General features: G+C 42.2%; 3 protein-coding genes across 3 annotated transcripts; 2 read left to right on the forward strand and 1 right to left on the reverse strand.

The window, feature by feature from the left end:
* Positions 1-1156: 1156 nt before the first annotated feature.
* On the reverse strand, positions 1157-41484 carry EVA1C (eva-1 homolog C). Its single transcript, XM_075033826.1, has 8 exons — positions 40961-41484; positions 25593-25789; positions 22045-22168; positions 18850-19002; positions 8197-8340; positions 3855-3926; positions 3009-3098; positions 1157-1687 (listed from the first exon to the last, which is right to left on the reverse strand). Exons 1-8 carry the CDS (start codon positions 41085-41087, stop codon positions 1299-1301), a joined length of 1296 nt encoding a protein of 431 aa, XP_074889927.1. The 5' UTR covers positions 41088-41484; the 3' UTR covers positions 1157-1298.
* Positions 41485-51377: 9893 nt separating this feature from the next.
* Positions 51378-109236, forward strand: URB1 (URB1 ribosome biogenesis homolog). Its single transcript, XM_075033827.1, is given in 40 exon segments — positions 51378-51527; positions 51895-52034; positions 53390-53541; positions 55616-55748; positions 58197-58293; positions 59759-59844; positions 61810-61935; positions 63681-63811; positions 64970-65165; positions 66460-66597; positions 66991-67164; positions 67800-67950; positions 70426-70548; positions 73845-73957; positions 75152-75271; positions 79062-79178; positions 79845-79983; positions 81067-81237; positions 82475-82671; positions 83231-83455; positions 83998-84177; positions 85194-86049; positions 87271-87472; positions 87662-87839; positions 89029-89087; positions 89840-90033; positions 91838-91948; positions 92040-92103; positions 93864-94035; positions 94578-94680; positions 99134-99294; positions 99674-99785; positions 100770-100876; positions 101397-101540; positions 102315-102424; positions 103611-103787; positions 104724-104965; positions 106652-107254; positions 108478-108659; positions 108661-109236. Coding segments are annotated over 40 exon segments (6855 nt in total). The 5' UTR covers positions 51378-51394; the 3' UTR covers positions 108697-109236.
* A 21229-nt stretch (positions 109237-130465) lies between these two features.
* MIS18A (MIS18 kinetochore protein A) lies at positions 130466-134158 on the forward strand. Its single transcript, XM_075034727.1, has 5 exons — positions 130466-130772; positions 130862-130928; positions 131338-131460; positions 132445-132538; positions 133226-134158. Exons 1-5 carry the CDS (start codon positions 130523-130525, stop codon positions 133304-133306), a joined length of 615 nt encoding a protein of 204 aa, XP_074890828.1. The 5' UTR covers positions 130466-130522; the 3' UTR covers positions 133307-134158.
* Positions 134159-144179: the final 10021 nt, after the last annotated feature.

Below are 144179 nucleotides of genomic sequence, written 5' to 3' on the forward strand. Positions count from 1 at the left end.
TTCAGTAAATTCCCCATGGGCTGCAGTTAAAATATTGGAGACATTTTAGTTAAAGACAGGAAGGTTGTGTTTTCAACTTAGCTACATTTCTGATTTAATTTTCTGTCTGACTGAAAAGAAATCTGACTAGTCTGAACAATTTTCAAGCAAAGATTGTGAACTTTTAAAAAAATCTTGAGAATATAACCTTCAATCAAGGGCTGGCTCTAAACCATGCTTTAATATCAGAAAAATTAACACAGAATTTCACCTAGGAATAAGTGTTCTTAGGATATGTCAACTTTAAGAGTCTTTTATGAAAGGAGCCATTTTTGAGCTTGTGCTTCACAAATTTGCCAGCATGGGTAGCAGCAGAATTACATTTCAGGCAGGTATCTTCTGAGGGTTGACTGGTGACCTTTTCCTTAACAACAGGGCATTGAAACTCTTGAATGCAAATTGATTTTTGCCCTTATGTCCATGCTTCGGCAGTGCTTTTCTTCTGAGGACTAGCCTTATCTGGCAGCTATGTGCTTTAAAAAAGAAGGGGCAGACTTGGAGAGGTACTATGAAATCTCTCCACACCGAAGCATGCCTGACTTCAGGTGCTGTTGCATTACAACCAAGAGGACTGCTACTAAGGAAACTAATTCTCAAACCATGGTAATTTTCACTGAGATACCGGGCACGTTGAAGATTAGCTTCCAGACCTCCCAGCCCAGAGAGAGGCCCTTCTTTCACGTCTCTCTTCAAAGTAACTCCATCAACTGGACTCCAGCAAGCAGAACTTAACCCCCTTGTAATCAGGATCACTGTTACCAGAGAAAAAGGATTTATTAGGGAAAGGCTGGGTTAAGGAAACAGCAGAAAAGCTTCAAGAACCTGTGTTTAATTTTGCTTTGTCCTGCTCATGCTATTAATAATACTCATACTTCTCATCAATAGAACATGTTCTCATGTAATTTATGAGCTGCAACACACTGTTTGCAAGTGCCATATCCTAATGCAAAAAGTGTTTCTCCATGTTAAGCTGCTTAAATATTTTTCTTCTTCTTTAATATTTAACCTGCATATAGCAGTTGATCCCAAATTACAGTGAAAAGGAATCCATAACATAACGTAACTTAAAAGCAGGAAAGCTTGTAAAAGTGTTTTTCACAGAATGATTTAGACAGTCAAGGGTTTGAAACTCTCCTTTTATTGTATATATTTCTTCTTACTTTACAAATAATTATATGCACTGATACAAATGTTCCTTCACAGAAGGTACATTTCTTTTTTTAAAAAAAAGGGCTAGGGCATCATCCAAAATAAGCCATTTATTGTTCATTAATATAAAACGTATTCATATTTCTAGGAGGTGTCATATCCAAACCACTGTTCATCCAAATTTCTTGTATGATCTGCTCCCTGCGCTCTATCCTTTCGGCCAGTTCCGCTGCCTCTGTTGAATTATAACCTGAGTAAGAAGGTCTGTACAGTTCTGCTACCTCATCCTGTATATCCGAATCAGAGGAATCCTCCTCTTCCTCCTCGTTTTCACTGTTCTCGTATGCTCCATCAGTTTCTGGCACCAAGTGATCCCTCCTTCTGTGCAATTTCTGGAAGTCATTCGCGCACAACCCACGGATCACCAAAGCACACACTGTGAAGAATAATCCCACGCAAATGCTGGACATAAACAGGAGAGCGGCTCTTTCAAGGTGATCTGAAATCAGAAAACCAGTGCTTAAACACTTTAGAAGCTCTGCCAAAGTCTAGCTACAAAAGTCAGCTGCCATTTGTGAAGCGTCCCTGCATTACATAGCTATAACAGTGGGGGGTGCTTGGGAGGGACGGGGTGTGGAGTGAAGCTTCTTCTGTCATGCACAGAAAGAAACCATCCCGCACTTGCAGGCTGAATGCTGCCATTTCTGCCTTTTCAAATTACTGTGCAAAAATCCCAGCCTCTTAATAACAGTATAAACCAACAACATTATCCCATCCTTTTATTAGCAGCTTACTAGCATTGTCAACCAGCTACCAGAAGCATACCCTTTTTTTTTTCCAGCCACCTTGCCAAAACAGGCCCTACCCTCATGCAGAGGGGGCATGGGAAGAGCAATTCTGGGCTCTGCGGAGCCCCAGCAGCACCTCCAGGCCAGGCTGGGCAGGGAGCATGTTCCTTCCTTGCCATAGTCCAAGATCACTTCCCAGTAGAGCAACAAGTGAGACAGATATGGAAACAGTCTTTCCCGATGGGTTGTAAAATCCAACCCTGGCTGCTTGGGGTGTCCTAGGCAGTCTCAAGGGTGGTGGGGTTTGGGGAGAGCTGCTGCGGGCAGCCAGGTGCCACCAGCAAGGACAGTCTGCCCCGCCATGCCAGCAGGCTGCAGCCACCCTTTGTGCTGGCAGGGGAAGCCCTTGCAAAGGCTGTGGGATGATGCTCGACAGCTGCATGGTTCTTGGCATTTTCTAGACGAGCAGCAATCTTAGCAACAGAATCGCTTCTTAACATTAGCCTTTGCTCACTTCCAAAATTCATGACTTCTCCTGTGGTGTTAAGAGATCTGGTGATCACAAATTTATTTGTCTAAACAAAATTTCCCTTAGTGTTGCTAAGTTACAAAACCTGCCATGTCCCATACCAGAGATGGCTGGGTTTGGGTTGTTGTTTTTTTTTTAACTGCTCCTCGATGATCCTTATATGTATGCAAACAAGCATTTCCAAAAATGGATGTCTCCAGCACTGCTCCCAGATCAGGACCAGGTTTTCAAAAATACTGAACAACCAACAGTCTCCATTGAAAATATTCATTAAAAAACATCTTGGCTGTGGTCTCTAAAAAAGTTTGGATTCTTCGAGATGGAAAACGTTCTATAAATATCAATTATGCTGTGATTGTCCCATCCATAAGACTGTGATTATATTGGAATAATATCGTTACTATAAACATGGGATTACCAGTTGTGACCTTCTGAGGTGATCCTCCCTTTTCCCAAAATGCCATGATCTAATGAACCAAACAATCTCAGCCTCATTTTCCTACCTCTAATGTATGCAAATGTAGCCAAGATGTTGCTAACACTAATTGCATCTTTCTTTGGAAGTCTCGATTCCTTTGGATCAAGGTCGACACCTGTAACACAAAGAGGTAAAGCAAATTCAATCATACCATAGATGATGAAGCTACTAAACCGATATTCACCCAATAACTTCTAAACTAACAAGTCCACCTAAAACACAGGCAGGCCAGCGCTGTGCTGTAGGAACCTTGCAGAACACTAGACCAAACAATGGTTGATAAATAAAATAAATATTGAAATAAAATATAAATAACAAAGTATTTAAAATATTGAGTATCTAGAAAATGGCAAATTTATTTAAAAGAATCTATTACCACGTGAAATCCCTTGCCTATTCCCATTAAGGTTTCTGATACAACTTTATTTCATTAAACTTCACAGCACTCAAATGGACTTCCCAGCCCCATCACTGCAGTACACTCCTGTTACTGATGACAGTGAATACGCATTAGGCACATCATTAATTTTGTTGCCTTTAAGAAGAGCAGGTGATGCCATAACTCTTAAAAGACTCTTCACCCTGAAACAACTGCAGTTTCACTTTTTCCATGGTTCAATCAAAGTTAGAAGACAGCGCGCTGGCGATGGGTCACTCATTTCACAGTGTTGCTGTAACAGCAGGACCATGCTCATGTGGATCCCATCCTGCTCCCAGCCTGTCACACTGCCCTCCGAGGGGAAGAGTAGCTGTTTCAGCAGGGTTTCCATTACCTCGTCCCGCCTCCCTCAGACCAAGCTGTGCAGTGGGAAAACATCCTATTTCAAAGACAAAGGAGAGCAGCAAACCATATTTTTTTGATAGTACGTACCATCATTCTGTTTGACGGAAGACTTGCTATCAGTGACCAGGGGGTTGACAGCTGTGAGGATATATTTAGGAACTGAAAAGATGAAAGACAAATTGTGTACTGTTAGTTTTAGGAACCAGATCCCCAGTTAATTACCAATCCCACTGCTAACCCTGGGTTTATTAACTGGGTTTCAGATGGCAGTTATCGAAGGGATCAGCGTAGGCGGCTGCGTCTGGAGCCAGTGTGGGCACGTGCCAGCCCTGCCAGTGTGCAAGCCTGGCCCCGGTGCTGCAGCCAGCTGAGCTTCCTTGGTGGCCCAGAGATGCTGCCTCGTGCCTGAATGCTGGGAGCGTTTGCAGAGGTGGTGTGGTCCCAGGCAGAGCTGTGCTGCTTATCCCCATCCTACCAGCCCCAGCCAGGGCTGCTGCCACTGCCTGCTGCATTGCCCTGACTTGTACTCATCTAGTCACACTCCAACCCTGACGGCTGGCAAATGCCCCAGGAGAGAGGCTGTGCCCAGTGACACGTCCTCCTCTCTCCACCACCACCCACAGACCTGGAGCACCAGGAGGCACGGCACCAGGATGCTGTGGCATGGGACGGCAGCGAAAAGCACGCTGCTTACAGGATTAGCACTGGCGGGGAGGAAAAGGAGGCAGGGAAGGGAATAAAGCAACTGGGAAGAAGACTGAAAGGAAGGTGGGGTGGGCAGGGAAGGGAAACAAGGGCAAATGTGGCAGGCAGAGGAAGCCTGAGGGATGGGACACACAGGTAGAGAGCCAATAATTTTCACCTGAAGATTGGTGAAACACCAAAGAAGACAGACAGTGCTGCAATTTCTTACTAGAGACTAGTAAGGGCAGCTCTGGACCAGCGACCAGGTTCACACACCAGCCCGCGTGGAGTTCCGGAACATCAGTGCAGATGCATACAGCACAAGGACCTGACCCCTTGTTTTCTGCCCCCTGGTTTTCCACTCCACAAGGGGTGTGCCAACCAGTGGACAGGAGACAAAACTGGCCTATAAATTCAGGATAAACTGGGCTACAGTCAGATGCTAAAGTGCATCTAGATACTGTTTTTGGATCAGGATAATTCACTGTAATTCTCAGAGAAATGTACGAAGTCCTGTGTGATGTCCTCTGCAAAGCCTCTGAGACGAATGGTCACAGAGGAGGAAGGTGTGCAGGACGTGCTGGGTGGGAGTGAGCTGCAGCCTTCTCATTTCATTAATATTTTCCCTTGGTAAGTTTTCACACTCTTCTTAAAATAATTAAAACAGCTAAAAGCAGGTGCATCACGCAGACATTGAGAGTTCATATATTCTGTGTTAGATGAATGGGCCCTTCAGATACCCAGATCTTGGCACCTGTTCCCTGTACTATGTGAAGGCAGATTGATTGATTTTCAGACTGATGTGAAGCGCGGGGGGAGAAAGAAATTTCAGGTATGAAGCTCATCTCTATCCCACACAGAAACACTTGCCAACAAATAGTGTTAAGGAAAGTTAAATGGAACAGCGATTCGGGGCTTAGCATAGTTTTCGTTTGAAAAACAACTTAAAATAGCACTTCTTTCTGAGCAGAACTTTTCTTTGTGTGTGGGCTCAAAGTCATAGTTGTTTCCTTTGCTGATGAAAGAATTTTTGGGGGACTTTTAGCTCCTGTTTGCAATAAAAGGCCAACAGAGATAGGGGAGAATGAGCTCATTTCTATTTTGGCTTGTACCTCATCATAATTCTGAACTCTTTTCCAGTGGCAAAGTGGTTTTGTTGGTGCATGAGGCAGACAGTGAGCAGGTTGGTTTGTTTTCAGACTGCACTCTGAATTTGCAGGCCTGGCTGTTATGAACAAAGTGCATGTGCTATGAACAACATCCTGGGAGGACGCACCATCCCCAGGGGCCTTGTGTGATCTGAAGCTCCTGTTGCATGGCCTGATGCCCAGGTGGGGGCTCCTTCACCTGTGCTAATGTTCCTCCTGCTCCCCTCCCAGGAAGAACTTCCCAGGGCTTTGCTTGCTACAGGACTAAATCCTTTCCCCATGTCTTCCCATCGGGTTTGAACAGCTATTTAATATGCCATTCAAATATCTGTTGTAGGGGGATGCTTAATTCAAAATGGCATGCACAAAAAAAGCTCCTGACTGCTTGCATTGTTAATTTTTGTTATGGCTTTATTTCAGACACAAGGACTTTAGCTAGGATAGGCTGCACCAGGTCGCTGAACAGAATAACTGGTACTAGCATGAGGAATTTTTATCAAGATAATCACATTTATACTACAACTTGTGCCAGCACTACTTTGTCAAGTAGGGTAGGAGTCATTCACTTACCACAAGCTGCCAAAGGCAGCCCACAGATGGACTCTGAATGGCATCCAGGGAGGGCAGATACAATGCAGGGCGTCAGGAGCTGTTTCCTGAGAGAGGCTCCTACGTCCAGCCTCAGCAAGAGCCAGGAGACTTCACCGTGTGCAGACACAAGATGATGCTGAGCAGGTCAGCGGGGCCACTGAGACTGCGAGAAACCAGCACCTCCTGGCTCCTGCTAAGTTTTTACTAGCAGGAATTAACTGCAAAAATAAAAATGCAGCCAGACACACTAGCCCTAAATGGTTGCTGACCACTGAGGTGGGGAGTATGATTTTTTTCATATTCCTGACCATGGTGGAAATACTTTCAAGTGTGGCATAGCCCTCAGAGAACGTGGTCTGCTCTGTTGTGCTTCTGTCACTTCAGAGGGAGGCCTATTTACCTAATCTTGGGAAGCACCAGGTTAGCAGGGATCTTCTAGTGAGGGGCAAGAATGTAAAATGTCATTCTGGAATATGCCCAAACTCTTCCCATGTTCACTAGATGATCTGTAAAATAATTAGACCTGCAAATCATTGGCTAATGCTTTAGATTGCACAGCTCAGTAGGATTTGGCAGAAGAAAAAGTCTTCAAAATGTGCCAGCAACACACAAGAACACTACTTATTACCCATGTGTTTTTGCAAAACCACTTCACTAAATAACAGAATGCATAACCTCACTGCAAACAAACTTATGCTGGTTTTCTAGTACACAGATGTGCAAGAAAGAATGATCTGTTATAATTATCCTTACTCTAATTGAAGAGAATTCCATTAACTCATTCATAATGTTACTACCACATGAAGGCAACTGCACAGTAATATAACATATTAGTGCAAAGGCAGATTTCCAGCTCTCTTCAACAATATAAAGCTGAATTATTGCAATGCCTCTCACCTGAGAACTAACTCAGGAGGAGACTGAAAATCTCTCATGCCAGCAAGGAAGCAGTTGGGGCTCATTCTCCTCTGATCTTCAGGTATACGGTGATCTGGTAATCAATCCTACATTGCTGTTCCCAAAAGCACATCTCAGATAACCTGTGCCCTTTGACCACTACTCACTAGAGATGCAGCGAAGAGCCAGAAAGGAGCAGGGCTGGCAGCTTTCCAAGCAGTGCACAGTGAGCAGAGCGGTAACTTGGTGAAAAAGCTTTTACGTGTTCTCTGGTTGAAGCAGAGGCGTGCGAGAGACAATCATCACCCCTGACCCTCACGCTTCCAACCCACAGCTAGCCAGCAGCAGAAGTAGAGCCTAGGCAAATCTGAGGCTTAAGAAATGTGCAGCCATTCCTAAAAATGTGCAATACCAAAATAAGGCAGTACATTGAAGTTCTGCTACCACTTTGCTGTCCTGTGGTCTTTGCTTTTGAGGAAAAGAACTGTAGGGAATTCTGCTTTCCACCAATGTAAATACATTAGTCTACAGTAAAGAATATGGATAACTGTTCCCTCTTCAGGCTTCAGTCCTGCAAGGGATGTATAATCTCAAACCTTTACTTTTAGTGAGACTTTGCCCATGAGAAAGGAAATCCCTCTGCAAGGCTGAAGGCTGTAGGTGTGCTCATGTGAATCAGATTTCAGAACTGGGCATGTACACAGTGCTTCATTTATGCTGGACTGCTTTACCTGCACTGATGGCAGGCAATGCCAGGTTATTTTTCCTAGCTCTGTTGCAGCTGAATTCTGTAAAACAGACTCTTATTTTTACAGTATTTCTCAAAGTATTAGAACACATACTTTATATTTTATTGTCAACTGCATTTTTATAGTAAAAAACCCTTAATGCCTCAATTTACAATAGGTGCAGCTCTGCCTATGGGATTGTTCATGTATTTTAGTTGTTCTTGTATGGCTATGTCACAAACTTCCTATGTTAGAAGGAAGAGGACATTCAGGAAGCCTCTGTGTGCATGTGTGTGTGTCTCCATATGTGTGCACCATTTGGCATTGTTTTCCTTTGCAAGCAGAATGAGGGCTTTAAAATGATCATGCATTTGCTCTTACCACATGCGTAGCTGACGTTAAGGTATTTTGTCACTCCAGGTAGGCACGGACTTCCAAAATCCTGGCTAGTGACAATGATTTTGCATCTCTGTTTCCCGTAACACCTTTTTGATAAAACTTCTAGTGCCGTGTAAGACAAACAGTCTGAAAGAAAAATACATACAATAAATATACAACACTGGTGTTATCGGAAATGACAGCTGCTACATGCATGACTAGAGATACAAACCTGGTATTGATTTCAGGCATATGTTTGCCTCAGCAGGATCTCAGAACTAAATATTAAGATCTGTCAATGCAAGGAAGTCAGCTGCAAAGAAAATATGAACTTGGAGCAAGCTAACTACCTCATGCTGATTTCCAAGTGCATACTAAGGTTGCAGTAAGATTCATGTCAAGCTCCAAACGAGGTGCCCAGTATAAGACCTCTATGTTCACTTCATGATGACTTGGAAAAAAACAAGCATATCCAAATAGCTCTCCATCTATTCCATCTGCAAATAAAGGGAGAGGCAATGGTGTTTGCAGGTCTTTCTCTTGGTCCCTGGGTTATTGAGATGATTTGACTGGATGCCTAATTTCAGTTCAAGTCAGGTGAGGTCAGTTTTTGTGTGTTGCAACAGCTAGGGCTACAGTGAAGTTTGGTGTATTAAAGGTAGCTTTTGATTTATTATACCTGCCGCTGGTAGGAGCCATTCTGCCGTGGCAGAGAGGTCAAAATGGGCTCAATATTTAACCAGGGAAACATTTGGCATCTTCCTCCTATACCAAATTCCAGGCTGTCCTAGTAAGGCTGCCACCACAAGCCAAGTTTGCATGCCTAAAGCAACTTCGACGGCATCTACACTGCACTGCCTTCATGCCCTAATTACATGAGGTAACCCACATCATTTTCAAAACAGCCTAAACTACCCGACTTTGTGCAGACAAAGAGTCCGGATTGCTGAACCTCTCCCTGTGGACTGAGCAAGAAGCATGTGCTGTGTGTGAAAACCTGCCTTGCTAATATTCACACTTGGAGTTGAGTTTTCTTTATTCAAGACTTATGCCTTCTACCACAATTTATAAAAGAATAAAACTTGACTAGCAGGATTTTGCACTGAAGCAGAAATTATTTGAGTAGGAAAGTGTGTGTGTCAGACAAACTTTAAACAATCTGCTTTAAAAAAAAGAAAGTCTTGGTGTGATTAAATTCCCGGTATCCACACGTGCTAAACTCCAAGCCACAAAGCAAAAACACCCCCTAGTTTTGGTTTCTAAACAGAAAGTATGTAGAAATGAGAAGTCTGGAGTAAGTAATACTTTTCTGAAGCTGTCTGCTTCCAGTCAGTGTTACCTCACACATCTTCCTTCTGTGGATGACTGATAGATATTTCTCACTCTAGTCTTCTCAGGCAGGGACACTCTAGAGGTCTGAAAGCATATTTCTCTGGGCATTAAAACAGCCCTTCTTCCTATAATAAAACTCAGACAAGGACAGCATCTTGTCACCTTCCAACTGCTGAGGCTCATTTGTGCCTCTTTAGAGGAAGGAGAAACAGTGCTTGCAGAGACACTCCAAAGGTTCCCCAAATCAATCTTGTTTTGAACAGGAGGAGGAGGTTTGAGACTGGAGTTCTTGACAAAGATGACGGACATTTAATATGTGAAAATGGGGCAAATGATTGTGATTTTTAGAGTTAATCCCCTGACATCAGCAGTAAATAAGTCATATACTTGGAACGGAGCAATTGGGAGATACTGGGCTGATCTGTTTGTCTGGCAAAGGGCTCGCGGGTTACCTTTGGACATGGATTTTTGGGAGAGCAACTCTTCCTTTGTCTTCTCAGAGACCTAAAATCCTAATGCCCATGTGTTCTGGGAGGCTGCTGGGCAGGCAGGGAAGGCTGACCTAAAACATTGGGTAGTTCTGATTAACTCAGCTGTTTTAGTTTCCCTCCCTGGCGATTTTAGATGAGTAAGGGTATATTTGGGTGGACATTTTAGGCAGCCAAGTAGCTTATTTTGGCAAGTACAAAAACAACTGAAGAATATCAGGAGGAATTACCAGATGATTCATAAATGAATGGATTTGGAGCACAACAGCAACCTGGCAAACTGAATTATGTTTTCTACAAAACTTCCTGCCCTGGGAGCTACTCACACTGTCTTAAAAAACAGGAGGCTGTTGTGCTGATGGTTTTCTACAAATTCAGTGACATAGTGAGTACGTGTTTCATTTTGCCTTTGGTAGATGTTTGCTCATGTTTCTGTGGGAGTTGATAGCTCCTTATCGTCTCTATTCATGTTGGATTTGGCTCCTCTACCTGAGGAGCCAGTCATCATATGCCTGCAGGCTCTTGGCAGGCCAGTTTTTGGAGAATTTCCCAAGGCTGGCCCGGTGTCACAAGTGAGCAAATGCAAACCAAGGCTGGCTTGCTTTTGCAGGACACCACAGATGTTAACTGGAAAGACCTATAACAAAAACCCTCTATTTAACAGCTTGCTGTGGTCTGACAAGATTTTGGCTTTTAGTGATTAAGTCAAAAAATGTTCAATTTTTTTCTCTCTGTTTATGTGCTTCCTTGCTATATCTCCCCACTAGCTCTCCCAGCAGCTATGATGCCAGCTGAGCAATGATTTCAGCTCAGAGGAATTCTGTGTATTTGGTACCACAGGCCACTTTTTCAACATCTGCAGCTTCATCTGTACAATCTCCTACAAGCGGACATTACAGGACTGTATCTGCACCAAAGTCAGAGAAATCAGTATGTGCTGAAGGGACGTTCAAACTAGTTTCAACCAAACTTGCTCAGGGTCTAAGAGCAATCCAGCTGCAGCAAAGGAGAGCTCGCACTAAGAATAACTTATATTTCTTCTGGTCAAACACCTTACTGCAGTGTCTGAATGAGGAGAGGATTCAGCCAGTGCTGCATTTTGAGTAATCAGTGAACAGTCCTACTGAATGGTCCTGAAGAAATCACCGATCAGGAGATGAACACAAATAGGCAGTGTGTCTTCTTTCTGAATATCTAAGTAACGTTTGAGCTACACATATGTTTATGGGGCTTGCTAAATTGGTACCATACGTTTAAAATAAACTGCCTCTTGAAAGACACGTTCCTGGCGTGCTAGAAAGCTGATGGCATCCACCAACAGTGGCGGAAAAGGCAGCGATGCATGGCTGGGAAAACACACCATTCTTCACGCCTTTCTCCCAAAGTTGCCTGCTACACAACAAGACTGTTGGTGGATCTTTTGAAAGAGACAATTATATGGATGGCATGGAGATACGGGTGTCAAGAAGAGGTTCTTAATGCAGTAATAAACTATCAAATCTGACTGCAGCTATTTAACAGTTAGAGCAAAAAGCCTTGTTCCTGGAGGAAAGGCTCTTTCAGCTCCCTAATTAGCTTTGTTTAGGGAAGTTTTGGCATGCAAATGATATGCCATAAATCATGCAGGCTTTAATGAGGAGCAATTTGTCTTCTGCTTTCTTAAAGCTGCTCTCAATTCAGACAGAAGGAGCTTTCCCTCCCTTTCTTTCCACCCTGCCACACAAGACCTGCAGGTGATGGAGCAGCCAGAGCTGGCCTGAGCATCTTGTGCCAAGCTCTGGCAACAGCACCCTATCACACCCTCTACAAATGTTACTAATTGCCGTCTTCTCCCACATCACTATGCACAGAGTGAGCCTCAAGACATGGTGGGTAGAGGATGTGTCTCAAATGTAGATCCACATGACATAAAAAGTAACATGCTGGTGAAGGACCAGGGCACCCAAAAAAGAACCCTCTCCACTATGCGTCACTCCAATACTGGAGCCCAGCTGCTTCTTGCTTTCATCCCAAACTGCTGCCTTGTGCTGCTTTATGCTTTCTGGGCTGTGCCTACCCACAAAAGAATAAGGAGCTTGCTTTTAAAATCAACTGAAAGCAAAGATTTCACACTACCATATCAGGATGGCTTGTGCTTTGTGGAGCCCGAATATCAGCTCTGGGGATAAGAATTGACAAGGGGAAACTATGGAGTTCGGAGCAAGCTAAGACTGCAGACTCCTAAAGAAAGTTACCATAATAACATGGTAATTTATGCAAGAGCATGGCATACCAGGTCCTGCCTATGCATCAGAAAAGGGTCATTTGATCAGCTGATTCTAGCGAAAACACACAATATGATCAGCAGCACTTACGAAAAGTGTTACTGATACCTTTATATTCCAGGTCCAAGTATTGTCAGTAAACGAGGCAGAATGATATGCTAAAAATACTACTTAATGCCAGCACGGACCATTCCTTAGAAGTGAATACAGCACCAAGGCTTTCTGAAAAGCTGCACCGTCTCTCTCCCTCTCACTGCAGTGCCTGTTGTAAGGCCCTTGTAAGCCTGCATGAGATTAGCCCATTGCTTGGTTTTACTTACAAGCTGCTCTGAGTTCAGAATTCAGTCTGTAAGTATTTTCCACACAACCTTCCCCTGGTCTTTCTCTCCTTCTTGCACGTGCGTATGCACAGAGTGGGGGATCCATCTGCCAGCACAAACACCAAGGGCAAGAGGCAAGTGGAGCTCCACACTCACTGGTGGCAGCAGGAACCAGACTCCCTCTGCCCAAATGCTCGTTGCTTTGTTTTGCACCATTTGGGTCTGTATGCACAGGCAGGAGTTCTTGGCTTATTTTAGACTCAGGTGCCAAGTGTACTTTTCCAAACAGTTCAAAAAATCTAAGCTAGAAAAATCTATACACAAGAAAACCCCTGAATTGCTAGTAAAGAAAACATTAACAGACGAAGTGATGTGCATCTGAGCATGTTTCAAGCAACTTCAAACAGCTGCTCAGTGAAATGTGACCTTTCCTGTTCATCTCAGCAGAAAGTTAACTGGACTCTAAAAATGGTGGCTGCTCTCTTCTTTCCTTCAAAAAATCACTTCTCATCCTGCCACTGCTTTGAACATCTTTTCTTTTTGGGGAGCTTTGTCTTGACAAGATTTCCTGGGGCCAAGGGGTGCAATGGCTCCTACTGGCACCTTCTGGGGCCCAAAACAGCTACTGAGCTTCCCAATTTGCTCAGGCTGACATGGACAAGGAACTTCCTATCTCTGATATATGCACACAGAGGGAGTTAAGGATTTTTGTGGTGGAAGTAAAATCGAACAATTTCATCTGTACTTTTGCACCGGTAAAATGCAGTTGACTGTTGTGTCCCACACTCAAAGTGGCAAGGCACTAGTGGCAGAAGCTGCAAAGGGAGATGTGAACCTACCACACATCCCTGAGCCCTAGTCCTGCTACAGAACAGTGCCTCTGCACCTACCCCACTCACACCATCCCTCTGCCTTCACAGCTGGAGCATATTTGCTCTTTCACAGTGTCCCTGTAAGAGGTCCTATGCTGTGTTACTAAAATAACTGCTGTACAGCCTCAGGTTTCTTCCATTCAGGAGATTGCAACTTGCATGGCTGCCCACAGGGCTTGTGTTTGAAATCAGCCCCGTAGTTAGCTAGTAAATATATGCTAAGCAGATGAGGCTCAGGAATGGAAGGGCATACCCAGGCCTTGAACCGGTGATACTTGCAGTCTAGAAAGGACTTAGTCTCCTTCTCTGTAGCAGCTCTCAGCTACAAGCTCTTGCTTCTTCCTCCAGCAGAGGACTGGGCTCACTGTTTCTGTTAATTGACTAAGTGCTCCTTGAAGGGTCTGTACTTCAATACCCAGCATTTCCCAAATTTTGGCCAACTTACATGGTTTGTGTTTTATGGCACCTAGAAGTCTATAGCTAGCATGAACCCAGTAACTTCAGTGTGTAAGCACTTCCAGGTCTGCCTATAGCCATCTGTACCTTTACTTCATTTACATCTGCTCTCAAGAGACTTATACAAGGGACTGGCTCACACTAGGAGGAGTATACATGTCTTAGAGAAAGAAAGCAAAAGCTTTTCAATCACTGTTAGTGAATAAGAGATGTAGGCCCTTTGAATTGTCCACAATACTGATTAAAAATAAAAAAGAGGAAAAAAAGGAATCACAGTATCACAAAATACGGTTATGTAACAAAATCATGACGCTTTGTTGGGCTGCAAGGAACCTACAGGATTTTGGAAATCTCTCTCTCTTGCTCTGCTAACACCCCTTCTTAGCTGAGTGCCATTTCACTGGGAAGAGGGGATGAGGACAAAACCCAGCCCTAGGTGCTTGCCATGGTGCAAGCCATGATGGAGAGTGCCTGAATTCTCCACCTCCCCTCTCAACCTCCCAAAAGTGGGAACAGGTAAAAGAGAGTGCTGTGCTGGAAAGGACCCTACCTCCCAGCAATGAAGACAGGTAATTCGGGGCTCTGCCGGTCATTAGTGCTTGAGGGAATGCACATCTGATCAGCCAATGCACATCCAGGTGAAATTTCTGGGAAGGACATTTTAGTGTTCTAGCTTGCAAGCTGCAGCTAGAGGCAACCCACTACCAAGCCTTCTTCCAAGTACTTTCATGTATTAACAAGAGTAGTTTGTGATTTGAGAAGTGTTTGTTGACCCGAATCTTCCTCCTACTCTCTATGCTAACCTGTTCTGGCACAACTCTTTAACTTCTTTTGGCCAATAAATTTTCTCTTTCCTCACGCACATGTTAGTACAAACATAAAAGAGATAACGTGTCAGAAAAGGCAGCAACTTACACAGGAACAAACTGCTATGGGTTCCTGCTTTGGTGCTGGGCACAACAGATTCCTCTAAGCAGAACCATCTGCTACAAAACTGCACCCAAAAGAGTTTCAGTTTTCTTGTGAAGTTTTTGATAATCTTAGTAAAACAGGGAAGTTACTTTCTGTAAATTCTGTACAGTCTTAACAGTGCCAGTCATTTGAACAGCTGCAGAAGCAGGACACTGCTTGGAGTTTTGTACTTTTCCTGCAGCGATCCAGAGATCTTGTAATGGAAATATTTCCCTGTGCTTCAGTGAACTCTATTACTTATGGTAGGAGCTTACTTTGCAGAAGAAACTTTTCCTGATGCTAAAATATCCTAAAATGCCTGGAGACAAGATTTTACGCACTGTTCTTTGAAGCGGGCAACGGTGACTACTCATTGGAATGCATGGCCCTGATGACAAGTCAGGGAGCAAGACCAGAGACATGCAAAAATACCATATTTCAGTTTGGCAGTGAAAGTGATAAAAACCAGGAAAAATGTTTTATAGTGATCTTATATGGAAATTTCACGTTCTTTGACAAATCCTCCCTCTCCCCCAAACTGCATCGAGCAAGATGAGTTGTTCTAAGTGCAGCTTTTTGTTTCTGCTAATTTTCAACAAAAGCAAGTGACTTTTTGAAATGAAAGGTGCAAGTTACACATATAATTCAGTATCAAGCCTTGGGACTGAAGTAGTGCTGTCTTATCAGCTATGGTACATGTTGGAGAGTTTCTTGTACTCAGTAGTTCAAATCTTTACCCAGATTAAAATCTTCTCTTTATCTGAATCAGAACAGGGACTTGTTTGTATGTTTCCAATAACCCATCTTGTGTGCCCTTTGCAGTTGGCTTTATCTTGTGCTAAAGCTGCTCCATTGCCTGGGGTAAGCAAGACTTAACCAGACCAGAGGACAACTCTACTGCAAGGCTTTGTCCAGCAGGGATAACACCATGATGCCACTGCTCTTCTTCCTCCTCTGTATTGAAAATGGCACCTAATTTACATTATTAAAGTGGCTCAGAAAACTAGTTCCAAGAGGAGGCACTCATGCTAAATGTTGAGCTGAGGCTCAAGATCCTCCAAGTGCTCTGAGGCCACACAGATATCACCAATACCAGAGATGGATTTATATACTCTATTTCCTATATGGAGAACAGCCTTTACGCTACAGAAATTTTATGTTTTCCTGTGTTCCCTTTGAAGCAAAGCTCCAAAAATCTGTCAGCTGATTTGATAGACTGTTCATAGAAAAGTGATAGTTCAGAATATATCTGTCTCAGTCCAAAGCTGCTGTTTGTCATTAATTGCTTATCAGCTATATTACATGTAACATGAGGTCACCAAAATCTAGAGAAGTATCTAATTAATTCAATACCCAGTACTCCTAGGAGGACCATATCAAGTATGGATAGATGCAAAACTCTTGAGCTCAACAGAGACTTCCTATACTTGTCACTAGGACCTACTGACAACTTCTCTTCTGCATAGTACTAAAAAAATACCTCACGGTTTTCCTGTGATGCAGTGAAAGAAACAGAAAGGCTCAAGCACTGCCTTTAGGCTGATATGCATAAACGTGGGTAGAAACAACAACTGGATGTGTGCTGGAGCAGATTTAGCTTTTGGCACAAACATATACAAGTATCTGGGCTCTGATTTAGGAATGAAGAGCAGCTGAAGTAAGTTTTCTAAATTGTCTCAAATTGTTAAAATCACGTTGACGTTCAAATTACCATTGCTTTCCCTGACAGAAAGGTACATAGACATTTAAAAAATCTATTCATGCACCCACTCACATCTGCATGTGCTTAAATAACCACATAAATAAGATTTAAGCCCGAGATGGATAGATCTGGAGTCAATTGGATTTGGCTCCCAAGTGCTATATCTTCTGTGATAACTGAATGTGTGTACTCCCAAGTCACATAGGTGCTTTTGGAAATTATACTCACTGCAGAGGGTTACTGGCACCATGCAGGAAGAGGCCAAGCACTTTCATTAAGTAATGGGAAAGCTATACAAGGATCTTCCATCTATAGATCTACCTTGTGTTTGTCTCAGGTTTTATGGTCTCTCCTATTACCACAGTTTTAGGTTGCTTTATAGAACACAAAACCAGCAACAGCCAGGGTGTTACTCAAGAGCTGCTTGTATGCAGGGGGCCACAGCAGAGTTTGTTACTATTGCAAATTCTTTCTCATTTATACTGGGAAACTTTATCCAGTAAGAAGTGTTTGCAGTATTCTGATCTGTGAACTGTAAATGCTGACATTAAAGGCAAGTGAGCGTAAATGCTGACATTAGAGGCAAGTGAGTGATTTCCAGAGATGAACGAAGTGCAAGAAGTAAGTATGATGGCAGCCTTTCTCTATCAACTGAGCTACCTCTGCTCTGCCTTGAGTCATACACTAATGCCACCATCATGAAGGATGTATGGGTCTGTTACAAGCCTGCTAAAATGTTTCCTCCACAGAAAAGATAGGCAGACCTAAAGTCTGCATGAAGGACCTCATAAGATGGCCAGTGTGAAACATGGACCTGGCAATTTAAATAGATTCTTGTCTAAGAACAGATTACAATTTTCAGCCAATACATTTTTAATAATATCTATGTAACTAAACAGAAATATTGGCTTGCAGACAAATGGCTTTTAAGACTCATTATTGATCTGTCCTTGATGTTCAGAGATGCTTCTTATAGATTTCACTTGTAGCATGTTTCTTAGGAGTAAAGTTCAGCTTTTGCACACGGCTGGCATCACTCATATGTAAGTCCTTCCCAGTGTGATATTAAGGGATTTGAAGAGCTCACATATCTTGCGCTGGCCTTCTCCATGGCATGAAAATTTACCTTCATACCTTCAGTGTTAACCACTGAACATATTATCCATACAAGCATCAAGCACTCTCACAACCACATGCTACTATAAATTTAAATATTTAGTGATAAAAACCGAGTCAAAAGTCATTAATCATACACGAGCCAAGACCATACAGTGAAGTCAATGATTGGTTTTCAATGTAGACCATACACCTACTTATGATGGTTTGGATTCTTTTACCTATTCAAAAGGGAATGGTCTGTGCCTGAAAGTGTTCACAGTCTGAGCAAAGTAATATTAATATTATAGCAACATTAATATTTATTTATATATTAACTACTAATATAGTGACATTAATATTATACATTAATATATCTACTGGGATGCACCTGTACTAGTAAACCAGCAATGAGAGGGCATGTTCTTGGCACTGCAATGCAGTGCTCTACTCTGGTAAGTATGGTCCATGCACCCATCTGGCCCAGACCAACAGCATCCTCTCAACAACTCCCCATCACAGCTGAGGAGCTAGCATGGGCCAGGGAGCAGCCCCAAGAAGCTGTCTGCATGCAGTCATGCTGCTTTGGAGGGTGAGAGTTTAGTACTACATACATAAGACATTCCTGCCTGCTGGACTTGGTGCCAGAGAGAAGTCCCAGGCACATTTAATTTTCTAGTATACTACCACAGTCTTGGAGTCTGGTCATACAACAGCATCTAAAGCAATGGACCTGACCTATGGGCCCTATCCTTACAGTCTGCATTTAAAGCAAGAAAGAAACAGAGATCAGAGAAGAAGATAACAGTAAGACAAGGTGTCATGACACTCAGGTTGCCTAATCCTTGTCAGAAGTTGGAAGAAGAGAGGCAAACAGCTGATATTTAGTATACATCACCTAAGTTCAAGACAGCCAACAGAACTAGAGTTTTTGATGTTAACCATACTAAGAACTGATTAACTATATGAAAGTTTATTACTTTGCTGCATTTCTTACTCTATGTTTTTCCCTTATACTGGGCAATTCGCTTAAGTTTCAGAAATAATCTTTCTCATATTTCAGTCACTGGTGCTTTCAAAATGCCATTGCTCTTGCACCTGAAGTTTTCTCTCTGTCTGTTCCCCCGCTCCTCTGTGCACCTGCTTGCAGAAGGTCTATCAACTGTAAAAACATACCAAAGGGGGGGACGCGCTCCATTTCTGTCGAGCAGACGTTCTCCTCATGTGCCCATCTGCCATAGGTGGCAGAGTAGATGATAAGGAACTTGGATTCCTGACAGTGGAGTTTCAGCTCCTGGTTTTCACATGCTGATTTGGTTTTGTATTCAGCTAAAATAGAAGCAAATAACAATATGGTAGCATGAGGCAATTTACTCGGCTGGACTGTTAATAGCAAATAGCAGCATGACAGAAAACAGCTTTTCTGCAAGTTCTGTTGCGAGTGATATGTGGCACTACTACAATCAGAGACAAAGCCAATAGCAAAGCAGAGTGTTTCCTCCAACTGAATTGCTCCCATATGACTATCTAAAGCCTCCGGCCCCTTTTTGAAAGGAATTAAAAAGTTAACTTGTGCCAATCTCCTCTCCCAGTGGAACAGCCTCCCCTCTTCCTGCCTGATTTCCTGGCTTGCTTTCCACGACTGCTCAGTAGGAAAAGCCTCGTCCCTTCCTTTTGTCTCTCTCTGGGACAATGTTGCATTCTACGCCTACTTCAGATGCCCGCCTGAGAGCTGAGAGCCTCCAACCGTTCATCAATCATGGGGATGGCTGGCATCACCCAGTGCCACTGCATACAGCACTGAGCGAGCGCCGAAGAATGGGAGGCACAAAGGCATAGGGACGCACTATGTATCCTGAGCCAGACAGTGCTCTCAGCTATATTTGCATGGCTCCCCCAAGGTCAGTGGGTTTCCCTGGGTGCGACTATCCAGCATGGGCTCATTTGAAAGTTTTGCTGACAAAGCAATGTGAATCAGGAGCCTGAGAAAAATACACCCCCTCCTTTTCTCAGCTGGCACAGGCACACTGGTAGCGCTCTCAGCACAGAGGTGGGGAAGCCAGTGAGATCATCTTCCAGACAGCATGGTTTATCCCTCCTAGGGAACTGGATAAAATCTGCCATCTGGCCAAGGAGGTCTCTTGCTGGCCTAAGCAGCTGGCCTGCTTGCAGCATTTTACTGCTCAAGTCTTCCCAGTCTAGGTATGGTAGCAAACCTTTTTACTGCAGATAAGGCCAGGGAGAAGTTTATTCTGCTCCATTTTTTTGTCCTTCAAAAATGTGAAAACAGGAAAAGGAGGTTCCTGAGCTGAGCAGGAGAAAAGGGAAACCTTATTGTTACTGAGTGGTATCCCTGCAAGTGGAGTGTGGGTGGTGGTGCTAGGGGACCTGGAGAGAGAAAACCCTCCTGTCTATTCAATAAAGAAAACATTATTGTTTCATTTTGAATAGAACAGATTAAAAAAATGGGTTGATGTTCTTGGTAATAGTCCAGTTTTCTTCCATTCAAGCTCATCAGCAGTCACAAGTTTAAGTCTAAAAAATAATTTAAAAAAATACTTGACCTGCTGCAGATTGTTACTTCTGCAGAAGCACCTGCCATACTGTACACCCATGAGGATCGTGCCAAGAAAATGGAGGCTCTGACCCAAGGGCTGATAGCCTAAAGCTGGGCTTTGTATCTGTACAGATGTGCTCTGTGGTTGCCAGAGAGGCTATGGAAATACAGACAACAGAAACAAACCTGCAAGTGGTGCAAGACAAGGGTAACAATACAACAGAGACCTCTGCAGAGATACAGCAACAATATTTCTAAATAGATGAAAAACTAAGGGATTCAGGCAATTGCTTAAGTGCCCACTTGAAGGCAAGGAGACTATAAAATATACTTACAAGTTATACTCAAGTGATTTCCTGAGTAAGGATGTTTTCCACAGCCAAGCCTAACAATATTGGTATCTTACCTACAAATATAAATTCCCTGTCACATGAAATCACGTAATTTGCACTGGAACTGGACTATTCCTCAATTCTGAAGGCAGCATTTGCTGTTAAATACACTTTAAACCAGCTTTTGTAAAATTCAGATCACAGAGAATATTATATATTAAGGTAGCTCATTTCCAGTGGGAAAAATGTTAAGCAGCTTATAAAAGTAACAAACAGGATCCTAATCCACTTTTGATAGTAAAAAGAGATCTCTAATGACACAGACACAGCTATGATATTCAAATCCATCTACTATTAATAATGTAGCAATTGTAATATGTAAAAAATAGAAGTTAAACTATTAAGATAATAAAACAGATATTAAAATTTTAATTTCAGACATATTTTTTCCCCTGATGACTGGCCCAGTAAATCTTCCTGGGAATTCTTGTGTCAGTGCTTTGCCAAAGGTAACATCTTCCTACGCCATTCCCGTATCTCTGCTCTGACTTCAATACTCTGCATAAATTGACCCTTCAGTTTGCTTGCCACCCCTGTTCCTATTCCACCAATGATGTCTATCTTAATGCTCTGATTAAAGAAAATCCCTTTTGTGCTTTCTCCTTTAGTTGTGGGATGGTATTTCTGAATTGGCTGGTGAACCTACCCATAAATCATCATTCAACTATTGTCTTTGGGACCCATTTCAGCCACACTGGGGATTAGCTGCCAAAAAAAGCTGAGCCCCCAGGCTACTGGGGCTTGTTCTCATATACAATAGCAACAAGAAAAACAATTAAAAAACACCGATAGATGAAACCTCATGATGATTGTCTTAATCTTTCTTACACTTTACTCATGTTTACAGAATGCATTCTCTTTGAGGGAGGATTTGCCCCTTCACCTATCAACATCAATTACCTGCATAGAATACAGGTGATTATATAATGAAATTCTGTAATAAAGCTAGCCATGCATGTGTATCCTCCAGCTATTGTTCTATAAATGGGACATAGTAACAGAGAATCTTTGAAAGCTTTGGTCCTACCTCCTTAAGCGTTTTTGCATATTCCTTATTATGATATCTTCTTCAGCATTTGGATTCTTAGCCCAAGCATCTGGTTTTGCTGTTCAGCTCTATCTTTCTAATATGACATTATCATTGCCATCTCTTTAAAAATAATTTCCAAAACATTTTTTCCTTTCTAGTCTGATGTCTGCAATCTGACTATCAAACCACACTGGTCATTCAGTTGGCAGCAAGCACACTGAAGTTGCAAACACAATGGAGAGCCAAGGTAAATTAGAAAAAAATAATTTGCTATTAATCTAAGAGTCTCAAAACTTCACATGGATTTATGCAAAGCCTTGTGCAGTGGCATTTTAACCAAACAAACAACAAAACACACACAAAAACACATTTGCCTGATGTGGATTACTTACTAGGTTTGCATTTAAAGGAGACAAGGAGGAATTTAGTGGTCCCTGGACACAGATCAGGTCCAAAAACCCGACTATTGACAAGGAGTTGGCAGGATCTCAGGTTTTGGCATTCATCCAGTACTTTCTAGAACAACGGGCAAAAAGGATAGGCTTGAAAACAAGGTATGAAGCTATACAGCAATGAGAACACTTAGTTGTACTTTGTTCTATACAGGACAGAAATCATTCCTTCACAACTTTTTGGCTATAAACATGTAAGAAACATCTGTATCATTGGATTTAGGCCACATCTCTACTGGACTTTGAGTCATGGACAAGTTTATGGGAACACATTCATCACAGCAATGCCCATGGCAACTTAGGATGCTACCAGTTTGCTGCTGTTTGTCACCTTTCCCTCTGCCCTGAGCCGGTCGGCCAGATGTCGCCGTGTGCCACCACAGCCCCAGTGGTGCTCAGGACACCGTGCAGAGCCCAGAGCAAGTGGGAACACGCTCAGCCCCCAGACTCTTCATTGATGTGCCTGAGGTACTCACACACTCCTGACAGCATTTATGGGAATGCAATGTCCAGGTGAAGCACGGTAACTCAAAAAGATGTCTTTTTAACCACTTCATCTCGGTCTACTTAAGTTTACCTGATCATGCTCTGTAATATCTTCACTTGAAAGAGTTCCAAATAATGACTTGGTGTGCTCAGTGACACTTAATCACCAACCTAGCTTTAAGCCGTATGTAGGACCTCCTGCTTATGGGGCACTTACTTCTTGCTCGCAGTTACACACATTATCAGATATTTACTTGACTTGCCACTTGAACAAATTTCAGAATTGGTTGGATTGGATAGCACAGATGTGCCTGTCTATCCTAAGCCTGCTTGTCTTATTATTTTTTTTTAAATGCTGTTCTAAGGCCATATGTACCCCAGATTTTTTGGCCCAGCAATATACCGTGGTTCATACTGTGCTGCTTCACTGGGAGTAGCAACTGAGGAGGACAATAAAAAGGTCAGCAGTGTCATATGCAAACGGTCATGTGGGCCCTCTCCGAGTCCAGCAAAAGGACTACGTACTCCTAGTGCTCACATTAGTGTTCCCACTTCACCAGTGGTTTCGGAGCTGAGCTATAGAAAATATGAAGACATTGCGCAAGATGAGTCTGAGTCCAGTTTTTAACACAGTCACAAGCCAAAGCACCTAAAAAACCCAGTTTAAATGCAGCAGTGTACTTATGAAATTCTTATTCACCTTCAAAGCCCAGTTTAGAGAGGGCTTTTTATACACTATTTTTGGATATTCTGTGGTGTTGTGCCCATGATTCTTGATGTTTAAAATCACAGCAGGCTGCAATAAGGAAGGCGTTGTCTCCAGGTCACCCACTCTTAACACGAGTAACTGTAAGACACCATTCTCCGATAGTTTTAGGTACTCCTGTAAAATCTATGGGAATTTTTGCCTTGTTTCTCAATAGAAGGGGTCTCAGTCATACCAAGAGGCCAAATCACAAATTTACCACTATGATAGCACAAGCTGCACTCTTGTTTCCAGGCTGAGAGAGTTGGCAGTGGCTGAATCTCTCCTGTCATCCCTGGAAGCCATCCCTCCCAAGCAGAAATGATACACATTGGCAGCACATTGCAGTGAACCTATAACCCTCTTGCCTTTTTGTTCCCGTTGGTAGAAGAGGACTTGCATCCAACACTTTTTGAGCATTAAGTGCACTCTAAAGAGTTTAAAAGCGGAGGAAAAGCACAGCAGACTTAATTTTATCAGTCAATTCTTCTTTTACAGAGCTGCAAGTCAAACAAATAACTCCTCCTTAATTGGGATGGTTCCGGAACAGGCCAGTGAAACAGAGTTACATCTTTAGTAAGTGCAGATAGCTGTCCCCTACTAAGTCACCTGTTTGCACCTAAGCTGAATCACCTCCTGTGCATGTTTGTATTTTCTCCTACTTAATGCAAACAGCAGTCCCATTTTCTGTCATATTGCTGTGCAAAAACACGCAACCACAAAAGTAAACAATGATACTCAAAATGAGATAGCACTGGGCTGTTAATATCTCGAGACAGATCTAACTTTGCAGCGATCCTTTTAATAGGAGGTACCTGTAAAAAATGCCTGTTATACTTCCTCCCAGCTGCAGGGTAGCATCATGCCTGATTATGCAGACTGCAGATGCGGTTCCAAAGTGAAGGGGAGGAGGGATGAGATCACTGGTGCTCTTTGCTAAGAAATCAGTTTACAGGATGTGTCTCTTCTCCTTGACAGAACCGGAACTCCCTGAGATGCAGAGCATTCCTATCTCTCACATTCGTGGCCTCGTCAAAATGCTTTCATGCCTTTGATCAGTGACAGTGCCTGAATGATGATGGTAGTTTATACAACAGTTATCCCATGCTGTGCTTACTACATTCAAGGGGAAAAAATGCCCATGGAGACCTCACAAAGGCACACACAAGCCCAAAATAATCATTGGCGTTACTTCGCTTTAGTCAGTAAAATGACATCAAGGATGCATCTGGCCTACTGTTTTTGGTGGAGAGACGTACTTTCACATGGCCCATAGGTCATGTTTGGAATGTCTTTAGAAGTTGCAGTACAGCACAGGCAAGCCACACTTATAAAACTGCCCTAATACTGTTTCTGGGGAGAGGGTATTACTGCCAAACCACTCCATAAAACTCTTCAACTCACTACTGGTGGGAACAGACATTCCCTGTTGTCAAGAAGCAATGTGTCAGCTGCAAGCACAAATGTTGCAAACTTCATCAAAGCTTCTGCAGAGCATTTACAACAGCTACACCAACAGAACATGTTCAGATTCCACTGACTACTCGGTTTTGCAATGATTTACTGGGCTTTTTCACCATGATGAAACAAGCCTTTGACAGCAGTGCAAGTCAGACCTTCTGAGCCTTGTTACAAAAGCCTCCACAGCACAAAGTAGTAATTTATGAAGTATAAATCATTTTAAGCTATACTTAAGCCAGCCCAGCAAACAAACCATAGGATATTACTGATACAAATAATTTATTCATAGAAATGAATTTATCTGCAGAAGTGCTTAGGATCTGCTGTTTAGCTGTCACGATGCCTTTTCAGTGAGTGAAGATAGGCATGGAACAAGCCAAATGCCAACCAGAATGCCATCTTATTCAGCGGATTTGTAACCCAGCTCTGTCCAATGTTTGTATCCTCTCCTGGGGACAAGGACGACCTGTGTGATGGATTAAGACTGGTCTGCTCAGTCATGACCAGCCCTTGATTAGAAGGAGATTGATTATTTTAGGGAACTTTGAGAATGGGGTTTCCAAAGCAAGGCTTATCAAAACAGAAAGCAATCTACAAAGCTTTCACAATCCTACAGTAATATCCTGCTGGCCAGACAAATCCTTTCAGTTGTAATATTTTTGACGGTAAACTGACATAGACATGATGTCATTTCATTCAATGTTGTGAACACTTGCTGTTTTCACACAGCATAGCTCACCACATGGAAACCATCAAAAACATTCTGCGCATCAAGAACCTTTACAACATGCGATACCTGCAAGGAGGTGGGTGCCACACAGTTCATGGGTTCTGTCATCCCGGTTTCAGGCTCCTGAGTACTACACATGTGGTAGTCTTGCCCATAAAATGCTGACTGAACACTTATCGTTGAATGCCGAGGACAGCGTAGACTCAGATGTTCCCCATCGCAGGCATAGGCAGTATGATTTTGCAGAAGTTTGGTTAGGTAACCTAGAAAATATTCAGCTCTGTTACAACTAGTACAGGAAATGACAAGCTCATTAGATAATAAGAAAACCACAGTCAGTCTCTGGAAAGGGCATTGTAGTCAAGGTTATACGTATGGCCCGCTGCCACACCACATGGTTCTGTGAATGGGTCAACCTTTACACGCTAGTAATGCTCAAGTCTGGAAAACAAGAGGTCGCATGGCAGTGAGTCAGAGCCCTCCCAGCACTCCAGCAGCAGCACTATGTTGGAGATGTCATTTCAGACAATACATGGGCTCAGGCCTTTGCCAGTCATGGCTGCTAACAACGCCAGGGTGTGTTCACAGAACTCGGAAGGGCTACTACCTGGTTTTGCAGGCTAGACTCTTGCATTCCAGCTGGCTAAGGTATTCCTTACACCTCATCTTAAATGATGCTTTGCACTTTTGGGGTCCTAGGTGGTTGTGTTTCACACAAGTGATAGACTCCCCCTGTATCACTGAGTCAGATGCCAGGGTAACAGAGGAAAGGTGGTGCATAAGTCCTGGACACCCTAGGTGCTGGACAGAAACCCAGAAGTAAGATACACAGAATTTTGTATTTGCTAGAGAGTTTGTCAGTGTTACCAGGGGAGGGAGAGGTAGGATGTGTATGCAGCTGTCCACCTGTACCATTCGTTTTCATCTTCTAATAAGTAAGTTCACGAGCAGCAGAGCTAATGACAGCTGTTTTTCTGATTTGTATTTCACCATGTATTGTCTTTAGCCAAAATTTCTGTTATCACCACAAATATTTATAGATTTAACCTCCTACTGCCCTCCTCTCTGCTCTGCAGAATACTTTACTGGAAACACGCAGGCTACCTTTAACCATTACAAATTAGCCATTGTGATGGGAAACTATTAGGGGTAATTCCATTCAAAGACTTTTATCACCTATATTTATGAAGCTTTGATATCTCTAACACTCTTTCACACTTGATTGAAATCTATCTTTAAGCTGAAAAGGTTTGTGGGTGAAGGGGAAGAAAAGGTGTGACAGACAGGAGAGAGAAAGGATACAAAATACCAGTCTACAAATGAAGCAATATCCTTCCTCATCCCTCATCCAAAAGCACATGGAACCCAAACCACTTTTTTCCCCATGACTTCTGTGACAACCTAATATACTACAATCAAAGCAAATCTGTTTTCTAATTCTTCCACTATTAGCCAAACTTTTTATTAATGTGCATACAATAACTATATTTGAATAGTTTCCTTATTCTTATGCATGCATTAAATTCTGCATAATTCTCTCTAAAATCAACTCCCAACTTCCAGAACACCAAGTTCATCCACATTCACATCAAAAAGCCAGACAAAATTCTCCAAATCCAACATATTAAGTAATGAGAGAGCACTAAGGGCTTCTACCAATTTATCTGAGAAAAGATTTGTATAAGTTTTAAAACTGAGATGATGATTCCTTACGTATGTTTTTAATTTCAAAAATTATAATTTTCCTATCTTTGCCTCTTTTCCAAACATGTAACTGGTCTAATTAAAGACAAAAGCTAGCATCTTCTCCCCAGAAGCCTTGCTTACCCCATTGTGGTGACAGCAATGTTATTACTGTTAAGTATAACAGAGAAAAAAACCAAAACCATATTTTCTTGGTTTGGTGGCTGAATTAGAACTATAATGGCAAGATTTTTGTATCATTAAAAGAAAAATTAGTTTTCTCAAAGAAAATATTGAAAAAGAGTTTGCTCATGCCATTTAATTTTCACACTTTTTGCCCTTTTTAAACCTTTCACCAAGGATGAGCAATGTAAAAAAGGGTTTTTAAACAGAAATTTAAGTATTTCAAGTAAATGATATGCAAATAAAATATTTCAGTTCTCTGGCATCTTTCCCAGCTCCAGCTGTGCAACTGGACAGGAAAATTCAGCTCCTCTATCAGTTACTAAGTCTGGAGGAAGGAGAAGCCTGCTCTGCTGATGTCTTTGCTGTTCCTCATCTAGAGCCCAAGAGAGGACAGGAGTCAGCTAGATGCACCTTCCACTGCAGCAAAGATGTAGGTGAGTTCCTTGCCTCATTGAACTCAGTCTGAGCACTGGCACTAAAATCAGGATGAAGAGAATTTCATGCCCTGTATTTGCAGTTTAGATCTCAGGGAGACCAGCCCAGCAGAAATCCCCATGGCTTCTCACAGGCTAAAAATACCCCAAAACCAACAAACCAAAAAAACAACAACAAATCCATCCCCTACATTTTCTGTGTAATTGAGATCACGAATAATTGAGCTTTCCTGCCAGAGCCACTCCTCTATCAACCTGCTCCTGAAAGGTGCTGAGTATTGCCAGGAAAGTGGGCCGAATGCCCAATTGCACCCAAGCGACTTTGCTACGGTCCGATACTGTAAAGGGGCCTCCAGTGGCATTTACTGCTGCTGAATGCCTTTGACATTGCCATCATAGCATAAAGGGCCACAGTGTAAAAGAGTATTGAGCCCAATGCGAGTTGTGGGCACTCAACACCTTGACAGATTTAGCCTGACATCTGTAATCATTTCAATTCTTCAGGTTTTAAGTTACTTGGAGCCAAGAGTGCTGTATACAAAACAGCCCAGTATTCCCTAAAGAATATCAGCTATGTTGTGATTTGGATGAGTTCCCTGGCATCTTAACTGCTACTTTGATCCTGCAAATTCCTAATCCAGTATCTAAGCACCTTTCTCCAACAATTGCAACTATTCAATCCTTTAAAAAAATGTTTTTTTAAAAAACTTGCTCTGATTCTGTATAAGCAGTATGGTTCACTTGTAAAAATAGCATTAGATGGGCTGGTGAAAATAAGACATCATGCTCTCTGGCCTTCCAAGTGGCATTTAAAGTGACTCTGCTGTTATTAAAATCCTCGTGTATTTGCACACAATAAAGGATAAAAATAGTAATGGAAATTGGCTGAAACCTAATGTTCTCTGATAAGAGAAGTCGTGACGTACTAGTATCTAATTGCTCGTCTCACATGGCAGACCATGTAAACCTGCATTTTTTATTACTATACACACAGACCATGTAGACACAGGTGGAGTGGTCAGTCCTTTGCGAAGAGCGGTGCCGACTGGGCAGCTCACAGCCCATGCTGAGAAAGAATTCCCGCTCGAAAAGTCACGATTTCCTCTTGCTCTACCTTGAAAAACTCCAGCTTCTTTGCACTCCTTATGCTGGCTCTCTTCACATAACACCTGCCCTGTGCTCGGCAAGGGAATAAAATTTTCTCAGCAGCTGCCGCTTCTCACCCCAGTCCCGAAGTGGTGCTTGTGCAGGAGGGAGCAGTTTCCAGTTGCTTTCCCTCCTTTCCCAGGCAGCATGGCCTTGTAGTCACCCTGGTAGAAAGCTTCATCTTCTTGAAACCATGAGTATCCCTATATTGTTTATCAAATTCTGTACAGAAACACATTTCCCCCGAGGCAGCAAATTTAGCCAAACAACAATGTAAAGTTAGGGGAAAAATATGTTCTTATCTCTACAATTAATAACAGCCGTGATTATCAGGAGAGAGGGCATTGTAACAGTTGAATGGGTCTGTCACTCTTTCTGAGGCATGCTTCCTTTTCTGCATTTCTCTCAACTGGCACAATTAAATCAGGTCATCCAAAATAGACAGCAGGGTTGTGTCACCGTCCAAATCAGACAGCAGGATTGTGTCACTTTCAGGCACCGGCCCAGCACACTGCCTGGGCTACAGGCACTTCAGGGCACTATTTGTTGTTCAGAATCTCTCATTTTGTATTTGTTTAATTAATCAATATCTGTTAGTTGTGAATTCTAAGAGAACTTTTTCTTTAAATATCTAATATGGGAGCTAGAGGCTGTGCTTGGACTACAACACACCTCTAAGTCCTGGTCCCTGCATGTTAGGGAAGTACTCGCTAGCTCCCCTCCGGCCAGCACACGAGGAGATTCCCTTCCACTGGGAAGCAGGGCACAGGAAGGGCTGGAGCACAACCGCGGCTCATCCCCACGTGGATGGAGTGAGGTCATGGCTGCGTGTGTGCCTGGGCTGGGAAACTACAAAACCTGTGAGTTACTGGGTTTCTTACCCTGAGCAAACAGAATCTTAAGCAGACCCTACAAAAAAACTTACATGACTTAATGTTTTAAACCTAATGTTGGTTTTTTTCTCTTTGTTTTCTGCGTTGTTGGGTGTCGGAGGGGGAAGTGGTGTTCAGCTACAGCAGTCACTTTTTCAAGCATTATTCTGCAATGAGGAGGACTATAGATTTCCTCTTTCTTTTTTTCAAAATTAATAAATGTCACTCTTCTTTAAAATAATATGAAACTTTATTTAAAAAAGTCAACTACTGTGAGAATTGTCTAAATTAGAAGAACTTGGCAATACTGCAGTGTCCCAATAACATCTCTATGCCTCTGTGTGAAAGCCCCACTAGGAGCTTTCCCATTTACCCAAGACACACATTCATAAACAATGTATGGGGTGCTCTGCATACAAAATCATGTACAAGACATTACAGACTGGCTCAGAAGTTAAGCCTGAATCATATGGCAATAAACAGATCCCATTGATATGAAGGCCAGAAGGTATCATCCCACCCAACTGTCTGCATAACCCAGACTACTCACTCATTGTAACTTTTTACTGTGACTCAAAACACCAATGCAGAATCCAAGCGTAATCCTTTCTTCCAGAATTAGCCAAATTAGTCACAGTATCCACTGTGTTGACAAAGAACTTCAACTAAAAAAACATAGCACCAGAAAAACACACAAAACACTGAGGCTGGGCAGCCGAACAAAGCTTTAAGCCTTACTGATCACTTCTTGTTGCAAAGGAGGACTGATAAACTGCAGTAACAATGACAAAAATAACCGGCCTAAGAGAGTAAACACTGTAAATAGATACCTCTTTCTGTGAAACAGAGCTCTTAAAAAGTTATAGTTTTTATACTCAACATTTGCTCCTGGCATTATTGCTTTGAATAGCAACAATAATGGTAGTAATGAACCCAAAGGTATGAAAATCCAGAAAGAATTTTTTTTCTCTCTTAAAAACACTGAAAAGCTGGGAACTTAGAAAGTTTCAGTTTAAAAAAATATGAGTACCAAAAAGCCTGGAAGCGGTCAGCTAAGAGATGGGTTACGTCTCCCGCATATGGCACAGGAAAGTACAGGTTACTCAAATTTGCTGGATTCATTCCTCATGGTGGAGGACTCTAACACAAGGCCTTAAGGCCCTTTTTCAGTTTCAGCATTAGAGTAAAAAAGAAGAAATGTGTATATTCTGTCCAGCCTCACTGCACTGGCATGAACCTCACCATATAGAAGCACCAAGGAGAACAGCATTTCAAGCTGTGTGTCTAATGCCTAGCACATATTAGATGCAATCTCAGCGTTGACTGATGTAATGTCTTTTTGGCAAGAGAGCAGCTTTGCAATTTAATATTTTTAGAGCCTGAAACTGAGTAACACACAGCCTATGAGGATTCTCAGAATTGGGCCTTCATATACAGATTTAGTAGTATTAGTTCCTCTGCATCGTTCAATCTAGCTTAATTAGCACAGCAGTTTGCTAGCTTGTTTTAAAGACATACAAATCCATTTTAGATCAAAATAGATTGAAATAGCACACATATTGTTGTGGGAGTCCCAGAAGGCTAATCCATTCCGTAAACCTACATCAGCTCCCGCAGTTGTATGAAGAATTGTGCCAACAGTCATTAAAAATACACTAGCAAGATTGGCAAGTTTAAAGGAAGAGATCTCATGCGGTGATAGCAGAATTGTTGATAAACTTTACTACAAACACCATTAAAAGCATCAATCTGATATTTATTGGTATTTGGGATCCAGCTGCAGTATTTCTCCAGCAATGTTTTCTCCATTGGTTTGTGAAGGAAGCACTGAAGAGAAATTAACCCCTAAGTTTCCTGCCCCATCCCGTCTGCCATACCTTCCACTGGTCTTTAGAGGCAGCTACGCCACAGACCATGCCGTTCAGGGTTACTGCATAATCACCGCTTTCAGAGTGGGCTGCGGGGGGGGGTATGACAGTGCCTATTTGGCTCCATTCACAGAAGCAAGGATCTGCCTCTTGTAATTCTCTTTAGTCTCTTACCTCAGTTGTCTGCAAGCTCTTTCTGTGGTAGCTCTTTTTTAGAATTGGTAATCGTGACAGAGGGCAAAATGTTATCCAGGAAAGACACTGTTTCTAAAATTCACAACACACTGTTTCTTGCCCCATCTTTTTATTCTTTTTCATCCAAGTGCCTTGTAAGCATACTGTCATTCTAGCCAGACTTGGTCTTACAGTCTTGTATCTTGTATTGTAAGAAATACCCTTAAGAAGAAGCATTGCTTATTCTACTCACTGTTCAGAAATGAACATAACAGCTTCACTCAGCAGATACACATAATTATCCATACTTGCTTAATATATGCTTTCTTGCATAGTCGCTAATTTCAGTTAATTTCCCTCCATTGCTTATTTTTTTCAGCATGCCTTTTTCCACTATTCCTCTCAACACTCATACTTTTACAAGTGAGTGCTATCCTACTAACTTCATCCTTTTGCTTGTACTGTGGGAGATGGCATGAAAAGCTGGTTTGCCATGCAAGGAAAATAATTTTTGTACAGTCACTGTATTTTTTATATTATCTAAACCTTCTTGATATGGGGATAGATGTTCACTTGGCAAAACTAGTGGTAACCTAGTTTCACAGATAAGCTAGTGACCATAAAAAAACTTTCCATTTCCAAATGTCTAGTTTGGTTTCAGAGCATCCAAAGCTGTTGCTTTTCTCAGAACCAGTCCATGAAGAGTTTTCAGTTGACCATTTCTAAAGGAGATGAAGTTTATGAGATCATGATCTCTGTCCATCTGCCATTCACTTACTCAACAACATTTAAGCTCAACGGCCAGTTTCAAACCTGAGGGGTACATGGCTTAAAGAAATAAAGTTCTACAAGTTTCATGAAAATTGAAGCCCGAGCTGACAGGTCAAAGTAAGAACTGTCACTTCCAACTCAATCTAATTGACTAAAAGTCAACTGGCTGCTGAAGAGACTACATATTTACACTGGAGAGCTAATCAGCCTGCTGCTGATTTGTTTTCACTGGCCTTAATGACAGATGAAGGATTAAGCCTTCAATAAGAAAATGCTTAAGTTAAAAGTGAAAATGCTTTCGGCATAGCATGGCAATCAAAGCAGGCATCAGTGATGAAGACATCAGTCAGGTTTTCCACAAACTGCTTTATCAACATGGGTGCTTTCCTAAGGAAATTCTTTTGTTTAATTATTTCCCTCATAGTCATACCTCAAGGATCATAACCATCTTATTGAACCTACTGATCACTGTCTGCTAAATCTGAGGGTCAAATTAAGCAAGAGCTTCATTCCACTTAAGCCAGAGAAAGGACCCAGGTAACCAGCAGATAATTCAACATAAAAACACATTGAAAACTCTGGTATGTGAGCAGAGTTTATTCAGTGAGTAGCAGCACATGCAAGAAGCCAAGCCATGAGATCTTTTTGGAAAAACAAAACCAAGACATCACGAAGAAAGTATAAACCTCCTGTAACTTTTTGGTTATGCCAAATGGGCATTATTTCTCCAGGAACCACATAACCTTTTCATATCCATGCCACTCAGCTCAGACTTGCAGCTATGTGAATTAAATTTTTGCAGAGTGGGAAAATCCATGAATCCTGCACTCTCAGACCAGATGCCTATTCTCTCTCTCATATCCTCCCACAGCTGTTCTCTGTTTCCTTCAGACCTACAGTTTCATATTCCCTCGTGCTGTTTCCTTGGGGTAGTGCTTATGTCGTTGTGTCCCAATGGTTTTCTGAGGAAATCAGAGATATCCCTATGCACTTCCTTTTTCTCACTCATTTTCTCTTTTTATTTCCTTCTTCCCTTCTTGTGTTAGGAAGAGGCAAATTATTACTGATCCCCAAAGATTCTGGTCTGTAGTAAACTCCATGCTATGGTCAGTTATACTTCTCTCAGCTATTCCCTGAAGCCATAGGGGCAAACACTTGTCCTGGGACTTAATACGGAACTATTACCGCAGAAAAAGAAAATTTTCTCTGTCCTATCCTAAGATCCTGACAAGAGGTATGACACTGTTAAGGGAGACTGTGAGGGTCTTTTCTGCCCTTGCCAAAAAATCCTCCTTTTGCCTGGAGACAGAGCAGCCTCTTCTAGTGCCATTAACAAGAAGTAACAAGAGAAAGACTCAGCAGGCAGCAACTGCTTCTGGGGACAGAATGAGTGAATCATTATGCTCAAGAGACAGCAAAGTTATAATCTTCCCAAAGACTGCAAGCAGGAGAACCTCAGGGACTAGAGGAAAATATGTTTGAACACTTGGATTTATGAACTTGAACTTCCATGCAAACTTGAGGTGGGGGGGCTGTTCATTACCAGCTCCTCAGAAAACAACATACAGGTTTCATTTTGCAAACAGAACTCTGATTCAAACTCTGCCGTTTTTGTATTCCCATTTATATTTGACACTCAAAAAATCAGATAAATTAGGCATCAGGAGATTTGCCTATTGAATCACCAAGTCCATCCTCTGGCAGCTCATAGATCTGCAGTGGTGTGATGGCTTATAGTACCGCAAGTCTAAGTGAGAACAGAAAAAAAAAAACCCACAAAAAAACAAAAACCAGAAAACCCTTACGCTCATAGCCTGATGATTTTCTTTACAACAACATTTCATCATCCCCAACTCAGTTTTAGCCTGAGGAAATGAAAAGTCCAAAATTGCAAAATTATTCTGAAAAATCAATGCTTGAGTTCCCATACAAGAACAAATACAATGAAGAAAAATAAACAAGTATTTGTGGGTTGAGACCCTCATACAAAGCCCGGTGAAATCCTTGGGAATCCTTCCAGTGACCACAGGCTTTCAATCAGGTCCTATATTATGAGTGATGTTTTAAAATTAATTCTAAATTAAGAGCCAAACATCACTGGTATTTAATTTGTTGCCAGAAGCCACACAATAGACCTTTGAAACAAAACTCTTAAAATGCATAGAAATTCAGATGAAATGACTCACCAATGCTGAACAAATAAGGCACAACCATGCCTCCTTCTGCTCTTCAGCTCCCGTTAAGACAGTATTTTCTCTGTGTTTGGTAATATATCAAAGTATTTCCATTTTAATTGTAGATTACGGTTGGCAGATGACAGAATTCTCATAACTGGTGACTGGTCAGACAGTGCTTTCTCTGTCTGGGGACACTTCCATCAAAATCTGAGTACTTATTTGGAACAGGTCTGTAACCCCTTTCTCTAATAAAGGTAAGACTGTCTGAAAGCTCTGTAGGTATCATCAGCAGATGGAATAGGAAGGCAGGGGGGAGCTAATCCCTGCTATTTATTTTGAATAAAAATAACATATGATGTGTCAGGTGTCAACAATCTGCACAGTGAGAACAAAGAGAGTTCCTGCCCCAAAGATGTAAGAATCTGAAAGACAGCCTCAAACATGTTGGTCTCTGAGCAGTGGAGCTCAGGAAGTCAGGCTTCCTATAGGTTTGTGTCTCGTGCCTGAATTTCCCAACATCTGTTGTAGGGGTAGGAGCACCACACTACACTTTAACTCACTTCAGGAGAGCTTTTGGAGCAGCATCCTTTCTTGGGGATGCTAGTAGGACCTAGCTGCTTTCGCTCACAAAATGTGTAGGAATCTAAAAGGACCAAAGGTTTTACTTCTCTAACAAGGATGATTCAATCTGATCAGTGTATTTAACAAAAAATATTAGGCAAAATCCACATCTAAAATGGGATTTCATAAGCTACACTTCCTCAGGAAAGCAGCGAGAACTGCAGAGACAGGCCTGAAGCAAAACCTTGGATCTCAGCACCATGATCTAAGCTAAAATCTCACTTCTGACACACAACTCTGTTCCACAGAACAAATCCCAGATCCAAGCCCACTCCACTTTGCGAAACTTTAAACCAGACTTTGAGATTTAACTCCCATATTAATGGAATATGTTTCTAAAATGAAATACTTCTCTTTAAACAAAGCAACCAAAACCTTCATTTGACTTTCACAAGGCAGCGTCAAGAAGATGCATCACTGACATCACTCCTTTTAGCACCTCTTTAAATATCCTGGTCGAAGGACAAGCTCCACTTGTCAGGGTGAGTCAACAGAACTGACTTAAGAAAATTTATACAGGATTCTATCTGACCAACACAAAACCAAAAAAAAAACCTCTGCATCATTGTGGTTGGTCATGATTGATCCTGCCACGTTATTACAAACAAAGCATTTGCTCAAAGCGTTTGTTTGCTTTCCTTTTGCCTGGGGGAATCTGGGATGGGTGAATGCCACAGAACTTAATGGAAACTTTTAATGCAGAAAGGCCACAGGATCAGATTATATTTCTTGGGTGAACTGGTTTGCTTTTTCATTAGAACCATTTGTTTTCTATTGTTGGGTCAGAAGATCAAGTGTATGGAGTTAAAGCAATGCCTAGTTCTGTCTGAACTGTTCTGGAAAAAGAAAGAAAAGTTGACACCAGCGGACAAAGATTAAAAGGTTCTACCTAAGCAGTGGCTGTTTTTTCTGTTCACATCCAGAAAGTCATTCTTCAGCCCAGTTATGCAATCACACAGTTACTTCATTTTTGATCTTCGGTTACAGCCACATTTCTTGAAAGCTGCCCAGAAAACCTGGCTGGGACTAAGGTAAAGAAAGGGAGACTGACTGATAAAGTGAGCAAAAGGAGGCCAGTTAAAGCAGAAAGTCTAAGCTCAAAGTAGCATGGTGAAAAGATGAGAAAGAAAGGGGTATAAAAAAGGTGAATGGGTGTTCCTCGGTGTTGCCAGAGAGAAGGAATTCGTTCCCAGATGGATAAGAGGTCAGTCCACTTCTGCAGCAGACAGGGAAAAGGTGGGAGAAGCAGCAGGCTAGGATTGAGCCAAGGGGAGAGCCGAGCACTTTTCCCATGGCCAGCAAGGAGGGCAGGGGGTTGAGATGAGGGAGCAGTGACTCCTGCTGTTGGGAAGGTACATGCTCCTGAGCAAATGCCACAGTGGTAGCAGACAGTTGGGCTTTGTACAGCACCAGCATAGGTATGTAAGTTAAGTATAAGTTTGCTGGTTTTGCCAGCTCCTTATTTTGCCTGCTTTGGGAACCAGACCTTGAACATAGAGGAGCTGTGAGGAAACGGCTGTCATGTGGCCTTGATTTCTTGAAAAATGGGTCCCTCCACTTCTGACAAGTCTCCTGGGAGCCCAGAGTATTTAGGATTTTGGCTCCCAGAGACTGGACAATTAGCAAAATTCACAGCAGTCTTCAGTCTCCTGGATTGGGACCTGATCTGAAATGTGAAAGCTGCAAGTGATCACTGAGAAAAACGACGTGAGGACAGAGCTTTGTCAAGTAGGAATGAAACTGTGGACATGAATAAATATTTTGATGAAAAGGTATTTCAGATCTGTTTTGAAGAGTAAGCGTGAGGGGAGAAAAATTGTCTAGCTGTAGTATTAAACTAGTATGCATGAAGATCTAAGGAAAGAAATGTGGATTAAATCTCTCTCTTCTTCCAAACCTTCAGCTTTCGGTTTCAAATTTGGGCATAAATGCAAGATCCCACTTTTAAAAATTAATCACACAGAGTACTGCAGACCTCAGAGCAAACCTCCACTTTCAACCAATGCAGTTAATAAATATGTTCTTTGTTGCCACCAAGCTGCTACAGAAGAATAGATTATGCAGATCTTTAAGTATTGTGTGTAAGAACATTACTTTACCTCCAATATCTCCTGTTATTAAAAGGAGAAACTAATTTCGCTTACTGACACTGAGTCCTCCTCGCAGAGTTTGATTTAGAACTGCTGCTGGAGTTTTGCTTCAGAACATTTTTGTCCCTAGAAAATACCAATTCACATACCAATTCATAAAATGTTATTGCACAGTGAAAAAAATGCCTCCAAAAAAGAACCAAAAAACACCAACAAAAAATTTTTTTCATAGTTAAAAGCTGGGCTGAGAAACATAGGAGAACAAGAACCTGCAGCTCTACATCGTGTAAAGGCAAGAGTAATAACAAGACCACAATAGTAACTGACTTGCAATAACCAAATGAGGAGATTCTACTCACAGCCCGAGCTGCCAACCTCTCTCTTACGAAAGGGGAGGGATAAATACTGTACTAGTTTCACTGCTCCTGTTCTGTGAAGTGATCCATAAAAAATGACCACAGTTTTCTAAATGGGGAAATAAATACAAGTCAAACATAAACACCCCACCGCCTCCCAGACCCCACAAAACCCCCACCCTTCACTATCCACATACACTGTTCCCTGTGCCCCCTTCCAAAACATCAAATGGATCCCAAGAGGGGTCATCTTTGTGTTGTTACAAGTAAGCAGCTAGGTCTTGTGACTAACAAAGGGACTCTGGGCAGGTTAGAATTGCTAGACAATTTAATACATACATAAAGAGAACAACAAAGATTACATGTGCAGTTGTTGCAATCTCACAGCAGACTGGGAAGTGATTACAGAATGTTGTCAGAATAAGGGTGAGGAGAGACGAACAGAGTTTGTCTCTGATGAACAGAGTGCTGAGGCACAGATCCGATGCTGGAAACCCACAGAGTGGAAAAGTATGCACCTGATAATCTGAGTATAAAAGCCTGAAATCTGTGAAAAGGAGGAAAAGTTTAAGCAACTGGCCTTCCAATTCTCTGTGCACTCCTAAATTGCCAGTACCAGATCAAATCATGCAGAACACATTCAAGGTGCAGATCTCAGTTCCTTTTGCTATGACATGGGCTGCACATGGAAACCTGTAACCTGCTGCCTGGAAGTTTTACCCTCAGAAGGGCAGGGTTAGATCTGACCCTTTCCAGAAGACTGAAAGTGCAGGTGGTGGGTAAAGCAGGGGGAGCCAGCTCCCCACTCCTCATCCCTCAGGATAATCCCCCAGGAGCTGCCTGCACCTTGGCAGCTGCAGGGTGCTGCCCCTTTAAACAGGGAAGATATGTTTTCATGTAAATTCAACAGAGCTTATGAAAATCAAGTCACTATTCCTGCTGAGGGAGGGAGCAAATAAGGCAATTCAGCAACTCTAGAAGCTCAGCTTGAAGCTGCTGTTACAGAGCTTGTAATTCTTTAACAGGTATTAAACAGACTGGGGATGGCACTGCAGGGTGTCATCTCATGTCTGACATTTCCTTGCCCACCGCACCTACTTTTGGAGTATCTAAAAACTTCCCCATGTGCTGTGGATACCTTTTTTTTAAAGGCTCAGTAACATTTTGGTCTTTTCTGTCATTCTGGATTAGATCTCCATGTTAAAAGTAAAAAAGAAAATGTGAGCAGGATTTGTTCAGGCCTGGAAACTTCCCAGTCTGGCAAGAATTTTGGAATCCTACATCTTATTTACTGAACATTTTTAATACCGATCTCTGGAGTGACACAGAGATTCTTCATTGGTCATTCTACCTATGCAAAAGGTTCAGTGCACAATGAATACTGAATACAGCTGTACTTCTGAAATGTATCTTGGATAACCTTATCTAAATAACATCATTTGAAAAGTGAATGGACTTTTGTGAGAGAAACTTTCCTAGATAAACTAGAGGCATATTTTTTAACTCAGCGGCTATTCGGAAGGGAAAATTTGAACACTTATTTTACTTTCTTGTGGAGAACTACCATGTGATCCCCAAACTAACATCTACAAGCCAGCGGTTAAGCCAAAAAAACACCAAAGAATGAGACAGCAAGCATTTAAAAGCCTTTTACATGTAAAAGGAATCTAATAGGAGAAACGTAGTTTATCCAGGTATATAATTCTGGTCTTTATATTTGGTGGCTGCTTGCTTAGAAATGTTCAGGCTTACGCAGTTGGACACAATAATAAAATCACAAACCGTATTTTCCTATTGCTGAGAAAACAATTTCTACAGAACCATCACCAGCATTTTGAACTGTATTAACACAAACTATATTAATATGCATAACACCACATTTGGACTATTAATTATATACTAACTTTGTTTCAAGTGCACTTGACTAGCTTTTGGAAAGTTCTGCTCTGTTCATTAAGGGTAAGGTTTGCTTTCTCCCTAGAGGCAGTTCCGTAAGCTTGCAACTGCCAGGAATATGCAGTGCTTACTGTGAAATACAGAAAGGAGAGAAACCGCTCTTCCAAATAAACTTTCTAACAGCAGTGAGATGTCCTGGAGCACACGAAACGTTACAAGAGTGCAGTTTTCTCAAACAGAAAAGAAAGATTGCTTCTTCGTTCTGCTGGACACAAGGACATCTTTCCAGTTTCTGCAGTCATTTCATCTTGCACTGACACAGCACCCTCACAGTGATCACGTACGTGATTTCTGAATGACAACTAGTGCCCCCGCTCACTTTGAAGTGACTCTCACCATCCCAGCGCTACGGGATGAAACGCTCTCCCAGCGGAGAGAAGCGCAGCATTTGCTCGCTACGGGAGTTAAGGACGGCTCACCCAGGGCCCGACTCCAAGTCTCCAGGAGAAAGTGGGAATCTTTCCAAGGACTTCCACGCACTTTTGGTCAGGCCCTGGCCGATTCACGCATAGCTTTCCCACCGCGCAGCTGACAAGAAAGGGACAGTTCAAGCCCTCACGTCCCTTCCCACCTGACCCCCCTGGAAGCCCTTAACCCTCTCTTCCTTCCTCCCCTCCTTCACACGGCGCCGCAGCTACGGCACATCTGAATCATGCGTCCCTGCTCCCCTGGGTACAGGCCCGCGTCCTGGCCCCGGGACGCGACGTGCCTGCAGCTCGCCGGTCAGCGCGCAGCCTTCTGAGCGGTTTCGGGCGGGGTCCGCCACCGGGCCGGGGAGCGCAGGAGGCGGGCAGCCCCGGCCCTCCCGCGGCGGAGTGCGCCGGCACCTCACGCCCGCGCCCGCCCGGGGGTGCCGGGGCACGGCGGCTCCCCTCCTGAGGCGTTACGGAGGGCTGGCAGCCGGCAGCGCCGCCAGAGCCCTGCCCGGCGGGCGGGCCGCAGGTGCCCTCCTCCTGCCCCGGCGGCCGCCGCCGAGCCCCGCCGAGCCTCCCCGCCAGCCGCCGCGCCCTTCAGCCCCCCGCGCCGGGCACCGCGTCCCGGGTGACCGTTAGTCGGCCCCGGCCCTCGCCGCCGCCGCCGCCGGCGGGCCCGCCCCGTACCTGAGAAGTCGGCGAGCGCCGCGACCTCCGCGCTGCACACGAGGATCACGCAGGAGAGGAGACGGAGGAGCCGCCCGGGCTCTACCTGTCTCCGGCGTGGGTGCTGCCCCGCATCCCCTTCCCTCATGGTGCGGGAGAGGGCAGCTCGGGGCGGGGGGGCAGACCCGCCGCCTCACATGATGGAGCGGGCCCCGGCTGGCGGCACGGCCACCCCCAGCCCGCCGGGCGCCCTCCGCCGCGGGGCAGCGCCGGCTGCCCCGGGACCGCGGGCGCGGCGGGGCGCGGGAGGAGGAGGAGGAGGAGGAGGAGGGCAAGGGCGGAGCAGCCCTGCCCGAGGCCGAGGCCGCAGCGCAGCCGCCCCCCCGCCGCGGCGGGAGGGGAGGGGGGTGTCCCGGCCGGCGCGGGGCCCCGGGAGTCGCGTCGCTGCTGCCGCCGCCGCCGCGGGGGAGCCCGAGAGGGCGGTGGGGAAAGGAAGAGGCTTCTCGGCGGCGCCGTGCCTGGCACTGCCCTCAACGCACATCGTGCGGGCCGGGCTGACTCAGACCCGGCTGCACCTCGCCCGCCCTCCCCGGCTCTCTCCACCCCTCTCCGGGCAGTTCGAGGTCCCGGCACCTCCCTCTTAGCCAAGAGGCATGATTTCGCCTTCGCACCCCGTGCGAAAGGCTTTATTTTTAACTTATTTTCCCCCTCGCTCCTGCTTGGCAATGGTCGGAGGACCGTCACGGGCTTCCACGCACGCCCTGACTCATGTGACAACATTTCCCTGCTTGTGTTTTTTCCCGAGACAGATGCAAGATGCTCCCCGTCACTCCCTGTCCCCCGCAGCGCAACTTGCCTGCTTTCCCTCCTTCAGACCTCCTTGCCACGCATGCCAGACCTTGACTAGTCTGCCCCTCCAGCCCGGCTCCTGCCCTTATACACTGGCTCACAGGTCTCCGGGGGAAACCCAGCAGACAGCTGTGCCCAGCAGGATCTCTGGATGAGGGATTTCAGCGGGCAAAGAGCTGTGTTAAGAAATGGCCCTGACTCTTCCATGTTGCAAAAGAAACTTTCCCTTTCTGCGTTTCCTCTCCTCACGTTGTTGCCTGACAACACCTTATCGCAGCCCTTAGCTTTAAGACAGGTAGTTCAGCATAGCTGAGTTTGAAGTGTGTAAGGTTGCTTAAAGCCTTCACTGCAAAGTGAGAAAACATCTTGAAGTTACTTTGAGTTCAGGTTGTTCCCTGAAATCTTATGTAAGACTGAAAAGTAAACCAGTGGGAAGTTCAAACAAATTGTCGTTACAACCTGCTATGCCACCTTCAGATATAATTTGGAGCTCCTTTTAAGGTATGAGGGACTAAAGAGAAGAAATCAGGACACTCATTTCCTAGTTCCTGTAAGAGCTGCCCTTGAGAAAGAGAGCCCAGAAGCAACACTGGAAATGGGGCACGAAAGCATCTTCTGCCCTGGGGTTGTGCTTGGGTATAAAGTGGGTAGGCAAGAACATATAGCTGTTTACATCCTGGCATGCATGTTCACGCTGATGTCCTTTCTCCTGAAAAAAACATGAATAAGTAGGTGAGAGAAGATGGAGCCAAACTCATTCTGTTAAATCCGTTCCTCTCCTCCTGCTCCAACTGAAGTTGGATCACGTCCAGATTTGAACTTCCAAACTTTGGCAGCTCTTTCTGGAGGTTACACTGAACTTTGACCAGCTTGAACTTAAATATTTGAATCTGAATCCACTTTCTCTCCTCACCCTCTCCCTCTTTACACACAGAACAACAACTGGCTAACACATACATTATAGTCATGCTTCTTTAGTCTTGGGCAGATAAGAACAAACCAGGTTTCAAACGACCCTGCCTAAGGTCAGGGACATTCAATCAAGTTTTACTGAACTCAGATAAATGGGATCAAAGATGCCGAAATAACAGGATAAAATGGAGTAGCTCTGAAGCATCTGCAGCTGCAAACACGGGTGGGAAGAAAGAACAGTAGTTCTGCCAGGTGTGTGAAGCTCTTCCTTCTGGCTGCTTCAGATAAGGACACTGTTTGCCACTGAACTGAACCAGCTACCCTGTGCCTTCTGACTGTGGTACTGGAAGGAGACTTGTAGGAGTCTCCTGCTTACTCCTTATTTTTTCCCTTCATCTTGCCATTACCTGGTCATTTAATCTGACACTTCCTGCACTTGCCATCACAGGTCAGTTCCACTGAAGGCAGAAATGAATGCCAGGAGAATATTTTAAGTAGCACAGAGTTTCACCTCTCCATAAAAGAAAGCATTTTGGGGGCCATACTTGGACTTCTGGAAAGGTGCTTAGATGACTATGGTGAACCTGTGTGTCTACCATAACTACATAGCTACTGTAACTTCAAATGAGTGCAGTCATGGCCAATCCATGGCTTCAGGATGCCAGACCCTCACTCCCTATACAGTCAATTAAGAGATATCTCATATTCAGGCCACCTGCTATAGCTCTAACAGGAAGTGTTTCACCTCCTCCTCCCTGAATTGCTCATTAATCCCTGGAACATAGATGTTGGCAACTCAGTCTGCTGTGTGTGACTGAATAGACAATGGATCTGTGACAAGTACACAATCAACGCAGAAGTATATATAAAATGTCAAAAACCACTGAGAAATATCCTGTACTCATGCTTGAAAGACTTTGAATCAGAAGATCCTGCACAGCTGTTCACCTCATGAGAACTTGTGAATCTTCTCTTTCCAACAAGATAACACTGCTTTTTCTAGCCCTGTGGTGCTGTAAGAAAAAGACCATCCAGTGATGCAGGAAGGAGCCTGGTATGCTTTTGGCACTGTGCAGGTATAACCCAAAGGCAAAGGCAGTTTTCAAGTAGAATGACTGAACTGGGAGAGGTTCAAAATGTTGTGGGTAACCTCCAGGGAGGTGAAGCAGCAATGGTTGAATAACAACACAAGAGGCAGCTGGGTGCTCCTATGTGTAGATATCTGACTTTTAGGGAAGCCTTCCTATGGAGGAGAGCAACTTATGGACATGGCAGCCAACAGGAATTGAGGACATGCTTTCAGTAAAATGGCATTGGCAATTTTTTTCTCCCCTCCTGAATGAGGGCTACTTTGCTATTCAACGTTAACCTAAAATCTGTAATGTTTTTGGTAATCCCTGCTATGGGTAGTGCTTAAATAGTAAACTTAGAGACAGCAGTGTAAAACACAAAGGTAGGAAGGGAGAAAGTATTATTTATCCTGATGTGCAGAATGTGTTTCTTTGCCATAGCCTTGAAAGCAGCTTCTACAAGCTGGCAATGTTCAGTAGTTGGAAAACAATATAACTAATCCAGACATGTTCAGCATGTAGAATTACAGAATCCCTCAGCCTTGGCCTTTCCTTATGAGCAACAGGAGTGAGATTCATTTTTTCCCCAAAGAAAAATAAAGCCTGTAAGTTAGAATCCAGGCTAGGTATGATGTCTGCTTCAAACAGTTTCTCTCTTTTGAGCTTGGGGAGAAAAGAAATCATTTCACAGTGTCAAAAATGCAGAAACTGTGTTGTTGCATGGAAGCTTTGCAAGAGCAAAGCCAAAATCTGAGCTCTTAATTTCTTTTTTCTCTGTATTATTAATTTTTCTCTGAACTTCAGCCAAACTGCCAATTTGAAACTCATATAATGGCTTAGTGTATGGAAATTCAAATAAAATTAGTGCTCTCAGGAAATAAATAATGTGAAATAATAGAAGACAGTTGAGTTAGATGGCCTAAAATTTTCTATTAGTAAAAAAATGACAACAAGATCTATAGTACAGTAACAAAAATTATCATAAATATATAATCTCAGAAATACTTTTTCACATATATATATACACACATCTCCCCACTATCCCTCCTACTGCTTTTCTGCCTCTTTTCTCCCTAATAAATTTATTGGGAGCTGATATATGTCATTATCATTTTCTTCTCCCAGAATAAAGTTTACAAGAAGTTCACTAATACTCTCTTTGGCTTTTGGGGGTAAAAAAAAAAAAATCGAAGTACAAAACACCAGGCTTTTCCCACATTTTTAAATGCTTTATATTCCTGCATTCTGACACAGAGGAAATCTACAAGACAGTTCAAACAAGTGGGCTGCTATCCTCTCTCTGTTTCTATGGAAATGAGTGTCAGACCAGTTAAAACAAAGCACATGCTTTACAGTAATCACTATATGGCAATTATTTAAAATAACATAGCACATTTTTACCAATTCAACCTCTATTTCTATGGATACACAACTGAAAATAGTGGTAGAGAAGCCTCTCTTGTATTTTTTCAATTCTAAATGTGTTTTGGATGGTATAAGTTCTCACGGAGTGCTACAGTTTTTCAGTTCTAACAAGATCTTCAAGTGTGCAGTAATTTGAACTTGAGAGGACCAATTCTGCAAGCCATAATTAGGAAATATTCCCGTGCATGTAAGCAGAAGTTTGAATGAATACAGAGTACAGTACTTCACCCAGTAGGTTTAGAAGGAGGAGCAATATTTGCCATTTTCTGCCATTTTTTTACTCACTTCAGAGAGAGCAAAGTTAGGTAACAAGTTTTGTGGTCATAAACTGCTTCCTGCACAGTCAGCTCTTGGCCGAAGAAATCATAACATCATAAAGAACCTGACCACTTCACAAGAAAGAAGTAAGGTGTAACACATGAAGTTTGTAAAACCAATCTCCTCCTGTTTCATTCCATCTGAATTAAATGTCATTCCAGCTTCCTCACCACATGCAGCAGAAAGGTCACCGCTCCTCATTCTCCTGAATGCTGCCAGTCTTACTGGCACCTCTCCTGTACACAGATTATTTTTTCTAGCAGTACACCTGGGCACTTGTATAGGCATGCAGTAAAAGGCATGCCCCATCTCACAGAGCTTACTCCTGGAAACAAAAGAAAAAAGACCTAAGGTGGCAGAAGAACAAACGCACCAAGAGAAAGGTCCTGGCTTTGTTGTTCTTGCCTTCTTAAAGCACTTAAGTCATCCCTGGTCTCTTCCTGAGATGAATCTTCAAAGATGGACTGGAAAAGATTATGCATCTTGCCTCTCAGTTTAGGAAGGACATTAGGACAGAGCTGCTGGGTGGACCACAGTCTTGGAAATCAGCCTGTTTACTTGTGAAAGTGCATTATTATGGGTCTATGAGCCTGCCTTGTGGCTGGTTGTTGTCACTGTTTCTCCTTTAATATGTATTTAGGCTAAGATTTTCCAAAATGACTAATGATTTTGTGCACTTGAAATTCAAGACAGCAGCTTTTTAAAGCCACAGAATCAATGTCAAAACACTGAAAAAGCAGTGGCTTTTCCAAAAGCCTTGGAAAATCGAGCCTCAAGATCTCTCAAGTTAGGTATGCAAAGGCATGCAAAACTGGTAGTGTTTCAGAAAAGAGTAGCCTGTATCAATATCTAATCAGTGAGAGTTAATAATTTTGAGATCCAGACCTCACATTAATTCAACCCAAGCACCCCAAAATTAGAAGCAAGTAACAAAATTTGAAAATAATATTGTATTGTTTCTAAGTGCTTGCTTTTCCTTTCAGGACCATAAGGGTTCCATGACAAATTCAGAAGAGATGTTCAGTGACTATGTTAAACTAACTGAGGCTTGATGGTGGTTGAAGATTATTCCATGAATAAAAAGTGGGAAGGATTTCAGTACATATGGAATATACCCCTTTTCCCCCTCTGGATGTAACTATCCCATAGTGCCAAAGGTCCTGTTCTGTACATTGAGCTAAAGGGTTTATTCAGTTAATCTCAAGTAGGTACCATAGCTGCTTTCAGCTTGTACCTCCTCTAGCTCTTGCCAGTCTGCTCACTGACCTTCCTGCTCTTCTGTCCTCTTCCCTTCTTTTCTATCTTTCCATCCATCTTCAGCATCTGGGCAAGCAGCCTGATTCCCAACTCATGCTGTGCTCTGGCTCAAAACCCTGGTGCTAATGCACGTTCGTACTGCTGACGCCGCAGGCGAGTTAGGTCCTTTGATATCGATAGGGCTCTGGTGTAATGGTGGGGAAGATAAACTGTCATTAGTCAGGTTTTAAAATGCACTCCTTTAGCTATTCAGAGAAGTGCTGCTCCAGCTGAAATAACTAAGAGACTGGAGGAGGAGGAGGGGTGATTTTGTTTTTGAGCATCAAGAGCAAAAAAAGTTGTGGTTTTACTAAATTGCTGTAACTGCTCATGCCAGAGCAGCATTGGCATTGCAGGGCAGTTTCACTGGGGTTATTGCCTCAGCCCAGCCTACCCACTCAGTTCCTGAGTCCATACACCATTCTTGTGCATCACCCAGACCCCTTGTTTCTAAACTTCTGGAATTCAAGCTCTGCATGTCTGTATCTCCAAGTGTGTGAGCTGGCTCCGGGTGGATTGGAGCGAGGATGGCGGGAATATGGGGCAGAGGGCATTTGGACATGTGATGCCGAATAAATGATAGTGTTGGGCTGTGTTGGGAATTATACCTTTTTGCGAGGCTGTGTTGAGGAAGCAGTCCTGACACTTAGCCCATCTCTTGGCAGCATCTATCCTCTCTCCCTCTGTGATCCCATACCTCAGGTGTCAAAGGCTGGAAAGTGGAAAGATCTGATAAACAGCTGTATCTCACACAGAAACTTCAACTTTGGGGAAAAACTGAAGGACGCTTTCCTGTGAAATAATTCTGTAAACCATGAAAGAACATTGAGAACAGTGATTTAAAGATGTGATTTTTCATGAAATTCAGTCCTTCTGAATGCTTTCTATAATTAATTTATACATCAAAGGAAAAAATTATGATAAGAAAGTACTGCATTCCCTACATGCTCCGGACCACAGTTAGTGTGGAGTAGGGGATCACAGATCACCTACAGCCATTAAGCAATTACCAGCACTGAGAGCAGTAGTGGTGCAGTGGTACTGTAACTGGCAGGGGCTCCACTAAACCAAACATCAGTGGTTTTAAAGGTCAAGTCTGGTCTGGGATTAGCATGGGCTGTATAGATCTGTTTAGGTACGGGTCTATCAGCAGCCCTACTCATAGGCATAGTTGCTCATCTGTAGTGTTAGCCTGCAGGCCAGGAGACCAGGCTGAGTTTGGTAAGGGTCACCAGGGCGCGGTTAGGGAATGATGTAAATTCCTATCAACAGACTTAAGCTTGAGAGCTGGCATAGCAAGTATTGCTGAGCTATAGCTAAAGGCTAGAGATATGGGCTGGGTAAGCAGGACAGGAGTGTTTATGGCTGAAATCAGAAGATAGACCTTGATGAAGCTATTGGGTAAGAAGTGGCCTAATCTGCCAAAACAGATTTTGTCTTCAGGATTGCATGAATGAGGATCCTAGAGTGAGGAATAACGTTCAAGTTTGGGAGGCAAAAGCAAATTAGGCAGGACTGCAGGGCAGGGGCTTGTTACTTTAGATACTGTTCAAGCCAGTAAAGGCTTCAGAGGTCAGATTATGGCTGATGCAGGAAAGGGTCACTTGGCTCGATTAGTTTTGTAACTGGAACTGTTTGTTGAACAAGGGCAAGAGCTAAGGTTCATGTGAGGGACTGGGAATTATTGTTCAGACTTGAAAATGCCAAAGAGGCAATGTGTATCTTGGATATGATTATATGTTCTTCTGGCAAGAATCACAGAAGTATATTTCAGTTTACCGAAAACTGGGCAGCTCAGAAATTAATACTTGACTCATTCACTGCTTACATCTGTTAAACATGTAGGCACAACAGAGCAGATGAACTTTGTCTGAGCTTGGTGTCTCATTCTTTGATTGGGCCTCCATGAATGGAGCTTGCCAGAAAACAAACTTGGGGGAGGAAAACTGTGATAGGTATAATAGAGAAAGAAAAGGACATAGGCTTCAACGTACACTATGGCAAGAACGTGGAAGTAATCTGGCTTGAAGTGAAACTAACAGTCTTCCTCACCATCCTCATTAAAGCCTATGACAGCTACTCGGGCAGCAAGGAGAGAGAGTAATTGAATTTAAAGTTGAAATTAAAATAATTTTCGCTAGCATTTTGCAGTAATATTTTTATACTAGATATTCTATGAAATATGGTGTGATGATAGTGATCAGGCTTGTAAGTCTGACAACTATGACTTTTACCTGGAAGATACCAGTATGGGTTCTTTGAGCCTTTTAAAAGCTGTGTTAATTTTTTTTTTCCAGTTCTGCTAGCTCTAGCCTTCCTTTTCATGCCCTTAGAAACAAAACAACTCCCTCTTGAGAATGTTATTTACTTTCCATATTATGTGCCCCCCAATTTCTGGAATTGCAAATGTATTTGTATATATGCATAGCTTCAATTAATTGTCAAGAAAACTGTAAGGTTGAAACAAAGGATTCCCATCATCCAGAACAACCAATCAATACTGTTTTTATGGAAGAATTGAACAGTGTGTGCCTTTGCATAGAATTTGCTATACTATGGTGAATTCCAAATGAAACTGCTATCAAAAGAAGCAGAAAAAATAGTTGAAATCTACTGAGTTAAAATTTAAGTATTTCTGGAAATATGAATAATTAGCAGAGCTTGGAGTGTGATGTAACTGGCAGCATTAAGATGCTTTTTAGCCTCCTTCTTAGTTACTTTTAAAAAGCCCTTGTACCTAGTATCTAGCAATTTGTATTTTCACATTTCTCCCCCCCTCAGTCTCATGTACTCCTTTTATTTTACCCTTTTCTGCTTTCTAACTTCACCTTATTTTATTTTACTCCACCATCTGTTCTCAAAATACCGCAGCATATCCCATGAACTTTAAACAAATTTGTCCATCCTAAATCTTAGAATGGCTGCTAATGTTGCCCTCTTCTGGATCACTTTTTTTTAACAGTATTTTGTTAAAAAAAACAGTTTTAACAAAAACTCATGTCAGGAAAACCAGGAAAATATTAATATTGCTTTTAATTATTACTTGTAAATAGGAGAAATAATTCACTTTGCATAGTTCTCTAACTTGATTTTAATTTTCTCTTACTGACATGACATAACAATCTTCTGTATCTTCCACTACTATTTCAACTGTTGGCATTTCATATCTAACAGTTTATCGGAATTAGACTTTTTCCATTCCTCCTTATCACCATGCTTCTCCTGGAATAACTCTTGCTGAAAGCAAAATCTCTGGTTTCAATTTAAGCCTAAAGAACAATATATTTGGTCACCTTGAGTAGTGTGTTTAATAGGCTGACAGGCAACCAGTACCCTTGTATAGCATCTCACTATTTGTTTGTAATGGTTAGTGTTTATATAAGACATTTTAACCAGACAGATTTAAAAATGTAATGGAAACACGGCCTGTTAATTGGAAAGCAGTCTATGTCTATTGCTTTTGCAAATGACAATCATTTTACCTTTTCTCTAATATCTGAAGTTCTCTCCTCTCCCTGCTTCCTGGCACCCTCTGCTTTCCCCTTCCACTCCGACGTTTGTGTCTCCTTGGTTCAGGACTGCATGGGACTGCAGTCCTGTGAAACTGTGATGCCAGTGGAGACAAAAACCTGCTCGGCCTTGCAAGCAGCAACGGATGAGAGACTGTTGCAGGGTGCTGGAGATCTGCTTTTGCAGTCCCGCCACTCCAGGAGCTTTCACCCCTCAGTGGTGCCAGTCCCGGCTGTGTGGCTGCACGTCAAAGGAGGCGACTGACGCATCCTCAGAGAGAAGTGGGGGGAAAGAAAAGGTGTGATAACTGTTCTTAACTCCTTTCGTCAACTTGGGCACCGACTGCTCTGACACCAAACGCGCACCCACAACGCGCAAAGGGTAGTCCACGCTTTTGTACACGCAGACCTACCCAGCGCCTTTGCTTTTCGCCCCGGGGACTGCATGCCCCGCTGGGCGGGCAGCTCTCTGGCAAGCGATAACCCCACGCACAGGGTAGTTTCGGGCAAGGAAGTGCCAGCTGAAATGCGCGACAGGGACAGGTCCATCAGCAGAAACGAGCGGCCAAGCGCCCACGGCTGCCTCGCAAAACTCCGCCCGCGCCACCGGAGGGGCATTTCGGAGCGGGGGCCTCTTCCACCAGGAAAGCCCCCAGGGGAAGGCCGGGGGAGCCCGCGGGGCAGTGGGCTCCGTGCGAGCCGCAAAGCAGCTGGGGCAGAGGCGGGAGGAGCAGCGAGGCCGAGAAACCTCACGGAGAGAGATCGGTGCCGGGGCGGGCGGGGGCCGGAGAGGCCGCCCTCGCGTGCTGCAGCCGGGCCTCGGCTCCTCGGGGCGGGAGAGGCGCGGCCCCGCTGCTGCCAGCCGGCAGCTCTCGCTCGGGGCCCGGGTCCAGCTCACCCCTCCCCGGGCAGGGCGCACCACCGCCCCCCCCCGCCGCCGGCAGCGGGGCCGCGGCTGGGGGGGGTGCGGGGGGGGGGGGGAGGCCGTTGCCGCCGCTGCCGCTTCCTGCCGGGGCGCGGCGCCGCCGCCACGGCCGCTTCCGGGACGGCCCTCGCGGGGCGGCGGCAGCAGCGCCATGGCGGTGAAGCGCCGCGGCGTGCCCGCGGCCGGCGCGCCGGCGGCCAAGCGAGCCTGTGGCGAGGAGGAGGAGGAGTTCAACGGCGCCCGCTTCAAGGCGCTGCTGCGGGACTCCGCCACCGCCGGGAAGGGTGAGGGGCCGGGCCGGGCAGGGCGGGGGGCGGCCGGCGGGCCGGGCGGTGCTCGGCCCTGCCGGTGCCCGGCGGGGCGGGTGCGATCGTGAGGAAAAAGCGTGCTCCGCCGGCGCAGCGGGAGCTGGAGCGGCTCGCCGCGGAGCCCGCAGACGTCTTCTGTCCTCAGAGCGACGTTGCCGGGATGGCGGTGAAGATGACTGCTGTTACGGGACCGAGGGCACGTGCTGCTCCCGTCCGGCGTGGGCCCGCCGCACAGCGCGGGCGGCAGAGCCGGCGTGTCCCGGCGTGTCCCGGCCCTGGGGGGCGGCTCGTAGCCTGTCACAGGCGAGGCGTTGACTCCTGGGGTGAAACTCTGGCATTGCAGGTCTGGAGACCTTCGTTTCCATTGCTGAGACGCTGCCGTCACCTGGAGTATATGATGTCGTGGAGGGATACGTAAAAATTTCCATGGAGTGTGCTGAAATATTCAAACTTCTGGATGGAGAAAGGAAGCCTGAAAGTGAAGTAAGTTGGCCGTGGGTTTTCTAGGTTAATGACTGGCAGCGGGCGTCCCGTCTGGGAGAGGGACCGCTGAATAAATTCTTTGTGGCGTAAATAACTGATAATTTGGCACTGTGATAACACAGTGGCAGAAGCACTGATCAAGTGGGAAATCTCCTTTTCAGTGCAGAGATGTTCCTGGATTTAATGATAGGCACAACCAGTAGTCCTGCCAAAATCAATCTGTTAAGGTTCTTTAAATGTTATCAAAAGATGATTTATGAAATGAGGAGGTCAACAGAAGCAGTTAAGCAAACAAAAGAAAAAAAGTCCAGTGAAAGTACCTTTTAGATTACTAGACATCTCCCTGATACATCAGTATTTCTAGGAAGCCACTGGTAAAGTTGACCTCATTTTTCCCATCTGGGCTGGACACAATTTTTACTCATCAGAATGTGATGAATGAACTAAAGAATTGAAAACCTCTTTTCACTGTGAATACTGGGGCAGCGTTATTAACTTAAATCTGCTTACAATGTAAAATTGGATACTGTTGTTTAACCTCCACTTGTTGGTCTTTGCCATTTTTCTGAGTGTAATGATGACCTGTGTCGTGTTCAATGACATGCTTTCTTCAAAGTCCTTTTACTAATAGAGGCTAATGCTTGTAATGAATGCAGTCCCAGTGCTGTGTGGACTCTGGATTTGTCTAGAAGGAGTTAATTGCAAGACTGGAGCAGCTCAGATGGTTTTCTCCAGCACGTTTCATTGTGCACTTACTAGCAGTTGTCTCATAAAGCATTGGTTCATTAGCCCTAGGCCTTGGCCTCCAGCTTGAAAAGGGCCTTCAAGATCCATCAGCCTGTGCTGAGATTTGCACTGCAGTTGGTGTTTTGCATCCCCAGAAGTGGCTGTTGTGCATATGCAGATAAATCGTGCATATGCATGTAGGTCTCAATTCATGGGTGAGGAAGGACCCTTTTTAACATTCAGTTTATTTGTCCAGGATTGTACAGGCCTTCAGTCAGCATGTTGGCTTGGGCTTCCAGCAGGCGTTGTTCCTCCCTACTATGGAATTTCATGAGTTTAGCAACTGAAAAAAAAGAGGAGTCAGCTGACCTCCTGTGGTTCTCTGGTCTTTCATATAGTATCTGTATAGGGGCTTCCTTGAAAATTCGCACTCTCAGAACTAATCCCTTAGAAGAGGAAGCATTAATTTGGGAGAGAATTCAGAAGTTAGCTTCACCTTCATGAGTGGAAGCTCTGCTCTTGTGGTGGGGTTACTCTTTTTTTAATGGTGTTTGTTACTGTTTGCTCAGCTAATAATTTCAAGCCGTACCTGATATTGGCAGATAGTAACACATTTCTGTATCTTACAGATGCTGTTAATCTTTCAAGCTCTAGAAGCCATTTTACTGAGGACAGCTAGTGACCTCTCCCATTTTTCTGTTGTGGGAATGAACATAGTTAAAAAGTTGATTCATTCCTACATGAGATTGGTCTATGCTGCTTTGTATTCTGAAAATCACAGGTAAGTCTCCTCTGTGCTGTTGTGGAGAATCTCTTGTCAGTTGCTCTTGAGGGGCTGTCTGGATCTTGCATGTGTACAAGACGTTGCAAAATTCAGCTTGACCTACTGCTAATAATCCACCTTTATTTAACGATACTGTTCCACATTTCATAAAATAATTGCACGTGGAAGTCTTTGCAAGGTGGATGCTCTGCTATAATACACAATGTAAAGTTGTATGATGCTTTGCCAAGGCTGTAGTTTTCATTGGTTGTGCCTGTCCTAGTGAGAAGTAAAGAGGATAGTATCTTGAGTCCCGTTATTTTAATGCTGCTTCATTTGTGAAGTGAAATGTACTGCCTGGATCAGGGAGGAACAGGCTTTCTTGTAGTTCACAGAGGCTGAGCAGTCTGTCTTGTGATGGCAAAAAGAGCTGCTCTTGTTTTATTTCTCTGTATTTTTTGTAGTCAGATTTCCGTGTTTATAATATAATTTTTTCTTTCAGACTGGCTTTTCCTCTGTAACTTTTCCTGTCTCTTAAATCTGAGGCCTTTTTAGGCCAATTGAAGCACTCATGTGTTATCTAGTCTAGTCTAAACAACAACTTCTCATGCTCTGTGGACAGAGTGAGAGAAGTTCCAAGTGCCAGAGACATTTAAATACAAACCTGGGAGGAAGAGGAAGGAAGAATAAAAACCAGAGACTGCAAGTGGCTTGTCCAAGGCCAATGACTTGTCTTTCAGTCTTTGGACAGGAGAGAATTAGAAAACCATTTTCTGCTTTCCAGTTCATGGACACAACCATGCTTCGTGCACCACTCAGTTTATATTATTGCAACAAGCATTTTAACTGTACATAGAATCCCAAATACAGCTGCATAGGTGGTATATTGTAAATAAAGTTCGAAACTATGCAAGATCTGCATTTCTTATTAAGCATTTAAAGATTACAGCTTTTGGAGAAATCCTTCTAGAACCTGTGTAGAGGAGGCTGCAGATTTCTGATGGTATTCTGATGGTATATGCTCTGCTTTTTCTATGCTACCTCTTTGATGTGCAAAGGGATTTTTATCGTGGTGGTATGTCTAGATGGGATCTCTACTTTAATCATATGGCCTTCTTGCAGATTGTCCATGAATGAAACATGATGGCCAGATTCCAAAACCCCTAATGGGAATAACCCCTAGTGGCTGTTCAGATGATGGAGATCTGCAGACTTGTACCTGATGGCCCTGTCATGTTCCCATTGAAATTAATGGCAAACTCCTATGAATTTAGGAGTTCTTAAATTTTGGCACTTTCTTCCTTTATAAAGTGAATATCCAGCCTCTCATTACAGCTTAATTTTTGGGAAGAATATAATCAGTCATTCCCTTTTCCCTTCTTCCCTCTATCGTTCTTCCCAGTTGCCTTTATCATTGCCTAAAATAATGGTTTTGGTTGTTTTAACTTCCCTTCTATTTTCTCGGGCAAATTTTCCCAGTGGTCAGTGAACAAGAAGCAAAACTGAGTGTAGATCTTGGGATTTAGTTCATGACAAGACCATGCAGCATACTTAAACTGAAGAAAATCTCTGTCATTCAGCTAAAACACAAAAAATGCAGTCTTACTTCGGCCTACACTGTGTGTGTCCTTAACTTTAGCATCAGCTGTAGCTCCTGTGGACCTGCTTGTGGCTGTAAAGTGCAAAAACGTTTGCAGGACTGGGGGGCTCTGTCCAAGAAATATGCTTGTAGAAATACATGACCAAAGTTCTTTGTGAATAGCAGAATAACATTCGTGTTTGGCCTAAATCTGTATTGTGATTGTCATTAAAATGGTTGGTTACATACTCAACTAAAGCTCCCATCAACTGCAGCAAGAGCTTTGCATGACCAGGGATACTTTCCTAATGGCTATCTTGGTTGCTTGTGTTGGGACTAACTCAGAACTGCTTCCTGCCTGAAACTCCTGAAGGCTTGGGTTGATGTTGGAGGCGGAGTGGATAATTTCTTTTACAGGAAAAAGGTCTTTAAATTTTAATTTCTTGATTTGGTTGTTTGTATAACTGTCACCCTGGAAATAACCTGCAGGTTTTCCTCTGCATTTTGTTTTAGGATGAGCCGAGTGTGCCTTACCCTGTTGTCAGCAATGGTGGCTCAGGGGCCAGATTCAGCAAGGGATGTGTATAGCCATTTTGATTTCAATAATAAGTTTCTGCCTGGATTATTGAAAAAAAGATGCAAGAAGGTAAATTAAGCTGCTGTGTGCCATGAAATGCTGCACCATGGCTCCATCAGTTTTCTTCTGCCAAGTATTTAAAACTAAGCTGTTGCTAATGTCTCTTTGCTGTATTTTTGTCTGCAAGACTTTACCTCTTCCTTGCTGTCCTATGTCAGGCTGAAATGCTTCTTGATTGTTTCTAACTGGCAGCAGAACTGATCTATGGGGCAAGAGCTTCCCAGCTACTTACATAGGAAATCTCCAGGGAATGTTTCTGAGTATCTGCAATAGTAGGACAGCTGGCCTGTACCCTTGAGGTATAGCTTGCTTTGTTTTCCATCCTGTGCTGGTCTTTCTCGTCTTGTCAGGGTGCAGAGCTCCTCAGGATAACCTTGTTTTTACACTGCTTTGTAGAATTTACAGCAAAACATTGAAGTGCCTTGTCTGTTTCTAATAAGCTGTGGTGAAATATAATTTTTTTTTTTTCTATGGGCTACCCTTTTAATGTCTAAAATGGAGTGAAAGTGATGGTAAACTTCTGAAGACTATACAGTGATGTGTTTGGGAAGAGCTCAGTCTTTTTTCCAATGCAAGGATTGCAGTTTGGTCCCACTGAAATAAATGGAGGTTGGAGCTTCTGCATTTTTAATGGAGAGAGGATTTTGCCCAGTACTAGTACAGTCAAAGTAATTGCATTTGAAAATATAACCAAGAGTTTTAAACAATCTCTTAGTGGAAATCCTTAAAGATGATATGTGAGTAAGTAGAAAAAGTCACTCCTCTTTTTCCAAAAGGAACTTTATTTCTTGTTTTCTCTCTGTTTGCTAAAAATAATCAGGGTTGACCTTAACCAGGGTTTTAGAATAAGAATATTTATATGTCATTCCAAATAGAAGTGTATAATAAATCCAGTATTATTTTCAATGCTGAGACATTGTTTCTAGTTTTTAAAGATGACTTGCAGAATGAATGTGTACATTTGTGTTGGGTTTGTGCCACCTGTGGTGACAAATGAGACTGTTTAAAGCAATCAAGTAGAAGGCAAAAAACGAAACACACACCTTTTTCCCTGAATCCACCTTTTACAATTTCAGGAATGTCAAATTTCATGGGTTTTGACCTTGCTGCAGAAGTTTTCTTTAGGAGTACCTCCACCCCTTAAATTTAAATGCTTGGATGTAGTCTTTTCACCACAAGCTTATTAGATATGCAAGTAAGGTATAAGGAAGAAGGTTTCAAAAAACGGATTGAAGGTCTTACTGTTGCTCAGTTTTCAGTGAAGTTATTATGTCACAACTGGCTATCAGAGGTGATTTTTTAATACAAAAATATCAGGCCCAAAGCTTACAGCAGAATCTCATTTCTTTCTCTTTATTTCTTCTTTCAACACTTTCATGAGTCACTTCTGCCTTATATTTAGCCTACTTGGTATCTTCTTTCAGGCATTTTTACATGCAACTTAATTTTGCACTGTAAGTTTCAAAAAATTATAAATTGCAGAGGGACTCTACTAGGGAATGTAGTAATAGGATGAGGGGTAATGGTTTTAAGCTGAAAGAGGGTAGATTTAGATTAGATATTAGGAAGAAATTCTTTACTGTGAAGGTGGTGAGACACTGGAACAGGTTGCCCAGAGAAGTTGTGGATGCCTCCCCGCTTAGAAGCATTCAAGGCCAGGTTGGATGAGGCTTTCAGCAACCTGGTCTTGTGGAAGGTGTCCCTGCCCATGGCAGGGGGGTTGAAGTAGATGATCTTCAAGGTCCCTTCCAACCCAAACCATTCTATGATTCTGTATTCATATCCTATGATCCTTTTCCAGGCAAAGCTTTCAGTACTTCCACTGTGCCTGAATTTGTAGTTTTATAACATACTAGCCCCTTTTTTAAAGGCTTTTTGGTTTTTAGCCTAAGTCATATGACCCGGGTGGCTCCATGAGCAGCTGTGATAGCTGAGACATGTCTGTAATGCCCTGCAGCTCAAAGATGGCAATGAGCAGCAAGAGTCCCCAAGACTGGTGCTGCTCTGGAAGCCTGTATAGTAAGAAATTGCGGCAGCACTACTGCCTTTACCGTTCTTGAGTATTTTTGTGAATTGACCAGTATACCAAGTGGTGCAGAAGTGAGGATGTTCAGTGATGTGTGTACAGGGTTTGGCATGAAACTACTGTTAACTTTTTTTTTTTTTTTAAATTTATGGCGTATTTTGTATACTGAGAATTGAAAAATATGTGAACTAGGACACCTCCCTTTTCGATGCTAACTTTAACAGACTGTGATCTGCTTAACACAAGAAGTTTTTCAAATTAATATACTGTGGATATTTTGTATGTAAATGTATGTGTATGGCTATGTGCAACATGTTTATAGAAGTTTAATTTACCTGTTTATAGTACTTACAAGGGTAATCAATTGTTGCGGTATTAATTTTGCAGTTGTGTACAATCTGTATGCTAACAGTGCCTTTTATCTTTTTTAGGGGAGACCTGATGTCCGTATGGCCTATATTCAGTTTGCTCTCTCCTTTTTAATTGCTGGTGACAATGCAATCTTGACACGGGTGCTGGAATTAAAAGGTACTTCACAATTGCTTGTATTTTTATTTATTTTTTTAAGGTAGACTCTTTTATAGGTGATAATAAATATGAGCTAATTCAAAATGTGAACCAGTTAAACAGCACTAATAAGGCACAAAATACATATTTTTAATCGTATTACCTGAAAAGCTTTAAACTTCTTCAATATTCTAGTGAGTGCCTCTTCTGCTTGAGAATAATATTTGCTGTCTGCAAAAACTTTGCAAAAATAGAAAGCCCTTGATGAGACAGATGTAAAAAAAGGTAAATGCAATATAACTTTGAGGTCATAGAGTCAGTAAGCAGAAAACAACTTCTTGGCCTCCAGCCTTGCTCATAACACAGTAACAGTGGATATGTTGCATTAAATTTTTTTTTAAAAGTGTTAAAGACTGTATGTACTTCAGTTTCCTTTCTATCCTCATGTAGGACAACTGTTGTGTACTCCATCAGACTGCTTTTGTCAATGATTCAGGAGACCAGTGTAACGTCCTTTGCATCCTTTATGGAGGCATTACATGGGAGTGCAGTCCAGGAGTATGTTACACCCATGTCTGTTAGAGAATGGGGTCAAACTGACCTGATGGAAGAAGAGGATCCAGAAAGTTGAATCTTACATACACTTAATTAATACTTGATCCCTTACATGCTGAAGTTGATGTGAAACTTCTGTTGACTTTAGTGATTTGAAATCTACTGCTAATGTTTCTCAAGTTGTGAATTATGACCCTTGGTAAAGTTACGAAGAATTCAGAGGAGATCTAGAAATACTCTAAAAAAAAAAAGTAGTAATTTGCTGACAGCAATTAATTTCTTCTACGGTGAGGGAGTGAGAGCAGGCCATAGTTATTTACTTCTATTGTTCATGCTACCCTGGTGGCTGCTGATTTCCTTTAATTGCTCACAGTTGTTCAGTTCTTTTAGGACAGGGAGTGGCAGTGCACACATAGACACAGTCAGCACAGCTAGCTTTCATTCCCTTGTAAGATACTGAAGTTCTTTATAAGTTTCTGAAGTTCTCTGTGTTTGGGATGCAGAGAAGAACCAAAAGATGGTGCATGTGGTTGGAGATGTAATCTGCAAACATTTGAGAATCTCTCAGTGAAACAACTGTGAGTCCTTCAATGGAAAGGACAGGCATTTACTCAAGTTTAAATACTGCATAGCACATTGGGGCCGGAAACATATCTGAAGTTGACAGATGCTGTTGCAATAAGCGTTAATAACGAAGTTGGCAAATTAGCCAGTTTTGATGAGAGTAGGTTTGGCAGCATTACTTGTTCATCACTGTGGTTACAGACACATCCTCCTTCTGAACTCTGATTGCGGCCTTTTGGTTCATCCTTAAATATAACAGTAAGGTAAATAATATGACATTGAAGAGAAATGGGTATGAATTCCCTGAAGCTTTTTAGTATGAAAATAGCTTTCACATTTTCACTTAACATTTGAAATGTCTTCTTAGATTTCATTCCAGATATTCTTCGCTCTGAAATAAAGGAAGACAAAGTTTCTACTGTCAATCTTCTACTTTCCACACTGAGAACTAAGGTATGATATGCCCTTGAAACTGTGTTGTTTTCTATTTTCTTTGCTGCTGGAAACAGTTTTACAGTAATTTCTCATAAAATGTACCGCTCTTTAAGATGTTGGCACTGTGGTGCTGCTTCTGAAAGTTTGTCAGTGTGTCCATTACTGATAATATTTGTTGGAGATTAATAGCTTGGCCATATTAGTGTTTCAGGACTGAAGCTTGTTATGCTTTTTCAATGCCCACTTTCAAGTCATTGCAACAGCTTGTATGTGGATGCTAATTTCAGCTCATCTCTAGTGTGCGGTGTCCAACACATTCTGATTGTTTCATGGGTTGCGATTGCATCAGTGCCAAGCCTGAAGGTCAGAAGAACTGGAATCTTTTTGGTGCTTCCAGTGACAGTAAGATTGGTCCTTCAATTAATGTGTCTCATGCTGAAATGGGGAAGTCAGCTCGATTTGAGTAGGTTTGTTAGCTCTGAGCCAGGTAATGATGTACAATCTTCTTTCCAGGAGAAAAAGGATTTTGTGTGTGTTTTTAGTATGGGGACTGTGGGGTGAAATGGGTTTCTAGGAGCTATCTGGTTGTAGTTGAAGGGTGGTACCCTTCAACGGTGAACTGGTACTGTTCCCCAACCAGTCTCGGCAGGGCTCCATTGAGGCCACATCCTGTGGTCCTGGTTAGCTGGTCTTTGGACTTGCTTACTGTTAGGATGGCAAGGTTTCTGCTGCAGGAGATAAATTCAGTCAAAGGTATTTCTTGGCGAGGTAGAGGAAAAGGGAAGTCTTATCATAAAATTGTCTTCCCAAGATCAGAGAATTTTTTGTGAAAAAGAAAGTGTACATTCCACCTGCTACCAGAAAGTAGTTGGAGAGGTAAGTCTGCTCCCCTTCAAAGTGGTTTTTTTTCTGTTTCTTTCGTAACAGACAGAAATAACCTTGTGATATAGTAGGGTTGAGAGAGAAAACTTGAAAGCAGGAATTGCTGAAAGGTGTGAGAGTTGGTTTAGTCTCGACTGCCTTTCCTGTGCTTTGTTGTTCCTTAGCTTCTGAGCATGGCTGTGCCTCTTTCACTGTGATGCACCAGCTTGTTGCTGCTGTGGGTAGAGCACCTGCACGAGAGATTTATTCTAGTTCTATAAAAAAGTTTTTAAAAATATTTTTAGTTCTAGTATCTATGATTTTTGAATCTCTGTTTTGAATTATTGTAGCAATGTTGCACAAGCTGTTGTATGACCAATTGAGAGAATGAAGAAAAAATAGTTTCAAATTTAGAGTGTAACCATAAGAGTCTGCCTCAGACTCAGGCTTTTCACAACTGTCAGTTTAAAGCCAAAAATATTCTTTCATTTTTCTGTTGCAATAACCATGGAAAGTGAAGAAAAAGAAAGATAGCATTTAAATGTAAAATAAACCTCCTTGAAACTTTGTTTTCTAAATGAAGCTTTTCCCACGTGGGAATCATACATCATGTACTGTTATGTTATTGATGAAACCTAACACACTGTATGACTCCTTCAGTTTAGCAAAGAGAATGAGAATTAAAAAAATGTGAACAGGAAAACACAGTAGGATAATTTTTGAGAACTTCCTCCATTGTGTTTCACTTCCATTCAAACTTTATTTGTAGCAGGTTCTGCCATCTCTACTAGCAGGTTTCCATGATCCTAAGTCTGTGGCTGTGCTACTCTAAATAAGTTCTGTGCTCTTTAGTTGAACTTGAAAGTCTGTCCTGTCCAGCATGTGCAGTGTTTGCAGAAGTTGGTGTAGAGCCCTATGGCTTCAACCATGTCAAGATGGGATCAGGAGCATGTGAAAGAAGTGTTAACAGGACAGGCAGAACCTTTTATCTGCTGTAGTGAGTAGAGCAAGCTGTGTGTGTACTAGAAGAATGAAGTGTGTTGCTAATTTGCCATTATTTTGTGATAACTTGCAATAAATAGAAAAGTTGTTTGTTTGATTTTTTTTTCTCATTGTTTTCAGGTGGTTCAAAATAAAAATATCACCAAAACCCAGAAGGTCCGCTTTTTTACTGCAGAAGTGTTGATTCACATTGCTTCACTTTACCGGTGGAATGGGATTACTGATGTCAGCCCTGGGGATTTAAAGGTCTGGTAATTTATTTCTTTGTAACTCCTAGTCCTTGTCCTGCTTTTCCCGTTCCCCACCCTCCCCACTGCTTGCAGCCCACAGGTTTTGAAATAGCTTCCAGTTACTCTAGCCTTGATGAGCTCAAGAAGAGGGATCTGCTGAGGCTACTTAAAAAGAAGCCCTGACTTTCTGCTGCTTCTCACCGCTTGAGGAGGATGGTTTGTTTTCGAGTACTGTATTCCGTTTCCTGGACACATTTGTGTCTCTATAGGAGAATGTATCAGGAGCAATGTTGTTACCACGTACCTCATTCTTGTCCTACACACTGATCTGATATGAGAGCTAAACTCCCAGGATGGTTGCCAGCCTTTTCAGCTTACATTGTTTGAGAGGTTGACAGGGTTTCTGAAGGTTGAGCTGTTATTGATTCTATTAGTCCATGAAATCACATTCCTAAAGTCATAGATGAGGCAAGGATCAGGGCCGCAGCTGGTGGGTGTATGTTAGTGCTGCAGATGTTTTGTCGTCATCTCCTCGTAAATAGTTTACAATTTTGCTTTTTTATTTTTAATCACGTAATCTCTTTTTTCCCTTCTTTCACTGTGGTAATATCTAAGACGTGGCTGTAAGCCCAATGCAAAGCAGTAGAAAGACTTCTATGCTTCCACTGGGGTTTTGGCTGCAGACTTTTCAGCTTTGTGTTGATTAACGCTTGATCTTTAGAAGCCCAACCATTCTTCCTCAAAACTTATAACACTGAACAACTGACTTCTTGTACTTTCTCTACTGGATGTTTATGCCTATGCCATTCCAATCCTGATATACTGTAAACACCTTTTGGAGGAGATCTATTTTTAGTAGGTGTCTGCTTGGAGCTATGCAAATCTATGACCCTATTCATAAACATGCATTTCAGTTTTGAGTAATTTTAAATTCTTACTATTCCATGCAGTCCTTGTGAGTCATATGGTTTGTGATTTCCCAACTGCAATTGTCAAGAGACTTCTCATTCGTAGGGATCTTGAGTTGTGCTGGGTAATGGAATCTGGGTTCACTTTTTTTTCTTTTGCTTGACATGGATGTTTGGTCACTTCTTCCATTTTTGTGTGGTGACTGTAATTGCATTGATGCCCCACCTTTCCCTGAAGTGTTGGCATATTCAGTGCATTGTTAGCTATCCATCTTTCTTGCCCTGTATTAAAGTGGTTCCATCTTTTGCCAAATTGGCCCAAAAAACATACACATGCTTGTTTCACATGCTTTATGCTGAAGGTTTCGGTGATTTTTTTTTTTTTTTTTTAATCTTTTTTTTGGTCTTTCTGAACTTCGTCATAGTGAACCTGACCTACATAGCTGAAAGTTGGTTATATCAGATTAAATATTAGATCCTTGACTTCAAAGTCCTAGGATGGCCTTGCCCAATTTATGTAAGTTTTATATCACTACTTTTCTTTAGCTTGATTTTCCTCTATCTCTTCCTGTCTGTCTTCTTAGCCAATGCCCTAAGTCAGTAATGCCCTGCAAATAGTACGTATGTACCTAAATTTGTGAGGTTTGCTTTCCTTGAAACAAAAAGTAGTGTAATAATTAATGTATTTAATACAGAAACTGAAACTTCTTTTGTTAATCTGAACAAAAGCCAAATTGTCTTTTAGCATTCCTGTAAAAGGAGCTTTGTAAAATTTAGAGTGAAATTAATATAAGATTTTCTTCTGTGATACCAAAAATCGTATGCTTTTTTTACTCCTTTTTGATTTTTATAGGTGATTCAAGGTTCTGAAGAGGTGGGAAAGATGATGGTACGAGAACTTGTTCATAACTTCTTAATGGACCTCTGCTGCTCTCTGAAACATGGCATAACTTTCTATGATCCAAGTCTCGGAACTTCTGGCAAGTAAGTCACTGGACAGTTGAGACTGTATGTGAACTTTGTGCTAGGAACAAGAGACCTCACTAGTTATCTTGTCTGCCCTTCCAGGCCTTTGCAAGTAATTTTACTGAATTCTGCTTCCATGTCTCTTTCATCCATGGCAGACAAAAGAAATACATTGGCTTTCTTGTTTTTGTTTTTAACTTCCCAAGATCAAACTATTGGATCTCCTTACACCTCGGTGTGCTAGAGTAGAGAGTGCTCTGCCCTATTCATAGGGGCTTTGGCAATGGTCATGTTTCTCTGGGCCATGTCTGTGTATAACTAGATACAAAGTCTCTTGTTGCAAGGTGTGATTTTGGACCATAGAGGGGTTTTTTTATGTGATGATAAAGCATCAAAACTGCAGTGTTAACTAGATGGTGGTAAAATACCTAGTCTAATTTACATTTTATAGAACTAGACATGGTTTATCCCAGATTTTGGCAAAATGCCAACATTGATTTCAATAGTGTCAGAATTTGGCCTGCAACACCTAGTCTGGAAGCACCTATTTGCCCTACTGTTTCCATTTGCTAACTAGTTTAAAATATGTGTTCAGTAAGATTATGACTGATAAACTGAGACTCTTGTAATTCCATAGAGGGGTTCTCATTGGTTGGGTTTATGCTTCATCACATTAGCTGGGCAAAGAAGGTGCTAGATTGTAGTAGCAGGTACTAATACTGCATGGTGCTAGAGCAGGTTGTTTCTTGCTTTGAGCAAAATTTTAACTGGTATTCATCTGGTATCTGTGGTATTCTCACTTTGTTTAGGGACATACAGAAGAAAACTTAAAAAAATAAGGGGGGGTGTGTGTGGACTGAAAGACCACAGAAAATGCTTCCAAGTTTAAGTTTTAATTCTACATTTTTAGATTTGTGAAGTTTGGTTAGAATATTTCTGAAACCAGAATATATTTCTGGTTTTAATTAAAAGTAATTACTGTTTGTCATATGGAAAACCTGGAAGTGAGTTCAGTTCTTACTTTTCTGAATATAAATTCAGAAATTATGGCAGCAGTGTGAGAGGTCTTGCCTTGAATTTACCCCAGCAATGGTTAGAGGAGTTGCAGAGTTAGCATCACATGTAAAGTATCAAAATAAGGATTTCTTTTTTAAAGTATTTTTTTGTCCTTAACAGGGGAGGAAATGTGGTGCTTCTGCGCTTTCTGCTTGGTTTAAAAACTGCAACAGAAGATGAAATGGTTGCTGATCTCATGGTGAATATTCTTAAAGTATGCCCAGATTTATTGAACAGATACTTTAAGGAGACCCGGTATTCCTTTGTTCCTAGACTGAAGTCTGCTTGGATGGACAATATGAAGCTCCTCAAAAAGGTAAGAGTATGAATGATGCACACCACCTTTCTGCAGAAATATGCAATCCAAATACTCCTTTTTTTCCTCCAAAAATTCAAGTAGTTTTTGTTGAACAGTAGTGCAGAATTACACAAAACCGTAGTAGGAAAGATGGTAAAGTCAAACATTCTTGACCTACAGAAAAGTTACCAAGCCAAGGAACTTGGTAGTAGATTGGTAAGCCTGCCTTTGATTGCTGTTATTACAGAAAGATATAATGCCATTCCTATGTAAAATTTGTTACAATTTGAGTACTGTGCAGTACAGAGCCCAGCCAGCCTGTGATGCAGCCATGTTAGGTATAAACTAACTTTGAATTCATTAATTTAGCCGAGGTCTTCCTAATGACAAGGAACAAGATTTTGCTGATTTCAGAGGAAATAAGCTGAGGATCATGGAGTGGGATTTTTTGATTTTGTTTCAGAAGCAGCAGTTCTGTATCAGAGGAAACTCACTTGTCTGAAGATGTATTGTGTTCACAGCTGTAAATGCACAGTGCTTTAGAGTTCATTAAAATCGCGAAAAAGCAGGCAGGCATAATATTTCATAATAATGATTTTAAAAACCAACCAGTCCAGCAGTGGGGAAATTAAGTGACTGAGGTTTAAGTGAGATAAACAGGAAGGACTTAATGGTTCTGAAATAACACCATCAATTCCTGTAGGTATGTTAGGAAAGAAGCAGCAGGATGCTGTTAAATGTTGAAGATGGTAAGTGGAGGGGGAAAAATGGCATCCTGTTTTCTATGGGTGCTGAGGAAAATGACCCATGGCTCAGGGCCACAGCTGCTTTAAAAAGTGTAGACATAGAGTGAGTTGGAAGGTCATTTGGTAAAAAGCCATGCTTAGAGCAGGAGGCTGTATAAACATTTAACTAAACTGGGAAGGAAGGAATTGGCATAAGAAGCAGTGAGAAACACCATGCTGATGATACTTTTTTTGAGATGCAGCAACATTGAAGCTCAGCTAGAAAAACCTTTTGTCCTTTCTGAGTGTTTCTCTGCCTCTTTGTTTAGCTTAAGATGGGCAAGCAGGATCTGTAGTCTGTTTGTTGAAAAGGGGTGGCATTTAGCTGGGATGCAGGTCACATACAGATGTTCCGTTTAGTTGAATAGGAGTCTGGGGGATGCTCTGTAGCATTTCTGTGTAAAAGGTGACATTTAGTGCTGTCATTACTTTTGACAAGTCAAAACCCTTCTGTAAAATTCTCCCCAGAAGAAGCTGTTATCTCCAGTGCTATATCAATGTTGATTAAATTGTTATTTTTATTTCAGATCTATGAGGGTCAACCAGAGATCTCCAATTCTTTTAAGACTTCAGAGTTTATTCCTCTTCCCAGGTTGCTTTCTATGGTGATGGTAACAACAGTCCCTGCAGTGTGCAATAAAATAATGTTCACCCAAGGTCTAAATGTAAGAGCAGCTTATAGTATTTCATTGGACTTTTCTGTCCCAGTTAATACCGTTTGATTTAAGTGTGTAATCATCCAAGAAGTTTCTTAAATTGATTAGTTACATATGTTTTGTATTGTCTGTCCCAGCATAAATCTGGCTTGGGGAAGCACTGGAAAATGAATTAAAACCCATTGATACTTCTTCCAAGAGACATTCACAAGCACCAATTCTGCCAACACTCACTAGTGGTTTAGGCTGGGAATCTGAAAACCTACAGATTCTTTCCTGCAAGCCAAGGTTTAGGAAATAATTAATTCATTAACAAATTTTAACATATATTCAGAGTACAGATTATGTGCAAAACATAAGAGGAAACATTGAAATGTCATTAATTCAACTTCCTTCTTTTAGTTACCCAGCACAGTAGTGAAGCACAGCATACTGTCACTTGTATCAATGGTTCTGAGAAGAGCCTTGAAGAATATTGAGTACTGTTTGAATGAAGAAACTTGGCAAAAGTCAGAAATCTACACACCGTCAGTGATGCAGGAATTTGTACAGCTGTACAGAGAAGCCATCAGCAAGGTACTAAGTAAAAAGAAAATTAGGGTCTAACATGAGTCATTTTGCAGCAGGTAACTACTCTACGCCTTCTCCCCAAGTGATTGTGGCCTGGGAGCCAGGAAATAGTATCTTTGGGCAGGAGGAGGGGAAGTCTGTGTGTTAAAAGGTGTTAATAACTGGTGTGGTAGTAGACTACATTTCCTAACACAGCTAGCTGATGGAAATGAAAATTAAATTTTGTTGTGAGACAAATTTGTAACATTGACAGCTGTTGTGCTGCAAATGAATTCCAGGAACAGGCTCAAAGCAAATTCTTTTCCTGATTTCAACTAAATTGTAGCCAGCGGACTTCACTCAAGAGTTAGAAGTTACTAGACAAGGTAGCACTTGAGTTGGAAATATACCATGAGGGTGAAGAACCAAACATAAATTTTTCACAGGAAGCTTTTTCAGTAAAAAATACTTTCCAGTATTTATGTTCTACAGAAGTGAAAGTACACTACTTGATTTCAGATCTTTTTCTGCTTGCATACTAGGTCAGTTACAACCTTTGTGAAGAGCAGCAAATCCTTGTGATGGTTTGTTGTGAATATTTTTATCACAGTAGCTTTGTCTCACGCAGGAGAGCTGTTGCAATTTACTCTTTCTGCTTTTAGCTTTTACCAGACATGAACAATATAGTGGCTGTCTGGCAGTCCCTTCTGAAGCAAGGGAGAGAACACCACGATGGCCAAGAGGAGAAAAGGGAAAGTGCTATCTCCACTGTGAAGGCAGTGACTGAGACACCAGAAGTTGCTGAACAGCATGGTAGGCAAAGCAGGTGGAGTTACCCCTTCTTACATGTATAGAATAGGTGTTGTGAAATCCTCATCCCATGTAAGGTCATTCACTTCAGCAGAGTCCAGATGTCACATGTGCATTTACTATTCATCTTTGCTTTGTTCAATTCTTCAGGCAGTTTAATTCTGACCAGCATCAGAATTGCCTAAGAACAGAGTTTGACAAATAAGTTGCCATTGCTACTAGGAGGTTAAGCAGTTTGACTTTCTGCTGTCAGAGAATTACAGAATGGTTGAGGTTGGAAGGGACTTCTGGAGGTCATCTTGTCCAACCTCCCTGCCTAAACCTGGTTGCCCAGGACTGTGTCCAGACAGCTTTTGAATATCTCCAAGGATGGAGACTCCAACAACCTCTCTGGGCAACCTGTGCCAGTGCTTGGTCACCCTCACAGTAAAAAAGTGTTTCCTGATGTTCAGAGGGAACCTCCTGTGTTTCAGTGCGTGCCCATTGCCTCTGGTCCTGTCACTGGGCACCACTGAAAAGAGCCTGGCTGCGTCCTCTTTGCACCCTCCCTTTGGGTATTTATATACATGGATGAGATCCCCCTGAGCCTTTTCTGCTCCAGGCTGAAGAGTCCCAGCTCTCCCAGCCTTTCCCCTTAGGAGAGATGTTCCAGTCCCTTCATTTTCTTTGTGGGCCTTTGTTGGACTCTTTCCAGTATGTCCATATCTCTCTTGTGCTGGGGAGTCCAGAACTGGACACAGCACTCCAGGTGTGGCCTCACCAGTGCTGAGTAGAGGGGAAGGATCACCTCCCTCGATCTGCTGGCAATGCTTTGCCTAATGCAGCCCAGGATGCTGGTAGCCTTCTCTGTGGCAAGGGCACATTGCTGGCTCATGTTCAACCTGGTGTCCACCAGGACCCCCAGGTCTTTTTGTGCAAGCTGCTTTCCAGTTGGGTGGCCCCCAGCATGTACTGGCAAATGGGGTTGTTCCTGCTCAGGTGGAGGGCTCTGCAATTCCCCTTGTTGAACTTAACCCTCCTGTCCTTGACCTTCCTGTGCTAGTAGGAGTATTTTGCAGCCACGCAATAAAACAGGCAGTGAAACTGATAAGCGTGAAAAATAATTTTTTGAGGAATTTTCATTTGGCCAAGTTATTTTATCATGAGATCATTTATTTGAAGCTGTTAGGTACTGTGGCTACGCAAATGCTTGTGTTGCTGTAGTACAGGAGGAGAAACATGCAAGTGTTGTAAGAGGCAGAGAGGATTGGAGTGAAGGCTTCAGTATTCCTCTCTCAAAATTAGTGTCTCTTCTGAAGGACTTTATATCTGCTAAGATAAATCTGCAGCCAGTTTCATGTCCTTCACAGGGCATATTCCACAGTGAGACTTCAGGAAGCAGAGAGTTTTTCAGTGTATGTCATTCTATGTGTGGCTTTAGGCAGCAAAATAGTGGTCAATGCTGACACTCCGAGGCTCTTTATTGGTAGAGTGCTTGCTGAAACCAATGGAGCAGCTGATCTCTAAAGTACTGTAGCTGTAGTTTCTCTGCATACTAGGGTGATAATACGGTATCACTTACTCTCAGCTCACCTTTTATAGCTTTATTTGCACTGTGGCCACTAGAGAATTCTTTTTGAATGGGAGTTGAGACTCAGGCAAACAAAGACAAAGTTTATGCATGGCATCCAACCAGTTCTTCATAGCTCCCTGAGGGAGACCCAGTTAACAGGAAAAAAGTAGGTGTTTAAAAAAAGTTTTGGCTGCCCTCCATTTATTTTGCTTCCTTTTCATTAGTGACTGGATAACTAGCTTTTATGTGTCCTCATGTTATAAACTAAAAGAATATGTAACTGCTGAGATAGCTTTTCCTAAGAAGTAAACAGATGCCTTAACTGGGGTTGGTGTTTCTCTCATACAGATACTTGTCTTCCTCTTGCCAAGAGGTCACATTGAGAAGGTATTAGGGAAGGGAAAGAAAGAAACCTTTAACTGAAGTAATAAATTAGTAACAAATTAGTGTACTGTCTCCTGTACTTCCCCAGTCAAACCTACCTAGCATTAGGTAAAAATAGTGTCCCCAGAAACCAGCAGCATGACCATATCCTTTCCTTCACTTTTTTCTGTTGTTCAGCCTTAATTTAAACAGTAGTGGGACTGATTGGATTCTTATAGTGAGTGTTAAAATGTTGAGGTTGTCTTTTATCTGTGTGAGCACTTTCAGATCAAATTAGAAATGGCAACTGCCAATTTAAGTACTAAATAAGATGATTTAGTTTTAAAAGTATTCCCACAGGAATGCTAGGGAAAGAAACTGGGGATTCCATGGTGGGGGAGTGGTTCTGTTTCTTCTTGTTCATGAGGAAGATAACTGATCATTTCATGGGCAAGTCTATTGGAAATATAGTTAGTAATTCTTATGTTGGATAATGCAGGTGCTACACTGTGCTCTCTTGGTCTGAAGGAAGGAGGAACTAATTATGTAAACACTTTGTTTAGGTTCAGATGATGCTGAGACACTGTTTCTGAAAGCTGCACTGCTTCAGGTCATATGCCTTTATCAGAAGGTTGTGCCCCACTTGGTAGCACGGAGCAACTTTGATTTTAGCAAGCTGCTAAAAGGTACGTGATGGGTATTTCTAACCTTTCATTGTTTTCTCTGGCTATTTACAAAGTCCACAGCAGAAGGGAATGTTTGCCCTTCTGTGTACATAGGGAAAGAGCTGTTTTCTAAAAGTAACCCATTTTAGTTTCTTCATTGTGTTGGCATTTATTGTTGCTATTTCTGCAGTGCTCTGGCACTCTGCCCTCTTAAATTCCATAGCTGCTCTGCTACACTCAATTGTTGTAAGTGGTAGGTTGCGCTACAGTCTTCCTCTTTATGAGTCATATTCTTGCAAATACTTGGTCTTCATGGGGTTTTAATTGTAATGTTTCTGAGGAAGACTTATGTCCAACTCTTAATGAGATTTGAGTGTGTAATTCTCCTAGACCTATGTCAACAATCCAACATAAGTAAGTTATTTCCAAACTCTTATTAGCTGCAGTGATACAGAATTTTTTTTAAAAGGGTAGTTCACAGAAGGTTTGGGGTGGGGGAGAAGCATGTACCAATTCACCAGTCTCCTCTGGAAAATCTTTCAACATTCAAGTATTTTTTTCATTTGCTGTGTCTTGAATTATTTTATCATAGTTTGGGAGTGTGTAGGGAGAACAACAGAATTCTGTGTGGTATTATCTCCTGTGGAAAATCTGTATGAGGAAGCACTTTAGCAATATTGTTGTATTTTTGTCTCCGTTGTCATGTTCACGGAGGGTATTCCTGTTCATACAGCAGAAGTAAACAGAGATGTTCTGTACCTGCTTAATGCAGTAAGGATGATGAGCCACAGGTTATGGGCTGTGAGCAAGATCCTCCAATACTGCTGGTGATACAATAAATACAGCCATTCAAAATTGAGTCTGTAGGAGAGAGCAAAATGTTATTTGGGCGTCATTGCTGTCTGTGGGCCACCAGAGCTTGTAGGCCACCAAACTAGAGCAACTATCTGTGTTTTAGGCAGGTCTGGGATGTGTAAGGATGGGAGTTATGCAAGTGCCTTAATTAAAGTCTGTCAGGGGAAGAAGGGGCTTTAAACACCCCCCCACCCCCAATCAACTCTCTCATGTGTGAGGTTTTTTCTCCCTCTGTCAAAGCATATTTAATTGGTTTGTATACTTGGTGACTCACCAAATCACATACCCTGTTTATCCTATTATTGCTTGCATTGGTCTGCTTTCTTCAAAATGGACAAAAGGCAGGACACCTTTTTGTGAGGCAGAAATCTCTTATGGTATGTTTTGTTACAGTATGAAATAATGAAGTTGAACAGGCTGGAAATTAAATGTAATGAAGTGAGCCTGGATATTAATTTTTATGAAAGATGGTATGGTGGAAAATGATAGCGTAAATGAATCATGAAACTTCATTCTCTCAGATGGCAGCTTGGAGTTCTGTTGTTCCTTCCCCTCACCCTGATTGAAATATACACTCCAAAGGCAGCATATTTTTCTACCTTGTAGCAATATGTTCTTTAAACAGCTGGTACAGTTTTATGGTTCGGTGTATTGGTTTTATGTGGCAAGGTTTTGGTAGCGGGGGGTGGGTTACAGGGGTGGCTTCTGTAAGAAGCTGCTGGAAGCTTCCCCTGTGTTCGAGAGAGAGCGAGCCCATACCAGCCGGCTCTAAGACGGACCCGCCGCCGGCCAAGGCCGAGCCAATCAGTGATGGTGGCAACGCCTCTGTGATAACATTTTTAAGAAGGAAAAAAAGTTGGGAGAGTGAGACACAGCTGCCGGAGAGAGGAGTGAGAACATGTAAGAGAAACAAGCCTGCAGACACCAAGGTCAGTGAAGAAGGAGGGGGAGGAGATGCTCCAGGCGCCGGAGCGAAGATTCCCCTGCAGCCCGTGGTGAAGACCCTGGTGAGACAGGCTGTCCCCCTGCAGTCCAGGGAGGTCCATGGTGGAGCAGATATCTACCTGCAGCCCGTGGAGGACCCCACGCCGGAGCAGGTGGGTTCCCGAAGGAGGCTGTGACCCCGTGGGAACCCCGCACTGGAGCAGGTTCCTGGCAGGACCTGCGGATCTGTGGAGAGAGGAGCCCGTGGAGCAGGTTTTCTGGCAGGACTTGTGACCCCGTGGGGGACCCGCGCTGGAGCAGTGTGCTCCTGAAGGACTGCACACCGTGGAAAGGACCCATGCTGGAGCAGTTCGTAGAACTGCAGCCCGTGGGAATGGCCCACGTTGGAGAAGTTCGTGGAGGACTGTCTCCCGTGGGTGGGACCCCACGCTGGAGCGGGGGAAGAGTGTGATGAGCCCTCCCCCTGAGGAGGTGAAGCGGCAGAAAATAACGTGTGATGACCGTAAACCCCATCCCTGTCCCCCTTGTGCCGCTGGGGGGGCTTGGTGGAGAAATCCAGGATTGAAGTTGTGCCTGGAAAGAAGGGAGGGGTGGTGGGAAGGTGTTCTGAGATTTCGTTTTATTTTCTCATTACCTTACTCTGACTGATTTGTAATAAATTGAGCTAATTTTCCCTAAGCTGAGTCTGTTTTGCCCGTGACAGTAATTAGTGAATGATCTCTCCTGTCCTTATCTCGACCCACAAGCTTTTGTTATATTTTTCTCTCCCCTGTCCAGCTGAGGATGGGGGAGTGATAGAACGGCTCTGGTGGGCATCTGGCGTTTAGCCAGGGTCAGCCCATCACATTCGGTCTTGCTGTTGGCTAGACTTTGTAGTGAGTTTTTAAAATTTATTGTTCTCTCTCTAATGTAGACCACAAAGACTACACAGACTATGAAAAGCACATTGACATCTAAGCTTTATACAGCTGATCTCTGTAGGTAACTTAACTGCAGTTAAAGTGTGGGCAGGTCAATTTTTGGAGCACACTGCAAAGGGCTCTGCACAGCTTTGTGACCTGTAAGGTGAATAATTCTGAGGTTATGCCACAGCAGTTGTGAGTAGATAATAAAAGTAATGTAGGGAGAGACACAAGTGTGAAGTTCTATTGCCTGTAGCAAATATTGTAATAGAATAAGCATTAAGATTTATTATTGACTTAAATTCTGTGTTTCGGTCTCCAGTTTATTCATCTCTAGGACGCAGCTTTTCAGAGTTGCTGAGACTGATAGAAGAGTTTTTGTATTCCCATGCACCAGCAACAGCTTGTGCCAGGGGCACGTGTTAGACTCTCCCTGCTGAGGGCTGGATTCCAACCTTAGATTGGCCAAACATAATTGTAGTGTCTGTGGTGTGAAAATTTGTGGATTGCCAGCTTATCTCACAGTGGTGGTTTGAAACCCTAAATGATTAGTGTTCCTGAGATCTCAGGAATATATGCCAAAATAAAGTTGACTGTATTGCTTTCAAACCTCAGGTATCGTCACTGAAAAGGGCCTCCGAGAGGAGGTCCCTCCTGTTCTGCAGCACCATATACTGAAAGTGGCTTTGGAACTTCCTGCAAATAAATTTGCCTGGTTCAGAGTACAGGTAAGAGATTTCAAGGCAGATTTATGTTTCTTTAGCCTGTTGTCCTCAAATCTTTACATCTGGCAATGCCTAGTTTTAAACTAGTCCCAGTCCAGTTGTTTTAGGAGGTGACCCTTTTGTGAAACCAGTAGGAATTAATAGTCTTAGCATTAGTGAAGAATCCCTTCTGAGCTGAAAAGTTTTTCTACAAGGGCAGAAATTTTTCCATCCCTGACGAGGGCTGGACAAGGTTCCTTCAGCTCTTCTTGTCTTTGGAGAGGGGCACGAGTGAGAATTTGCTGGTTTCCACTTGTCTGGAAAGCTTGAGATTTCAGACTGAGGAAATGAGCTGCTGAGGGGAGCCATCCCACCGATTCCCAGAGAAGATTCTGTTATTTGTTAAGGCTGTCCCTCCTCTCCACAATTACTGGAAACCTTCTGGGCCCCTGCCCTCTTCTTTACTGCAGGCTTGGTTTTCATGTCTGGAGCAAAGAGTGGGCCTAGCTTTGGGGGGAAGCAGAGACATCCATGGGTGTTGTGACTGTGACCCTCCCTGTCTTGTAGGAGATTTTCTGTCCTCTCCAGTTGGCCATGAAGGAAGTGAGGAGAGTTAAGAGCAAGCAAAGGAAAACCTAGCAACGGGCAAAGACGCTATCTTCTTGTGGCTTTGCACTTCTAGTACAAAGAAGTTTTAACAAGAAAGATAAAAGCCAAATCTGGCAATATTACAGAGGATTGCGGTTGTTAGACATCAAATGCAAGTCAGTGAGAAAAGCAGGGGAGGTGGCTGAAGGATTGTCATTTGATGTTCAGATAGTGTTCGGCATCCCTGTGACTTGCATTGTTTTCCTGTTCTTTGGGGATCAGTCTTTTAAATGATTATATTTCTTCTTCAGACAGTACTTGTAGGAAATCTGAATTCCTGGGTATAACAGAAATAGAAGTAGAATGGATGACTGGGGAGGAAGGTGGCTTTATCTTGGACTCTTGTATTAGTTGGTGTTTCTGTTACTTCTCTCTTCCACTTTCCAAAAAATCATTATATTCATCTTCCTGGCTCACTGAATGTAAAGTAGTATAACTGATCCCATTCATTTCTAGCCTTGGTATTTTTGGTCAGGTCTATAAAATAATATATTACATATCTACTTCAATGCAGCATAATCCTGTACAATGTTGCTGTACCAGAGGAATTTTAATATATTTTTCTTTTAGGATGTCTCTGAGACAGAGAAGGTATCTGGTGAAAAATCAGTATTCTACTTACTGATGAAAATGTTTGTTACAAGTAACCATTCTCATCTGAAAATTTCAACCAAAAAACTGATCATCAAGGTAAGTGTTTGATCTGAAATATGAAGATATTCACTATATCCCATTGGTCTGAAATTTCAGGATTGTAAAATTTTTTCTTAAGGCAGATACCTTTACTGCATAGTTGTGCGGTCAACAGAGTCGTCTTTCTGTTTTCTGTGACTGTTCTTGGAATTTTCTGTCAGGTAACTGCCTATTAGCTAAATGTTCTTGTTGTGGTTTAACCCTAGCTGGCAACTAAGCACCACACAGCCGCTCACTCACCTCCCTCACAGTGGGATGGGGGAGAGAATCAGAACAGTGAAAGTGAGAAAACTCGTGAGCTGAGATAAACCCCCCCCCCTTCCTCCTTCTTCCCCCAGCTTTATATGCTGAGCATGATGTTGTATGGTCTGGAATATCCCCTTGGTCAGTTGGGGTCAGCTGTCCCAGCTGTGTCTCCTCTGAGCTTCTTGTGCACCCCAAGCATACTCGCTGGTGGGGTGGGGTGAGAAGCAGAAAAGGCCTTGACTGTGTGTAAGCACTGCTCAGCAGTAACAAAAACATCTTGGCATTATCAACACTCTTTTCAGCACAAATCCAAAACATAGCCCCATACTAGCTACTATAAAGAAAATTGACTCCATCCCAGCCACAACCAGCACAGTTCTGTGAAAGTAAATGCTGTCAATTGAGTGTGCTGCAACAGTTGATGAAATAGTAAGGAAGATGTATTTAATGTTTGCCCGCCCCCTAGGCTGAATTAATACTGATACTGTAATAAATCAATGTAGTTTGTGCCTGCAAAGGTCTTGACATTGATCAAAAAGATATTTTTGATTTTTCTTTTTTATTCTCATTTACTTAATTTGTACTTTGTCATTCTAGCCTTCCTAAAGCTTTAGCTAGTTTGCGAAATAGTCCTGTTCATTACAGTCTGATACAACCTCTGATGCAAGGAGTACTTTTGTCTTAAAAATTAATTAAAATCCCTTTTTGTGCATATAAATAAGTTATCTGACTTTTCAGAAGTGCTGATCAACTACAAGTCTCATGAAAGCATCAGTGGCTGTTGGTATCTTTTTAAAACTGGGCATCTTTTAGTTATCTAAGTAGGCGTAGAGATCTACATTTAAAAACAAAGCCAACCAAACAACTGTCCCCGCCAAGAGAAAATCCAAAAAGCTGTTCTAAGCCCTGAACAGGGCTCCTTATGCAGTGTCCCATAGTAATAGTGGCATACAAGTTTGTTTACAGCTTTGTGCATTTAATTTCTGCATTTAGCTTCAATCACAGGGTGCAATTGCAATGTTCAATTCACTAAACCAAAGTTACAGTGATTGAATTAGGTTTTAGTTGCCCTTGATCCCTGCAAGGGATTAAAGTCAGGTTAACTTTGTCTCACAGTAATGCACATCTCAATCAAAAGCTATCCAGTACAGTTTTTCTAGTGTATTTGGATTCTTTTGCTGAGTGGAGACGTGGGCTGCCTGACTCATTCTTGTTTCCTGTTTTAGGTTCAGTCCGTTTCATTTTCTCTGAGGAGAATACAGGAGCAGTGAAGTTAGGGCAGTTATGTCAGCAGAAAGGCTGCTAAGAATAGATGTTAATGAGTGTGTTTTGCTTATTTTTCAACACAGTGCTGTATAATCGGAAGGCATGTTTTTGGATTTCACATTCTGTTCCTGCCTGTTTTCATTAGAGCTGCAAGTGTATTTCTATTTCAAGACTGCCAAAAATAGTTAATTATTTAAAAATGAATCCTTTTTTCTTATTTTTTTTCTTTCTTTCTTTAAATGAATTATCCTGTCTGATTTGTGTAAGCAACGGTGTTATTTTTGTAGCTGCTGGTGGTGTACCCAGGGTAAATGTAGAGCAAATGAGCCGTGATGGCTTCCTTTGTTTTTTCTGTGTGGGTAGAAACAAAGGCACAGATTAATCCCGCATAATTACAGTCGTTTAATGTAGGTGCCAGAGTTAGGAAGCTGGTCAAGGTTTCTCCTCTTGTTGAGAGTGAGGCACAGGTGGTTCTACAAATTGTGCAGTTCAAATCGCCTGTCATCTAGATTGTCCTTCAGACAGCCGTTCCTCCTTCTCCTCTTCTTCCTCCTCCTCCTTTGTTTCCTTTACAGATGGAGCATAGGGTCACCAAGTTCCTGATTTAGGTGCCTCAGATAAGGGCCTGAATTTAGAGAGCATAGAAGTAGGCAAAAATTTCTAAATATGTTAATGCCTGTTACTTGATTGTGGTAAAATTGTGTCTACCTCACCACCCACAGCAACTGTGAGTATGCCTGTGCTTCTCTCTGGACCTTGCTGTGGTCAGGACCTACTGTTATTTGACTGTTTACCCATCTGCCCAACTCTTTTAAGTACAAGTAGCCTGACTTAGATTTAATTTAGCAATGATTTTTCCTTTATATTACATTGGTAGTTCTCAACCCCCCCCCCATAGGCTGGTTTTAAGGGTATGGTGCTTTTTTTTCCTTGCTGTAATGGTGTAAAGATGTACAACCCTCTTGAAGCAGTATAGCCTGCTCCCTTGGAATTATAAAAATGAGATTTACTAAGGTGGAGGGAGCGAATTCTCTGTGTCCAGGCAACTTTGACTGCAGTAGGGTTTGTGCTGACTGACTACTGACAACAGAAGGTCTTGATGTGGTTGAACCGAAAGTCCTGCTAGCCTTTATCCCGGCTCTTACCTTTGGCTGTGCCTTAGGGGGACCTTCCTCGCCAGTGTGTGAGACAGTGTTGTAGTAGTCCCTCTTGCAGGGGACACATCTGGTGTTTCAGGCCGCGTGATGGGACAGGGGACACATGAGCTCTGTTGCAGCTGTCCAACATGTCAGGCTCTTTGCAGGCTGGGACCAGGAGGTGGATTGGCCCCGGCTGTGGCTCTGTGCCGTAGTCGGCTGTCTTCCTCTGTGCTCCTGCACTGTAGGCCTTGAGCAATGAAGCAACAGAGAGGCTGCTGCAGTGAGCAGCACTGCAGGTAGCACAACGGCCTCTCAGTCTGTTGCATACTGCCCCGACACATGCTTGGTTCCTGTGTCCCGAGTGCTTGTAGAAGTCTTGTATTCCGAATGCATGGGAATGAACATTCATAGTGAGATCGCCATGTGCTCGCTGGCCAGTCTGGTGAATAGGTGTTTGCAGTGTACTTGAATGGGGTGCATATAGGATCCATCCCATATGCATGGTCAGTGTGAGGGCAAGAACCAAGGGGAGTTGTATTGGGTTTGTGCTGCAGACAGCAGGTGAGAGGAGGCGTGCTCTGAGAGGACAGGAGCAGGAAGAAGTTGTTCTGAGCTGATTCTCCCAGTTGTGAGAGAGTAAGCCATGTTTTGCCTCTTATTTTGGTCATTCTTCAAGCCCTCCTTTCTGTGCCCCAGGACTGCTTCTTGCCCTTTCCCTACAGAGCCTGTGTGTATCTGGCAGAGCTCAGTGGGTTTCATTCATCGACTGTAACATAGTCATGCCTCACCTCTTGCTGTTCTTGCTGAGAGAGCAGTAAGCAAAGAGCCGTGATGAAGACACTAGGCCTTTGTCCTAGTTACACTAAGAACAGTCTTGGGAGATACTGTTTTAAAAAAGGCGTTCAGTTTTACCCTCTGTTGTGCACTTAGAGTGGCCGTAGTCAGTGGGAATAAGGCCTCTTGAACTGAGGGGGTGAGAAGAGAATGACAGATATTTCTTTTAATCAGCCTGTTCTTTTTTTCTTTCCAAGAAGAAAACATGAAGTTGCTAGACAAAAAGATCTGTGCTTTTTGGGGCTTTTGTATTTTAGTTGTTTTGGTGTTTTTTTTAACCCCCCCTTTGGTTTTCTGGACAGGTTTTACGTGACAGCGGGGTGTTTGAGTACACGTGGAAGGAACTTTCAGTTTGGCTGGAACACTTGGATAATACAAAAGAAGACAAAAAGGAAGCAGTGATTCAATTTTTGGAAAGGGTAACAACTGTTCAAATTAGCTGGATAAACAATGCCAAGAATAGCATTAATGGAAACTAATTATTTTGTTGCTATTTTTGAGAAACCTGTCAAAGATCAGTGAATGAATTCTGAGAAAAGCAGTGTCTGTACTTCTTTATACAGAGCTGACACCTTTCTTGTCTTGGGTGGGAGGACAATGAATTCATTTGGAGGAAAATTAAATCCAGAAATATAAGTTGTTTTTACAGCATTGTTGATATAAGGCTAGAGTGTTGTGTGTGGGGGTAGCTCTTATCTCCTCTTTTCTTCATGTGGCCATACCTTCCAAAATTATCAGACTTAAGTAAATTGTAATCTTTTACAAGAAAAGTTGACATTTCCTGTTTACTTTTCAGGATGTTAAATGCCCACTGCTTCCTTTTCATTGCAGTTTCCCAAGGGACTCAGTCTGTGGTAGCACTTTAGGTGCGAAATTGCAGTGGACATTTCTTTTTCCATCAGACCCAGTGTCCCATATGCAGCAGTAACCATAGGCAGATTCCTGCAGAAGTATATGGAAGTTGTCTTCCTAAAACTTTCCCAGCTTCCAACCACTTTTACCACATAGTTTTTCCTAACAAGATATGGTTCCCATAGACTTAATAGCCTGTGCACTTATGTTTCTCTCTCAACCCTTGTTAACAGATCCTGTTGAAACTGGTGACAAACCCCTATCCATATACAGATAAAGCAGCAGACCTTGTTCAGGAAGCTAGTGTGCTCCAAGTTAACATGTTTAAACAAGACTCTGATAACATCAGCATCCCCATCTCTCACATTGACGGTATGTGGTGATTCCCTCAACAGAGAATTCCAAGACTTCATGCTAAATTTTCTAGCCCTAATCTGCAAACTGATGACTGATAACCATAGAAATCTTGCTTAACTAAGGACCTACAAGATTGAGCCCTCCAGTTTGTATTTAGTATCAGAAGTAGTAGTCTGAATTGCAAAGTTACCACCTTACCCCCAAAAGTAATTTCTGATGCAGCTACGCTGTTTTAACAGTATTTTAAATCTCTCTTCGCGCTCCTGCAGCAGCATTTTCTAACTAAAATGAAAACTATTACAGTTCTTCTCCCTGTGGCTGCTCATATCTTCATCCAGGAGGAAGGGGCTGGGGTCCCTAGGGAACTTTCTTACTCCCAGGCACACAGTTAGAATTTTGCTGCTCCTGCTTTCTGGGACCAGTCACAGCCTTACTGCAGACTCAAAATTCTGCAGATGTGGACACTTGGACAACTTACCATGTGCTAGCTTTTCTGCTATAATAGTCCATGCGTAGGATTTTGCACTACATAAATGTAAGATAATTGAGGTAGTTTAACACAGTGCCAGATGGATCAGTTGCCTTGAGCTGACTGTATTACAGAGACGTAATGCCAGCCATGGAATACATGGTATCTTCGTCATATGTTAAAGCTGTCTTTGACTCTTTCATGACCAGATGTGGTTCTCTGGCCATGTAAACCTGAGAAGCTCTTCAAGGACTGCTCAGGATGTTCTTTTAATGGGGAAGTGGCTGCTTCCTTCGTACTTTCCCATACATGTTTCCTGTCACTGTTATGCTCTGATAGTCCTTACCTAATGCCATCATGATAGCAGTAGGTTGTGCACCTATTCCCTTTCCTTACTTCTGTCAGCTGGACAGCGGTGTTGAAAGGCAAAAAGTAAAGGTAAGCATACAGTAAGAGACAGTGATTTTTACAGTTGCATTTACCGTTACATCGCTAGACAAATGTGTCTCATCCTTTTTTCTGCTTTGGGAATTCAGAAGCTGCCTTGTATTCCTGGAGTGTTTGATTCTACCTCTGTTGTTTTCTAATTAGTCTGAATCCTCTGCTTACGTTTTTTCTTCACTTAATAGATGTCCTGGATATGGTGGATGTCCTAATTGAAGGCAGTGATGGCTTAGATGAGGAAATTGGGTTCACTTTAAATGAAGACATGATTATCCAAACATTTCCATTCAGTGCTGTTGTCCCTGCTGCATTAGAAGCCAGGAATATACTGTTGCTTCAGACTGAAAATGGAACAGGTACAGACTTTTTTGTTTCTGTGTATCATCTATGCTAGTGGCGTGCAAGTGGAATCATTTTTACCCAGTGAGCTCCTCAAGACATTTTAACTTCATTGCAAGCAGAAGGAGGTACAGATCCATGGTCTTCCTTGCTCACAAGAGTCATTAAAGCTTATGAGGTGCTTCTGTCCTTTTTTCCTGACCCTAAAGCTCACTCTTGGTTTCTGGAGTAGGGAAAATAGATGGAAATGCAGGCATTCTATAAACTGCCATTTTAATCTAGGGAGCTCCTAGATTGTGGAAAAACAAACTTGTCCACGTTAGAAAAAGAGAGCCTACCTTTCCCCTGTGAGATGTAGGGAAGTGGAGGAGGAGAATGACCCCAGGCTCTAAGGACAGTATAGAGGGGACTGAGGAGCATATAGAGACACTGTCCCTGCATGGACAATTTTGGCCTGGAAGCAGTTGCGCTTCAGTAACAGGGTGTTTTAAGCACAGAGTATGCAAATTGTGAGAGGAGGGTGGTTTCAATGGCTGTAGGCAGCTCTTCCACTGACACTAGTCAGTAGGGAAGAGAGGACTGGACTCTTGAATAGAAAATGGATGTGTTTTCCAAAGAAAACTTCTTCAGAGATGAAGCTCCAGGGGCGAACGTTGCAAAGGTCTACCACCTCCTTGAGGAAAGGATTTGGTGGAGTGAGGAGTCACAGAGGCAGCAGTTGGCTTCAGAGCAGGATTTGCCAGCCCCATAGCACCTCACTAAGTCCTATGTATATTTGGCTGCTGAGTAGCACCTGGGGTGGGACTTAAAGTCCCAGTTCTGAAAGGAAATGCTCCATATTTAACCAGTGCATGTTAACCTGGATGTGTTCCCCCCAGTACAAATCAGTTCTCCTCTTAGGTGGTGCTTGGCTGTCCAACAATACAGACAGGTTTAGCACAACACACTAAAGGCAGAGTTAGTTTTCTGCTTGTCTGGAAGGAAACAGGCCAACCTGAGCATGTGTCTTAAAGTGGAGTGATTATTTACTTCAACAAGGACTACTGTATGGAGGATTTTTCCAGATAACCTCAGTGGGTCAGGAACACTTGTCTAGCTTATCACAAACACCTTTTAGTCCTATTCAGTACTTTTCTAAATGATGCTATATGGCCTGTTGCCCAGGCCTTAAGGAAAGAGGGTTGCCTTAGTGTCTGTGCTCATGCAGCTTACTTTGGTCAACAGAATTTTCATTTTTTTATTTTGCTTTTCTAGGAGCACACATCGTAGAGTATCTTGTTGCCGTTTTCACTGACCTCCTGCACTCTCAGAGAGAACCCCTTGCCCTCTGCTTGATGTTTCAGCTCTATGATAAAGATCTGCAGTCCCTGAAAGTTTCTAAGTATCCTCAGCTCTACCAATTTAACCAGTACTATAAACTCTGGATACCCCAGCAATCTCAAGAACCTGTGGTATGGAATATCTGAAGTCACTTGAATGCTTGAGCCAGTATTACTATAAAACCTCACAGTACTTTCCATCAGAAAGTACATTTACATTAAGCTAATTCTGTATTGCTTCTTGATCACATTGAGACACAAATTTGCTCAAGGGCTTTTCTCTAATGACACAAGAGGTCTTTACTGTGGTTGGGAAGTGAAGCCAGGGCTGAAGGGTTGTACGCAATCACCCAGGCTACAACTCCTCATCAGGCACAGTGTAGCATAATGTGTGATGTGGCCCGAGGAGCCAGTTTACAGTGGTTGGAGTTCATGCAGGTATGTGTTGAGAACGCACAGACCAGCTGTGCTAGGTATTGATGTGTTTTTCTGTTAGTCCAGCAGTGACCATGTGCAGATTCCCCATGGGACACCTTTGTCTAGCTCTGTGATAACAGCACTGTACACATGGGCTCCTGGAACTTCAGTCCTGATTTCAGTATATAACTAATTTCAAAACAAAGGTAACTGAAGAAACTTTTGATTCATGCTCATCTTTATTTTTCTCTTATGTTTTTTCCATTTTAAACAGTTTAAAAAATGCAAAGAAGTATGCAAAGAACCTACTATGGCCCTGGAATCTGTATTTACAATTTTGCTAAGGAAAGCCTATGAGAGAGGAAGCAATACTTTACTGGAAGATGATATCCAGACAAAATTGAGAGACTTGGCTTCCCAGCTCCCGCCTGAACAGCTTTTGTTAGGAGTAAAGCATGTGTTGCTATACCTGAAATCTACAGTGGAGAGCTTTGGCAGTGTAAGAGCAATATTGTGATGATATTGTGGGTTGGTTTGTTTTATTTTAATGCAGAAAGTACAAATGACTTGGCTGTTAAAACTTAAGGATCCAGTTCTGCAGCTTTTTCACATACTCAGCTCTCACTGAGACTATAGAGCACCAGACAAACCTGCACCTAATTTGTAAACAAACGTCCATCCTAATTGTTGAGGAGTCTTGGATTTACTTTGCATGGGTTACCTTACTGATCTATGCGTAGTGCAAATAAACTCCAGATTTTAATCCAGCTCCTGGGTCTCCATAGGAAGCCTTTCCAGAGAGTGAAATTCACTGGCCTGTGTTACACCGAAAGTCACAGTATAGACAAAAATCTATAAATATTTGTTTGGCACCCTGTGATTTTTGTTAGAATCAGGTTTCTACAGAGGGGAGTGATTCCTTCCCCTAGAAAAGGTTGTAGTCTCAGAATTTCTTAGTTAATTTCTGTTTCTGTCCGATAATTATCCTTCTGCTCCCATATCTCTCTTTTCTCAACTTCCAAGGTGTCTGTATTTTCACAGCTTAGTAAAACTTTTGGTCCTCACCTTGTTGACCTCTATGTGGACCTGCTGAACAGCTTGTTGTGCCGGGGAAATCAGGTAGAGTTGGATAATCAGCAGAAACGAGAAGACCATCAGACTGAATCAGATCTCTTTATGGACGAGCAATCTCTGATTACAGAGGAGTCTTCAAATGACAAGGTACCAAATCCCTTGATACGCAGGTCAGAAGCTCACCTGTTAGTAAATTTTTATTCACTAGGGAAGTAGTCATAAGTTTTGCTGAACCATTAATTAAAGCAAATGATCTTGAACAATTTTTGAGCACAAGTTATGTTGATATATTTTCATCAATCACCAAAACATGGAACTGGCTAAAGGTGACAGAGAACAGGGGATCTTGCAGGGATCGGGCTTTGTGCCTTGATAATAGTCATGCGGATTTCTGGGATTTCAGTTAGGATTAAAGTGTGTCTGTCACGTGCTTGCTGTATAAGGTCTTGAATAGGATTTTACTGCTTTGTAGAAGCATTACTATAGCTTTTGCCAGGTTCTCAGAAGGGCAGGGAGTGAACAGGATATCGTACACTGTGTATTTCACAGAGTTATATTGGATGGAAACGGGTTGATGCAGGGAGATGGCTCTTAAGGTTTAGGAGGAGGGTTTAGGAACTTTAAGCATGTGGTCCAGCAGTTACAAAACTACTGTCTGGAGATTTGACCAAGTTGCATCACCCACAGTCTCACCCCTGAGCTGGAATATGGTCAGGAGAGGTCCTGACAGAGGTCACTCACCTCTGCAGAGGAAATTCTATTCCCTAAGCCCTGTGTAAAGCCTGTTTATGAAAATTATGTACTTGAATGAGTGAATTTTTGCCTCCCTTTCATCTGTTCTGTGGATTTGTGGAGATTAGAATGGAATTGTATTGACAAACCCCAGAATATACAGTTTTCCCTGGAAATGTGCTAAGACATGTGGAGAATGTTCAGTGGAGGCGTGCCTCCCACATCATAAATGTTGGAAGAATGGTGTTTATGTGCTTGTAATTTGTTAATATTTTTATCCTCTGACCAGTTAATAGACAATTTCATGTTCAGTAATTGTAATTAACAAGCTCTGGAAAATAAGCAGATGAATGATGTTGTTTGGTTGGGTTTTTTTCCCCCACAAAATGTAATTATCCATTCAGTGATATTGTTACAACCATTTGTTACAGACACTAGAAGATACACTCCTGTTGATTTTCAGACATCCTACTCTGGAGAGTTGGTTCCTGGCTTTAGAACAACGTTCTCTTCCTCAGCACAGTTTAAACCCTATCACTGTAAAGCTTCTGTCGGCTTGCCTCAATTCCGGTGTGCTCCAGCTGTTGAAAACGGGCGCCCCGATATTGCAGAGCATGGATCACAAACAGGTGTTATCGAAGTATTTTGAAGCTATCACAAAAAGTGTCTTGAAAGAGCTAGAGGCTGTGGGGAAAGACAGAAGCCAGGTCTCTCCCAAGAAGTCTCACCAGCTGGAGGCTCTGGAGGAGTTGCACATATACATGACTGCAGCTCAGCTGAAGGAGATCACTTTAACCATGCTGCGACTTCCTGAGATGAGCTTGACTACTCAGAAATCTGAAAAATGCCCTAGAAAAGGGAAACAGTTAAGCTTCTATGGACAGATTTTGGTGCAGCTCCTCACAGAGAGCTACCAAAGGCAGCCCCAACAAGGAGAACTACTGCTATCCACAGAACACATTAAAGCTTTGGGGATATTGATGTCAGCATCAGCCAGCGAAGATTTGGAGAAAGTTTTCCTTCAGGCTCTCCAAAGCGAGCCAGTCCTTGCACACGCAGTCAATGTAGAGGTGCATGTTCACTGTCTTAACCAGAGGTCAGAAACCTCCCTTGCCATTGTGGGTATGCTGATAAAACACTGTAGGACTCACCTGCTGCAGTTTGAGCTGTGGTGTCTGAGCAGTGCCACTGGAAAGTACCTCAGGAAAAACATGGAGAGCTTTCTTCCACTCATTAATGTGTATTTGCAATGCAGAGACCAGTATGATTTCACCCGACCTTCCACAGGTAAAGCCACAACTGATCCCTGTCTGTGATTTGGGAGGCCAAATTCCCATTGTAGGCTCTGCTGGCCTTAAAGTCTTTGATTGTCTGCGCAATAAGTAGAGGTGATAAAATTTGTGTGTCTAACTTCTAATGATTCTCCTATAAGTACCTTTGCAGCATAAAAGGTAAAGGACTGTAGTGAAGGTTTGGCTGTTAGACTGAAGCAAAGTACTCTTACAGTTGCTGTTGCCCATTTTCTTTTTTGAAGCCTTTATTTAATACTTAGTGCATGTGAAAATCTGTCTTCATGCTTATCTTGGTAAAAACTTTTTCTCAGGCATACATAGAACACTGTCTGGTGAGTGGAATGCCATAGCCATATGGTTTTGCAGAACATAAGCTTTCACTTTTACAAGTGTAAGAGTCCAAAACTTTCTTCTAAAATAAATCTCCAAATACAGCTTCCTACAGTAGTGCCTTCCTAAGCTGGCAGTCCAAAACTTTCCAGTACCGACAGCAGCATTAAATTGACAAGACTGCTAAATTTTCTACCAGCCAAACGGTGAGTTAGGATTCAACTCAACAGAACAGGATCACTTTGATTTCATTTCTCTTATTGCATAGAAATGCAAATAGCAACAGAAACAGACTGACTGTAGCTGTTGGTGGAGAAGGCTAGGTCTATCTAGGAGAAGTTCAAGTAGTGAAAAGACCTTGTCAGCACCCAGGAAAGTAGAGGATGGTTAAAGAACTAAGCCTTTCTCTAGCACCTAATGCACACCGGTGGTTTCATGCTTGACCATAGAAGGGGAAACTGCTGTCTGACTGTCTTGATTTATAAGGTATCTGATAGCTGTCTGTTGATGTGAGAGAAAATTTCCTTTGAGCCCAGGGTCAGAGAACTGGTAAAGTTTCATTCTTCCTGAGAAGCAAGGACAAGGCTTCTTATCAGGAAGTTGTCCTTCTTTTGAAGGTCTGCATTGTTTGCCCATGTCTAATCATTTCAGCTGTGTAGCAAGTGGTTGGCTGGTACATATGCTAAATAATTCCTAATGGTGCTATGGAGCAATACAGAGTGCACTTCTCTGTAGCAGATTAGCAGCTACTGTAGTATAATTTCCTAGAAACTAAGTAATCTGGGCCTTGATTAGAAAAGTGATTTGGGATTTTTGTAATTATAAGTCTATTGTTGCTTAACACACTTAGATGGTGGAACCTCTGCCCCCTGTTCTCTCCCAACAGTTGTCTCAGCTGTTACACCTGTTTTGAGGAAAGCTCTGTGGAAGGAGCTCTGCGGTGTATTTCAAGACACAGAAGCATTGCATGAGACCACTGTGAAACTGCAAGTTCTTTCAAAGTTGTTGCCATCTTCAGAAAGCAAAGGGCTGCGAAACCTTATTGACCAGCTTCCTGCTGCTCTTGAGAAAGCAGAAAATAATGAGAGGTAAGCAAATCCAGTTGCCCTGTTTCAGGACTTGGTTTGTGACAGATATGCATGAATGCAAATATTGTGAACAATAACAGCACCCTCTCCTCAGAGAATCTGTCACTTTATGCTTTGGCAGCAAGACATCTTTAACATATACAAAAAGCATGTTACAACATTAAAAAATTAATAAATATCTTCCTGCAGTTGGACAGTGGCAGATGCCATATCTAGAACACTTGAAAACTCTGAAGAGCTGCATTCCTGGAGGAGACGCCTGTTATCAGCCTGTTTGAAGGGGTTAGTTGTCATGTACAACAGCAGTAAAGATGAAAGCAAGCCGGAAGTGGAGAGGTCCATGCTGCTGAGGCTAGAAGAATTATTGGTGAGACTTCTTTTTATCTGCACTGTCAGAATGTGACTGTGTGCATATATGTGACCGTGCTCTTGTATCTTGGATAAATATAAATTGGACTTTTATTTTCTATTTTATAGATTATGGCTTCTATTGGCTTCTAATAGCTTTTGCAGGGTTAACTTGGCCCTACTAATCCTTTATAGGAAACAGTGTTGAGTTGTTGTTGATGATGGATTTCTGCTAACAGTCCCCTTTGAAAACCAGAGTTTGAGATGTTCAGGAGTTAAAGGTTGCTAATGTATGGGTTTTTTTATAAAAAAAAAAAAAAAGTGATAGAGATACTTCTGACAAGACCCACCTGCCATGCCCTCTGAAGTCTGTGGCAGAAATTTGGTTGATCATCGATAGAAACCAGGACTTTGATTATAAAGAGCACTACTTGATCATTCTCTCTGTAGTACCGGGTTTTTTTGTAGTTCAGTAAGGTAGGCAGATTCATGTAAGATGCAAAAATGAAGGTCTCTGCAGGCAGCGAATGCCTTTGACCTCTTGCTGACTTCTGGTGAGACTCCATTTTAGGACATGACTGATTGTGCAGGACAAGAGTCTTGCAGGACCTGAGGGGCCACCTCATAGTGTTCTTCCTAATGGTGTTCACAGGCTGGACGAGGTTAGCACCTACTATTACTGGGACTGCTGGCACGTACAGCTGTCAGTCTTCTTAAAACTGATTGTTGTTTATAGCATTTCAGGGAAGATCAGTTTTTGTAAAGAACATGTATGCCCAGTCACCCCTGTTAGCCACATGCAAAGGTTGGTTAGCTTAAGCACATTGTAGGTACACAAAAACTTAGTACCAAAGTCTCTTGCTTTGACTCACTGACTTTTTATTCCTTTCACACTTTGGGAGTGTGAAGAGTTTCAAGACTCTGGGTTTTTTGGTACCTACAGACCAGCTTGCTTTTTAATTGCATACAGCCCAAATGCTCCCTTGCTCCCAGGACCAACAAAACAAGACTGTTGGTTTCGTTTGAATCAGGAGGTAGGATTGTTGTATCCAAGAGCTTTCTTCCGTGTTATCCTTTGATCATTCCACCTGAATGTTTGGCTTGCATGTTGGTAGTTTGTCTGTTGAACAAAAATTGCTGGTCTTGATGATCTGTAGAAGCTCTGTGTGCTAAATGTAAACATCTGGTTTTACTTACTCCATGCACAGTGCTTTGTTGAAGAAGTGGACCCAGATGACTGGTACAGCTTTGTGAAGACAGGACTCAAGTAAGTAATTCTGAGATATACCAAAGGTGCTGTAGGAGGTACAGTTCTGTTCACTTGGCCTTGTCCTGCTTTATACTGGAAATGCCCTGTCTCCCTTGAATTCAGTCAGATTTGATGGTGCTCCTTGTTTCTCAGGAAGCACTTTATGTCACATCTGCTGGCTTCATTAGAGTCTGAACCTGCACAACTGCAGGCAGATTTGAAATTTGTGCTCCAGTTAGCATAACTAACATAGCTAACTGGATAGCTGGACTAGCTTCTTTTCAACTGGCATAAAGAAGCTTTATGCTCATATAACTTCTTTTCTTTTTATTTAAGATATTTCTTAAATACAATTCATATGAAAACAGAATTGGATTTTTCACCTTTAAATGTAGACCATTTAAATAAAAGAAAGAAAAAATAGTATAAGATAATCTTAGCTTCTCTGGAGGTAAAAGTGCTACTCTGAAGGGTTGCTGTCTGAAGGGTTAGTAGGCAAAATTCTAATCCTTTATTAAGATCAGTGCAGCTACAAGTGTGACTGTGTGTTGATTCTCCTTTATTTTTTATAATTAGATACCAGTATAGTTTAAAAAGAATTAAAACAGCTCAGGGAAAGAGTTTTATATGGTTTTGTTTTTTTTAATTTGTTGTGGTTTTACTAAGTTTGCTTTCTTTGCAAAGTTCTCATTACTTAAACAGATTTTTTTCAAGCAGGTTTCCTTGGGTTTGGTTGGGATCTGACTTTTCTGTGGTCCTTATTTCTAAAGGTACCGCTACAGAGATGAAGCATTTTTGAAAGTCCTGAACATTGCTATTCAGTTATTATACAAGAAAGAATCCTCACTTAGTCAGAGCTTAGTCAAGCTCTCCAAACTTCACATGATGGTCACGCAGCACTCTCTATTTTTGTCAGCCATACTGAGGTCAAGAGAAGAAGACTGCACAAACATCCAGACAAGAGGTTTATTTTAATCTTCTTCTCTTTAACTATATTTAGTAATCTTGTCTTTCTCACATTATATTCTATCCATCCAGTAACTTATCCACCTACATACACTTGCAGAGCTATTAAACAATTCTGGAATATTAGCGCTTGGTTTTAAATTCTAACTCTGCTTAGATCCAAAAGTTGCATTCATTTTATTGCTGCCAGTTTTAAACACTTATGTTTCTAAAACTATGGAAAAGGTGGATTTGGGGTTTTTTGTTTGTTTTTGGTTTTTTAACCCTGTTGAAATCTTGAATTGATTCTTTTGGTTTCTGTGATGCTGTTAGTATGAGATCACTGAAGTGCATATAGGTTCTGTTAGAAATGTGTGTAATGTTTAAACCTATTTTAAAATAGGTTGATACAGAAGATTTTAAGTTGATTTTGCAAGTTGTATCAAAAATGTTAAATTAATCGATGTGTATTTGATATTGCAACCTTTCATGAGGAATAACCTTCCATGAGGAATATAAATTGGGTGCTAGTTCATGTGTAGAATTGCCTTTGTTTCTTCATCTCTGCAACTGAAATACTACCTGACCTTGAACCAATCATTTAACCTACATACACCTCAGCTTTTCTCCACTGTACAGGGCTTTGAGATTCAGTGACTGAAGGAGCTGCATAAGAAAAAGGGAGGAAATTCTCAGGGCAGCATGTTGATAACAAATTTTGTGTGTATTGGTGAGCAACATGTAAACAAAAGCTCTTGCGAAGTCACAAATTCAGTGAAATTAAAAAAAAGTAATAGATTTTGCTGCTTACTGTATGCGTTTTACCTTTTGAATGTATTTCAGTAGAGCAGCAAGACGGATTCTTTGAGGCTAACTTCAGTAATTCAGAAGTTTGGTGTGAAGAGTGCATTCATTCAGGCTGTTGTTTTTATGATCTGTTTTGCTTTGACATACGTTTTATATTCTTGTAGATACTAGGGGAAAAAGCCCATGCCTTTTCAGATACTGGGAGTAAAGAAATCTGGATTCAGGTCTTGAATCTGCTACAGATACCCTGTTTACCTTTGAGTAACCTGATCACATATTTGATCTGTTTCTCAGCTAGTTATAAAATAAAGGTGGATAGTTTTTGTATGGCCCACAACAGAGTTCCTGTAACTTGCTAACTAATTGGATTCTGCAGTGATGACCCTGTTTAAATGCACAGTATAGAAGCATTTTGATAAGTTACTGCAGCTGGGTTGTGAACTTAAAAGTTCTTGTTGTAACTTCTTGAGTAGCTTGGGGGGGTTGCTAGGATGTCTGCCTTTGCTCTGTGCAACTCCTGAGCTAATTTCAGATGCCTTCCTGGGAGAGGAGGGAGCCACAGTATGGTAGGATGGCATATAGGACTTCTTTTTAACCAGAGGGCAAATGTGTGCACGTGGAAACTTTCTGTAGGGTAGTATGCCACATTGTGGACCTTACCTCACAATAACATTTGTGTGTCCAGCTTGGAAATACTGTTTTAACTTCTTTGAAAAAAATTGTTCCGCTTGAATTAAATGCATCGTAGTCATCCTTTAGTGTAGTCAGGGAAACGTTTTTTGGTATTTATAGAGATAGATCGTGATCTAAAACGTACAGTACTGTGTGTGCATCTATTTAGAGAGGATGTATGTGTGGGGGGGTATTTATATACGCACTATCTAACTGAGAGAGCAACAAAGCTAAAGCTGTGTGTTTATTTCAGAGGCCTTGGTAGATATACTGCTGACAGTTGTGAAACTCAGCCCTTCTCTCTGTGAGAGAGCAACAAAGCTAAAGCTGTGTGTTTATTTCAGAGGCCTTGGTAGATATACTGCTGACAGTTGTGAAACTCAGCCCTTCTCTCTGTGAGAGCAGTCACCTTGCTGTGTTGCTGGGTGCCTACAGGGCTACACTGAGCACTGTAGGTAAGTGTGTGAGCCTGGGAGAGGTACTTCCTACTAGATCTGGTTTTCATCTTCATAGGTGACTGACTTTGGGTTTCATCTTGGTTTTTAGATCAGAAGATACTGCTACTACTTCAGTTATATGAGAAGAATAATCTAAGTCTTATAAATTCCAGGTAAGCTGACCGCCTTCCTTTGTTCGACTAACTGCACGCAAATAAGCAGTCTCACAATTGGCATTTTCCAGGGTCTTATTTTTAACTGAGATAAACAGTGAGCAAGGTCAAACCTAGAGGTGAATGTTGCTTTGGGAAACATTTTTCATATGTATTTCATATTCTTAACGTAATTCTTGTGTGTTGCCCAAATGTCTGTGGGTTGTGTGAGGGCCTGTCTCATTTCAGTAGTCCCTCATTCTCCATAGTAAGAACCTACTGTAGGGATTTCATCACAGATGAAGGCCAAAGCACAAGTTGCTAGTGTAACTCCTTGCTTTTCCCTGTTCCCTTGGGATACAGGATTCACCACTCAGCACAGCCCCTGCCCTTTTCAATGATCTTGCCCCTGTATGCATGATATTCAGCTCTGGTGCTTTGCTGGAGAGGAGAGGAATATACCAGTGGAGGAGCAATGTATAGACTCCTGCATTAACACATGTATTGTTAGTTTAGGGGTACTAATATGGTATCAATGCCTTCCTTGTCTCTCAGCAGTCTGGACTGTAGCTGTCATTATAGCGCAACTGTGCAATACATCTACATGCTTCATAAGAGAGAACCATATATTGTAGAAAATAATCAGTTTCTTTCCAGGCCCTGTGTCCAAGCAGTCCACAGGAAAGTCTGTTGCTAACAGTTCTTACATACGCTGATGGTTTTGGTCTGCCTTGCTCAATTGCACTTTTCTGTCTTTGAGGTGTGGGCATAAATATTAACAGCAGTGCAAGAGTACTGGCTCAGGGAGCAGGACTGGACTCTGAATTAAGGACCTCCCTTAGCCTTGTCTTAGAATATAGATAATCCTTGCAGCCTGTGAAGGGGGACAGGAAATGAAGGTTCATGTTAGCAGGGAATCGAAGTGGCTTCCAGAAGCCAGGGCTGCATCCTGCATAAATCTTTACTGAAAGTGTTTGCAAATGGGAGGGTGTTATGTGAGGAGGAGACTGATTTCAGAGGTAGTTAGGTTCTAAAACTTTTGTAGCCTTTTGAAAGGAGAAACAATTTCGTACTATACCCTGAAGTGAATTGGTAGCCAGACACTTCGTTAGACTTGGTCCCAGCACTGAAGAGTTTGAGTGAATATAGAGAACATTCAGAAAAAGTGCTGTACATGCAACTCAGCAGAGCCTAACTTGTGTTTGGGAGCCTTCAGGTTCTGGGTGATAAGAAGAAGCCTAACATCATCCCTCCAGCTGCCTTACTGACAGTGAGGCATGCTGCTGGCAGTACCCATATAATAAATGACAATATCAATAGCACTTTAAGCACAATGGCAAAGTAAGTGGGGTCTAAGGAGCAACTTGGAGGAGGAGAGTAAGGATTTATGTTTTATTGAACCACTGTGATGCTGGTCTGAAATATCGATTGCATTTGAGACAACCTTGTCTGACCAGGTCTTGATCACTGTCTCTATATGCAGCTGCTATCATACTTAACTGCATTTATAGCTTAAATATAAAAGAGGGTTTTTTGAGAAGATAAGTTCTGACTTGGATTAACAGAGTAGGAAATAGTTAATGAGACACTCTGAATTTGAAAAGCTTTTGGATAGATGAAAAAGGTGTTGCCCGGGAAACGAGTTCTAGTTTCAAGTTCCCACAGGATAGTAAGTACAAGTGAAGGGAAAATTTAAATACTAATTTATATCCTCTGTGATTGCTTTTTGCTCAGTGCTAGCAGTCTGTTGACTAATGCCTTTACTTTGAACAATGTTTAAGAATCCTACTATGGGGTCCAGCCGCTGTGGAGCATCACAAGACTTGCAAGAGTCTAGGGAAGTCACTATGGCAGCAGCCAAGCATGGAGGAGATTCTGTGTCTGCTGGATCGAGAAAAGATGATGAAGACAATTCTGTCTTTCCCTCAGCATCGCCGTCTTCTGTCATCACAGGTCCTTTGGTTCAGACTGCTGAATTATCCTTCTTTTGATGTAGAAAAAGGGCCTTTCATTTTAGTAATTTCTTTCTTGCATTCCTGTATTACATTACATCAGGAGAGTAATTTAAATTCCTAGGAGGGCTGGAATTAATTATTTAGGAGCACTTTTCAAATGAAGTGCAATATATGGACCACATCTTGTCAGCAGGTGTGACTGTGCAGCATTGCAAAGATTGCCATGTGTAAGTAAGACCAGAATTTGACTTTTAAACAGTTGTTAAATTTGACTGTCCAAGGATCCACTGACAATGGGCTCTTCAGTTTTTCATACAGTTTGCTAACATGCTTCTGTATCTGTTGGCGCTAGTCAGGGAAAATAGTTTTAGAACCCTTATAGTGAAAGCCAGGTTTAAACACAAGCATGTCTCACCCTGTGTTGCATTATATTTTGTAAGGTTTAGTATTGGCTGCTTTGTAATGGGATGAGGTGGTTGGGGAAACCAAGCTGGAAATTGGTGGTGTTCCTTACAAATACTGGTTTGGATTTGGTTTCAGGAGCTGCAAGAGTCACTATATAGGGATGAAAGTGTCAAGAGTCTTGATGACTTCTACGATCCTCGTTTTCTACTTCAGCTCTTTAGTGAACTGACCAGACCAGGTAAAGTGAATGTTTCTCTTTCATATTTACTGTCATTTTACCCTGCTGCAGGAGCTGCATGGCTCCATCTATAGCTCTGTTATTCTCAATCTAAGAGCTAATACTACAGAGAAATTTGTGCCTGGCTTTGGAGAGAAAAAACACATCACTTAACGACTGACTGCATTGCATTGTAATTTTCAGAATGACTTAAAAAGTAACAAGGTGTAATTGGCATTAAAGTTTTTTGTTGTTTTTTTTTTAAAGCACTTTTCCAAATAATGCAATATATCTAATGAGATTTGGCTACTCAGAAATAGAGCAACATAGCAGGAGACAGGTATTCCTGCCAAGCCGGTCTTGTCCAGACGGGTAGGTGCTCCCTTATAGCTCTTTTAAATGTAGTGGGTTAACCCTATGTAGAGGGACTGATCTGCTTAAGACGAGGAGAGGTTTTTAAACTGGAACTGTAAACAGCTTGGAAGAGACAAAAAGTAGACATTTATGTTCTCTGATCTATCGAACAGCATTCTGTATATCACAAAAACCAGCACAGTGTAATTATAAAATAGCATAAGAGGGATCAATAAAGAATATTCCCCACTGGAGGGTTGTATTTTTTTCTGGTGGATATGTAGAGCTGTATTCTGTTCAGCTATGGTGTCACAGTGTGAGCAAAACAGGCATGGGAGGGATGGTACCTTCTGCTGGTACATGCAGTGCCCCACCTGCAGCTGATAGGACTGCTCTGATCTGGGGCTGCTTTGTGGCTGAGTTCTTTGGAGCAGTAGTCGGCTCCTTTCAGCTATGCTCTCAGTGAGAGCTCGGCAGAGGTAGGGCAGGTTGGAGAACGTGCCCTGCAATGTTGGAGGAATTCTCTGGACATAAACCAGAAGCCCCCGTTGCTGGGGAAGGGTGAAGTTGTTTCCTGACCAGAGTGAATCTCTGCAGGGATATTGATTTCTGCAAGGGACACCGTGACTGAATTGACTGGAGATCTGTCCTGTTACAGGCTGTGGTTATAGTATAGGGAAACTTCATGCAACCCATTTTCCATTAGACAGAGATGCATGGGGCCATTGTATGTCATGAATAGGCCTGTGCTCAGAATTGCTGGAAAGTTTGATGAGATCTACATGTTGCTTGAAAACTAGTTGCTTAGCCTCACTTTTCTTGTTTGACATGGCCCTGCTTTGCATATGCATATCCTTGCTGTACTTCACAGGCATGTTGTCTATTTAGAGAGCCCTTAAAGATCAAAGTGAGACAAGTATCATAAGGAATTTCCTAACCAGCTCCCTCCCTATGGTTAACCACTGTGTAGTTACAGCTGGATTTGGCTTTACACAACAATAACATCAGAAGCAATTGGCAGGCTGATAACTGTCTTTCAGTGAAATCATACTTACAGTCCTTTGTTCACATATACCCTTATAGTACAGTACCTGTTTTGTGTGTTCTTAGGCTATACTTAGCTATAGTTGTAAACCGCTCTGTATAATTTTGACAGCAATAAAAAGAACTGTCTTTTAGTCTACTGAGGAAAAAAAGGTACCAGAAGTATCTGGTGTTTTGCAGTGGCAGGGATCTTGGACAGTCCATTTAATGCTGGGTTGTGGAGATTGTTATTGATGAAGAGCATGGACAGCCAGTGTCTTTTCAACCTGGGTGTAATAGTTGGAAAAAACAGTGCTGTCATGCACCTGTCATCATCAGCCACCACCTAGAGGCAACCACCTTAAGTGGTGGGAGGGATTTGGTGGCTGTTGGTCAGCCTCAGCAGCGCTACAGTCAGCCAGCGATGACCACTGCTTGTGTGGGAAGCAGTGGGGCTGAGGGAGCTCTTGCACATCATGTTCTTGCGGAGCTGTGGAGGCAGTGGCTATCCCAACATAGGCTGACTCCAAAACTAGAGAGGGGAAAAATCGTCCTCCAAAAACTGCTCCATGCTGAGTGAGAGTCTGTCTTAAGAGGGGCATTTTTAAAGGGCCCAAGTGATTTATAAGTTCACGTCCCATGGTGCTCCTAAACCATGTCAGCTGCTCTTGGAATTCCCAATTCCTCTTTATTTATTTGCTCTTTGTACTGACTGCACAGTGCCCTGTGCACAGATGTTATATAACTGCTGAATTTATAAACATAGACTTATTGCACCGTGCTTAATGCTTACTGAGTAAAAAGTAAGTCTAGAGTTGGGCAGATAGCAAGTTCTGTCTAACTTTAGCTCTGATAAGCATCTTGTGGAAAGCTTTTCCATCATGGTTCTCAAGGTACTTTAAACAAACTGTATGTCAGACATAGAATTAACTTTTTTTTTTAATAATAGCTTGTTATTTTATGTTAGTTATTGAATGCACTCTTCAAGGTCAGCTGGATGGAAAATATTTCCACTGCATGTTTTCAGTGAAAGAAAGTTTTCCAAATAAATCTTTCTGTGACCAGCATAAACTTTACTGCTGAAGTGAGGACTTTGGTTTTCACTATCTGGTACGACCCCATAAAATTATCCACTTTCTCTGTCTAATTGGTGTACATTAGTAGTTCTCAAGAACTGCAGTCTGAAGGAGAGTCATGTGGTGGCTTGCTCTGAAAGGGAATACAAGACATACTTGATCCTGTACTGAAGAGGTTGTTGTATAGGCCATGGCTATGTGTGAGATGTCCATAAGTGATCGAGAATCCGCTGCATGCAGGCAGACGATTTTTAGATGATCTTTGCGTGTTCACTTGGGATTCAACAGAAAGCATCCATTTCCCAGTGCTTACCTTGCACCCTTGCATCTTGCCTGAAGAGTGGGAAGTGTAGAGTTGCTTTGCCACAGACAGAAGGTAGCAGAAGGCATAGATTAGGTGTCTCTCTGGTCTCTGTTTCTCTTTCTCCTGCCCTGTTGTGCTACTCCTCTCACAATTTTTACTTTGGCAGTCAGGTGGTGGCCTTGCCCAGTGCCTGAAGTAGAAGGGGATAGAGCAGTATCTGTACAAGCTCTGGTGATGTGAGAGGTATCCCGTGCTAACAAGCGAGGGATCTTTTTGCTCACTAGGAGGATGACTGAGGTGTTTTGCATTATGCCAGTTAAACTTGATGTGCCTTGGTGAGGACTGGTGTAGGGAAGTGTACAGTAATTGCTAGTATTGAAATAACTTGTAAAACCACTCAGTGAAAAGATCCATTACTGCAATTCGGTGGTGCCTTTGCATTGGTCATATAGCAGTGGGCTGGTTGGGAGGCAGTGCTGGGAGGTGGAGACCCTGCCATTGCCTGGCCCATAACTAGCAGAGCTAGGTGTGAAACTGCCAGGCACAAAATTAAAGTAGGAATTCTGGCAGTTGAGGAAAAGATGAGAGAAACAGCCCAGTTGCTGGTGCGAGGACAGAAATAATCTGTGATTTTTTTACATAAATATATATATATTTTTTATATGTATATATATATTTTAGCGGGGGGGGGGAGGAAATCAGTGGACCAAATATAGGTACTTGTTAGTAAGACTACAGCCTCTTCTTCAATAGGAATATTTGTTTCTCAGAAACTTCCTCTTGACCTTCAGTGTGAATTACAAGAAAATATGCGAATATTGTTGCTAAACTCAGAACTACAATACATTTGCACTTCAGCTGGTACAATACACCGAGGTGCCATTGTATTCCATTACTGGTGAATGGAATAGAAATAGCACGGGAGATATTCTGGAGGTTTTACATCATTTCTAGCCATCAGTGAGTAGAAATGGCACAAGCTCTTCAAAACACCCAGCCCTTAAATGAGAAACTCTAAATCCTGACGGTAAAATGCTATGGAAGATAAATGTTAGAGTCAAGGGTGTTTTTTCTTTTTGGCTGGTTACTGTTCATTGCTGGATTTTGTTTGTCCCAGAAGGACATAGGGCTACACTTTAGTACTTTGCTTGGAACATGCCTTACCGGCAGAATCACTCATGCCTGCACGGTAACAACTGGTGTGGCTAATGGCTTATTTATGTATTATTCTCCTGTCTGTTCTATTACAGAAGCTCTTTCATGCAGATAGGCTTTTCATTGGCTATGCTGATCTTTCTTTCAGGGACAGACTTATCAAGTGCCCAGAAAATGTTTTGAGGAAGACAATTTTCCCTCTTGTTCTTCTTTGTACTTAACTTTCCTGAAACAGTGAGATATGTTATGTCTTTACAGAATTTACTTCTAACTTTGCATGGTCTAGCAGGCAGAATTGTCTCTCTCTCACGTAAACGAGACTAACTACATTAATTTCAGCTCAGGTAAAGAATTCCTCTTCAGAGTGTTTTGCAAAATGCCTTTCTTAGCTGAAGGAGCCTTTAGCATGCAGTGAAGTAAGAGTTTGTAGGGGTAGGTCTAGAAATTGGTGTTTATGAATAGAAGTTTTGTTAATGATTATAGTGCTGTTATATACTCTATGACATGTCAGTATAATGCACGGGGTGTTTTTCTTTTGGTTTTTTTCCCTCTTCACATACAGAGTGTGTAGTGGCATGTCACAAGTTTGTTGAAGTCAATGCCCTGGGTCTAACAGTAGCTGCCCTTAGCAGCTATGATTCCAACATGAGAGCAGCAGCATATTTTGTCCTGGCTTCCTTTCGTTCTCATCTGGAAGGAGCTCGCTTTCGAGAGAAGAGTCAGGTAAGACTGAGATCAATTGGTAGTTTGCCAGGCTAGACATTTTAGGTCATGGACATTTACAGGAGAGTCACTGCTTTATTCATCCATCTACCTGCACATGGTGAGGGACCTACAAGAAGCTTCTTATCCTCTATTCCATTGTTTCTCCTCTGTCGCTTTGTGTTTCTTCCTGTTATAATCAATGGGCAGAAAAAGGTGGGGAAATGTGTTTTAGAAATTGTTAGGAATTTTATTTGTAGGAATGGAAATCCTGATGGGATTGGTATTTGTTTTATGGCCTATGAAATATCCTAAAAGCTTACTTATGTGTTCATGCTCTCCTGTTGTATTTGTTTGGGTTATGGTTCAAGCTTTTCTCCCCTGGGCTCTTGTGCTGCAGTTGCTGTATCTCTTGGATGCTGTGCAAAATGGAATCAGGCAGCCAAACCTCAGATTTACCTTCTCATTGACCCTCTACATTGCTCGTGTGGCACAGCAGATTCTGAAGCCAGGTACTGTAACCTACTGTGCATGTTGAACTCCTGGGGTGAGTCACTGTGCGTGGAGTAATGTCCTTGACTGATACTGGAAGATGAGATAGCTGTGACACTGGTAGGAGCCATGAAGTGTGCTTTCCTGTGTCTCAAAGAAAAACTTCCAGTGCTGGTGTAGACTGCCTTACTGGAGAAGTGGGAAGTGGCATTTTAATTTGTGTACAAAACCAGTCTGATCCATCAGGGATGAAGCCACTACCTCCTCGTAATTTTGAGGTGGAGGTGGGCAGAGGACTAGGTGAGGGTGCGGGTCCTGTTCAGCAGATCAGGGTAGGTTGGCCCAAGTGTCCTTTTGTCCTTAGACACTGAATCAACGTAAGTCACTGTTACAAAGAAGAATTATAGCATCAGGGAGTAGTTCAGTTTGGAAGGGACCTTGTGAGGTCTTTAGCTAAACCCTCTGCCCAAAGCAGGGCCAGCGGTAAGAGCAGATGACTTTGCGCAGGGCTTTATCCTAGAAAACCTCCAGACTTCTAGACTGATCCTAGAAAGCCTCCAAGGATGGAGACTGTATAGTCCCTCTGGGCAACTTGTTCCACTGCTCATGGGGGACATGTCTGGTCTGAAGGTTAAAAAGTATGATTGTGTAACATGAAGCGTTAGGCTTGAAATGTGGAGAGATTTGCCTCTCACTTTGCTGCAGATTTCTGTTTTGTCAATGAAGTAACGTTGGATTTGCTGAAGTCAGAGCCATGTTGAATGTTTATCTTCTCACCTGCTTTGTGCACACTCTGAATGAGCTTTTCATTTTGGGGAAGAGAAAAGGAGGGATGGCCAACAATATAATCAGCCTTAGAGCAGAAGGCCTCCTCACTGTAATTAATTGTACTGTTGTGATAGCTAGCTGAAACACTGGAAAATATAGGTACCGTTTATTTTTCTGTGTGGTTGTGTATTGTGAACATTGTCCTCCTACACAATAACCATTGTTTCTCTTCACAGAGGAGCACATGTATATAAAGGTAAACAGATTCCTTCTGTCACACCAGTATTTGGATCTGAGGAAAGTACCAGGGTTTTTCCAGCTTTTCTACAGTTTTGATTTTGAGGTAATGTAAGAACCCCATCTTCAGTATCCACTAATTCTTCAGAAAATAATAGAAGAAAGCCATAAAAATGCAATAAAATCTTATTCTTACATAGGCAATTAATTAGAGGCATCTTTGTTTTGTTTTATATTGGAATTAGCAGTATTATTTCTGGGTTTCTTTGTTGTTTTCTTAATAGTAACACATAATGAAATCATGAGTTGTGCTGTGCATGCTCCCTAAGCACAACAAACAGAATGTTCTGCCCTAGCTAGCTTACATTCATATTTGAGTTTAGGTTATTAATATTGAGTTCAACTGAGGCATTTTAGAAACTTTTAAGGTTCCATTATCAGTGCATATTTGGGCTGCAGAGTAACTGTTCCTGATGGTTGTTATTGATTAAATTTGAAAATTGAGAAGTCCAGAAAAAGCTGTTAAGCACTGTGCTAGCACTCCCAGGGAACCAGGTTTTTTGTACTCTTATGAGCAGGCATTATTTTGAAATGTCTGATGGTGGTATCTTTCTTATGGCTTCTAGTACAAAACAGAACGTGAGTGGATTCTCAGATTTCTTGGAGAAGGGCTGCGTGATAAACATTGCTATGAGCTCTATGACTACCAGAGGATTTTCCAGGTCATTCTTTCGTTTTTCAACAGTCCTTTGTGTGATGAGGGCTCCCAGGTAAGAATTAAAAAAAAAAAAAGAAAAACCAAACCACAAAAAAAACCTCAAACCACAAAAGTTTGCCTGGTTTGGAGATCTTAAACAAATACACAGCAGAAAGGAGCAGCTGACTTTTCCCTTGCCCTCTTGAAAATCTGCTCCTTGTTGATTTTGTGTGTGTGTGTGGAGGGGGAAATAATTGCTTATGTGTAAACCAGAGTCACATCCTTGTCTCCTGAAATTGGAACATGTCCCTGCCATCATGGAACCTCACTCAGTTTCATCAACTGGTGGTCTGGCTCTAGCCGTATTTCTGCTGCTCTGTGGAATATATTGCAGATACCACAGTTTTGCTCATATGGTCAAGGCCTTTGGTTTTTTAGGTCTCCTTATTCCCTAACCAGCATGTTACTTGTACAGTGCTTTAGCAGGAAAAAAACTCACATGCCAGCAGCTCTCATGTTCATAAACATCCACCCTGAGAAATCCAGTCTGTTAAAAGTATCTTAGTTGGGTATCAAAATCTTGGACAAAAAGAGAAAATTGTCTTGCTACCTTAAGAAATTTTTTTAAGAGTAGCATCTGTGTGTATGAACTCTTGAAAAGAGAATGTCTTTTCTTCCCTGGGGTTGTTAAGAACATGTGGTGTTTGGCAATACATTTTAACTTTAAGTTGATCAAATCCCAGATACCAGTCAGATTGCTAATTATATCCTTCTAAATGATTGATAATAATTAGATCCTGACTATGTTTTAATTTTGTAAAAGAACAAATTATATTTTCTGTTTCAGAGTCATATTCTGGAGATATTACAAAATGCTGCCCATGTCACCAGAGCTGCCTATGAGCTGATACAAGATCACAGCCTCCTAACCTGGATATTGCACATCTTAGAGAAAAGGTAACTAGGGAAATACTAGTGAAATGGGAACAATTTTACTGTCCACAGTAGAATAATTATGCAACTGAGTATGAAAACAAGGGTGATGGATACAGAGATGTCCTGTCAGTGGTTGTGACATTTGGCACCTAGGGCCATACTGGCAGAACTTGCTGAACTCTAAAGTGTTCCCTTGTGTCTCTAAAAACAAAATCAAGATGCTTTCAGGTTGTAGTAGGAGGGATGATGGTGTGTGTGGGCTTCATGTTTTTGATAACGCTTTCTTGAAAAACTTAGAAAACAAAATGGCACCGTATTTTAGCGTATGTGACTCTTTATTTTCAAATACCCACAATTCACATCCTGTCGTAGGACTACCTACACAGTAATTGGCACAATAATGAATTGGAGCTGTCTATAGCATTTTTCTTCCCACTCCTTCCTCCACCCCTTGCCTCTCCCTTACATACATGCACGCATGTACGCACACACACACGCATGCACGCGTGCATGCACACAACATCTCTTTTGCATAGATTCCCCTAGCAGGTTCAAGCAAGGTTTCAGGGTCATCTACATTGTGATTGGCCTGAACAGGTTCCCAGTACTGCTCCCCCATTGTGCACCTCTCTTTGGTACAATTTGGTACATTTTGAAATGAGAAAGCCTGGATTTGGCCTCTATCACCCAATACTTTGTGATTGTACTTTTGAGAAGTATTCTTGCATCCTCTGTACAAAAATGAGATTGCTCCCCCTGCTCCTCCCCCACCCGTAGAATAACAGAGTAAATATGGTTCCTGATACTGTGCTGTAAGCATTGCTGTTACTACTTAAAGTCTTAGGAACATAAGGAACCAAGCTGTCTTGAACAGTAACTGCTCTAAAGAAATGGTGGTAATGGCTGCCATGTAGTGGAATACTTAGCAGAGCTGTGTAATGAAAGATGCAAGTGAGAAATCACTAGTCTCATGCAGGGGCTGTGATACACTGTGTTTCCCCAGCTGCAACATGGCAAGAGGAGGGCAGTAACCAGGGCCTCCATGTGGCTGGGGCTTCAAAGGGGTGCACTCTCGTGACCTGATGGGGTCCTGGCTGAGAGGCACCTTTTGTCATTCACAGCTCCAAAAGTCCTCTAGGTGATGGACTGGTTCCTGGTTAGGATCTGCCTTCCAAATGGGTGTTTGCTTCTCTTTTTTGTTTTTCAGGTTTCTGGAAAACAAGCTGCTAAATAAAATTATTTCCTTACTCCATACTCTGTGGCTAACAAATTTAGGAGACAAGAGAGAAGTCAAGAATCAGTCCCAGGAGAACAGGAAGTTTCTTCCAATTCAGCTTGTAAATGAATTTCTGTATGTTTTGATCACATTAATCAAACACATTCGGTAAGTCCTTGTTTTCTTCTTAATCAGTTTGCATCTCATCCTCTGTCTAGCTGGAAATTTACTAAGGCTAGAAGAATTTCTTGATCTCTGGTAGTTTAATGCTTTTTTTCCCCCTTCAGTTTGAATGTTGAGTAGTGAATTTTGATGAGATTTCTTTGACAGGAAGGTTTAGCTGTTTAAACACGTGGGGCATAAAATAATAGCTGATGCACAGTTACTGTCAAGTTCTACATCCTTAATTACTGGCTATTTTTAAGCTGCTATGTTTTACCTTTTTCCTGCTGGATTAGAGCTTGCAGTTCACAATGCTATTTGCTGTAAGGATCTTTCATACTCTCCAAAGGTTTAGACTTTCTGTGTCTGTACCGTGCCTGCAAATTGTACAAGGAGAAACTGTGCAAAGTATTACACGACAGTGTTAAGAAGGAGTCAATCTCTTCTCTCCAGATCTAGAGCACTTAACCTGTCTTAAGCACAGCATTTGCAGCAGGGACAGTAGAAAGCAAATGATTAACCAGTTCTGTTTGGGTTCATAATAGTGCCTGCAGCTCTTTGTGCAGACAGGTATTGTCACAGCCTGGAGAAGCTGTTTATTTCCTCAAAATTTTGAAAATTCATGCAAAATAAAGAAGCATAGGTAAAGCTCCAGACCTCTGTCCTCTTCCTTGTGTGCCATCTGCCTTTGCTATTTACAGGCAGGAGGGCAAAGACTATGTTTCATGGTCTGTTCTGCCAGATGCTAATGGAGCGAAGTACTGGGGATTCAGTGGGAGTTAAACTAATTATTGCTGGCATCCTGAGAAACAAAAGTATATGTCTAGAGAACTGCAGGAGAAAACTGTAGGAAGAGACTGTAAGGAGAAACAGCCTATACTTATTTTATTTTATTAATTAGCAGGCAGAAAAATACATGGCACTTTTGTTTTCTTTTCATAGGACTAATTTAGATCTAGCCAAACTGACTCAGTTTTTCAGTACACTCAATTCTGTGCTGGAATATCGTGCTATAGTTGTTAAGGCCTTCAAAGAAATGAGCCGGTTCACTGTGAATGACAGTGTTCTCTCAAACAAAGAGATCCTCCTGCTGCTGCATAAGTGGAGCATCATTGAAAAAGACCTGCAACTACAAGAGGATGTGCAGAATCTAGCTCAGAAATACCAAATCAAAGAATTGCTTAGTAAGTACCAAAATATTTCAGAAAAGTAATATTGTTGAGGCTGTTACAAGTTAATTATACAAGTGAGGCAAACTTCATAGGAAGTAGTATTAATAACTTTTGTTGGACAATCTGATACAGCTTGGGGGAGGAGGAACGGAAATGGAAAGCCATTTTTCAGGTCTTCGTTGTAGTGATTTCTAACTTCAACACAATTCTGGAAGCTTTGGAGAAATACAGTTTTAAAAAGGGGAAGAGCTTTAAAATGAAACTTAGTCACAGATCTAGAGTCAGGCTTTGAAAAATTGTGTTCTTAAATGAAATTTAAAAAAAACCTGTGCTTGGAGGCTTTCTGCTCAAATATTTGAACCATTCTGAGTATGGATGGGGGATCTGAAAGTGAAATAAGAGTAAAAACTAGCAGTAAAGCAATCAAAAATGAAATAGCTAATTTTTCATATTGTCATCAGTGTTGGAAGAAAGCAAAAATACATTTGGACTTGTATGACTTCTCTCTTGTTACCTCTGTGAATAAAATATAGAAGGAACTTTGTAGTGGGAGGTGTTAAACAACGCTGGTTTCGTGCAAATACAGCAACTGCTTTTGGTGCACATTACAACTTCTATATGTTTCTTTAAATGTTCTGTATCAGTTAAACATTATTAAAGTATCACTGTATTTAAGGGATACTATAAAAGCTTTAGTTTTTCTAAAGTTTTTCCACACCCTTTTAGTGTCTTTCTGAGGATTTTTAGAGAGTTACTATAATGACACCTGTAACTTACTATATATGTGGTTTTAAAAAACCCTGTAGCTCCGCATCAGGAGCTTATAAAGGAGTTACAAAAATGGATCCTTATCTGAAATTTTGTTTCTGAGGTTACATTTCAAAAGTTGTCCCCATCCCCCACAGCCCCCAGGAAAAAAATGCTGAAGTGCATTTAGTTCATTCTAAGCTGCAGAGTGCAACAGAATTGAAATTTCTGATGATTTTCTCAATGACTCCTCAAAAGCAGGTTGCCATAAAATGCTGTGTGGTATGGTGGTGGCAAAGTCCTGTTGCTGTTTGGGAGCTTTGCTGCTCCCTGTGACACAGGCAGCATCTAACGGAGGGCAGCCCTGTGTCACAAAGTTCGGCTGCCTGCCTCTTCCCTTGGGGTGTGAAAGATTCACGTGCCCTTGGTTGACAGCACCCCGCCAGCCAGACACTCAGCCAGGATGCGGCTGTGCTGGAGGAAGGCAGACTTCACTGCTTTAGCCTGTGCCATTCAAGAGCAACGTAGCTGTGCAGATACCTCCTTCCATAGGCAGGCGTGTGCTGTGCCTTTGCTAGCCCAAAGAATAGCATCTTGAGCATTTCTCCTGAGGTGGTATAAATAATGTAGCCTTACTGGCAAAACTGCATCTTGTGGACCTCTGAAATACTGCCTCGGCTTTGCTGGGCTGTGAGCCAGGGGCTGGGTGGCATTACTGCTCACCTCAAAGTTAGGCGATCCAGTTCAGAAAAGTGTTTCAGCCTGTGAGTCGCTGCCTGTAGCCAGTTTGCTCTGAATTGTATAGGCTCAATTAGGCTGCTAAATGAGGCTAGTACTTATCCTTTTAGCAACTGAAACAACACATGATACCGTCTTTCTTGCATAATTTTCTACCAAGAAAATCCTTTGGAGTATCTGATGTTTGTTTTGGTGGTGGTTTTCTTCTCACAGAAAACATTAAAGAAAAGAACAAATCTCAAGCCTCTTCTCATGCATACCATCACATTCGGAAAAAGAATGAGATAGAAAGAGAAGACGACAGCACTGCAGACCTGGAAGTCTCTGAGCTGGAGAAATGCAGAGATCATCTGAACTCTGTATTTGCTCATTGGGAGCCTGTTTTCCCAATGCTGCCTGCCAAACATCGAGGGGAGCCCCTCAAATCTGCTGACCTCGTGGATGAAACAGTCAGTCTTACCTGTGCATCCACTTACGTAGTAACTAAATGGCTCATGAAGTCCATGGCTGAGCACAGCCTCAATATGCAAAATGTTTCATTAACTCTGCAGTGGCTACAGAATTGCATCTTGCCACACCCAGTGGCAGTGCAGGAGATCCTCAGGGATGAGATATTGAGGAACAACATCTTCAAGTTTTACACCCAGATCTGTGAGGCCAGCCGCGGAACAGCTGGACTCTTCAAAGAGCTCTCTTTATTCAGTTCAATCATGCTTCGCCTAATGGATGCTCAGGGCCTAACCAACAACGGCTTTCATGAACTTGTGAAAAAGTTGTGCCTGTCAGCAATGACGGAAGAGGATGCAAACAAGAAAGGTAACTTATCTTTTCCTTTTCACTCACGTTACAAGGCAGTAATGGTAGAAAGTAGGTAGTTCCATGGTTTTTTTTAATTCATTCTCCTGGTTTCAGCTGGGATAGAGTTCACTGTCTTCCTAGTAGCTGGTACAGTGCTATGTTTTGAGTTCAGTATGTGAAGAATGTTGATAACACTGATGTTTTCAGTTGTTGCTAGGTAATGTTTAGACTGAAGTCAAGAATTTTTCAGCTTCTCATGCCCAGCCAGTGAGAAAGCTGGAGGGGCACAAGAAGTTGGCACAGGACACAGCCAGGGCAGCTGACCCAAACTGGCCAAGGGTGTATTCCATACCATGGGACGTCACATCTAGTATAGGAACTGGAAAGTGGGGGTGGGGAATCACCGCTCGGGGACTAGCTGGGTGTTGGTCAGCGGGTGGTGAGCAATTGCACTGCACATCATTTGTACATTCCAATCCTTCTATTACTACTGTTGCCATTTTATTAGTGTTATCATTATCATTATTAGTTTCTTCTTTTCTGTTCTGTTAAACCGTTCTTATCTCAACCCAGGAGTTTTACTTCTTTTCCCAATTTTCTCCCCCATCCCACTGGGTGGGGGGGAGCGAGTGAGTGGCTGCTGCGTGGTGCTTAGTTGCTGGCTGGGGTTAAACCACGACATTCATCAAAACAGTTTCAAGTTTGCCCATGTCCGTTGGTGCTCATAACTTCACAGAGTAAAAGCTATGTCTTTGGTGGTATGGGCACAGGGGTTGGTAGCACAGAATAGGGTCACACTATAGGGGGTTTCTGATAGTACAACAGTCATACTCCCTCAAAGAAACCTCCCTTTCAAGGACTAAAATGGAGATCAGTGAAGTATAAAAAATACAATTCCAAGGGGAAAAATAGTCTGCAGCAAATGAGTCTATGTGGGTGTGGGTTCTGATCCATGTGCTATTCAGTGTTATAATTCGATAGCGAAATCCACAGGTCAGATTTCAACCTTTTTTATTTAAAGAGGTCAGAAGGTTGTGCTAACAAGAAACTGTTTTCTTTCCTTAATGTGAGGAGGATCATTGGCTTGGCATGGGCAAAAACCCCACAAATTTTCCATATAGGAAAAGAGTTAGGAAACTATTTTAAAACATAGATCTGGAGGTAAAATGGTTTGGTTTTGTACTACTATGTGGAAATAGAAGAATATCTGTTCTGATTTTTCTCTAATTTTTCTTCCACAGCTGTTTGTGTATTCCTGACTTCTGTTTACATTGGGGACATATGGCTTGGAGCACAGGAGCCAGATATGTTAATAACCCATGTCAAATTGATCTGCAGTAGTACAGATGATAAATTAAATGATGATGACTTGGAAACTCATAAACAAGGAGAAGAAACTATCACGCCTCTTTGCAAAACCCTTTACTTGGCTACATTGGGGCATTAATTCAGTGAACTGACACTTAATCTTTAATGTTATACGCTCTGCCATTGTTGCTGCGAGCCATGAAGCCCTCCTGAACTGTTCTCCATACAAATCTAACTTGTTTTGTCATAAAGATCGATATTTTATTACTGTGTGCAAACTCAGAGGGGGAAAATTGCATTCGTCATCTCTCAGTGGAATATTAAAGCTCTCATCTCCCTTTTCTTGAACACTATGGGACACAATGTTATTTATATCATTTTTATTACAGGCATTTTTAACTTTATGAAGAACCAAAAGAGACTGATTAGTGCATTGCCTCTGGACTGTATTTCAGTCCCCATGTAGTTAAAATCCATCCTCTCCCCAATATAAGATGGAGAAAAAAGGCTGCAGAGCTTCACAACAATGTGGTATAAGTGCAAAGAATAAGTAGTCAGAGGTTTAGCCACGATGACCTACTATTTCTTGAAGAACCCAGTTTCTTTCATGATATATAATACCAAAACCAGTATGAATAGAAGAGTGAACACTGAAATCATGGTGGCTTTAAATTAAATGGCTTTTGAAAGCATTTATATTGGAGCTGGTCTGTTTTTATTCTACTTTTGGGGTTGCTTTTTTTTTTTTTTTTTTCTTTAATTAAAAAAAGCCCTGACCATCACCACTGCTGGGACTTGCAACAAAGGCCCATCTTCTCTCCACTCTGAAAAAATGAGAGATGGAACTAAAACCCAAATGACTTGCTGCTCATTGATTATACATGTTTTTTATTGGAAATTCTCTGTGAAATCTGATAAATATTTCTTGAATGTGGCCTCGAGGGCAGTTTAACGTACCATTCCAGATATGCAAATACGCAGAGCCTGCTTGAACCTTTGAAATGTAAAACAGGATTTATTAAATTGACTCATGAATATATGCTGTGCCTAGGTACTTTGTACAAATTCTGTACAGGGAAGAATCAGAAATGCATACTCCTTGTGATATTCATTTAATTTGTTGTTGTTTTTTTTTTAAAGAAAAAAACATGAGATGCAAATAATGAGGATTGCTTCTACATATAAATATTCTTGTCCTAAAGAAGCCATAATATCTATATCAAGACTTGATTTAAAAATAACAAATATTTCTTGAAAAAGCTGCAAGCCCGTTAGAAGCTAAATTTTGTGTCATATAAAATCCCTAGGGTCTGACATCAGGAAATCTGCTTTGTGATGAAAAAATCTTATTTTACTTAAAAAAAAAACAAACAGGCAAAATGAAACCAAAGGAGTTCCAAAACAGAAGATGTCTTTCCATCTCATCTAACTGGAAAAGAAAATACTCATGCCACATAGGGAAGGAGTTTTGCAGCTCTTGAGGGACTGAGCACATCTAACAGTGGTTTATAGTATGATTTGCTTGAAAAAATTAAAGAAATGAGGTAAAACCATTCAACCAACCTAAGGACAGTAATGCAGAAATGTATTTTCTGTACACAAATGTATCTTAATTGGCAATAAATTAAATTAATTTTCCCCAAGTTGAGTCTGTTTTGCCCATGATGGTAACTGGTAAGCAATTGCCCTATCTTAATCTTGACCCACAAACTTTTTCATCCCATTTTCCCCCCTGTGCTGCTGAGGGGGAGCGAATGAGTGGCTGGGTAGGCATCTGGCAGCCAGGCAAGGCCAACCCACCACAATATGTAATGTGGTGTAGCGTGATCCCTTCCAATCCCTTAATAAAGTAACAAAACCCAAATCCTAAATGCCACGACCCAGTTGTTGCACACTTTCCAACAAGTTGCAAGCCCAAAATGTTTTTGGGTGTGCACCTGCATGCCTGGCAATAATGGCCTTTCACATGCCTTTTGGCCATGTTTGCTTAAAAAAATAAGTTGTGTAACTGTGGTACCTGCAGGAGCAGAATTCGTGTGTTGAAGCGCAACCAGTTGGAAGAGTGATTCTTGAGTGAGATCTGATTCTAGAAATAGGTACAGCAGATGAAAACAGGCATCCTAAATTACTTATGCTTAAGCAGCTATTTTCACACCTTAGTATTTCTCTCTGTGGATGGAAGTAGTGATTTCTGAATGCAGTTTTGTCACTGCTAAAATAAGGAAGATAACTTTCAAGCCTATAGTGGACTTTAGCTAATGAGATACACAGTGCTATAGAAGTGGAAAGCAGGATCAGGAGACCATGACTACAACGAGGGCGTCGTACATGTTGGTATGCTTTCCTTACAGTAATGCATCTAAATCCTGACCACATGAATCCACCCTAAGGGTTTGTGCTCAAATGATGATTTTCTGACGGCCTTAAGTATTCAGAAAGGCCCAACAGTGAGTACTTTCTCCCTAGCCTGTAATGTTTTGTTAGTATCTCCAATACTGCTATTACCAAAATACTCAAGGTTGGAGGAGAGGATTGTTCATACACATTTTTAAAATGGTAGTTTTGGAAACAGAAAAAGAATGAATGCAAATGAACTGACAATTTAAAGCTACTAGCCTGTCATGTAAAAGATAAGTAGCTCAGATGTGCTTATCAGTGAAGAGAATGTAGCTGTGCATGTGGGAACTTTTAAAAATAAGGCTTAATCTCTCACCGTCTCTGAGCTTCAGTATATTCTAGTAATGTAGCAATTAAAAGATTATTATGAAGTCGTCCTGGAAATAGTGGTTAAGTATCTCTAAAAGCCATAGATGGTTAGGAGTCGAATGATTTGTGTGTGTGAATTACTGCCAACATATTCAAAACGCATTTTAATAAATTATATAGATGGAGAGTCATTATTTTAAGAAATTAAGCTTGATTAAAATAAATTGTGGAGAGCATTTGGAAATGGAAAACTTGCTCCATATATGGGCCTACATTTTAATACAAGGAGTTTCTACAATTTAACACAAGTTACTCACTTTGATGGTGTTGTGATGAGAGCCATGTGGATGAAGCTCCAGAGCGCACTGCAGCGGGCCCCGTGGTCTGGGCTGCCCTCACAGAAGTCATTGTCAGGACGGGCCTTTTAAGCCTTTTACTCAAAATTCACAAAAACTGGGTGAAGTCAACAGCCCAGAAGAAGATATTGCTTCCTGTTGTACCTGGTGTATAGACCACGTACAGTTTGAGTTGCAGGTGGGGCTCCTCAGGATTTTAAATGGCTCTCAGCGGTGGGCTGCTGGTGCCAGTGCTCGGATGAGGACATCTGACAGGTTAGCAGGAGAGGACTTCACCCAGCGTGAGCGACTGGGCAGAATGATGTGGCTTTTGTGGGGGTGGTGGTTTGGGGTAACGTTTTTATAGAAGTCAGCTATGTCTTCAGATCAGCAGCATGAGCTGATGTGGGTCACACCTCGTTGACTGGTGGGTGCAGCACTTCAACCATCTGGGAATGCCGCAGACCACACAGGGGAGGCCTCTGGTAATGGAGGTCTCTGGGGGAAGGGGAAATAAAAGTGCTCACTGTGGAGAGCAAAGCACTGGAAGGGCCTTGAAGTGGGTACATATGGAAATGTCACAGGAGGAAATGCATTTCTCTCTCCCCCACTGCCCTCCCAAGGTAGGTGCTATAAGATAGGCTTGCATTTTGCATATTATTTATTACTGTTTATATATGTCATAATATATGCCTTCCATTTCCAGGTAATTTGAAAGGGAATATAAAAAGTCTTGTCAGTGGTTATGTACTTTGAGTCATGTTCCAGTGCAACTAATGAAAGAACACCAGTTGTTACGCATGGGAGGATTCACATCTTTCAGAAATCCCCTTGCAATCCATTTGTAGAGAATTGGTTCTTGAAAAATGGGGTGATAGGAGTCTGTCGTGAGTCAGGGAGGAGGATGCTGGAGCAGACTGTGCTGGCAGGCAGTGCAGAACTGTTGCAGCAGAGATGTTCTAGCTCAGGGTAGACAGATGTGGCAGGAATGATCGAAGGGCAGTTGCTGCATCCTTGAGGAGGAAAACGGGTCTAGATGGTCAGGTCCTCTTCAGACTCTCTGCGATGATACTGTGTGATTGCAGTGGGGTTAAAGGTAACTGTCCCAGTTTGCAGCAGGAGAGCCGGTATCAACAAGGGAGTTGATTCACGTGTCCTGTGAGAACTACCTCAGCTCTAGCAAAAGGTAAGGGTATCTGAGGGGAGGGGAAGGCTGTTGTGGCCATCTGAGTTGATGGATGGAAATGTTTGATATATCTGTGTCCATGCTGCACCTTCAGTTCCTGCAGCCTTTCCCTCATTTTCTCCATCTGCCCATGACTCAGTCTGACTCAACAGACTTTACACCTTGACAGGTTTCCAAGCCCAACACCAGTAGTAGTCAGTTTGCTCAAAAAGCAAACTGCCAAAGTGTTTATCTCAGAGATTAAAAAATTGGAAGATTAAAAAAAACAACCCTACGATACAAACACATGCCTGGTGGTTTGGTCTGTCTCTTGTGTTTAAGGCTTTTTTAACACAGCCCAACCCACCCATTCTGGTAACATCATAGCCTACACTCCCTGCACACAGCATAAGGCTGCTCTGGCAGTGCTTCACTGTAGGAGTTTTTGCTGCCTGCTTGGGGATGTGGAATTTCTAAGCTTCTCAAGTTTCAAGTGAGTTTTGTGTTGTCCTCAGCCCAGCAACTAGCTATGAACTCTTTTATCTATTCCAGCCCTTGGTGCCTTCCTCAGCCCGACTCTGCAGTCCCAGCTTTGTGCTTATTGGAGCTCTAAGGTCTCCTCACCCTCGCGTGGACCTTCCCCTGGTTCTGCCTGGGTTTGGTGGAGCTCCATGGGTGAGGAGAGGTGGAGAGAGCAGAGGCCGCTGAAGGGGGAGGGAGTGCGAGTGGCCCTTCTGACTTTGCTCCAGCTGAGCTTAACCCGTTCTCTCCACCTCACTGAAAAGCTGCTGTGACCCTCCTGTGGCTTCTGTCAAACTATTTGCAGCCCCAGCTGAAAGCAGGCAACTTGTGCAGAAGTGTGATGTTGCTTTTGTGGTTTTGCCAGCATTTTCCTTCAATACCAAATACGGTAAACACACTTCTCTTTCTAATGCCTGGGTAACTGGCAGATACCATTTCAAGATTGTTCAATATTAACAGTTTCTTTTCCATCTACCATTCCAAAATGGAAGCAAAAAGTAATTGGTTATTGGTAGCAAAATGGTATTTCTGGGCAGTAGGTAAAGCTAATTACTTTATTCAGTAAGACACTCACTTGAGATAATTAGTGCTGCCATAACCTTTTTAAAGGCTGTTCTAGGTAAACTGTTTTAGTAAATTTTAAGTAACCCAAATAGTGTTTGCAATAGAAAAGTAAATAAAAAGCATATTCGATCCTTGAGGGAACTGCTGAGCTTTAAGTTAGTGAAGCAAGTTATAACCCTTCTAAAATCAAAGTTTTATTGTTGAAGTTGCACTTGACATTGTTGCTCATTTTTCGGAGGATGTCCAAATGGAGGTGTTACTAAGATGCAGCTGATGAGTGTGACCTGAGGACAGAGACAGAAGCAGATGACTTATGGCTCTCATGATATATAAACAATATTGGTTATGCTGCCTGTTCAGTAAGATCAATGGGATTCTGCTTTCTTTCACAGCAAGACAACCCAGTGAAAACTGATGCTGCAGGGACACCCCCAAGGATAACAGGACTCAGTGGGCATTCAGGTGACCAAGGCAGAACTCTTTACAGGACTCGAGGTGTAACTGGTATAGACTTTCTGCTGGAGGAGTAAATCTGCTCTCCACCAAATGGGTCTTAACGAGAACCACTCAACCAGCAGCACACCCTTTGCACCACGTAACTGGGAGAGGAGTTCGAACCTGAATCCTTACTTAAAGAAGAGAGAGAAATTTTACAGTCATCATCATCAGGATCCAAAATGTTGATCTAAAATGCTGATCAGGCAACTCCAGCACCGTTGCTCAAATATGGCCATTAAGACTTCCTCTTATGCATCCAGCATTTTTCAGGTTTGTCCTTTGTTGAAAGACACTTTTCTTTTTCTTCCTCTCTTGAAGGGTTTGGTATCAGTGTTTAATAGGCAGTCACAGCACTGAGCTTTTCTCTGCAGTCAGGAGAACTGTACTGCTGGTTTTGTTTAACCTGTTCCAGTTTTAACCCAGGGTCAGATCCTTTCATGAATGCCAGTTTCATCTGAAAGGGAGGTAGGTGTTTGAGAAGCAACGACATCTGAGTATGGACTACTGAGATCACCACAGTGAGGCTGTTTACCATTGGAACTGCTTTCTTCTATCTGGTTCCCTACAATCACTTGTCTGTAATGTGTGGAGAGAAAAAAAAAAAAGTACAGTTATCAGGGATATCTGTTTGGAAGACAGATAGCAGCAGTTTCATAAGGAAGTATATTATCAAAGTTTTAAAAAATACAGAAGATGGTTCTTCTAACACAAAAGACATTGAATGCAGCATGAGAGATGCGTTTGATTTCAGATCTCTTTATCCACCATGAGAATCATGTCCTTACCTGGAAATGGAGTATGACCAACAGCAAAAGTGTGAGCTGTGGCTGATATGTGGTGACTCCCCCTTTCCCCCTCAAGATGGGACCATCAGTCCAGCCCTGAAGCTTGGTTCTTTAGCTGGATTTTTAAAGAGGAAACTAGAAACTTTGCTATGACTTGCTCTGTACCCAAGGGTGAAGGGAACTGTCATGGCAGCTCCTGGGAAAGGGAAGAGGGGTAAGAGCTTCGCGTAACTGTGAATGGGTGTCACTGGGGACAACAAGAAGGATGTGTGATATTTGGGAGGGATTCCCTGGAACTGGTGTTGGGAAAAGGCAAGACACAGCTCTAAGGGCTGGTGGGGATCCAAGCAAGAAAATGGGACAGACCTAAAGAGGAGTGGGTAGGACTAGGGTAGCAGGAAATTTCCAGTGTACGAATAGTAACAATACAAAGATGTATGGTTCTGCCAGAAAAACAAGTTAGTGGTGGGGTGGAGGGGGCGATGATATGAGAAGAGCAGAGCACACTCTGCCTCCTCCTCTCTAAGCCCTCTTTCCAGCAGCTTCCTAAACTTCACCCTTAAAAAATAAATAGCAGGTGAGTCCTGGCCTAGAAGCAGTAAGTTCTATTCAGTATGGCCAAACACAAGATCCCAACTACTACCATATCCTTAGGGCTTCAAAGGTGGGGAGGAAAATTTCGTTGGGAAGAAAAACGTAACCCAAAAGTGAGAATGAAAATGGAAAATTTTTGAAGAGTCTTATTAATGTCCTGGAGCCATGGCTTCAGAGATGAGAAAAAAGATATCTTTGACTAAAAGCTGGTGTTTCAGTGGCTAGACAAACATAACAACCAAAATCTAAAAAACAAGATAAAGTAAATGGGATGAAAAGGAAAACAATTACTTTTAATACTTTGGAGGAAAGGAAATATAAACTTTATAATTTCAAATTTATATTGATTAATTGCTAACGAAAGCTTAAAATATCTGTGCCTGACTAATGCAACAGAGATTTTGCTTACTGGTAATTCAAAAAACTGAAACAAACCCCAAAAGTCTCAGCAACAGGCCCACCACAGGCAGGCAGATTTGGGGTTTTCTTTGCTATGATGCAGGCATATTCAAGACATCGCTCTTCTCTCTGTTTGACAGAAGCAAGACAAAAATACTCTTACCAAAACAGGATGTTTTCTTTCCAGTCCATTAAGTAGCTAAATACCATCAGCTAGCTATCCATATTTAAAAATCAGCTGGAGAACTTGCATCCCAGAGACCTGGAGACTGTCTGAGGAGAACTCCGGCTGGCTCTTGTTAATCGTTAACCATCCCTGTAACAGCAGGGAAGTTTGAGGCAGCTGGAAGAGCCCTAGTGTCCCAGTACTCAAAGAGAGTGAACTGGTCAAGCCAGGACATTATAAGGCAGTGCAACTGACCTCACTCAGCCCCAGGCAAAATCATGGAATTAAAGCTAAGATAAGATACAAGTGAAAAAGTATTTCAAAGGACAGAGAAACTAATTCCAGACAGTATGGCTTTATAGAAAGACAGGTATGGTGAAAAGTGTCTGATGTGATTTTTTGAGGGGAACACAATTTGAGGATAAAGGTAGCTGCATATATGTAGCTATTTAAACTGCAGTAAGGCATTTGACTTAGTATTCCATACTGCCTTCTTTAAAAAGAACTATACACAGGTCCCATTACACAGGCGTTATGTGAGTTAGGCTTCTGAAAAAGTAACTGGAGAAAGATCTCTGACTGTGTCTGTTTCCAGCAGGGCTCCATAAGGACCCGATACTGTTCAGCATTTTCATCAGTGATCTGGAAATAAATGTAAAGTCACTCTGAATGAAAGATGCAGATAAAGATACAGTTATACAAAGGCAAGCAAACAGTCATATAGCACAGACTGGACAGCTAGTTAAGATGGACCTAGTCAAACAGTATATTAAATTTAAAGCCTCGACCCTGGCAATAATATTTTTCACTGAGAACTGGCAGATTTTTCATGAATTATTCTCCCTAAAGACAGTGAATTGTCGCACACAGAAAAGCTTGAGATATTAAAAAAAAGTAGAGCTAATATTTTGTATTTATGGATTTCTGGGGACAGACATGATATTTTAAAGCTTGGAGTAGGTGATACTGTGATTCCAAAATTTCATATATTTATCACACTGTCTATCCACAATGATCACTTTTCGGAATTTTTCATTAATGAACAACTAGAATATTTTATGTAAATAAACGTTTAGCCCTAATTTTATTGAAGTTTGTCAGCTAAGCCAAGATGCAATGCCAAGGCATTGTGATTTAACTAGGCAGAGAAATGAGAAATACTGACCAACTTAATAAATATAAGAACTTGTTCTCCTCTGCAAAGGTATAGCACCTGGGCAGAGACTTTGGGAGCCTGCATCCCTGCCCTCAGTGGGCAGCACTCTCAGATCTCTTCCAGTGCATCAGTTGTCTGTGGTTTGGTGTATGTCTCTTGAGAGTGAGCTGACATTAATCTCTGGACTGGGCATTCTGCACCCTCTGAGGAGATAATGTTGGATTTGACAATATGGTTGTCATAGGATGCTATTTGAATGCATGGCTCAAGAATTACTTCACTCTTTTGAATGTCACTTGTAAATGTCTGTCTGGTCACTATTAGATGGAAGCCTTTTTGTGTCATTTAAAACAGTTTGAAAACAAAAAGCCCCATCATTTCAGTTTGTAGGAGAAAGGGCAAGAACTAGGAAGAACTTCAGAAAGCAATGGAGAGCACCTTAATGCTAGCACAGCCAGCCTGCTTCCCAGTACCTGAGCAGTGCAGTCCGCTGCACAGCCCACCTGGATGGATGTTCGCCTGGTGGCACCAGACGTGGAGAATGTCTGGGCAGCAGCCGCAGAGGGCATGTTCTGACCTCACGTTCAGCAGATGGTGTCCTCTCAACTGCAGAGTCTCAGCGCATGGGATTTCTGGAGGGACACTGACTGCTGGTAAGCAATCTCTATTCCTGGCTTTGATTTCACACCTACATTCACACAGTGGCTGTTGCAAAATAAAACCCCAGCCCATGAGTTTTCACTTGGAGATCAGTTATCTCTGAACAACCTCAGTGCCACTCTACCAAGTGTAATACCAATCCCAGGCCTCTTTCCTGTGGCATGATACCTGCTAAAAGGTATGGAGCATGTTTCTTTAGTTGACAGGAGTGAGAACACTCTCCTGTGAAGACACTGTAATTTCAGCTCTGGTGACTGAAGTCTTGTAAGAGGCTTTGACAGTTCATAGCTAACCATTTTGACAGCCTCTGCTCCTGTGGGTCTGACAGCTGTTCACATGAAAGGGAGCTGGTTCTGTCAACTTAAAAAGAGAAAGTTCTCCTAATGATGGAGGTGTGAAAGACAGCTTTATCCCTTGAAACCAGAGGCTTGAGAATACCAAGATTTATTATCTGCTCTTTGAGATTAAATTCAGAAACTGTTTTGGGGAGAAATTGGGATAGATCCATAGGAACACTGTATATGAGAAGCCAGCTTCTTCTGACACAAGGAATGATGCTGTAATCTATGCAGACAAGTCATGTCGACCTCAAATACTGGTCCTGTGGGTATCCTGACCATGAGATTTAAGTACTGCTGAGAAACCAGGTTATTTCTGAGCTCTTTGCCAATCCTGGCTATGAATTTCAAGGTAGCTGGGTGTGAGAATATGTGATTACCACTAGTGAGTAAGTAGGTAGAGACTGCAGTTGAGTATATCTTAAGTGAGTTTATAAAGAGACAAATTACCTTGATTTCAGGAAACAGTCTACTGTGATAGGAAAGAGAGGGCTGAAGAAAGTAGAGAACAGGAGCAGCTGTCTTAAGAAAGTAGAGAACAGGAGCATAGTCTGCTTAGTCAGAGAAGTACTTCTCATGAGGATCTTCTTACTATAGTATTAGAGGACTTCCTCTCCCCAAAGACAAGGTAGCATGCCCAGGTAGAGCTATTACATGTCTTACTGTCATCTGGAGGAATACAGTGCCCTGAGTATCAGATTCACTGCCTTTGTGAAGAGGTGCTTTTTTGTTATTGTAATATATATATACATATATGGTGGTTATGTTGTTCACTAACAAATATTACAATCTTGAAGGTAAGCTGAAAAAACAAAAACTCTCTGAAAACTATCTGCCCTCATGTGAGATCTAGGATATGGCTATAGATTTTTTTTTTTCTGTCCTAGGGACCAAAACTCCTGCGCTGTCAAATATCCAAATTAGTTCTCCAGTTCCAGGAATGAAGCAGCTGTTGCAATTGATCTGGATGGAGCAAAAAATTGAAAAAGTACATGGACATTGTACAGTCTGTCCACCAAATCAGTGGTTATATGTCTGTCCATGAAGGAAACTCTCACCTGCAAACTGAGAAGAAAGCTGGCTGCAGAACAAGTGGTTTCAAGCCAACTCACACATCTCTGTCTGGCAAGTGGTATCCTCAAACTATGTTAACATATGTCCCAGAAATGTTGGGTAAAAGTTGGTGGTAGTCAGGGGCGAAAAATATCTAAGCTCTGAATTGGGTTTTTTATTGCAAGAAATCTGCCTGAAGCCAGCAAGGCTTATGCTGCCAAGGAGTCCAGAGTCCCTTGATTGAGCCTCTCTAAGGCTACTGTGACAGCAAGAAATGTGGACAAGGGATGAGACATGCACATCTTTCAGCTTTCTGGGTACCTAATTTTTTTTTTTTCCCCTCCATTACACTGTCTGGTAGGAAAGTGATAGCCAGAAGATTTTGGATGTCCACAGTGGTTTCAGTCACAGCTGTCAGGAATGCAGAGCCTCCAGTGAAACACATGGGAAACCAGTGTGCCCTCTTGAGAGGTCCAGGAACTTTCCCTGTCCCCCTTCCACTGCATGAAGTTTCAGCCTTGACCAGGAACTGTCTCCAGCCACTAACCCTTATTTTTCTGTATCATTTTGGATGGTAAGAAACATAGTTGAAGCAAATGTTAATACTGGCTCTTGATTACAGCACTGTGGTAATCAACTGCCTTGGCATGCTAATGGGTTTGAAATAATTGGTCCCATGCCCCAAAACTTTTATTTATTTCTGTAGGGATAGGATAATGGTGACAAAAGGGACTGGGACATGGATTCCGTGCTGCAGCTCTCTTGCAAGCATCAACCCTCCCCCCTCTCCCAAACTCACTCATCTGACTTGGCACCAAACTACTTTGTATTGCAGAGAAAAGTGTGGTGCAATCAGATCATGGATTCAGGTCCAGGACTTCTCAGTGTCTAAGGATTATGCTGTGGCATAAGTAGATCTAGTTGTTGCATATGCCTTTCAGAAGACACTTTGACACTGACTTCTTTTCTGTGCAGCTATGCAGATAAAAATCAGCAGACTATACTGTGGTAATGGCATGCCCTTGCCAAAATAATAAGACCGTTGTGTACACAGTGGTGGAAGAGATATTATCACTGCATGTTATACAAGGCCAAAATGTAATCTTCAAGGACCCCACAGAGATCCAACTGACAATAAAGACAGCTGACACGCCAGTGAGGGTTTGCTAGACAGTCAACTGAAGCAAGAAGGTACGCTCTCATTCACTGCCAGACCTGAAAGCGTGCTTGTTTCACCAGGTGGTTGAGCAAGCTGGAAGAGTACACGCTGCCCTATATGCCCCAGGGCTTGACAGAGAGATGGATGAGCACAGAAACAGTGAAGGTAAAAGTTCTCCAGCCTTGACCAGTGACGTGTACGTACGTTTGTTGGGTTAATGTATCAGAATTATCATGAGAAACGAGACAGGAGATTTCAATACAGAAATTAGATGATTGTCATGCCAAGGGTAACGGATAGATTACATAACAAAGAAGATGATAGGGGAGGATGGTGGAAGTTAACAGGAAGAACTTCTTTCAGGCACCTCACTTTGTTTTATTGCTGAAATTGGGAGAAGTGTAATTGGAGTGTGGGTTAAAAAACAAATGGAACTCAATCAAAAAGGGCAAGCTGGTGGTGGGGGGATGACATTGAATAGTCTCTTCAGTCCTAAAATTGTTTTCTTACAGTATATTTCAAACCTAGAAAAATTATAAGACAGAATGATTTCAAAGCCTAAGCAAATCTCATTCAATACTGCTTTCCATTAATGGTTCCTGGACTCTCCATGAAACATTCCTAGATTTGCCTTGTTCACAACAGCTCTTTCAATGGGCAAAATTGAACATCTTAGGGATAAATATGGATATTTTTAAGCCAAGTATTTCACTCAGTAACATGATGCAAAAGTGAAAAATTTTTTTAAATTAATACTTTTAAGTCTTCCAAACACTCTGATATTTTCATGTATATAGACTCCTCCTGCCAGTTTTTTAGGAACAGTAAATTAATGTGAACATGCCTCTGTTATCCTGTAATTTTATGTCCATTTCCATGTGTTTCTTGTATTGTTAGCTTGCATCCTGCTCTGTGGTTTATTTGGGCAAGTTGCCTTTTTTAGTGTTGTTGTTACCTTTTGTAAGCATGCCAGAGACCTTAGGGTGCCAATAAATTAGAATATTAGTGCTCCTTTTTACTGCCATATTACACTCATTTCCCTCTGCTTGTTTGTGACCTAGTCTTGAACCTCTGCCTAATCTGCTGAGCTGAATTTTCTGTGTCCTGATCAGATTAGGAGGAACAGTGGGCAAATGCATCCTTGTTTGCATAAAATGTGTTTGCCAGAAAAACTAGCAGCAAACAAAGTAAACCAAATGTAGAAAGCTGCAAACAGAAACCTGTCCTTAGACAAAGTTCAAAATCACAGGCAGTGTTAGAACTACATTCCCATACAACATGTGGGTGCTGCACATCAGCAGGCACTGCATCTCTATCAGGAACATCCACTACAGCTACCTTCACAGGACAGGGTCTGTAATCTTTTAGGAGACTAGGGACATGCCTGTCAACAGTGAGCTATTTATGCAGCCTCTTTTTTCAGTCATGGAGGTTTCAGGTGGAAACACCCTACTAGAATAGATTAGCTATCCCATTTGTCCGCCACTGGAGGATATTTCCCAGTTTCATCAAGCCCAGCTGTGAAAACAGTCTGGATGACACAAATGTGGGGGTCTGCGATCTGTTTGTAGAGCTAGAGACACTGCACACACTCTGAGCCTGAAGATGCTGTTATGCTTTACTGGGCTACTCGCTAGCTCAGACCCAACTCTGTCTCCCTAATGCTGAACAGTAGTCTACTGAAATTTAAATTAAGGTACTCAGGCGAGAGTGACAGAATCACACCTGTAAACTTTAATCCCTAACGAAATGGCCTGAGGCTAATTCCAGGAGATTCTGCCCCAACAGAAAACCCAGTCTGACCATGTTGTCTCACTCCTAAGCTGACTGGTACTGTGAATGCTATACATCCATGGTTGGCAGGTGTTACAAGTCATTTCACAGCCACGCTTCCAACTGACTAATTCTCTAAGTGTATTTGTAGTTTTACTGTGGGCTTACTATGCTGAAGGACAGAAGTTCAGATATGGGCCATCTTTGGGAAGGAAGGTATTGTCATACTCCTGCCAGGATTTGGAAAAAAAAAAAAAAAAAGAAGAAGAAAATTTGCCCAGACCTTCAGCCAATTATAAACCAGTAATTTCACTGAATTAATTTAACCTACAAGAACTTAAAAGTGTTTAGGGACTGAGTCATACACTTATTTTAGGTAAGAAAGAAGCTTGCCTAACCTTCTGCATAACAGGCCAGGGAATGATAGACCACAGGCTCCTCATGGTAATTTTTTGATGAATACAAATGCATGTTTTTCAGGTGTTCAGTCATCAAGTAAAAGAATTAATCACAACCCACTTAATATTCTACTCTAAATTGTTCCAGTGAATCATTAACCTCACAGAAAATATGTGGTACATCTGAGTTTGTGTAGCATCAGCTTCCAGCCATTGCATTTTAGTACAGTACTTTACCATTTGATAGTTATCATGGGGCTCCTGAATTGGACACCAGTGTTCTAAAAGACGCAGACAGTTCACAAGGAGCATCTCTGAGCCACTGCTCCTTGAGAAACTAATTGATTTGATTTCTCTTACTGTAGGATGTGTTTCTGGAACTCAAATCAGTTTTTTCCCTATTCTTCCCAAGTTCTTTAAAACCCCTTTTAAAGAGCACATTCTAACGCAAGTACAACATTCTTGGGATGATAAAAGCAATGGTGCACATACTATTATCTTCCTGACCTCCCTAATAAATTTTCTCTTAATTTGATCAAGGCTTACAGAATTGCTTTGGGAGCTGGTGTTCACCTGCTTTACCACCATGATTCCTACTTTCCTTCTCAGGTGTGGTTTACAAGAGGTACTTTCCCATTCTGCATGTAAAACAGACTCTCCTACTTCCATAGTATGCAACCTGAATAGCTGGCATAAGTAAAATGCATGTTGTTTGCCAACACACCAAGCAGTCCAGACTGTTCCCCCATCTTTCTGTCACCTGAAAATCTCATCAGTTATGGATTTATTTTTATCCAGGTGATTAATACTAACAGCGAATAGCCGTGGGTTGAGAGACACTCAAACTGAATAATAACATAAAAAGTGTCATCTTTGTGTGCAATTATAAATGTTGTAATTGCTGGATCACTTGAAGCAGTGGATGAATGTTTCATGCAGATTATTTTATCACACTGATCTATACTTACTTTATGTCTGGTTGTACTTACTTTACTGGAGTTGATCCAGAGCGGGACATATACAGTAAAATAAGGAAAAGAAACGTCACAAACGCAGCAAGCCCAACCCAAAAGGCTATGACAATAGAATCTGTGGACACAACACAGTAATTCTGTCACTGATACCATAGCAAATATAAAACACAGCAATATAATTTACAATCTCTAAGAAAGGTGTGTCATTTAATTAATTCAATTTAATTAAACCCTTGAGAGAGAGCAATCTGCGTGCCAATTTGTTATAAGTCTTAAGAGCCTCCTAGCAGTTTATTGTAACAGGGCATGGCCAGGGCCGGCGAAGAGGTTGAGGAAAAAAATCTAGTAAGTGTGATGGTGACTAGCACTATGCATATATTTAAAATGTAATACTGAGCACTGATGGTTTTCACAGTTTCAGCTCTTTGCAGGGGATACAAAATCACAGTATGGTAAACAATCTGGTACTCAAGACTGAGCCATTACCACTCAGTGTATAGCCAAATCCTGCTCTTGGGTGAAAAAGTACAATCCATAATCTTTAAGATGATGCTTTTACAGAGGGAATTCTAGCCTTGAAAACATTTTCTACGTAGAGAAATACCAAGGAAAGCTTGTTGAAAAGTGCCTGTGACCCTTACAGCACATCAGTCCAGTGGAAGAGAATGTGAACCTTCCCCTGTTCAGCTACAATACTTCTGTAATCAACAGAAAATAGTTCAAAATGCAGCCTACTTTATCAGGACTAAGCAGCTTCTTTAAGGAACAAGTAAGTGGATTCCTAGCACTGAAGTATGGACTCACAATTAGTTTAAGCCAGCCTAAGACCCTGCCACTGCTGTTATCCCTGATTCAGCTGAAAACTTTTTTTTTTTTAACCAATAAAAAAAAAAAAGATGAACTGATCCCTGATCTGGGTGACCACTGCTAATGGGAATATGAGCAGGTTGGGGGAGAAAAGTGAGTTGCTCTTTAATGAATGAAGGCTACAGTGCTGCTGAAATGACTGCCTCAGTTACGGGCTGTTAGATGGGATGAATCTGCTCCTGCCCCAATAGCACATTTGGTCACTGTTTCAAAAATGCTCCTTCCTGGGATCAGTGTGGTGGTGGTGAATGTCCAAGTTAAAGCCTTGAAAAGGTCGGGTGTTCTGCAGGGCATAAGTCAAGAAATGCCCTGAATTCATAACCAGCTACTCAGACTGAGGTGAAAAAGAAGGGTCACTGACTTCAGAGACAAATATTGATCAAGATAAAATAAATCTTCCATCTGAAAGGACAGAAAACATTGTGTTCTTTGAAACAGGTCCAATATGTTTGATTAGGTGTTTCTTTGTGAAAAAGTTCAGAACGTGTTGTCATCAGAGCCACAAAGAGATTAGGGGGAATTATCGCAGCTCCTTTTAAACTTAAAACTAGAACTGACCCAGCCAGAGTCTTATAAGCAAGCTGAGTTTTGGCTGGGCTACTGAGACATAAGAATGTGGAGGGTCAGCTTATTTTATTCTCCCTCTGTTAAAAAAAGTTTTACCAAGCTTTAATTCAGAGGATGGTAAATTAGCATGTGAGGGCTAATATTCTGACCTGCTCTTCCCCCTCTTTCTTCTTATGGGAAAAAGTGATGGGGTGCTACTGGCCAACCCCAACTCCTCAAGGGAGAATAGGGGACTTCTGTTAAAAAAAAAAAAAGCAAGCTCATGGTCCAGGGATATTTTGAAAAACTCAAAGTTTTGAAGTGTTCAAAGCCATTGGGACAGAAATGAAGAATTTGGATTTATAGAATTCCCTATCATTGGAGCTGTTTTGGTTTCATCTTTTAAAAGCAGCTTTAATACGATTCATGGAATTCACTGAAGCTAATCAAATTTGCTCCAGGTCTCAGGGGGAGTTTGAACTCTTAAGGGATAAACAGAAACTTCCTGGTTTTAAAGTCCTGCAATTAGGATTTTTTTTTTTAAACTGGGATAACATATTTTAACAATCTATAAAAAGCTTTTCTACTGCTAAATTTTAGTCACCTTTTGGGTGTGTGTGCATGTGTTTTTAAATAGCCTATTAGTTCATGGGCTAATTAAGCTTTTTATTATTTTTATACAAAAGGGAGAGAGCTGCACAATGCTATTAATAGAAAGCAAGACCATGACTTTATAGCTGGATTTAGATTCATTTTCATAAGACAAACACGGTCTCACAGTGCTTCAGGGATAGGCCACATAACAGAGGAAAGAAAGTACAGAGATTCAGGTCTCTGTTTTACATTAAATTAAAAAAAAACAAAAAAAAACCCAACAGAGGCAAAATTGAATTAGGGAGCTACAATCCCATCTCAGGGGTTATGACAACCACATGATTCATTTGGGCTGATTCAGCAATGCACCTAAACAAATGCTCAGGTCCCACTGAAGTCAATCAGTAGGTGCCCTCTGGAACATCAATACAGCAGTTATTGTGATCCTGGAGGTATCCTACATTTTGCCAAACTTGGAATGTTCGTTGGCTATCTGAGGGGAAATTATCACATTTCATCTTCAGCACAAAGGGCAAGTACTTGCTGAACTTATTTCATCTATATACTTCCAAGCACATGAAGACAATAATCTCAACAGTGGCTTTTGAAGGTATAAGACTGTAAATATTATGCAAAGACAGGAAACCCTACAAAGTATATTCATTGCTTGACTACTGCTTTTATTCAAAACAAGGAAAAAACTAACCAACTGTGGCATTATTTCCCTTGGTGTTTTCTTTATAACTTGTAACTCACTGTTCTCCCACTGGTATTTGGAGAAGGAAAAATAAAAGTACCAAGATGATGCAGTCTCCATTCCTCCTGGACTGCTGACATGGAAAAATGTCTATTTTTAGAGGAAGGAAAAAAAAAAAGAAAAAAAAAAAAAGAAAAACAGTTTCACTTCCCTGGCTATCAGAAAACCAAACCCAACATTTTTAGTTTAGAAATTGGTACAATGTGGGTTCTTTAAAAGACACAAATCATGGAGCAGAACTCCATTTTGACAAGCTGCCTAGAAATATCTTACATAAACTGCTGCCCCAGGGAACTCAAATTGCCTTAACATTAAGCCTCTGAGGGGAAAAAAAAGTACATCCCAAACCCTACACTTGCATCTTTCTCCTCCTTCTTTGCCTGGGAGCTGAGCAGCTAAAACACAGAAGCCTGTTTTCCTGCAGATTTGTTGCCCAAAGCTGAGCCCAAAGGTGATTTCCTTTTGTGTCCAACAGGGCATGACCTCACCCTGCAGCCTTTTTGTCAGTAAAGGTCTTCACTCACAATGTTCTTCCTCTATTATCTAGTCACCAGGTGTAGGAACTTGCAGATATTTTATATCTTTGAGGCCTCCACTCCTTTGTAACTAGATCAAGTTGGAGTTACTGTAGGAGCAGATGAGATGCATAAACACAAAGTATGATTGCATAAATCATCTCCTTACAATATAAGAAGACCTAAACGTAGCAGACTTCTCTAGGGGGAGAGAACAAATAAATAAAAAAAAAAAAAAGAAAAATCATTAAGTTTACTCTGCTTTTTAATGGAAATAGGGCTTATGAGATCACTCATAAGCACTCTCTCAGGTGTGTGTGGTAATTTCCTCCATGAAACTATCAACAAATTTAAATTAAATTTAACAGAGGATGAGCATCTTCTCTCAGAAGCACAATTTCTACAAGTTTCAAGAAAACACACAGCTGGGTAAAGAGGAATATCCTATAAATTGCCATGGAGGGAAATGCTGTAACACAAACTCCACCTCTACTATGTATCAGGCGACCCAAATGTTAGAAAGATGTTATTAATGAGAAAAAAGGGAAAAGGTTAGATTCCCGATTTTTGCTTTTTTTGCTAAGCCAGCCACATGCCAGGGACTTACAGCTAGCTTAACTCAGCAGTTTGGGGTTTCCCTGATGAATTTGGGGGTAATTATCTGCCCTAACTTTAAAATTAAGAGAATCAGAGAAGCTGCTCATAACCTGCCTGATCCCAGCAGCACCAAATGTTGCCCTACAGTATTGTGGAGCAAGATTTTTTATATCAAAGGATGTGGATATTTACACTACCTTCTTTAAGGCATGATGCTCTAAGTTTGGAGGCAATAAGCCCTAGGCTCATCAGAGTGGACAGAAAAGCTTTTCTAGAGGCAGCGCAGAATAAGAGTTTCTGCTCCCTTTTCTTATTCTTGCTCTCATAAGGCAAGCAAAGGACACGAAGCTCCTAGCATTGTCCAGTTCAATCTTCAGTATTAGAAAGACAGTTTCTTGCACTGTTAATTAGAGACACATGAAATATTTTCAAAGACTATCACATTTTCTTTGCTGACCACATCACTATAATAACCTTGGGGAAAGCAATTTTAGTCTCTGAAACCGTATCTGAACAGTTGTAGTTGTCTTCAGTAAACTAAATAGCAACCAGTAAAGCCCATAGCTTTGTCACCCAAATGAGGATACAACCTATAGGTAGAGACTTGGCAGAAATTGAGGGAAAATGCTGCCTATAGCCTAAGTGACTCAAACATGCCTACCCATTCTCCCTCGATCTTTGTCAATCCATCCAACTATACTTGGTTAAATTAATCCCTCATGATATAGCTTGTCATTTTATCTTATCAAAACCTAACCAATGCAGTTACATTAGGAAAAAAATAATTACTTGCCACTTTAAGTAACCATAAAAAGACATTGCTATCTCATTGTGCAAAACCAAGTGTGAAACAGAATTAGCTGTTGCAAGGTGAATTTGGTGAATACTATTTTGTATTATATACTTTGAAAATAAACTTCTAAACCCAGCAGAATTAGCTTCCACGGCAATAAAGTATTTTGACAATAATGTATATTATTACTTTATCTTACAGTTCAGTAGCACTAAATCAAAGGAGGAAAGGTAATAGAATATGTTTTCAGCTTGTTGTTCCTGGCTAGTGGAAACATACGCTTCTTCTTTTACTAAGGTTTTGGATGTTTATCAGTTGTAATGTAAGCCTTATGTCCCAAGATGAAAACACGATAGACTTATGAAAAACGCTGCTCATTCAGTCAACTTCTCCGATAGTAGCATACAGGTAACTAACACCCCAAACTACAGATTTGCAAGTCATTAGGTTTCCACTTAGCAAATGGCTAAAAAAGAATCTGTCCTTCTAAATAAAAGTTAGTATCAGCAGTCTTCTAGTTTCAAATATTTTAAGACAAAGCAAAGAGTTTCAGTATTAGTAATAACTGCTATTGGAGCACAGTCAGTTTGGCAGGCAGGCACCCATCCGTACAAACCATGCACATATAACCCAGCATGGTCTCTATCGCAAGGAAAACAAAAAATAAGTTGGAGAGACAAGCTATGCAACATTTTTCCTGTACTGGATTAGCACCTACTACTCTACAATACTTACATTTATTAACCTTCAACTTGCTTCCATCTACTGGAATTGGATCTATATAATCCCAATAATATTCATACGACCAAAAATACTCAGAGGAGTTTGTTCTGTTAGCCATTTCAGTAGTGCATTTTAAACCAGCACAGAACTCCAACCAAATACTTTTTTTCATTGTACTTCAGCGCCCTCAGAAAGAGATTGCATAACTGATGCCTATGTAAATCACTCCGGAGTTCCGCAGCTCAAGGACTGCCTTGGTACTAAAAAACATCTAGCAGTAATGAATATTAATGTCTGACAGATACATAACAGCAGCCCTTAAAATGTAATCCTTGCTTCCTGGTGGGCAATTACGTTATTCCTCAGCATATTTTAAACTGAGATGGATGTCAAGTAACCTAAGAATGGGGTGGACGAGTGCCAGCTGGGTCACAAACCCTTCCCTCTCAGAAACTTGCAGCAATGCAGCGTGCTCTGGAGCTGAGAACAGATGGGCTGAAAGACATTTCAGACTTTCTCTTGACATAAAGAAGTAGGTAAGACCTGACCAAATCCTTCATAAATACAGGGTGCATTGGAGTAACCATGTATTTTGCTTTGCTACTGCTTCACTCCCTCCACCCCGAAGGTGATGGATGGAAAGGCAGGCTCCCGAGGCGAAGGCAGACTGGTGGAAGGCGCTTGGCCCACGGCAGTCCCGTGCCTAAGCAAACACCGGCCTACCCGCTTCACTGAGGTTCACGGAACCGAAATCGCTCACGCTAAACGTGAGACAGACCCTCCGCCCGCTTTCGACTGCACCCCAACAGCCCCCAGGGCACGTCGCAGCTGGGGAGGCCCGGGCTGCTCGTTCAGGCTCACGGAGGAAAGGCAGGCCCCAAGGCAGGCCTCCCGGGACACCGCCCGGGCAGGCAGCGCGGCGAGGCGGCCTTTAGAACCGGGAGCGAGGCACGCGATCGCAGCACAAAAAGCACCAGGCCGGTTAGAGGCAGCTTTCAACACACGCGTCGCCATCTTCCCTTCCCGTGCCTCCCCGCCACCACAGCACCCGAGCCCCCCAGCGGGCTCCCGCAGGCGCTGCCGAGGCCCACGGCACCGAGGCACGACCGGCCGCCCCCGCCGCGGCCGTTAACGGCTGGGGGGCGGGCCCTCCGCCTGCGCGGGGGGGAGGCGTGGCCGCGGGCGGGGCGGGGCGGGGCGGAGCGGCGCGTCCCCGCCCCGGCGGGCTGGGGAGGGGGCGTGGCGGGCGTGCGCGGGAGGGGGCGTGGCGTGCGCGGGGCAGTGCCGCTCTTGAAGCGGGCGGGCATCACCGCCGCTTCCGGCGCGGGAGGTTTGAAGGCGATGGCGGGCGCGCTCCACCTGCCGTCGGGCCTGGTGGCGGAGCTGGACTCCTCCCTGTCGCGGCTGGATGCGGGCGGCAGGCGGGTGCCGCCGCCGCCGCCGCTGCCTCCGGCGGAGCAGCGGCAGGGGGGCGCGGAGAACGCGGACCTGCTGCCCATGGTGTTCCTCTGCGCCGGCTGCAAGCGGCCGGTGGGCGACACGCTGAGCTGGGTGACCAACGACGAGGAGTCGGGCTGCATCCTGCTGCGCAGTGAGTCCTGCGCGCGCCAACGCCCCCCGCCCCGCCCCGCCGCGCGCGGCGGCCGTTGGTCACCTCCCTCCCTCCCCCCCTGTGCGCAGGTGCGGCCGCCAGCGTCTCGGTGGACGAGGAGCGGAAGCTCTCCAAGCTGCCCGGCGAGTGCGGATGGTGAGGCCCGGCCCCGGAGCCCCGCTGCTGCCCCGCCTTGGGCCCTTCCCTCCCGCTCCTGAGGGAGCCGAGGGGCCCCGGGGAAGGCGCTGAGGAAAAGCCTGATAAGCGGCCCGTCGGGTGCCGCCGGGGGGCGGGCCGGGGTGCCCGGTGTTCCCCCGGGGAGCCTGGGCCCGGAACACTTCTTTCGGGCCGTCTGGACAAAAGGCTCGTGTATGAGTCTTGCTGAGGGCAGCCGGCCACTGGGAACGCGGGCAGGAAGAGGAGGGCTCGTAATTACGTCATGTAAAGCAGGAGCGAATGCTCTGAAAAAATCATAATGGACGATTTATTTTTTTTTAAATAGGGGACGGGGAGAGGTGTTTCTTTTTCTTTGCTAGTGAATAAATGTTACGTATCTTACTTACAGCATCATTGAAACATTATTCTGCTCTGGCTGCTCAATGACACTTGGCAACATCTATAGATGCACCCCAAAGCATCTCGACTACAAGAGGGATTTGTTCTGTTTCAATGTTGACTCAATTGAAAGGTAAAGGCAGAATTTCTATTGGTAAGCCTGCCAGCTGAGCTTCACCCACCAAGCATCTTACTGAGGGATGCTCCTGTTAATATTTGTGGCGTGTCTAGAGGTAGCCGTTTCTGCTGCTTTGTTCCAGCGTGTTTTTTTGTACTACTGCTGTTAGCATCGTAGTGCTGAAGTGTGAGAAACATCATCTGTGTAATGTTGGGCAAATCCTGGAAAAACGAAAACACCGGGGCTGCCTTTTGTACAAGAAATTGCGTGCTACCCAGGAAAATAACACTAGGGACACAACACAGGAGGGCTCCTTCTCGTTTGATCAGAAAAGACTGCGTATGTGCTCTGCTTTAGACAACATAAAATGAGCCTGCAGTCATAGTCTCCACACCAGAGTGCTTTTATCCAAGCATTACTCTAGTAAACTGTGATAGGTTACCTTTATTTCTGTCTGGGCTAGTTTTAATGTTTCTGCTTTTTGTTAAGTTTCAGTTTATTTTGCTGTATCTATATGGATGTTCACCTTCCGGCTCTGGACAGTTTGGGGTTTTTTTTTTTTCCTCTCTGCAGCTATGATACTTTGCTTTTTCCATGGCAGTAAAATTATCTGAAGTACTAACATGGTAACAAAATGGCATTTTACTGTGTAGTAATAGTGATGGCTGGTTTTCCCAGCTAGTGCTACACTGTTCTCAATGTCTGCATAATTTTTCACCATATCCTGTAGCACCAGAATTCCTGACTGTCTCTTGAAGTTATAATTTTCGTAAAGCAGTGGTGTGTTGGTAGTTCTGCACTTAAAACTCTTCGTTCCACCATATAGTTTTTTTACAAGATTACCAAATAGATTTTTTTGTTGTTGTCACTGGAATCGTGCTTCTACTTTGTTAGTGTATTAATAATGATCTCATAATCATTGAGAATAATGGATGAGTCCTATACTTGTTTTCTTGCCTTCAGAGTGAAAAGTGTATGATCTAAACTGTAGTATATCAGTTACATTCTAGGATCCTCAGAAAAGCAAGCTCTTACTGATGAGGAACCTTTAACTCTTGAAAGTCGAGCTGTCTTGGAAGACGTGCTACAAAGGGTAAGATTTAGCCTTATATCATTCTTTGTTTAAATCACCTGTATGAAATCTTAATATCCTTATTTCATCCGGATCTATTCTGTGGGTTTTAACATATGCTGTAATACTTCATGCTATTAATATCTTGTGTTATGCAAGATTTCAGTAACTTTTCCTTCCATTTTAATGGTAATTAGCATTCTGTGTTTATCAAGCACAGCTTTAGATTCCTATCTATTTTTGTCAGTAATTAGAAATTTCGTATCTAACTAGTTCTGATTCACCTCTCCAGATTTTCACTTAACTTTGTTTTAGTCATGTCCCTTTTGTCTTTCATGTAAACTGACTTAATGCTTTTGCTGTAAATTTGTATTGAAATATTACATAATAAAGTTGACATTTTGCTTTACTGAAAACTTTTGATTGCAAGTAGGGAGAATTGGGAGCAAATAGTGTCATGAAGTCAGCTGATGGTTGTCTGGCAAAAGCTGAATGTGTGGATCTGACACCAAGGTTAGAGACAGTTACAGATTTGAGAAAGTGTAGAGAGCTAACATCAGAGTTGAGTGAACTTTCAAACTATGAAAGTAGCGGGGATAGAATCAAATAGGATTGATGCAAGATCAAATTTGAGCACTTGCAACATCTACACTTGCTCTTTGTATTGTCAAGTTCTGTTTATAACTGAGTGTCTTTCCCTGTTTACAGGCAGACACTGTATTAAAGGCTCTGGAAACAAGACTGACTGCTGTTGAATCAAGTATGGCTTCTCTTCACAATAAAGTCTGAAAGAAATTACATGCTGGAAGTTTTAACTGCAGACGAATGATGTGTGTGGCACTTGTCCTTGTAATCCTCTAAAATTTGTGGGAACGCTGCAAAAGCTATGCAAAGTGCTGAAAGACGTTGGTGGCTCATGGTGTGGTAGAAGAATACTGACTATGAGTCTTCACTGTAGACACAGAGTTCTCCTTTCTGTTAAAAGGATACCCCAGACAGAAATAAAACTTAAGTTTCTGTAGACTTTTGGTTTATGTATAAATATTTATTTTAATTTTTATCTCTAAAGCAAAGCATTTATCTCCTGACTTCCCTGCTATTCAGTATCTACTGAACTGGTTGTGCATCTCCTTCCTAAACCAATAAAAAAAAAAAATTTGTGATGTCTGAAGGAACAATGTCATTTTTCTTGTCTTCGCAGCCTTTGCTTGACCCCTGCTCAGAGATGGGAATGGCACAATAACTGTACGGCGTGGTTTGTTGGCTGTGGTTTGTTTTGTTTTGTTTGTTTTTTTTTTTGAAAGCTCAAGGCTACAATGCAATGTAAAAGAAGGCTTTAAAAACAGGTAAAATGGCTTTCCATGCAGTGTTGAAGATAATAGGTTTTACAGCTTCAAAGGAAGGAAAACAAACAAGGCTGGTAGCAGCACACCTTTAAGCAAAGCTTGGTATATATTTGCGCAATGCATTCAAAATGCTGATTAAGAACATTTGTCAGTATTTTGTTGTTTTAATGCAGATGTTATTTGTCTTTGATATGTGTATTTAACTGTCAGGGTTTCTTATATAGTGTGCATGTTCCAAGTAATTATTTTTTTCAATAAAAAAAAGCAAGCAGTTGTAGTCTAAAGGAAGAATAAATTTGAAAAGGATTTTTTTACCCAACGCTACTTTATTTTACTACTGCAAGTTTTTAAGCTTTTTCCAAAAACATAGAATGAATTTCCCACTGTTCTCCCCCATTGGTAGGCACTGCTTCTCTTCTAAAAGCTTGTCCCTCCACCTTTTCTCTATTTACTGCTTTGTTTTGAAGTAGTACTCCAGTTCAGCCTGTAGTGATGGGTCTTGTATTTCATGTTCAAGTAACTAAAACATTGTTACTTGCATACCTGCCAAAGGAATTGTTATAAGCACTAATCTTTACAATCAAATTACTCCAGTGTGATTTTTGAGGCAGTTTCTTCTCTAACAAGTGTTTGAATGCTTGGTAAGCAACATAATAGACTTCATCCTGGATGTCTGAAGAAAGCCATGAACTCTGCCCTTTAATTGAAGGTTAGTTGATGTTTTTCATTATATACAGAATATGTTTTTGTTGGGAATGTTGACAGTTGATGGCTTGATAGGCCTAGCTTTTCAGACATAATGCTTTTTCCAGATATATGTGTGTTTTTTAACATGTGAATTTCTTTTTCTATTAAGGGCAACTGTGGGAGCAGGGACACAAGCCCATAAGGGTCTCTGCAGACTTTTTTGTAGAGCTGAATATGTGTTCAATTTTTTTTAACCAAAGACTGAGACAAGGCAGCATAATCTTTTACATGTGTTACAAAGTAGTAGCAAAACACAAAGGTGCAAAGATAAACTTGTTTGTTTTTCTGATGCTTCCCTAGCCAAATTATTGGTATGTAAGAGGTGGGAGATTGAATAATGTAATGTTTATCAACCCGTGTCCTATATAGTGCTACTATGTGTAACGAAAGTAAGTGTATATATGTAAGCAAGTATTCAAAACAAGAAATGGTTTCTTATCTTAAGGTAAGCGTGTGAATTCCATAACTGTTCCTCTTTTCTAACTACTATGGGACAAATACCTGCTGAAGAAGGAACCCAAAAACCATAATCCCACCAGTATGTCCCTGAACTCATAGGCAGAAATGACTACAAAGAATCTGGGTTACAGTATGTGTTCCTGCAATGGAGCATAGACAGGTTACACGTTTTACAAGTGCGTATTAAGTAAGCATTTTTCTCCTTGATTTAGTGTTATGGTCTTCTCTGTCTTTTCTTAATTGAATACCTGCACTTGGCATCAATGTATATTTAGAACAATGTCTTTTAGCATATTGTAGGTGGGAGCTCAAATATGTTAACACAACAGAGTCTCTTAAAATAACATTCCCACACTCTCAAGGGTTGCCAGCTGCTGCTCTGTTAAGGTATGCAATGAACAGTCTAAATTTAGAATAAATTTCATATGGATGTAGAGATATTTATATCTACATGGGGAAATGTGTGTATTTGGCTATGTATATTGTTCAAAGAATCTGAAATAGTGTTTTACTGTAAAGCTCTATTAGGAGCTAGTATCTTGAGTAGTTAACTGGGCTAAAGGTAATATAATAGAGAATGTTTCTGTTTAAACATATAAATATGTATTATGGTATACTTAAACAATTTTTAAATATTAAGGAAAGCTGTAGTTGTTCCTTAACCAAATACAGTAGCAAAGTTTTAGTGTGCCAGCAGGATGTACAGTGTAAGGTCATATGTAAAAGGTATTGCTCCTTTCTTAATAAGTAGTACCTATTACTGGGTGACAGTTCCTTCTATACCCAGTTTCTCAGTTTCTATCCTTGAATGCAGGATAAGTAGGAAGTTTAATTCTCCTTTGGGGGAATCTGCATGCTCTGTGGTACACTTCCTTATACTTGTCCTAGGCACTTTGTGCATTATGTGCTGGGAGGGTGAAAAATACCAGTTCTTTTGGTGAGTTCTTTAACTTTGTATGCAGTTAAAAATGGCAGGAGTTTAGTTTGACTACAACAGTACTTTGTAGCTCACTCTATGCCCTCTAGAGAGAGAGAAAGTAGTATAACATAAAATACATGTCTTTGGAGGATAAAAATCAAGGCTTCAATATCTCCCGATTCAAATTTAAAAACACTTTTCTGTAACTTGAAAATTACCTCAAAACGCTGATAAGAATAATAAGCAAAACTTCACATGTACAGAACCCACTAGCAGGAAAGGAAAGAGTATGGGGAAGACAATGCATTCCACACAAAGAATGTATTTAAGGTTGGATAATGTTGCACGTGTTCTCTGTAGCTTATTAATAAACACATCATGGAATTGTCAATTGAAGAAAAGTGGCAAACACACAAAAGCTGTTACAGGTATGCAAAAAGCTTTGTATATGCTTAGGAAAGATGAAAACTGGGAATGGGCTTAGATGAGACTGGAGTTGTTATAAGCTGTTTTTGAAGAGGGGATAGGGAGTAGACAGGTGAGCTATATTTTAGTCAAGTGTTCCTCTTATTGTTACCTGATCAGAAAGTAACTCCTGAAACACATGAAGTATGTTTAAAGAGGAGACATTGCTTTATTCTGCGCAGGGTGCAAGGTGGAAGATTTCCACAAATCGAGCACACCTACTGAGGTTTTCAGTCCATACTTGCACACTGCAGTTAAACACCATGCCTACCTCATACCTATGTTCCGCCTAACTATTGCATATTCATTATGTTGAGTAAGCATGATGTGTTGTTCTCTTGAGCAATCATCCAAGAGTCTTCTACACCTGCGTGGGGGTCTCTTGTGGTCTTCAGTGGTGGTTTGGAGAAGAATAGCCCTCCTTCTTTTATCCTTCTATGGTCATGCGTCATCTGAGGATACCAGGGTCTTTGTTCTCTTGCCAACCCCTTGTTTAGAAAGTCTGAGACTGTGAAAGGTCCATTATCTGATGCCTTGACTATTATCCAAACACTCCTTAAGCATCCTCTATTGTAAGCAAAATCTTAAACTAGGTAAATTTACCTTGAGTACACATAAACAGTCCTTGAATAGCAAGCATAGCACACTTCTCATGTTGTAGTGCTTTGTGTTTTTTTTTCTTTAAGCTAACACTGGGGCCTTATTTGTTAATCAGTCTTTTGAAGGCCTGAGGCAACATTATGGCTGTAGAGTACTGTTTGCTAGAGTGTCAATGTGTCTGAAATAGTGGTTATATTCTTTAACTATTTAACCTAACACCCCCCCCCTTCACTGTGGCTTTAGCCGCAGGTAATGCTGACAGGAACCTTCCCACCCAGGGCCGGCTGGCATCCTGGCTACTGTTAGAGAAAAAAAGAGTGTTTCTGGTTGAAAAAGCAGTGATTTGTCTCCTTTCTTATAAATTTTGCCTATACTAGCATAGGTATCTGTGCCTGAAAACTGTCCCTAACAGCTTTCTTTCCCAAACTGATCTTTGCTGGAAATGCTTGTATGACTTCAAAGGATATTGGTCAAAGCTTCTATTGGGGGTAACTACCTTGTCAAAGCTGACATGCTGCTATTTTACAATAGCCCTGTGAATGGCGTGTGTGGGGAGGATAAATATGTGCTATGCTTCATGTTCCATGTGGGCAAAATCTAGCCTACTGTGGTCTTTAATATTCTCAAGTTGGGGGAAAGCTGTTGCATGACAGTTATGTTGACAATAGAAGTATTAACGAACAGGCTGTAAAACATTTAGCAGCACGGACATACTTGTCCATAAAGGCCTAGGAAATTGGAGGGAACCAGCGTGAGAACAATCTTTCCTTTTTCCATTAGAAAGCAGAGTGTCCCACAAGGATGGTTAGCAAGCTCCATGCTGATTTTGGCATCTGGTGACCTTTCCAGGTGTCTTTATCTTTGTTACAGGTGACACTGGTTGAGCTGCTGAGGTTGGGATTTCAAAGTTGCCAAGGTGATAGAGCCACAGATTGTGGTTTGGGTTGGTTTTTTTTTTTTTATTGCACTAAAATTTCAGTTTAGGCTAAGATTCTTAAGTTAGATAGAGGTCGCGTTTGTTAGTTTTCCAAACTTGGCACTGCAGCTGAGGCTGGACATACCTTCCTGGGAACGTGTCCCAAACAGGCAATGTTGTTTGCTAAGAGTGGTAGCTCCTGGCTAATCCATGTGACAATTCTTGGTTTCAGGAGAGATCTAAGAGATGAGGGTCTCAAAACTCTCCTGGCTGTTCAACTTCTGTTTTGGTAATAAAAACAATAGAGGTAATGAGTAGGAAAGGAGCAAAAATTAATGTTCTTGTCTGGATGTGATTTCTGCTCTAAAAAAGGCTTGGAAAAAGTGTAGGGAAACACTTAAGTGTGCACTACACGGCAAGGTGCAGTAGAGCAGAGGTTCAGCAGATAGCACTAGCAGTGGGCTGCAGACAGTCGTTGCTGCTGTTAAGCTTAAAGTGCTGTGGATACAGCTGAGGCTTCCTGGAAAGAGACCAAGCAAGCAAGATAGCTGAAAATTCACAAGGAAAGGGAAGAAGTGAAAGTGTAAAAACAACCCTGCTACTCAAGGTGGGACAGATTTCACCTGCAGGGAGAAGGGAATTGGGGGGGGGGGGGGGTGGGCAGGACACCAAGATGAAGGTGGAAACACTCTCATGGCTGTACTATGAATGCTCATGAGAAAGGAGAACAGCCCTTGACTGAGGTTTCTAGGTCAGGAAGTTAGGGTCCCTGTGTCCTCTACAGAGAAGGAGAGAGGCTTTTTCCCTGACTAAAGGTGGCCTCCTCATTTAGAGACCTGAGGTAGATGTGTAAAGTGACATGAACCACTTGACAGGAACCCCTGGTGTCCCCTAATGCCCTGTAGTTTATCCACATTTAGGCTTTGAGAATGCACTAGCTGGAAAACCACCTCTATCAATGCCTCTTTCCTTTCTTTTTCAGCTGATAGGATCGAGGAAGAACTGAAGAAAAGCCTGAACTGGAGAAAATGTGCCAGAGTAGAAGGAACAGAAGGTGGAGAAAACTGGCACGTACTATCCTGACAGGAAAGCATGATACTGTGGGAGTAAGCACGAAGAAAATAGATATGTGATTCCAAAAGGAGCAAAGCACCTGAATTGGTTTAGTTCCAGAGAGATCTGAACATCAGATTCCTTTAGGCCTTGTGTACACATGCAAACTGACAGATACAGCTACTGGAGGGTAAACTGACACAGCAGATTGTTTCTGGAATAAAATAACTTCTATTCTCACAAAATGTGTTTGGGGGTGGGGGCAGGGACAGGAAACACCTGAGCAGGCATTGTAGTGCAGATGCATGGTAAGTCCTCTATATGAACAAGGCAACAGATCCTTTGAAAACCCTCTCGTAAGTCTTCAGGGCAGGAAGGGATTCCAGAAAATATATTCCATAATTGAAAAGAGAAAGTAAATGAAAAATAGTCAATGAAAATTCTCAGTGAAAAAAATAGCAGGAAGAAAATAACAAAAGGAGCTAAGTACTAATAGATTTTATTATTTTTTTTACTCAATAGCCATATGATCTACATGAACTGATGTTGTTACACTTGGATTGAACACTTTGCTCCTCTTATATGGAGCAAAGAATTGCAATGTATTGTTAATGTAATTAATTGCTTTAGCAAGCAGCTATTATTAATCTAGTTACAATGATATCAGTACTTACTGTCCAAATTTTCCAATTATTGCTAATTCCCATTAAAAATACAATTAAAACTATTATGTAGATTTTCTACCATCTCCCCCTCTTCTGCTGTGATGTTCATCTATGTGCCTGTGGTCTGTGGTGGAGGGTCTTTCTTTCCTCAGATCGGATGGTGCAACTATTTCAGTGTCCAGGTTCTTCACCAGGTGATGTGCTGATGTTGGTAGTGGGTGGTTTCTTGGGACAGCTTGATGCTATTTGTGCATGTTTCCAAGCAGCTGACTGCTAACACATCTTTCCAATTGGTCTACAAATTCAGTAGTGTTAACTTGCTAGCAAAATCCATGATCATATATGGTATAATGATTTGGGGTAATAATTGGAGTTACGCAAAACTAATCTAAAGCTGAAAACAAATTCAACTGCTAGACAGTTCTGCCATTATAGCTAAAACAAATAGGACTACAGTCAACTGACTATTGACTACCACCAAGCTAAAGAAGTTCAAGACCAGACAAGCACCAACCATGTTTCTCAAACCCTTAAGCCTGTTGTTGCCATGAAAATAAAAGGGCTGCAGCCTGCTAACAGCAATGGCCACGCTGTATTGACTGTCCTATGGGGCTATGATAGAAATAAGGCTTATTTCTGCAATGCCAAGCAGCGTGACACCATCCCAGCAATTCTTTCCATATGTCTCCCATGGCTTCCTACCGTGTGACAAGAGGAGTGGAGTATTGTTGTCAGCTTGAAAATGAGCACAGAAACACAATCGTGTTTTCTTTTAAATTAACAAGAACTCCAAGCTCAGCCAAGTCACCCTGGAGACTAAACCTATGTAATTTTATAGTACAAAGCTTTGTGTTTACTGCTAGGACAAAAGTGCTGGGGACATAAATCAGGAAAGATCCCCTTGTTTTCACTCTCTGCTGGTGTGAAAGCTACATTTCCCCCCAACCCCTAAGGGCTAGTGCTTTTACTGGGATGACAGAAAAGATTTGCTCTAAATCTTTTGTAAACTGAGAGAAAACTCTTCCCAAATCTCTCAGCACGGCAAATAGAAGTTTCAAATAATAAGGAATTAAAAACTAGAAATGCATTTGCCTTTTCTGACTTCTTTTTAGCTATACTAGACTATCAAAATGACATTATGTTACTACACAACATCACATGAATCCACTCCATTAGTAGAACCACCTCACTTTAAACATTTCAAAACTATTTTCTATGCAGTTTTCTTCTCCAGTAAGAATTTGCTGTGAGAGGATCAGGCACAGATGTATTTCTCGCAGTGTTTCAGATGCAAGAATTAAATAGTGAGCACTAACTCTAGTGGAGGCTAGGACAGGGAGGCTGCTTCTGGAAGACCATGTTCCTGCTTGATGTTCATGGTTTGAGAGGGGTGGTGATACTGAAGGAGGTGGGAGAATCTCTTAAGGATAGCAAAATATGCTTTATTTCATTAAAGGTTTTAACCATTTGAACTGTTTAGCTTATCCAGGGAGTGGCAGTTTAAGTGTTGTATGCCAGTTCATCCCTGAGGGATGAGATCTGTTGATGCAAGGACCCTCAGTCTAGCAGCACAGGAGGGGTCAGTGCTCTGGACTGCAGGCTAGGCTAAAATCATATCGGACGTGAAGTGCATGACTTCTAACAGAGTCAGTAAGCCAACTCCTATGCTCCGATGTGCTCAAATAAAGGGTGCTCCATGGCTGGAAATCTGTAAGATAGGCACTATTCCCAGCTGGCTGTGGATTGCTGTGGGGGCCCTGGACTGGATTTCTGTGGGGGTGGCATGGTTCAGAGCAGCCCCCGAGAGGCTGGGGGCTTGCAGCCAGGGTTCGCTCCACCTGGCAGGGCTTGGGTTCGCTCCACCTGGCAGGGCTTGGGTATGGGCAGTCTTCCCTGGGCCCCGTTCTGGTAAAGCTTTCCCCCCACCCCGGGCGCCAATTTGAAACCACAAACAAACAAAAGCAGCAATAACAAAAAAAAACCCCAACCCCCCTACCCCCCGAACCCCCCCAAAACCAAACCAACAAAACGGGGGATGAAAGCTGAGTTCAGATAACCGTCTTGGAGCATCCAAATAGGAGGAGTGACTTGCAAGCTGCTGGCGTCTGTCCAAATGCAATCTAGGGAGCCGAAGCCTGCTTTAGGCTCAGGTGCTCCGGCCCTTGTGAAAAACCAGTGCTTAAACGGCCATCTGGGAGCTGAACTTTGGGCAGCCCCGCTATTTATTTAAATCTGGACCCAAACGACTTGTTAATATGTAATTGCCAGGCTGATAAGCATTTCATGTCTTTGCTTGCTAATATTACAGCAGAGTCATAGAGGCTCCCAACCTGCCTGTGGTCCCTCCACGCTTTCCTGGTGAGGCCGGGAGAGGGCACATCTCCATAAGAGATTTCATTGCTGCTTAGCAGGGACAATTAGGATTTTCCTCTCCGACTCATTCTGCTCACTCAGGACTTTGGTTTCTCGCTATGTAGTGCTGTGGGGTTTTTTGCCTTTCTTTCTTCACCTATTTGCTCGTCACGATGAATTTGCAGCCTAGCTGGAGACTGCCAGCTGTCCTGCTTTGTTACTTGGAGGTAGGAGGTGTGGGCTTGTTGAATTAATACCATTTAGAATCAAAACTGTTAAGACGGAGCCACAAAGGAGTCCGTAGGACTCTCATCTGTTACTTCCCTGGGGGTTCCTTGGGCAGGATGTGCTATTATTCCTGTGATGCTTTCTATGAAAAAAAACCCAAAAAACCTGAACAAGACAGATTTTTCTAATCTTGAGAGTAGATTGGGGCTCACCTCTGTCTTCTGTTTCTGCTATATGAGATGTTATAGAAGCAATAAAATGTAGCAAGCATTCATTTAATCCATATTGAGGAGCAAATTTCCATGATTTGACAGAAACTAAACCCATTTAGCTTATCTTTACAAAGCAAAGTAAGGTAAGGTTGAAAACATGAAAACTTACCCTTTTAAGGATTTTATAAGTAGACCATAATCTAGTTTTCAGTGGCACTGTGATACTCTAGAAAAGGGGCCCACAGCCTAAATTTTGAATGACAAACTGCACACTGTTCACCACTAGCTAATTAACACTGCTGGCAAATCTCAAACAGTTCCTAAAAGAACCAAAACATCTACCCACTGAATATGTATTTAAAAATATCCTGGGACAGAGTGACTTCATGCAGTGATTCCTGTGTGAGTAACAAGAGGCTCTTCATTGTTCACACTTCAATTGTTTTCTGCATATTCTTTTTCTCAAATCACCAATTCCTGCATGCTCTTTTGAGCTGCGGTAGCAGGCACCCAGAGAAGAATGCTGGATTTAAGGTGAGCCCCTGAAAACTGATGGTTCTCTGAAACTACTGCTGTTTTTTAAAGGCTGTTGTTGAAGTCTTGCATAAGCAAAGCTCTGCATTATATCAGGCCAGCAGAGCTTTTCTGAAAGCAGCTGTTGAGAAAGGACGTTTCAGCTTGCAAAGCTTCATATTTAAGCAGGAATTAGCAAGGCTTGGAAGCAGTTTACAAACACACAAGCTCTTCCTGGTTGCTGCTATCAGAAGTCTTTTCTTAAAGCACCTCCTCCCCAACCCCAATAAAGAGAGGGCTGGATTGGCTTAGCTGTGAAAATCCCCATTCCTGATGCTGCTGTTAAACTGCAGGCTGCTTATTTCATCTAGCCCCGTGTCTCATTAGCCCCCTTTCTGGAGTACTAACCCAGCCCCTTAGGCACGGTGAAAGCTGGGTAGCTGGAGCCAGGGCTCAGGGACACAGCTTGCAAACCACTTTTCTTATCTGGATGGGGTATTGACTGCAGTGCTAGTTAGTCCCAACAGCTTTATTCAGCAGAAGTAAGCCATGCTGAATAACCCACCAAAAGATGGTGGGACCAGTTTCCCCTCGGGGCACTTTTCCTTGGTAAAACATTGGCCAGTCAGGTTTAAACTGCTGATTGTCTTTACTAGCTGTCCCGTGTCAAAAAAAATCTAGGTGCTTATTTGGCAATGGAGAGTCCTCGCTAACCACTTTGAAGCGCCTCCATTAACGTTAGCGGGTCAGCCAGAAGGAAAGCCTGTGGACGCATGTATGGCACAAGACTGTCAGTCTTCAAGGTCTGAGCAGCCGATCCACCCCCTGCCCATGCTCTGCTCACCCCCTGCCCATACCGCGGAGACACAGTGCTGCCATGTCTCTCTTGCTGTGAGGTCCCGCGTGCCAGAGGCTGGGTGGCACCTACTACCACAAGGCAAGCAAGGGAAGAGCCACCTCCTAGGAGTTTCCATCCCTCGGTGGCACGTGCTCCTGTCACCACCCTGCACCTCGCACCCTGTGTCGCCTGGACCACAATGCCTGAGCTTTAGCTACAGGAGGCCTCAACACAGAGAGGCTTGTGTGGCTGCAAAATTGCAAGCAGGACTTGTAGCTACTAGAAAAGTCCACGGAGGCTCTTCTTTCCCTCCGAACGCCAGTGGTGCCAGACTCCCACAGTGGTGGTG

This window comes from Buteo buteo, chromosome 8, assembly GCF_964188355.1.
Source record: "Buteo buteo chromosome 8, bButBut1.hap1.1, whole genome shotgun sequence".
In the NCBI taxonomy this organism is placed as follows: domain Eukaryota; kingdom Metazoa; phylum Chordata; class Aves; order Accipitriformes; family Accipitridae; genus Buteo; species Buteo buteo.

What these genes read in the sequence shown, in the direction of transcription:
- MIS18A (XM_075034727.1), top strand. Translation starts at nt 130,523, where the DNA reads ATGGCGGGCGCGCTCCACCTGCCGTCGGGCCTGGTGGCGGAGCTGGAC. An exon ending in CTGCCCGGCGAGTGCGGATG is followed by an intron (nt 130,929 to 131,337) that starts GTGAGGCCCGGC and finishes TCTTACTTACAG; the next exon opens with CATCATTGAAACATTATTCT. An exon ending in AATGTTGACTCAATTGAAAG is followed by an intron (nt 131,461 to 132,444) that starts GTAAAGGCAGAA and finishes GTAGTATATCAG; the next exon opens with TTACATTCTAGGATCCTCAG.
- EVA1C (XM_075033826.1), bottom strand. Translation starts at nt 41,087, where the DNA reads ATGAGGGAAGGGGATGCGGGGCAGCACCCACGCCGGAGACAGGTAGAG. An exon ending in TGGCACCCACCTCCTTGCAG is followed by an intron (nt 22,169 to 25,592) that starts GTATCGCATGTT and finishes CCGTTGTTCTAG; the next exon opens with AAAGTACTGGATGAATGCCA. An exon ending in GGAGCGCGTCCCCCCCTTTG is followed by an intron (nt 8,341 to 18,849) that starts GTATGTTTTTAC and finishes TTTTTCTTTCAG; the next exon opens with ACTGTTTGTCTTACACGGCA.